This window comes from Cupressus sempervirens, chromosome 1, assembly GCF_028749045.1.
Source record: "Cupressus sempervirens isolate cs-2001-9-10 chromosome 1, ASM2874904v1, whole genome shotgun sequence".
NCBI lineage: Eukaryota > Viridiplantae > Streptophyta > Pinopsida > Cupressales > Cupressaceae > Cupressus > Cupressus sempervirens.
This window is the reverse complement of record NC_143118.1, coordinates 44,090,988-44,235,166: the sequence shown is the minus strand read 5'-3', so window position 1 is coordinate 44,235,166 and position 144,179 is coordinate 44,090,988. Positions and strand designations below refer to the sequence as shown.

Sequence of the window (144,179 nt, the reverse complement as noted above, 5' to 3'; positions counted from 1 at the left end):
CAATGCACTATAACATCATTGTCTTAACTTATCTTTGTACTCCTTTTTCATACCATAACTCAACCTTTTCTCTAGGTGCTTTTGTTATCTCATTTGATCAAAACCTCCTCATTAATCAAACAAATTATAGTATTCAAATCAACTAAGCAGTTGTCTTACCAACAAGTAGCAGGTTTGACATCAATGACAAAATAATGATTGAAACACATTCTCATACCTTTCTCTATTTATTATGTTCTTATATCTCCCTCAACACTATCTCCCTCTTACTAGGTGGATGCATCATTTCTCTCTTTGTAGTAATCATTAGGTACACTATCTCCCCCTGAGTAGATATTCCATTTTTCTTCCTTTCTCTATTTCTCCCTCTTTCACAAAAATGCTAAAGACTTGTCATCTCAACATGTAGATATGAACAATTTTAGTTTCTCCCTCTATCACCTAGCTTGTGATTGGTCAACCTTCATCCACTCATTCAGAAGTCTTCTAACCTAGCATCCATCAATCATGTCTTCCTCCCAACCACTCCACCCCCTTAATCCAAACTTTTTCATAAGTCATTGTCCTCCATTCACTATCCTTGAAAATAACAAAGAAAGAGAAATAAATATCAAGGGATACCATCCATATATATAGATGCTCGAGTCCTCCCTCCATTCTCCTATCATGTATCCAGCCATTCACTTGTCCACTTCCACTTGCACTCTACATTGTGGGCAAGCTCCATCCATACCACACTTCCATACATAGCTTCCATACTTCTATCTACCGTTCATCATCCTTTTCCATCTTTGATCTTGACTATCATTTTCCTTCCATCCATCCATGCTCACTTTCCATATCCCTTGCGCATTATCCATACATTATCCTATATACTCCCATAATCCTTTCATATATTTGATCTTGACATTCTATTGATATCTTGCATCCCATAATCCTTGTCATGTTCATTTCATCCATCTTCCATCCATAATTCCATGTTGCTTTCATATGTCCTTGATCTTGGTTATCCCATCCATCCCATCCACTTCATATCCCACATTTCATCCATACCCTTCATATCATTATCCATATTTCATACTCTACCTCCCATATCCCTTATTCATTCCACTTTTTGGCCTATGTTCGTGATCAATACTAGAGGCAAAAATAACAAAATGTTCATACATACTTTGGAAGAACACATGCCTTCCCTTCCTCCATTCAATAGCCTTTGCACCATCTTTCCATGTTCATGCATCTTTTCCCACCATATCTCCTTCCATTTTTCTATCCTTGGTATGGGGCATTTGCACTCCTTTGAAACGTGGTCCTTGACTTCGCATTGTCTGATACCATATCCTTTGGTCCCCCATATTCCTTTCACCATTCCTTCCACCTATTTATTATTCCTCCATTCAGATATCCCCACCCTTCCCATCCATTTACCATTCCTTGGTTATCCCTTGTCATTGGTTCCAATCTATTCCACCTTCCATCAACTTTTACTTCTTCCAATGCATTCAATGAATTCATTTCCCCGCTCATCTAATCACATTCCCTTCTTCCAATCATTTCATACAAATCAACTTCAAGCTTATCATATCATTCATCTCATTCAATCAAAGTTCTTCCTTCATTCGTGATCTTATCCAAATTCTTCTATTTATCTCATGATACTAAGCGTCACCCCATCAAACTGAGCTTATCAAGCAGTGATTGCAAACAAACCTACACAAATTCACACTAAGACTAAATGATTCAAGAACCTTTTTCCTTTCACACAATTGCCAATGAACAATCACAAACATTTCAATACAATTTCAATCAAACAATCAATTTTTGCCTTACAGGATGAATCCTTCCTATATAGGCTTAACAAATTTCACTATCAAAATCAAGTTCATGGCAAGAACTATGGACTGAATGACTACTTGGTCACAAGGTCTTTTTTTTGTTGATTTTATCTTTGTGTGTCAGCGATAGCCTTCCCAAGTGTGCCTTGATCTTCAATATCTTGGTATCATTTGAATGGTTTATCCTAATTACACATGTCATTTTGCGATATGATCTATTTTCATGATTCTTTAACACATCTATGATGATTTCAAGTTATGGTTATGCATTTCTTGCTGGGGGCAATGGGTTAGCACACTTTCCACCAAGATCCCTAACAAGACTTTGGGTGTGCCCAGACCTCTCCAGTGTGTATATGTAATTTGTTCCATCATGACTTTGAAACCTACGTTTATTGTGTTGAGAGTCTAGTCCACGCAAAGGAATCTTGTCATCTACACTACTATAGCATTTGATGCATAACTCCTCTTGTAATATCAAACTAGGGTGTGCTCTCCCATATGAACACAATTGAATCTCACACATTCATGTAGTTAAGATGCATCTAGATTAATCATTATCCAATTTACCCTACTTCATTCTAAGCTTACCAACAAGTCATGCAAGGCCTTCTTGTAAGCTTTTTCCTTCCCTTTTCCTTCCTATGTCTATTTTTGAGAAAATGGGGCAAAAAAAATTCCTTTTTCACCCCATTTCCTCGAGGGGGCACCCTCCTCCCCTATCATTGCTACAACACAACTCCTATCCTCTCTAGGGCAACCTATATTTTATTTTTCTTTGATATAACATTACTAATGCTATATCAAAGAGGGGCAAAATATAGACACTTAAAACTGTCCTAAACACTATATTAATTCATTTAATATTGCCCTTGACATTATAATTATTTATTTATTAATTAATTATATTTGTCATATCCTACTACTCATTTAATTAAATAAGTTCACTTTCCTAAGGTATTTAAATTTAATTTAAATGCCTCCAGCCTTAATGTGTTAAATTTATTTAATACATGATCCTCCATAAATCCCCTTTTAAATAAATCTTATTTATTTAAATCCCCTCCATCTCATTAATTTCTCTAAACCTATGATTAAATTAAATCTTATTTAATTTAATCTTAAACCTAGCCTAAAGCCTAGTCTACACCCATCATTTTCATCCTTCTAAGCCTATCCATTTCTTAATCCCACTTACTTTTCCTAATCACCTTGCTAAACCCCCTCTTAATCCTAAGTGTGTGTGCTCACACATGTGTGAGGACCACTCCCATTTCTCACACCTCTTGCAACTTTTTCCCCACTCCTCTCTTCAAGTTTGCTACTTTGAATGTTGACCACTTGCATGGCTTGCCTACATGTCTCCTTGTGGCACCTATGTGGATGCCACATAGATGCCACCTCACTAGGGCTTCTCTCAAGCCTATAAATAGAGCCCTTGTCTCAAGCATTTTCATCTCCCTCATTTGCATTGTTATCATGCTAGTTTGAGTTTAGAGCTTTCATAGTGATTTTCATGTTGCATACTAACCTTTGGTAGTTGATAGCTCATTACATTTACATTATTAGATTAGCTTGTTCATGCATTTACATCTTCATTTTACTTGCATACTAGCTTAGTTTTCACTTTAGCTTAGTTTCTTTATTGCATTCCATCTCCACATCCATTTGAATGCTCTCAAACATGGCTTCCTCCATAGCCATTGTTTGAGGTGTTCTTAATTTCATATAGCATAGTTTCATTATCACACTAGCATTTTCACATCAAGAGATTCACCATAGTTGTGTTTGGGGAGAGCACACCAACATCCCTCTAATCTAAACACACCAACAAGGCCTCTCATGGGTGCCTTTGTTCAGTTGTTTGAGGTTGCTTGAGGATTTGAGTTTTTGGTTGCTTTGAGTTGCAAAACTCAAGCAAATGTTAGTTAGTTTCTTTCTATTGATCAACATTTGAGATATGCACATTGGCTAATGTTTCTTTGTTTGCTCTTGCTTCCAACATGTCAAATTCTCTAGTATACAACTTCATTTTGTAACTTGACACTTGACTATAGCTTAATTCCTAAAAACAACTTGACATTCATTGTACATGACTCGACAGTCACAAAAACTTGTTGTTGATTTGCAACTTGATTTACAGCATCTTCGTCAGCAAGCACATTTGACACTAGGATTTTATGTGGAAACCCAATTTGGCAAAAACCACTAGTAACATGTTGCTCATTCTCACTCTTCTAAAGTGATGCCTTGTGAAAGGCCAACCCTGTTAAAGGTTACAATACATATTGTTAAACGTGACCTAGTTAGAGGATTTCAATCACCTTGTTAGGAGTGAGCCTTGTTAGAGGACTTTAGATCATTCACTTGGAATTTCACTCGGTTAAAGGATTTACAAATGACTCTTAGATCAACCTTAATCCAAAGGATTTATCTAGACTTGTACAATGATTAGAAAGTAATAGTAAGGCTTGATCTGATAAAAAATTGCAACTCACTTGTAGATTATAGATCTTTGTTTTAGTCCTCCATTCTGCTTGGCTTTCACACACTTCAGCTCTGGTAGCTTGTTCACCCTTCAAGCATTCATACTCTTAAGCCTTCTTGCTTTGCTTGCTAATAGTCGTCTCTTTTGTTTAGTCTCTAAATGAAGCAATACCTTAGACGTCTTGTCTAACTTAGCTTCTCGAACATTAACCAACCTTACTATTGACCTGCCATCTCCATAAATAGAAAATTAAGATCTTTTTGTTGTTCATCCTCTATCATCCAGTTTAGGGTTAGGTAGGATTAGATAGGATTTAATGAATCTACCCATCTTTTCATTTTAGTCCCTTCTAGAAACTTCTTCTTTAATTCTCTTTGAATTCACCTCAAAATGGTTTACCATAAATTTTGTTCCACCAACTCATCATATTTATCTTCCACACACTTCACAAAATTCAAAAAAATAAAATAGTCAGCTCAGATTTGTCAAATCCATGATTTAACATGAATATTGGCACTCAACATCAATCTACTATCACTCGTCTTCCAAAATGTTCTTCCACTTGTCTTCAACTAGATCACTTGGAAAACACTAAAGTTTACTATGCTTGGCATCAACTAAAATTTTCTCGACACCTATTGTCCACTCGGTGAAGCTTGGTAGACTCAATTCTTCTTACTTGTTATTCTAGACTTAGTCAGTGTATCCAACCTAAGTTGCAACCTTAAGTAGATAATCAATTCACTATAACATCATTGTCTTAACTAATCTTTGTACTCCTTTTTCATACCATAACTCAACCTTTTCTCTAGGTGCTTTTGTTATCTCATTTGATCAAAACCTCCTCATTAATCAAACAAATGATAGTACTCAAATCAACTAAGCAGTTGTCTTACCAAGAAGTAGCAGGTTTGAAATCAATGACAAAACAATGATTGAAACACATTCTCATACTTATATCATTATGTTTTCAATAGTAGCTCACTAACTCTTATGTAATCTTTCTTATAGTGGATAGTAAGTCTTTGAATGTAGATTTAACCTTCTTCTTTGAGTAGTGAGCTCCACATGAATGTCTCTTTTTGAATGACCTTTAACAACGCCTTATCCTTTAACAAGGACTATGTACATGATGTATTGTATCGACTTCTAACAAGGTCAGGTCTCTTAACAAGGACATGTTTATACTAGTGTATTATCTTGTGGGTTCGATCCCCACTAGGGTTTTTTGTTGGCTAGGGCTTACTCAACAAAAAATAATGGCATTATGATTTCTTTTGTGGTGTATTCTTTATTGGTATATCAATTCTTGTTTGGTATTACCAATTCTTGTGTGGTGTTTTTATAGAAAGGATAAATTGTTTAAAAGTATTGCAACATTAATTTACAGCCACTCTTAGTGTTGCTTGATCCTAATAACTTTAAATGCTTCTTAGATCTTCCACAAATTACCTTGAAAATTGTCCTTCTAGGTATTGGTCACACATGGGGAAACTTATACCAGTATAGGTCACACTTAAGGTGACCTATACCTAAGGGTTTTAGTTTTGATAAATTTCAACACCCGATGCAAAATATTCTTATTTTCCTATCCAATGGAGTCGAACTTCACAAAAATTGACCCCAAAATTGCTATAAAATGAGGTTTTCTCCCTTCATTTTCATGTCCATGAATTTTAAGACATCTCAATTCATTATCAAGCAAGCTAAGGTGCATTGAAAGAATTCAAGAAATTGAGAAAGAAAGAATTCATCATACATTAAGCATATATTTTCTTCTATAGATATAACTTCTTTCTTCAAAGGAAAAAGGAGTTAACCATCAAGGGAGGAGATCTACATTCATCCATTCATTATTTCCTCTTCCTTTCAACACTATGAAGAATTACAAGCATGTACTAGATGAATTTTTTCCTTTTATGATTTTCTTTTGGTTTTTGTGTTGAGTCAAAGTTGTTGCATCAACATTCTTGATCACATTCTAAGTTCAATTGCATTTACATGGTTGTTTAGTCTCTACTAGATTATGCATTTCTTTTATTTTAATTCAAGGTTAAATCCTATATGGAGGCTTGAACTTGAGGCAAGCCCCTTAACCCGCAAAAAATTCTCATTCTCATTAGTGTACATGTGCAGATTTGCAAAGTTTTATATTCAGATTTTGTAGGTCTGGAAGTGCAGTTACACGCATAGTCCTGAAATCTTTAGATTTATCCCTCTTGGGTATAGATCACCTCAAGTATGACCTATATTGGTATATGTCACCTCAAGTTCAAAATGTTCCTCTAGCATTTAGATTTTCACAATAGAAAGTTCCAACCTTTAGGTTTATGAATCTTGATTTGTTTCTAGTTTTAGTACAAGTTGACACAGTTTCTATAGATCTAAAGTTGCTTCCTTTATTATCCTTCAAGGTGAGAACATCATTAACCTTATTCTTTCATAACACTTACTTTGATACACTAGATATGATATCTTGTTTATCATTTCACAAGTGTTTACTTTTCTCTACTTTATCCCTACACTCTTACATAAATGAAAAAATACCCTGGAATCATACATTCATTTTCCTCTAGATCTTGCATTAGCACCCTTCCTTTTTTTGTGTTGTGCTAATCAAGATTCATCTAAAGGGGTTACATTTGAGGGCCCCTTCCAATGTATTTGTGAAGTGGTGGTCTACAATTGATTACCATTTTACGTTATATAGAGGCATAAATCCAGATGAGATCAAATGACCCCTCAAGTTAATTTGCAGCCCCCACAAACCTCTTTTAGAGGTATATAAATTAATTTTTCCACCACTTCTCTTCTTTCTCCTCCCATTTCTTCAACTCTTAGCCTTCTACCTCTGTTTTTCTTTTAAATAATCTTATTCCATAATTATATGCCTCTATAATATGAAGTTTCTTCTTTTTGAGATTTCATTTCAATTTTTTGGGGGGATGGTCTATCAAAGGGACATCATTTGACTAACTTTTCTAATCAACCAAGACATAACTTTCTTTCTTTTACACAATATAATTTTTTATAGTCATTACATTGTATTAAACAGAGAAAAAAATGTAGACATGTCAAAAATCAACCTCCTACCACATATTTAATTAATTACCTCTTGTAATTAATTAAAATTTATTAAATAAAATTTATTATACTGTATTTTATTTAGTATATTTTATTCCTCTTCTTAAGGTTCATAAATTTAAGCTTAACCGCCATTCTTCTAATACTTGAATACATGGTACATGACTTTCTCCTTAATTAACATTTTATTTAGTTAAAAATTCTTTCAAATCCTTAAGACATTTGTCACAAGGCTAGGATTTCATCTTCTCATTTAATCTCAACTATTCATATTGACCTTCATAAATCTATAAATTGGAATCTTATTCTTTCTTGATCATCCAACTTATTGAGTTGAATTTGTGTTGCAACATCAAGTACCCAAATCCATACAACATTTCATGGTTATGTCAATTTTATGTTAGAGAAAATCACATCATACATTGTATGAAGCAAAGAATTTAAGAGTAACTCAAATAGTAAAAGGCTTAGGGTATCAATTTAATTGATTTATCTTAGTGCTTGTTGTTTTCTACTATTCTCTTATCTTGAATAATCGATAAGAATAAATTGTTGTGGACTACTTGGATACATTGTCTAACTCTAGAATCAAAATAACATCTAAATGATATTTAGAGTCTATACATTAAAATAAACATTTGAAATGAATTTTTGATTTTCACTCCTTCAATACCATCTACTTTATTATTATTAATAACAATTAAAAAAATGTAGATATCTTTTAATAAAAGACTAAAAATTCCAAAGATGAAAAACATAACATTTTTTATAATAAATAGAACAACTATAAAAGTATCTCATTGCACCAAGAAGAAAAAAAAAGTTTATATTGCCAAAATAATATAGTTCAATGAATTGTACACGTTTGATACCCCTGATTGCATTTTCTTTCATTGCTCATTAAATTATAAACTACTTTGAAAACCAATGGCTTATAATGTCATTATCTACTGAAAAGATAATATCTATAGAAGCTAATAATTATTTTCCCAACAAAAACGAATAATAAACCTCTTTACATACAGTCGCACTAAAACAGTTGGTCATTAGATCCAAGAACGAACAAGTCCAAGAGGTTGCATTGAGATCCGTGGATGTTAAATTTAGATAATATCCATTAAACTTTGGAGAGGGAATTTAGAACACCAATGACTCCAGTGAGTTTGTTACATCTGAAGATGGTTTGTACTACATATAAAACCTGTGCATGCATGAGACAATTAATTGCAAGCAAGATAGATCATACTCTTTATCTAAATAAAGCAAAATGTTAGCACAAGTCAGGCAAATTAATCACACGAAACTTGATCCACGGGGTTTCACCAGCTTTTCAACTCTCGCTGAGACCTAACTTCCCCAATATGACATACAAAAAACATACGAAATTATCTCTGGTATTTGATATGGAGGAGATATCCTCCATTTTCTCCGTGAGGGGTAATCAATTCTGCTGACATTGTCCCTACATGATGATAATATACCCTTTTCAGAACTGCATAGCCCACCATTTTGTAATGGTATTGGATTCCCCACTAATTACCAAACATGCTGCATTGCACCCTATGATTACAGGGATGAGAGCGTAATCAGGATTCCTGTGCCACCGAAACGATCAAAACAGCATCACCTTTCTACGTGTAAATTGCAGAGGGAAGGAAAGGGGGAATATATTTACACTTCTCAGCCGACCCAAAAAGCGGAAGAAAAAGCAGCACGGGTGGAGGAGCAGAAAATGAAATATCCTACTCAAAAGATTACATGAATCGGCAGGGAAATTGGATCTGTTTACCTTCTGATTAGTTGTTAAGGACTGTCATTATCATCAGAAAGTCTTTTCATAATTCCTTTTTTATTTTTATGCATAGGCAAATTCAATCATAGTTGAAGAAGGAAAGCTTAGAAAACTAGCAAAATCAATTAGTTGTCGATGGGTTGTAACAACTCAAAGGACATAGAGAGAAGGGGCGAAGGTGTTGTTCGTCCCCTGCCTCGTTCCTCGTCCATGCCCATTGAGAAACAACAGAAAGGCCGCAATTATTATCACCTGGTATCACTCAAATCCTCCAATTATGGCAGCCTGCATCTGAAAATGAATGAGGAGGAAGATGCAGATGAATTTTTTCCTAGAAAACACGAGTACCCAGATGGATTTTATGATCGGTACAGGCAGAATTTTAATAGGTCGTCCAATGTGGCAGCTAAAACATGGTCTGAGGTGAACAATCTTCTGTTGGATTACAAGATCCCTAGCAAACATGGAAATGGGGATCAAGAAGAGGAGGGGGGAGAAGAAGAAGAAGAAGAAGAGCCAGAGACGATCAATACATGGGAACTCATGGAAGGGCTTGAGGATGCAAATGATCAATCTGATAATAGTGTACAGGGGCTCCACCCAACTGAAGAAATTGCAAGGAAACCGCTGTGGATGCATTTTGCAGATGATTCATCAAACACCCTTTTTGATCCAGATATTGTTTGCGGATTCAGAGAAGCATTTGACACCGCTTCTAAGGTTTCAGTGGGTCGTGAAAGCCCTAATGGGATCGAAACCCCTGTTTCTTCTTGCAGCCGAGGGAGCAGCAGGTTTAGGTGCAATAGTTTTCCTCGGCCTATTAATAAGTCCCCATTAAGGTTTGATGAGGGAAGGAAAGCTGAGACCGAAAACCACCAGGGTTTTGATGAGGGGAAAAACACTGATACTGAAAACCGCCAGGGTTTTGATCAGGGTAAAAACCCTGATACTGAAAACCATCGGGGTTTTCCGAGGGCTTTTTCCCGAGATGAAGATAGGGTCATTTTGTATTTTACGAGCTTGCGGGCAATCAGAAAGACCTATGAGGACTGCTGTAATGTTAGGTTAATTCTTCAGGGCTTCAGAATATTTGTTGATGAAAGGGATGTGTCTTTGCATTCAGGGTACCGTGAGGAGTTGCAAAGATTGTTAGTTGGTAATCAGAGAATTACTGTTCCCATGCTGTTTGTGAGGGGAGAATGCATTGGTGGGGCTGACAAAGTCATACAACTTCATGAAGAAGGTGAGTTGGAAAAGTATTTTGAGGGTTTCCCAGTTCAGACTTGTGTTAGCATTTGTGATGGGTGTGGGGATTTGAGGTTTGTTCCGTGCATTACTTGTAATGGTAGCTGTAAATATTATACCGATGACGATGAGCTCATAAGATGCCCTAACTGCAATGAGAATGGGTTGATAAGGTGCCCTTTATGTTATTGAAGGTTTGAAGGTAGATGGTTGATTGTTTCCTGACGCTTGAATATGCAATATGTGAAATAATGTGTTGATTGTATTGCTTTGTTGTTCTCTAATTCAAGAATTGCAGGCAGCATGGGGCTGTAATTTAAAAAGGGGCGAGAATTTGGATTCTGAGGAATACCAATTTTGCTTTTATTTTATCTCTGCAATCTGGTATTTTCTTTCCTTGGAGCTGGGGAAAGGAAGAGGGTCAGATTGTGGTTAGTTTGCCGATGAAATTAATTGAAGCAATTTAAGGTACAGTGTGTTTACAAGCAAGGACTCTGTTCCTTTTTACGTTGAAATTGGGAAAGAGGTTTGACATACGGAGTCTTCAGTCATGTCTATGAATGGTATATATTTGTAATCGGTCAGAGGATCTTTTTTTTTTTCAATTGCCTCTACCTGTATTTGGCGATTTTATCGTGAGATGCCTCAGCCGGGCGTAATAACCATAGGATATTGTTTTATATTTGAATCTTGACAAAATATTGCTGTCGCTATTACATGGAAGGAGATGAATGGCCATAGGAGAGAGAGAGGGGTGTTCCTCCTATACATTGCAATTGCATTTTCTAACATGGCACGACTATTTTGTTCTGCAGAAGCCCATGGCAGAATCTGAGTAAATTGTTAGACATATTTGTTTGAATATGAAATATGATGCACAGTTGTAATTTTCGTTGTGGTGCATATTCTCTTTTACTTCGAGTTTGTTATTAATTTACTATTATTCATTACCAATACCATTAGGATGCAAAGCTAGCCAGCTTTGTCTATCAATCTTGCAACAGCTGAGATCACTCCTCACAATCCTAAATAACCTTTAAGCTGTTAAAAGGAAAGGCTAAGTTCTTCCTCAATGTATAAATTTGAAGTTCAGGGTTTAGGGGCCAAGCATAAGAAGAGAGGAAGTCTTCGAAAATGTAGTAAGAAAATACATCAATAGAAATTGTTTGTCCACCAACCTTCCATTCCTCGATCTAGATTACTTTTGAGGAGCTCAATGAGGACCCTTCTCTTTGTCTTTTGTATTCCCTTTAATAAATCTGTAGCTATAATTGTGGCATAGGTTTTGGCCTTTAGTTCTTCTTCTTTCTGCATAAGCTTTTCCAATTGTCACCCTTGATTTTGTATAAACTTTTATTGAGTGATGAATCTTTCCTTGAGCTCCTATTGATATGTGAAGAAATCTTGAGAATAACAGGGCACCCTCATATTGTTCTGTTATTGGCTTCCCTTATTAGCGAAGGGCTTCATGCATCATTTCAGACACAAGTACACATTTTTCAGCTCCTGATTTATCTAGATCCTTCATCTTTACCTCTTACAAACAAACCAGGGTCTTGGTGCCCCTGTTGCCCTCCTTTGCCTGTTCACCCTGGAAGACACATTTTGTTGTTTTTTGAATCATTCCGAATATAAATTTACGTGAACCATGGATATTAAGGATGTTAGAGCTTGTTATGAAATCTGGCCTAACTGCATGGTCGAAGCCCCTCTTCTACCTCCTAAACTGATGCTAATATCAGATTACACCTAGTATGAATTTTAATGTGGTTTGTGGTCAAGATCTTTTGATCGATTAAAATCTTAATGACTGATTTAGCACATCATTAGAAAACATATATAATCAAATTGTGAATCTTACACTAATAAGTTGAGCTGCACTGCATTAAAGCTTTGCGAGATCTGCTTCAATTATTTTGACACTGTGAACCACCTAGCATGTTTAACCATCTTAATTTGTTACTAGAATCCCTTATACGGCTTATCTATTACCAGATTTCACATATATATCGAAACTGAGTTTGAAACAGCTTTAGGGAAAAACCCTCAAATGGGCTGCCTTCAGCTCAATGATGATTATCTAAATTTAACTCAGTCTTCAGAAATTGTATTACTTGTTGATATCCTTTTTGTTCAAGATTACTCCCTAAGCTTTTCCTATAGATAAGCAAGCTTGTCTAGAAGACTTTCTAGATCTAGTTTGGTTTCTTTCCTGTTCTTTTAAGCTGCTGCAATATTAGATAGGCGATCCCCATTTGGCATATTTTTCTATGCAAGCCTTTTAAGAAATGGATCAGTAATACTAAAGAAATTTAATTGTGAACTACTGGACCATTATGAGAAGATTGCTATGCGCTGACTTCTTTGCTTTGTGAAGAGTTTCCCCAATGCCTTTGACGTTGTACGAGATAGTTCTGAATTATGTCTTATTAAAGGATTTGTCATTCTAAATTGAACACCGTCCAAATCAGAATACATATTTGAAACTCATAGAATGAACCATTACATGAAAAACTGCCAATGAGAGAGAGGGAGGGAGGCAGACAGGCAGGACCTATTTTTCTCTATCTTAGAGAGAATGTCTGGTAACTTCCATGGAAAAACTTTTTTGTTACTTGTCTAGAACATCCATGGGACAACTTATAGTTACCCATGGTTCGTTTGAGTTAGCAAGCGTTACTTGTTGTCCTGTTCACCTCTCCTATCAACTGGTGGTTTCACTCCATTTCCCACTTGTCATCTCTTCTGGTTGCCGAGTACAACATTTCAACACTTCCATTTGTCATGTTCTCGGTGGTCATTAATTCCAATAAACTTGTGTATGATGGTGCAAGGTGAGAAAAAAAAGTGGGCACAAATAATGGAATCTTGCATGCATAACTACATTGCGTTTATGTTTTTATTTTCTTTATTGAGTTAAATAATTATTTAAAGGAAATGTTTTATATGGATTAATTTTATTTATTTATTTATTTTTGTTTTGGGGACTATTATGAGGTTTTATAAGATTATTTAGATTTTTTTTGGAATCATAATTAAGAAGTTTTTCCCCATGTCAATTATATGTTCTTTACTTTCCACCAAAAATAAATAACCCCTTCCAAACATTTCAGAAGAAAATTGGAGTCAAATATTTTAGATGGGTAGTGAAAATTTAACTCACTTTTAAGTTGATTCTTACTAAGATTCAAAAACCTCCCAACTTCCTCAAATTGAAGAGTTTAAACTTTTAAACTGAAAGGCATTATAAAACTCATAGGACCACTATCCATTGAATATTTCAACAAAATCTCAGTAGTAGTGTAACACCTAGCCAAGAAAACCAAAAGAAATTAATCTAAAGTTTCATTAAGTTTGCTAAACGTTTTTTTTAAAGATAATAACAATAAGAGATAAAATATAGCGGAAGTAATAACTCACATACATACAACCATCATAAACACATTACATCTCTTACGAGTCCCATGACGTTGAATCACATTTAAGTTTAATTAATTCTAAATCTAACACAACTAATATTTACATCATGGAATAATTACAAGTATGAATCCAATGAATAATATACAATTACAAAGGATGCCAATTGGTATAACTAAAATGTTTAATCATCTCTTGTACAAGTCACAAGGTATGAAAAGCTCAAAGAATATGCATCATCAAAAATATACAACATCTCACAAGATCTCTAATAAACAAGTACAATGCAATAGAGTATACCATCCAACAGAAAGCACAAGATTAGGTAGAAAGGAACATCTACACAATCACATCCAACAACGACATCAAGCTCTCGAATCTCAATGGTATAAGAAAAATGCACTACTACCCAACCTCATGGAACCCAAATGGCTCACTCCCACTATGCTGAGGAGATAATCTCAAGTCCCATACAAATATCAAACCACAAGTCAAAACCAACATCTAGGTTAAGGAAACACTTGATAGCAAACTATCTCAAAGGTACCAAGACACAAGTATCATCTAATTCCAAAAGTAATAAAAATACGTAGGAAATCTACTATGTAAATGGGCAATTGTCATCGCATGAGCCAATTCTAAGGTTACCCTAGTAGCCTCTCTGGACTCCAGCCCCCTAGTGTCTCTATGTGGCACCAATATCCTTTCATACAGACAAGGCATACTAATGAAGCAAAATCGCAACCAATCATCCTCTCTACTCCCATCCTAGCCTATACTAGCAATCAAGGCATGGACAAGGGAAAAAAATTAACGCTTGTTAATTCATTTTAAAACCCAATTTAATGAAATGTTATCACTTATTAAAACAACTTACAATGGGTTACCCAAGCAACCACTCTGGGCTCTGGCCTCTATTGCAAGCCACTTCTCAACATACACATAGATTACCTACCCTAGGCTCATAAAAGTACAACTCAGAATCACAATTTTCACCTCAGCCCTTTACAAGCGATTGGAAAGAACTTACAGATAAAACACAGTATTCACCTTAGTCCTTTACAAGCAACTGGAAAGCACCTAAAAAAACAATCCCAATATCACCTCAATGCTATACAAGCAATTGGAAAACATCAAAAGATAAAACATAATAATTACCTCAGTCTTATACAAGCAACTAGAAAGCATCAAAAGACAAAACACGATAGTCACCTCAGTCCTATACAAGCAATTGGAAAGCATCCAAGATAAGTGATCGAAGACTCAAAGGTTACACCAAAAAAGTCACATCATACACCTCAGTTCTATACAAGAAAATTGGAAAGTACTAACAACCAAAAGATCAAACTCATCACAGAGGACATGTGACATATCACCATGGTCAGGTATAAAAGATCATATACAAAACATAACAAAACTCCTCAAGCCTTGTTAGGAACGTGTGTGTTCCTTCTGTTTATTTTGTTAGAGTAGTGTTGTTGGACGCATATGCTTTGTAAGTCGTCCCGTGAGTATATTTTATTATCCCACATGCATAGGTAGTATTACTTTTCTAGATCATACTCAGTATATAAGAATAGGTTGAGGCCCTTGATGGGCACGGACGAATTTATTGTATTGAGCTTGCTCAAAGGAGGTTACCCCCTCGAAGTGGCCTGCGATCAGTAGATTCATTCTGAGTTCTGCTATCACTTTGTATTCTGTTATTTCGAGCATTCTCACGATATTGCTATAAGGAGGTTCTTCACATCTGGTATCAGAGCACTCTCTTGGGCTCGCTAGGTGGAAATTACATCAAATTTTTTTTTCTGTCGTGGCCTTCAGGTTCCTCTCACTTCTAATATCTCTTGTTATTGCAATAACTCTTTTCAGTTGTTCTGTCTGTGAGTGAATTTTTCTAAGTCGACTGTTCAAAAAAAAAAAAAAAAAAAAAAAAAAAAAAAAAAAAAGAGTAAAATTTTTTCTGTTTTTTAGTCGTAGCTTCCTTGTTTGCTTTCGGTTTCTGCTCATACTTCCGCAGAACGTCTGCAATATCATTTCGCATACTTCCTTCCTTGGCGACCCAACCCCAAAATTTTATGGGCCTTATAAGGTTCTGCAGAAGATTGGTTCAGTTGCTTATAAACTGGAACTTCCTCCTTCTTCCCGCATTCATCCAGTCTTTCATGTTTCTTGTCTAAAGAAAGTTCTGGGTACCACTGTCAGAGCACAAACTACTCTCCCTGAAATGGATACGGAAGGATCCATTATCCTGGAGCCGGTGGCAATCATTGACCAGCGCACTCGCCAGCTTCGCTCTCGCTCCATCTCTGAGGTCTTGATTCAGTGGCATGGCATGCAACCAGAGGATGCTACCTGGGAACCCCTTCTTCAGATTCAACAACAATTTCCACACCTTAAGCTTTGAGGACAAAGCTTTTTTCTAAGGGAGAGGGGATGTTAGGAACCTGTGTGTTCCTTCTGTTTATTTTGTTAGAGTAGTGTTGTTGGACGCATATGCTTTGTAAGTCGTCCCGTGAGTATATTTTATTATCCCACATGCATAGGTAGTATTACTTTTCTAGATCATACTCAGTATATAAGAATAGGTTGAGGCCCTTGATGGGCACGGACGAATTTATTGTATTGAGCTTGCTCAAAGGAGGTTACCCCCTCGAAGTGGCCTGCGATCAGTAGATTCATTCTGAGTTCTGCTATCACTTTGTATTCTATTATTTCGAGCATTCTCACGATATTGCTATAAGGAGGTTCTTCACAAGCCTCTAGCAAAACATCCTGATTTGGTCAAAGTACTAAGTCAATCCCACACATCACATAAAGCACATACAAAAGTAACTTTCGCAATTCATTGAGTTTTGAAAACATAAAAAGTTTGATTTCCACCAATAGGTTTTCAAGTCTTCATTTTCGTTTCAAGACACAAGATTCAATAACAATCAAGGTTCCATTTTTTGTCTTTCCAAAGTATTATTATTACCAAGGTTTAATTTCCTTAAAATAATAGAAATCATTTTCATATAAAATTGATTCATCAAGTAAAAAAACTAAGTTTAATTAAAATAATCATTTTTTCCAAATTTATCATTATCCATTTACTTCGCAATTATATTGTAAAAATAAATTAATTAAAACTTCAATTAATTATATTATTACAATTCAATTAAAAATCATTAAATTATTAATGATTATAATTATCTATTAATAAAATAACTTATTTTAAATTATTAATAAAATAATTACTAACCTATTAATAAAATTATAATTAACAACAATAATAATATAATTAACAAAATGTATTAATTAAATTAATCAACAAAAAACTGTATTTACAAATATTTATTAAATTATTTAATATTTAATATTTTTTTTTTAAATGCAAAAAACTATATTAAAAAATATTATGAAATTAAAGTTTAATAATATTAACTTTTTTATTGAAAGAAAACATTAAAGTGTTTTAGGCCCACTGACTTGTTGTTCGTAGCAGCACTATTGCTCTAGTTGTCTTCGCAGCTAGCGACCGAACCTTGGAGGGAAGGGGGATGGGGGGAGTGATGGCCCCCGATCTCCGATTTAATTAATTATTTATTTATTTATGTTTTTTTAAAAATAAGAACATAAAATAGAGCGCTTTCCCCATTTTAAAGAAATTTCACCATTTTCAATTTTACATTATGATATGTGATAAAAAAATTATCACAGTAAATATTTTACTATGGTAATTTTTATTACCGTATTTTTATAATAAATTTCTAATACAAATCTAATATAGAAATCACGAATAACCAATCGAATTTACATTTCAAATTTCGATTTCTTTTCCAAACCCTCCCCAAATAGTAATCAGTCAAGAGCACGAACCTTTAAAATTTACAAGACAAGGGTTTAAAAGTTTTCAATTCATTTATAGATGTCTTCGAAAACAAAGAATACTAAAGATACAAACAAGGGTTTCAACCTAAATATAATCTGAAATGATTTCAATCAGACACAGAGAAGAGAGATAATTTCATAGATGAACTATTGCACAAAACTCACGAGATCCTACCTGGATCTGATGCTAAATAACAAATGCACAAAACATGCAAGAATCTTCTTTTTCTTTCCAAAGCCCTCTTCTCAGAAATTGACTCCTCCAAACCTCGGTTATGGAGAAATGAACTCTAGTTTCTTAATAAAGAGTTTTCCTTCAACTTAGAACTTCAATTGTGGAATCATGCGAAACCCCTTTTCCTTAATTATTTTATTATATTTTAATTTCATGCACCAACTTTTGCACTTTAATTAAAATAAACTTTATTAAATCAATTTCCTTTTTTATTAAATCATGAGATGTTTTTAAATCAAATATTTATTAATTTAACTAATAATACTATTTAGAGTTTATTATTTAAATAAAACTCTTAAATAAATTATTATTAAATTAAATAAGTATAAATACATCAAAATTAGAACTTTAATTAAAAAATTTAATATTTAATTCTTTTATTTAATTAATTTCTCAATTAATTAAATATAATTAAATGTTGAATTTTCTTTATAAAATTTTCATTAAATTAAATCATTAAATTATCTTTTAGTTTGATTTAATTATAACTAAAAATCACCACAGGCCCATAAAACTAAATAAGACAACTCAATTGAAGACAAAGAACATAATTAAACTCTAGGGTGAAAATCACAAATTCGTGTCACTTGACAAATTCAAAAGGTAAAGAACTCAAATACTTGTCCTACTTTCTAGGATAATTGGCTTAGGTTAGGATTTGGACTCAAGACTTAGCTCCCCACTTGTATCATTAAGATATTGCAATAGGGTATGCTCATCCTGGCAATTTAGAAAAGTAGATATCCGGTACTTGCAATCTGCATAAAGTCCATGCATGTACATACTCATATATTCTAAACTAAATAGGCAATGACAAGACATGGTGCATCGTGTAGATCCTGACTAGCAGGTGACTACGACTCCCTCCCTCAACCACATCAGGAATGTCAATCAGAAAGTAAAATAGACAAGTATGCCATACACATGCAAGTATGGGGTAAGTAACCATAAAATTGCATATAAATAATTCATCTACTAATCATCATGAGATAACTGAAATCACTAAATGAACATACATATATCATCATTAGAATAATCATGAACACATGAAATAACTAACTTATCAAATATACCAACTGGGTATGAAATAACATCTAATCAAATCTGGTAACCAAGTATCAATAATCATAAAACATAAGCATCAAACTGGCCTAAAAGAATTAGGCAATCCAACATGAAGAGTCAACTAGGGGTAGGTATCACATCCACCCCCTTAGACTTAGGCTTACTCATAGAAGCCTACAAGAAAGATAAAATTCTAGCACTCATTGTGTGGGTTCCATTGAACCCTTTTCCCCTATAGGAGGATAAGACTCCACTGTAAACACCTAAGCAAGAACAACAATAATGCTCACAAGTCTAGAAATGTATGTCACCTTAAAGCACAATCATAAGAAAATATGTTTGAAATCCAATCTCAAGACTAATTCAAGTATCAACTTTAAAGTTTCCAAGTGTTCAAGTTACAAGAGATACTTAACACTGTATAAGTTTCATTTCAGTTCAACTAGTTCGAGTGTTCAAGTTTGTAATAGATACATATAACAATTGAAGTTTTATTTTTAGTTAACTAGTTTTGAAGTGTTCAAGTTTGTAATAGATACATAACATTGTTTAAGTTTTGTATTAGTTTAACTAGTTATCAACTAGTGGCATTCCAATATACCTAGAGCTCCCAATGTAGAAACTCTAGTTTTGATACCAGATGTAACACCCTACCAGGGAACCCAAAAGAAATTAACCTAAAGTTTCACTAAGTTTGCCAAACATTTTTTAAAAATATAATAACAATAAGAGATAAAATATAATGGAAGGAATAACTCACATATATACAACCATCATAAATAAATTACATCTCTTAAGGGTCCCATGATGTTGAATCCCATTTACATTTATTAATTCTAAATCTAACACATAACCAAAATCTACATCATGGAATAATCACAAGTATAAATCCAATAAATAATAAACAATTACAAAAGATGCCACTTGGCATAACTGGAATGCTTAATCATTCAATTACACAAGTCACAGAGTATGAAAAGCTCAAAGAATATACATCATCAATAATATACAACATCTCACAAGATCTCTAATAAACAAGTACAATGCAATAGAGTATAACCATCCAATAGAAAACACAAGATCAAATAGAAAGGAACATATGCACAATCACATTCAACAACGACATTCGACTATCGAATCTCAATGTTATAAGAAAAATGCCCTACCACTTGACCTTGTGGAACCTAAATGGCTCACTCCCATTGTGATAAGGAGATAATCTCAAGTCCCATATAGATATCAAACCACAAGTCAAAGCCAACATCTAGGTCAAGGAAACACCTGATAGAAAACTATCTCAATGGTACCAAGACACAAGTATGATCTAATCCTAGAGGCAACAAAGATAGGTAGGAAATCCACTATGTCAGTGGGCAAGTGTCATCGCATGAGCCAAGTCTAAGGTTACCCTATTAGCCTCTTTGGACTTTGGCTCCTTGGTCTCTCTATGCAACACCAGTATCCTTTCATACTAACAAGGCATACTAACGAAGCAAGGTTGCAACTAAGAATCCTCTCTACTCCCATCCTAGCTTGTACTAGCACTCGAGGCATAGATGAAGAAAAAAAATGACTCTTGTGAATTTATTTTAAAACCCATTTAATGAAATGTTATCACTTATTAAAATAACTTACAATGGGTTACCCAAACAACCACTCTAGGCTCTAAACTCCATTGCAAGCCACTTCCCAATGTACACATAAATTTATTACCCTAGGCTCATAAAAGTACAACTCAAAGAATCATAGTTTTCACCTCAGCCCTTTATAAGTGATTGGAAAGCACCTATAGATAAAAAATAGTATTCACCTCAGTCCTTTACAAGAAACTAGAAAGCACCTAAAAAAATCTCAATATCACCTTAGTCTTATACAAGCAACTGGAAAGTAGCAAAAGATAAAACACAATAATCACCTCAGTCCTATACAAGCAACTGGAAAGCAGCAAAAGATAAAACACAATAATCACCTCAGTCCTATACAAGCAATTGGAAAGCATCAAAAGACAACACATAATAATCACCTCAGTCCTATATAAGCAACTGGAAAGCATCCAAGATAAGTGATTGAAGACTCAAAGGTTACACCAGAAATGTCACATCTTGCACCTCAGTTCTATAGAAGAAAATTGGAAAGCAATAACAACCAACATATCAAACTCGTCATAGAGGACACGTAATAAAAGATCATATACAAAACATCATCACATAACAAAACTCCCCAAGCCTTTGGTAAAACATCTTGATTTAGTCAAAGTACTAAGTCAAACCTGAACCCAACATTAGTAAACCACACATCACATAAAGTACATACAAAAGTAACTTACATAATTCATTAGGTTTTGAAAACATAAAAGTTCAATTTCCACTAATAGGTTTTCAAATCTTCATTTTCATTTTCAAGATACAAGATTTGATAATAATCAAGGTTCCAATTTTCCTCTTTCAAAAGTATTATTATTGCCAAGGTTTAATTTCCCTAAAATAATAGAAATTGTTTTCACATAAAATTGATCTGTCAAGTAAAAAAAACCAAGTTTACTTTATAGATTTACATCACAATTATATTGTAATAATAAATTAATTAAAACTTCAATTAGTTATATTATAACAATTCAATCAAAAATCATTAAATTATTAATAATTATAATTATCTATTAATAAAATAACTTATTTTAAATTATTAATATAATTATTGCTAACCTGTTAATAAAATAATAATCAACAACAATAATAATATAATTAATAAATTATATAAATTATATTAATCAATAAAAACTACATTTAAAAACATTTATTAAATTGTTTCAAATTTAATAAATTAAAACTTTAAAATATATATATATTAAAAATATTATGAAATTAAAATTTAATAATATTAAGTTTATAAAATATTTTTAAAAATACTAAAGCATTTTAGGCTCGTCAGCCTATTGTTTGTGCTTAGGCTACCTTAGCTGCCATAGTGGCTATGGTTGTTGCCCGCAGCCCTGCTTGCCTTCGCATCTAGTAGTCAAACCTTGGAGAGAAGTGGGACAAGGAGAGTCATGGACCCTGATCTCCCATTATATATATAATGTTTTTTTTTTTAGCTAAAACATAAAACAAAGCGCTTTCCCAAAAAAAAAAAAAAATTAAAAATCACAATTTTTCATTTTACATTATGATATGTGATAAAAATTATTACAGTAAATATTTTATTGTGGTAATGTTTATTACCATATTTTAAAAATAAATTTCTAATACATATCTAATATAGAAATCACAAATAACCAATCAAATTTGCATTTCAAATTTTGATTTCTTTTCCATACCCTCCTCAAATAGTAAATCAAAAAGAGTTTAAACTATTCAAAACAACACTAATGTAAACCTCCTAAAATCACTAAGTGTTGATGATATTATTGTTGGAATGTGGTTGCTCACAGATCCTTGCAACATAACCATGGTTTGAAGATTGTTTATGGAAATGAGGAGATGGTTTTTGTTTTATAGGAAATGAGATGAAACAAATGGTCGAGATTCAAAATGAGATGAAGGGATAGGATTCCTCAAAATCAATGAGGTGTCCATGAGGTGGAGGCCAAGTGGATTTCGTGTGGATTAGGGTTTTGACTATTCAAAGGGGGACAAATGCTCACACATGTGTGAGCAACCTTTCATGTGATGGGTCGATAACATGTATAAGAGGTTGGAAGCTCAAGGTTTTCCCACACGTGTGAGCAACTTTAGTTCACATGTGAAGGGGGACAAATGTGTAAGTGTGTAAGAGTCACATGTCACATGTGATTAGGGTTTGCTAATTCTTTGATTAGGATTGTGCAAATGATTAAGGATTTGATTAGATTGAAAACTAAGATTAATCAGTGGGTAAGTGGATTGACCTAGGTTAGAAAGATGGGTTAGGTTAGGAAAGTGAGGCTAGGTGAAGGTTAAAGTTAGAAGCCATGTGCTCAAATAGAATTAAATATAATATTTAATTCCAAGTGGAACTAAAAGGGATTAATTAAATAAAATAAGTCATTTACTTAATTAAAGTGAAGGATTAAGATGCAATTGGGATGAGGGGAAATGGATAGGCTTAAATAAATGTAACTTTATTTAAATCAAGGATAGGGGATAAAGATGAATGTAATTAAATAAATATAAATTTATTTAATTGAAGGTAGGATAAGGCTAAAATTAAATAAATAATAAATATCTATTTAATTGGTCAAGATAAGGGTATTTGTGCTCAATTGGACAAATTTAGGTGTCTACAATGCCTCCCCTTGCACCACTGCCTCTACTCGCTATCTTAGGTTCCTCGCCTCATATCTCCCCCTCCTCGCACTCATGAGATCTCTCCTACCACCACTACTGCCCTAGTCACCTGTGCTCTCCCCACTGGCCTCAGGTGTTGGAACTAATCCCTATAGACCTGTGTGGACCCTACATTTGTAGGCCCACCAAACTAGTCCCAATCCTATGATGCCATATCCTACTATGCTTCGAATAATCCCTCTCTTTTAAAGGGCGGCTCCAATAGCATGACTAACTCTCTAGTAACCCTCTGGTACCACACAGGATCCCCTATCACATCCTGCGACCATCTGAACTGCCCCAACACCCTCTCCAATCGATATTACTCTGCTATATAGTATCATCACCCAAACACAAAACACGAAGATATAGTGTAAGGCATATGTTGCCTCTCCTCTACCCATGGCCCAAGACCTATGTATGGCCTCCATGTCACAGCCCTGATCTCATTGATCTGGACTAGCTAATAGTCCACCTCCTATGTATGATGATATGTCAATGGATCTCCCCAACTATATACCACAAGCTGCTCAGGTTGTCTGTCCCATGCCCAATCGGTCTAAATATTTCAATATGCTCCCAAGCCCAAACTTGAAGTAGGGTCAAAAATACCACGCTCCTCCCCTAATGATGCCCTACACCCTGATATACTATTTGATGTAGATCTCGGTATAGCTTTGCGTGTATTAGCAAGCCCCATGCAAGTGGGACTCCCTCATCTACGATCTGAATGATCATAGGAATCAATGCTAATGTCACTCCTATACCACTAGTATTTGGGGAAATGTACCCCGACACTATCCCACACACATAGAAATATATCTGTTGATCTATAGCCACCTGATCCAAGTGCTTATCTAGCACAAGTTGATCCCTCGGGATCCAAAACTAGACCCTGAGTCCCACTTGTCATTGCACTGCCCTCTCTCCTGAGAATCCTCTATCTGCCATCACCGATGTGCCCCATGATGGCAGCTAGAAAATATTGTACACATCCTCCAAGGTCACTATCATCTCACTTGTTGGTGGATGAAACATCCATGTCTCACTGTGCAAGCGTTCATACAACATTGTCACCATTGCCATGTATGTGTGAGTATGCGACAACCTCAATAGATATCCCAGCATGATAACATCAATCCTAGCCTAGTCCGTTGGTGTGAACTACTCTTTAGCATGTAGAACCACTGTGTGTCGCTCTCGCGACACCAATGTATCCAGTGACCACATCATCTAAAAACATCAAACAAAAGTCAGTTCTACTTTCTATTAACCCCTTCTTCCTATGTTTCATAAACCTCCCTTTACCCCTCAATGCTAAACCTTTATCCGCATTCCTACAAGCGGGATTGTGTTCCCGCAACCCATTCTTGTCCACGTGTTCCCACAACTATAGATTACATCAGGAACACATCTCCCATTTCTACCCCACGGTTCAAACCTTCCCTCTTTCTCGTGTTGACTTTACCCTATCCCACCCTTAGCTAATAGGAATGCATTCCCACCAACAAGAATGCTTTCCCACGTTAGAAATTGTTATCCCACGAAACCTGTGACTTAGATTCGCTTTCCTGCCAAACCTTTGAACCAAATTCGTTCTCTCATAGAATCTGTAAGCCAAATTTGCTTTCTCATGAAAATAACTTACAACCCTTTTTTTTACCCTTTACCCTTGACCCTTTTGCAGGATCATGATCCCGATGATCCCTAACGCGTTGATATTGGACCCATGTTTGTGGGAATGCCCTTTTAAAAATTTGGGAATGTTATAAACTGAAAAAACAAAAATCATAGTGAAAAGTTTTAGCGCCTACCAAATGGTCTGGTGTTCGTCGTACTCATACTCATCGTACCACATCAACTTGATGCTCTAATCATCCCGACACAACCATCATGTCATCTAAAACAGAGCGTAGGAATGACAATATATCACTATAAATCTGAGAGCAGTTACTTCTTTCTAGCCCTCATAGACCTTCTTATAGCCCCCCTACTTCCTTCTTTGACCCCTCTAGCCCCCCCCTTTTTCTTCGGCCCTATTTTTTTGCAATTTTCTTGAAATTTTAACACTCCTTTAGTCCCTTTGAGTCTTCTTTCTCACCCTAGCTTGTTGTACCTTTTTAAGAAGTCATCGAGATGTTTTTCAATAAACATCCAAATAGTCGGCCTCAAATAATAAAACATTTTACAATTTCAATCTATTCTCACTCGATCAACACTAGAACTAAACACTCGGTTGAGACTATGACTTCTTCATTGCCTGACCACTCGGTCAATACTGATCTCCTTTGATGCTCGACCACTCAATCAATACTACAAGTAGGTTCCCTTTAATTAACCAACTACTCAATAAATATAGGAAAGTCTTCATAACTTGACTTCTCAGTTAATACTGGGATATACAAGGTTAATACTGCAAACTCAATATTGCTCGGTTAATACTGACATTTGTGTAAACATCAATGATAATATACAATTGAATAATTGTTTCCAATAATTAGTATATCATTTTATGGGTACCATCCCCACTGGGGTTTTCCCTCTCATCAAGGGTTTCCCTAGTTAACATATCTTGTGTTATTGTGTATTTATATCTTCTTATGGTTGTTGTTTATATTGATCATATGTTTGATGTTAAATAAGGTTGATAAAAGTAATGCTGATTTGAAAACTGATTCACGCCCCCATCTTAGTTATATTGGCAGACTTTGCTTTCTAACAATATGATGGATCCTTATCCTAAGTGTGCATACTTTTATGTCTCAATTGGCCGAAGTTATGCTTCATCTCCTTTGGTGTTGATTTCCTATGTTGTTCTTCATACGATGCCTGGTATTTAATTAAGTGAGGTTCTAAATTTAAGAGTTGGCTTAACACTCTTAGATCTAGGCAGTTGGTTAATGTGTGGACCTATACCCGAGACTGCATAATGTTATCTCATGCATTATGTGTCTAGTCATTAATTAATTGATGGTTAGTCCTCTATTGTGATGCATGTTTCCTATTATTGGAGATTGTAAACTCTAAGCCGATCTATGTGTCCTGATGGCTATATGTGTAATGCCCTTGAGTTTGAGAAGGTAGTATCCTAGTGGAAAGTGGAGTTACTCACAAACAATTAGATAGAGCTTGTAGTACCGAACTTTGCTCTATAACCTAAAAATGCATTTGGTTGTAACCAGGAAGGCCTTATAGCATGGCATATAATATATTTTTATCATGTGAGTTGTCTTATTTATTTATTTTTTGATCGGTAAGAGGCCAAAGCCAAGATTTATTATTATTATTTATTAAGTTTGTGTAAAGTCGAACCCTAGACCTCTCCGATAAGAGGCTCATAATTTACCATTGTGTTGTAGGCTCTTGCCTCATGTGAGTTATCTTACGAATCAATGGAATGTATGGTGAATATTTGATGTAATTGAAGATCTATTGTTAATAAAGTGTTTTCTTGTAATTATATCTTGTGTACGTATGTTGTGTTATAATTGTCGTAGGCTTAGTCATTTGCTTTGGAGGTACACCAATCTTGTACTGCATCACTATTAGTGGATGCATTGTTCATTAGAACCTATCATTTATTACTTCTAATGTGACCTTTATTATATAAATAAAATAGCCTATTAGTTAATTCATATAATATACACATGCATAAAAATACCTTTCACACATCTCCAACACACTCATTATAAGCTGAAGTACAATTGCCAATTACTAGCTGAGAGGATGTTTAAGTGTGAAACCTTTTGCCATAATTCAATATGTGACACCAACAAAGAAAAAATAGTGATAAAAAAATGTTGCAATATCAACCCCTTGGAAAACACAATGCAAAATCACGAGTTAAATAGTGAGGCAGGGAAAACTTCACATAGTAAACGTAATTTTACAATTGTTTGTTAATTTTTTTTAATCAATACTATTTTGATTAATTTATAATCCATGTTTTAAGATGATGCATTTGAATTATAATTTAATAATTATTTAAAATAAATTATTATATTTTTTTTACTCATTTAACATAAAAATAAAGATTTAAAAATATTTATCTAATTAAAAAAATATATTATGTGAAAAATAATACTTTAATTTATTATATAATGTAAAATTTAAGACATAATGTCATAAGAAGTTTTTCAAATGTTTTTTAATAACTAGTTTATCTTTCAAAATCTACATTACAAAACAAAAAAAATGATTTTAAAAGAATTACGGTTTAATAAAAGTGTCATTTTCAAAATTAGTGATAATAGAACTTGAAAAATAAAATTGTTTTATACTTATATAAATAAACAATACAAATTACTAAGTAATTTTTTTGAAATGATGATTTTGTTGTTGTTGTTGTTGGATAAGATATAGAAAGTGAGAAGGTTATATTAATCGTATAAAATATTTACATAGTTTTAAATATTTAGCAAATTATAGATAAAGAAATCCTATGATTTTCTAATGACTACATTAAAAAAAACTAAAAAAGCGCCATGACGGATTTCTTACTTTCTATGGTGGATAATCTCACCAACTCTTTATAGAAAAATTTAAAATAAACTAAAACTTTTAAATATATATATTTATTTAAGAAAAAAAAAACTTAAAACTATTAGGATTCGAATAGAAAGTGCATCTAGTGATGAACAAGTACTATTCTACAATGGTTAATGTATCAATGGTCACATCGAACAAATGGACAAGAACATGAGTCCTAAAATATGGCTTTTGTGAAGTAATTAACATTGTTTGTAGTCGTGGTTCCAAACCACCAGATATTTCAATGTATGTTGTAGCAAAAATAAAACATTATAACAAAGCATTAAAGAAAATGCAATGGAGAGATGTAAAGCTAGACTCCTCAACCTTTGCCAACATCCTCTTTGCCTATGCTAAAAATGGGAGCTTTCAGACAGGGATGGACATCCATCAAGGCATAAAGGATTATGCAGGAGCATCCTGGGTTGCCTTGTTATCTTGCTCATTTTTGTTCATTCTGCATGTGTATGCCAAGTGACTCTTCATTCACCAAGTTACCTAGTGTACGCCAAGTGACTCTTCATTCGCTGAGTTACCTAGTGTACGCCAAGTGACTCTTCATTCGCTGAGTTACCCAGTGTATGCCAAGTGACTCTTCATTCGTCAAGTTACCTTGTGTATGCCAAGTGACTCGTCATTTGTGGAGTTACCCAGTGTATGCCGAGTGTCAGCATTTGGATGTGATTTCTACAAGCTGACTTGCGAGATTTATTTTGTTCGTGACAATTATGTTAAGATATTTTCTTGGGATGCGTCCAGATCATTGTTGAGTTGGCCTTCTTCTTATGTAATATTCTAGAATAATTTGTAAGCCATTTTGGCAAGTATATATAGAGTGTTTAGGCTTAGAGTTAGGTAAGTTTTTGGGAAAGAAGATTAGAGAGCAGAACTGAAAGTGTGAATTTGCAGTTGGATCTTTGAATGTAAATGTATTTGTAATTGGCCATAACCCATAAGACCTTACAACTGAGCATGTATGAAGATATTTTGATGAATCAATAAAAGTATTTCACTCCTTTTCCTCCTTTGGTTGTTGTTCTTTGTGTTTGCTTCCATTGTGTTAACTCTTGTAGGGTGGTTTGGATAGCTGGGTGAGCCTTTGGCCCTAGTTATTCATCCTTTTGCCTGCGTCAAAGGATAGAGTAGATTTTTTAAAGAATTTGTTGCACCTTTTCTGGTTGACATGTATGCAAAATAGAGAAACATGGAGAAGGCATTTTAATTATTTGACAAAATGCCTCAAAGATAAGTCATCTCATGCAATCATAAAGGAGAGAGGAATGTTGTAAGATGTTGATGTTGCAACTTCACTCATATGCATGAATTCAATTTGATGAAGCACAAATAACATGGGAATTATTGGCATGATGCCTCAAAGAAATGTTTACTCATAGACTGCAATAATCAGAAGCAACAACAAACCATAGCTAAGGTGCAAGCCTCTTTGATGCACTATCCAAGGACACTACAATAGAAGAAGAGATGGGTTTAGACATGGGTTCAAATCACCATTTATTCATTAAAAAATGTGTTATTTCCTTTAAACCAAACAATATTTAATCAAAATCACATTTACAATGAGGTAGAAAAGGAGGTTCCGGGATGAATGTTGGATAATGCTTACAAAGGTTGGCATGGATGTTTAATAATATTTATGAGAATGTGCATTAGGGGGTTTTGGCAAAATGGCATTTACAATGAGATAGAAAAGGAGGTTTTGAGTTGAATGTTGGATAATGCTTACAGAGGTTGGCATGGATGTCTAATAATATTTCTAGGAATGTGCATTAGGGGGTTTTGGCGTAAGATGTTGTTTGACAGAATTCTTAAAAGAAATATAGTCTAATGATTTGCAATGATCATCGACAACGACTTACATCTTATACTTTTGTTGAAGTGCTTTAGATCTACAATATATGAGATTAAATAGAATATAACTTACCATATCAAATTGTATAGTAGTGGTCTTAGATTCATCATTAGCAAAACTATAAAAGTACATATATGTAAATTCATCTAAAATACTATTTATTTAACTATATCCTACTATCGAGATAATTATTGCACCTTCCAAACGCGAGTTATTATCAGTAAATATAATCAAATGTGCACCGTTTGCGATGGGCACACAATGTCCACGAGGAAACTTTGATTAAGCGAAAACAAATACTAAGATGATACATGAACTACGTTTTCCCGACTCAGAAAACAAGGTCTACACATTGCGGACTTTCCATGGTGTACCAACTCCTTCGAAAATAATATTGAATAGGCGAAATTCCAAAGTCAAAACGATTTCAAGATCCGAAACAAAATGCCTGCCTCAGGCGACTGCAGAGACGTCGGACTGTGAGGACCAGCCGTTATTAAATTACAGCAAAGAATGGAGTGCTAAAGAACTACGGTGGATCTATATTAAGAAGTACCGACACAATTTTGCATATAGCTAGGTTAGATTTGGAGAGAATTGTAATGGCGAGTTCTGCATATCCAGATCGGTTTTATGCGGCAGCGGCCTATGCCGGATTTGGCGAATCTGCCAAGCCCGCTCTATCTTTCTCCGACGAGACGGGCTCACTTCTGTACGGCCTCTATCAGCAGGTACAAATTTCAGTTATCGAAATGCTTCTCATAATTTCCTGTCACATGAGATCGGTTCGAATCCCCTTAAATCCATACATTATAGCTCAGGATCTCTTTTATTCATTATGTTCTTGTGTATCAGTCGACGGTTGGACCTTGCAATGTGCCGAAGCCTCGAGCATGGAACCCTGTGGAGCAGAGCAAGTGGTCCAGGTATGTCAATTCTGCTCGGTTTCTTCCTTTTTTTCGTTATATATTATTAAAACCGGTTGAGTTTGGAGAAAAATATGTGGAATTCAAATTGTGGTCTCTGTAGTCAGTGGCACAACTCACGTCTCGATTCAGCAAATCTTTAGTGCTCTTTCGAAGAGAAAAACCCATTGAAAAAAATGTCTATGAATTTAAGAGGTGAAAATGCTACATTATTAGATCTCAGAGAGTAGGCTAGGTTGCAATCTGGATTCCCTTGAGTAATTATCACATCTCAGTCACATTCCAAGTCTTTCCCAAATTCAAGTGCTCCCGTCTAGATAGGTTGCAATTTGAGATTTGATTCTTTGAATCAGGCCTTATATCTAAATAGAGTTGAAATTTCTCCCAGTCAACAGTCTTGGAGATGGCTACAGATATGCCAACAAGATTGAGGAAGAACTTTGTTTGAAAGTTCGTGCTGAGGATGCAGGGCAGAATTAATGAAACAATCCAGTAGTGCCAGAGCAAATTCTGATAACGGAAGGGAACCCCAATATCAACCTGCCTATCACTTACCATCACTTGTACCGGAGACATCAAAATCATCTCCGGTCCCAAAGAAATAGCTAGGATTTCAAAATAGCATGTACGACCAAATTGGTAAGTTGTGTAGATTATCCAAGTCATTAAACACTTGATCACATCAGTGCAGTCATATATTCTGTTCACATATATAGTGCTTAGTGGCTAGGGAAAATCTGTTATGGTTGATGCCGATCTTGGCATCCCTGTAACTCAAAATGAGCTTTCGATCATCAATTCTGAAGGAGAGGAGCACCTCTATTATTCTTAGGTGTGGGTTCCAAGGACAACCTTTGCACATTATTGCGGACAATGCTATGGAAATATAATCAACGTCTGTAGAAATTGATAACAGTTTGAACTTAATCATGATTTAACATCCACAACCATATACCATTGGTGGTTTAAAACATGACCAAGAGATGTGTACTCCTTGATATGCAACTCAACATGCCATGAATTCTTTCAAGCGTAGAATTGCCTGCAATGTGGCTTCCAATGTTTATGACATTTTTTGAAGAAGACCATATAATAAAACCTAGCATGCAAAAGTAAAGTTTACAATCTATGATTCTAATCATTGGCAACCAGCTCTACAAAATGTCTTTTGTCATTGCACGGGGTAACATACTATATGCTATTTTTCTTTTGTTGAAAATGTTAGCTTCAATTGTAAATGAGATGCATAACAACTTTCTTTACACCTTCTGATTACCTAGATCTTGGAAAGAGCAAAGTGAGAGCATATGGTATTTAGGAATTAGGATCATAGTTAATTGAAACAAACTATTAAAAGAAAAGCATCAAGCGGCAAGCTGACTTATATCACTTATTCAGTGATGCATTATAGTCTTGAAAAGAGTAAACTTCCATCTGTGTAATAGGAATTACAATGGCACTTCCACTTCTCTGTGGGAAAGCTTATGGACACATCCACTTTGAATGGGAAATCTTCTACGAATTTGAATGTAAAAGCAAACTTCTTCCACTTATCCAGTGGTGAGAGATTACAATAAGCCGCTTATTCAATGGGGTAAGTATCAACAATAAACCAAGAATCAACTCAGTGGTGGTACTACCATCCAGTGTTACAATCTGGAATGCATGAAAGAGATGGCTTTCAGTTTCCATCCAAAGCATTATTATGTTAGCCCATAAGCAATATTATTGCTGATTTACTGCTGATACGGAAAGATATTGCTGATACAAGTGCTGATATGTTTTCGAATTGCTTAAGTGTCTCCAAAGGTACCCCAGATCATGAAAATAATTCACCGATTTAGAAATAACAACAGCATACCTCAATGCTTGATGAAATATTCACCGATACAGGTGTGGAAATACTCTGTAGTATGCTGTGACAGGTGTGATCAGAAGGCAAACTAGCTCAGATTACCTGCCAACATACTTCACCACTCACACCCATGTTGCCTCTTAGCATGCAACACTCAGCACTCCAAAAAAATGCCCCAACATGAAATAAAGCAAGATTATTAGTCTGAGATAGAAAATTTTCACATTGGAAGTGCTATGACCAGCAAATGGAAATCTTCAGTCACCTGTTAGACAATATAAACTCGAGATCAGTCACTCCAAACATTCCCTTCCCAAGTTTGCTTCACTTTGTCATCTCCATTTTTAAAGTTTGATCTTCTTCCTGATAGAATTAATGTGATCTTGATGTTTGATTTTGCTCTGAAATTTGATTTTAACCATGCAGGGGTTTGATCAGTGGTCTAGCAATAATAGTCTTTTACTCCCTTGAGGCGAGCCCACTTTGAGTGGAGAAATTCTGGTTAAAGCTTGTACTGTTATATGTCAATGCTAGCAGCCATGTAGGGTCAAGAATTCTTGAAACTAACAGTACAGAATTTGAAGGTCCTTTGGACATACCTGTCCATGAGAAGTGCAGATTCTGCACTCTCCTTGGACAGTCTTGTCCAAGGATAGTGCGGAATCCACACTACCTTTAGACAAACTCCAAAGAGTCTCTAGCCTTTCCCTTCCAAACAGCAGCTTTCAACTTACTCTTTCAAGTTCTGACCCCAAACTTGTTCAGTTGGAATTTGATTTCTTCTCCTTGACAAATGTATGTTTATGCTCAATCTTTTTGGATCTGATTGGCAAAAGTTCAGCCTTCATACTACCATCCTCAAATTTTATGCATACCTTGTTGATTGTTCACTTCATCTTCATGAGACACCTTGAATCCACTCTAATCAGATCTCCATTCTCTCTCAATAATCAGATTTTGAGCTTCAAGACAGATTCTCCACTTACATATCAGATTTTTACTAAGGCTTCGACATTACGTAAACTTGGCTAAGTGCTTGGGTGCCCTTGCTAACAACTCCATTCCCTCTGATTGACTTGACTCCTAAGTGATCCAAAGTTGCTCAAACTCATCTCTAAGACTGGGAGACTTGCAAAACTCCTACCCAACTAAGGAAAACTAGAGTACTTACTGCTAAAGCCAAGCGAAAAAAGAGGGGTTCCCATTTGCACAGGGGTGATGGTGTGAAAATCTCACAACATGACTCTTTATTTTTCAAACTTGGGTAAATATGCGTCCCCCATTTTTTGCCCCATGCACCTTGGACTTGGACGCACTAGGGACTTGGGAACTCCGTTCCCTGTCCCCAGTGGTGCCACTAGATTCCACCACCTCTACCGAGGATGAGGGGATGTGTTGGTATTAACTATTTGCTGATTTGACTATTTATGTTCAATGTTTGATGTTCCAATTCAATGCAATGTTGAAGTATTTTCTCTCTACATCTTTATATCTTATATTGCAATAAATATTTTCATAACTAGCATTTTAAGTACCACATGTATAATATATACAACCTTGGTGTTAGTGTTCCAAGGGTTGCTTGCACTGCTCCTCTAGAGATGTAATGGGCACATTGGAAATGTCCAAAAAACTGAACCAACTGCTGAAAGTGATTTTAATGTCTTTGCATAGATTTCAATCCACATAACATGAACAAGAAGGAATTTATGCAAATTGAAGATTGAACCACTACTGAAATAATATTAGTTCTCAAAATGATAAAATCAAATACATAGCAATGGATTCCAAAGGCCAAACCCCAAGGGAATGACATCTAGAATGCCACAAGAGAGGATGAACGTCCTCTAATGCCAAGAACAAACTATACATCCAAGTTCTTATCAAATGCAATCCACCATCATCTGATGCTAAACCATGAAGCTCCCACCTCTATTTATACTTTCCCTACACCCTTCTAAACGGAATTCAAATATTAATTAATTGCAAGTACTAGAAGCTTCTCCCTTCCAATAATTAATGCACTCTCTAGAAACTCCTCCCTTGCAATACAATAATTAATTGTGCTTCTAGAAAATTAAATTACTAGAGGCTTCCCCCTTTCCAATAATTAATACACACTCTAGAAGCTTCTCCCCTGTATTACAATAATTAATTAAATTAATTAAATATAAAGTCACCTTTTCATTTTTAATTTATTTAATGACTTTATAGGAAATTAATTTAATTTCCTCTTATGCTCCACTTAGCCTTTGGAGAATGTGAAGGCTAAGAACTCCACTTAGTTGCTAAAAAGATGGGGACATTATAGTCCGCCCTCCTTGAAATTGCTTGTCCTCAAGCAATCTCAGTCCTGTTTGTTGTAGCATCTGCTCACTCTCCCAAGTGGCATCTTCCTTTGGCAGATATTTCCATTTGACTAAATATTCTTTAATCAACCTGTTTCATAGAGTCCTTTCCCTAGTATCCATAATAGCCTCAGGAATCAATACGAGCTTTCCCTCCTCATCTAATGGTGGTAATTCTGCAAAAGGCACAACTCTCTGACCGACGACTTTCTTAAGCCTTGACACATGAAACACATTATGCACTCGACTGCCCTCTGGAAGCTCAATCTCGTGAGCAACCTCGCCCACCTTGCGAATCACTTTGTAGGGGCCATAAAACCTAGGCTTCAACTTCTCTGCTTCGCTCTTCTTGAGTGATGACTGTCTATATGGTTGTAGCCTCAGGTAAACCATATCCCCAACCTCGAAGTCGCGCTCTATCCGGTGCTGGTCAACATACAATTTCTGCTGATTTTGGGCTTGCTGTATATTCTCCTTGAGCACCCTCAAAATATCCTGACTATCCTGCAAGAAGTGTTTGGCTTTGGGCACTCTACTATCCCCCAAAACCAGATCCATGAAACTAGGTGCTTCATAACTGTACAGTGCCATGAATGGAGTCATCTTGATGGACATATGATAAGTGGTGTTATAACAATACACTCCCATATGTAGCCATTTGACTCAAGCCCTCTGTTGTGCTATCACATAGTTCATTAGATATCCTTTCACCCATTTATTCACAATCTCTATCTACCCATTTGTCTGTGGATGATAACTAGTGCTAGGTGTAAGATCTGTACCACACAACCTAAACAATTCCTGCCAAAAAGTACTCATAAATTTACTATCTCGATCACTGACAATAAAACTAGGTAGCCCATGGAACCTGAATATCTCTCTGAAGAAAAGATCAATCACCTGTGCTGTTGTGTAAGTGGATGGAATAGCAAAGAAGTGAGCAAACTTCGTCAGCCGGTCAACAATTACATAGATGCAATCTTTCCCCTATACTTGTGGTAACCCGGTGATGAAGTCCATAGAAATGCTTTCCCATCTCCTATTTGGAATGGACAAAGGTTGTAACAACCCTTCAGGATATGTGTGTTCTCCCTTATTCTGCTGATAAACTACACACTCCTTGACATGCTTCTAAACATCATCCTTGAGCCATTTCCATGTGAAACGCTCATAGATCTGTTTGTAGGTCTTAAAGATCCCTGGATGTCCAGCTGTAGGTGCATTGTGAAATGCCTTCAGTATTACTTCCCTAAACTGTGATGAAGGAATCAAATATATCCTACCCTGGAACTTAATCAATCCGTCCATCACCATGTAACGATCATCATGTATGTTGCCTGCAATTACTCCAGAAGCCCAAGTGTCCCTCGCATACTCTTTTGTGATCTTATTTCTCCAATCTTTTGTAATCTTAGCTAGAGCACAAATATGAGGTCTCCTGGATAAAGCATCTGCTACCACATTCTTCTTACCTTTGACAAATTCATTGTCAAAGTCATAGGCCTGCAACTTCGTAATCCACTTCTGTTGTCTATCATTCAAGTCACGCTGGCTCATGAAGTATTTGATGCTGTTGTGATCAGTTTTGATAACAAACTTTCCCCCAACTAGGTAGGGCCAAAACTTAGCCAATGCATGCATAATATCCAACATCTCTTGATCATAGACGGGATAGCTCCTCTCCACTCCACGGAGCTTCCTGCTCTCAAAAACAATGGGATGTTTTTCCTGTATCAAGACTGCCCCAATCCCATCTCCTGACGCATTATAATGAAGCTCAAATGGCTTTGTGAAATCTGGTAGAGCTAGTACTGGACATGATGACATCACCTTCTTGAAATGATCAAAGCTTCTTTGAGCTGAACCTATCCATGCGAAGGCCCCTTTCCTTGTAAGGTCTGTCAAGGGTGTAGTGATTTGTGAAAACCCCTTAACAAATCTCCTGTAAAACTTGCAGAGACCAAGTAATCCCTTAAGTTGTGTAAAATTCGTAGGAGTAGGCCAATCAACAATAGCCCTAATTTTTTCAGGATCTACCCAAACTCCATCTGCGCTGATGATATGCCCAAGGTATGGTAGCTCAGTCATCCCAAACTCGCACTTAGATTCCTTGGCACACAGTGACTCTTTCTCCAAAGTGGACAACACCATCTCAAGATGTTGTAAATGCTCCTCCCAAGTCTTACTGAAGACTAAAATGTCATCAAAGAAAATCAAGACAAATCTCCTAAGTTGCTCCCTGAATACCTGATTCATACAACTCTGGAACGTAGTAGGGGCATTGGTTAGCCCAAATGGCATAACCAAAAACTCGAAGTGGCCATAGTGACACCGAAAAGCTGTCTTCTCAATGTCCTCCTCCCTCATCCTGATCCGATGATACCCTCATCGTAAATCTGTCTTCGTAAAAAAGCATGCACTATGCAATTCATCAATTAGCTCATCTATCCGTGGGATGGGATATCTGTTCTTAATGGTCTTCTTATTTACTGCCCAATAATTGATGCACATGCGCATCGTCCCATCCTTTTTCTTTACCAACACTACTGCTGAAGCAAAGGGGCTCTTACTAGGCCTAGTATGCCCTATTTCCAACAACTCCTTAATTGCCTTCTCTATCTCATCCTTATGTTTCTTAGGATGACGATAGGGAGTAATCATAACTGGTTTGGCTCCCTCCTTGAGCTCAATAACATGCTCTATCCCCCTATTAGGAGGAACCCCATGCGAAATCTTGCCAAATACCTTAGTGTGCCTATCAAGTATCTCCTGGATATTTGGTGGATGACTCTTCACTTGTGGCTCTTGTGGAGTTGGCATAGTGAAACATTCCATTGCCCACTCTATGTTATTATGTTGAAAAAGTCTTTGCATTCTCCTCAGGGAAACTACTTTGCAACTCCCATCTGAAAGTCCTCTAAGTACAACAGTTCTTCCCTCATGCTGAAACCTCATCTCCAATTTTGCTAGGTTAAGTGTGAATTCTTCTAGCGAGGCCATCCATGTCATGCCAAGGATGACATCATAGTCTCCCATGTCTACCACATAGAACTCATCCTCCAACTCATAGCCATCTCCAAACCTGATGTGAAGATTAGATATCTTTTGAGTGCATAATAGTTTGTCACCATTAGCTACCATGACTCTAAACCCAGCGTGCTCCTCGATCTATAGACCTCTCTCGGCTACCAATTGTGCATCTATAAAATTATGTATAGCCCCAGTGTCAATGAGTGAGATCACTTTTTGCCCTTGGATAGTACCCCTAACCTTAAATGTGATTGCCTTCTAATCCTTCGTTAATCGTGCTAATGACTTCTCATCCTCAGGAATGCTGCTCTCCTCTGTAGTGCTATCCTCATCTGAATTAGAGTGCTGATCCTCCCTCTCTGACCGTGACTCCTCTGTTGAAAAATACTCCATTTGATTTGCCTCAGCCTTGAGAGGATACTTATGGGATAAATCCCAAGGCTCTTTGCAATGAAAACATAACTTCTTCTTTCTTAAATCATTGAAGGTCTCATTATCCAACTTATCTCTTTTTGGCTGAGCATCCTTGTGAAAAGTTTTTTTGCCCTTCTCCTTGTCCTTTTTCATATAAGAATCCTTGTGCTGAAATCTGCTCCTAAATGAAGAAGGTGCTAAGTCACAAGCCTTTTTAGTGGCCTCCTGTAACATAGCTAGGTCATGCCTCTTGACCCAATCTCGCAAGGGTTTTGAGAGTCCATCCATAAACAACATTACTAACCTCCTCTTTGAAATATCTGTGACCAACACAGCTAACCTCTGAAACTCATTGATATATGTCTCAATTGATCCCCACTGCTTGAGTTGTGCCAACTCCTTAAACTGTAATTCAGGGTCCCTGGTATCAAATCTCTCTATGAGCTTCTCAGTGAACTCCTTGTAAGATGTGATCTGATTATGTCCCAATGTTACCATGCCATGTTGGCACCACTCATGTGCTAGTCCATCCAAGTGAATAGCTGCATACTTTATAGCTTCCTCAAGCATAGGATTCAGCTGCAAGTATGTATCCATCTTCTGCACTCAAGCTCGTGCGGTCATCTTCCCTGAAGCATCATAATAAGGTAAAGAAAGTTGGGAAACTTTCTTTCTCAGTTCAAGGTTTTGACTTCTTCCTCCTGATCTGGGCATGTGTCTCATCCTAAAGTCCATGTAATCTCTGAGAGAAATGTCCACCTGAAACTCTGGTCCACTAGCCTCTCAATCCCTCCTGAACTGATCCTGTAACTCCGTGATCTGTGGTTCATTAACTGGTTGAATTGGATCTCTTGGTGGGAAGGTGGGTAGAAGAGGTCTCGAGTTGGCTGTTCGAGCTAGGCGTGCAACATGTCTAAAGTTATCAGCCTCATTCCCATTGTTGTCATGTCCATTATTACCATTAATGTTGCCTCGGCCTCCATTATCATTGCCCCTATTATTGTTGTTTCCATTGTTGGCATCACCTATATTAATATTGATGCCCATCTGTCTAACCATAAGCTGCGACATCATATCCATTTGCCTATTCTGCTCCTGTTGCATCATATCCATTCGCCTATTCTTCTTTTGTTGCATACGCTTCCCCTCCTCTAATGTACCCAGTAACCTGAACATTACATTTTTCTGATCTGAACTGGTATTCCTGCCTCCATCTAATCCTATATTCCTATCATCTTGGTCACCCATATTGCTGTCTTGTACAAAGAATATCTCCTCTGTGTCTGTATGACTGGATTGTATGTCCCTCTGCACGAATGAAATACCTTGTTCGTTCTGCAAGTTTGAACTCCTACTTTGTCTTGCTCTAGTATTGCCGAAATTATAAAGCCCTTGTCGCATGCTCAAACATAAATGCTTAAGATATCCACAGGATGACAGGACTTATAGCTCTGATACCATTGTAATGGGTACCTTGAAAATGCCCAAAAAATTGAACCAACTGCTGAAAGTGATTTTAATGTCTTTGCATAGATTTCAATCCACATAACATGAACAAGAAGGAATTTTTGCAAATTGAAGATTGAACCGCTGCTGAAATAATATTAGTTCTCAAAATGATAAAATCAAATACATAGCAATGGATTCCAAAGGCCAAACCCCAAGGGAATGGCGTCTAGAATGTCACAAGAGAGGATGAACGTCCTCTAATGCCAATAACAAACTGTACAATCCAAGTTCCTATCAAATGCAATTCACCATTATCCGATGCTAAACCATGAAGCTCCCACCTCTCTTTATACTCTCCCTACACCCTTCTAGAAGGAAATCAAATATTAATTAATTGCAAGTACTGGAAGCTTCCCCCTTCCAATAATTAATGCACTCTCTAGAAACTCCTCCCTTGCAATACAATAATTAATTGTGCTTCTAGAAAATTAAATTACTAGAGGCTTCCGCCTTTCCAATAATTAATATACACTCTAGAAGCTTCTCCCTTGTAATACACCTTTTAATTTTAAATTTATTTAATGACTTTATAGGAAATTAATTTAATTTCCTCTTATGCTCCACTTAGCCTTTGGAGAACGTGAAGGCTAAGAACTCCACTTAGTTGCTAAAAAGATGGAGACATTACAAGAGACCTAGCTTGTCTCTTCTAGGTACCTATCCACCTAGGTCATTGATTGATTTAGGTGATTAACTAACACCAATGCAAGCTCCTCTCCAAGAGTTTGATCCTTTAGGCTTACCCTCAGAAGACTAATACTCTGTTTTAGTACTCTTCTCCATACTCACTTAGAAGGATCCAAGTGTAACTTGCTCTCTAACTACATCCCTCATTGCAGGGTCATTCAACATCATGAGATCAGTCCATTTGCTTCCATTTGTGGCCATTTGGAAAGATCTTTAGACCTCTTCCTTATCGATTTCAAGTTTTTGACTCAAAAACCCTAATTAGGCCTAGTTCCAATTAGCCCTAGTAATCCACTAATTCCTCTTTCTTGCTTAAACTCTCCAAACAACCTAGATAACAAACTCCAGATCTGAACACCCTTTTGGATTTTCTAAGGGATTTTAGGTGATTCCTATTATTATGTAGGTCAAATAGGTCTAAAAGGCCTATTTCCTAGGACTAGACCACAAACTTGTTTGGAAACTTGCCTAAATGGATTGATAAGACCTCAATCTCTAGGATATGTCAAGATATGATTGTTCCCTTCCTAGAATTGTACTTGTTCCGTATAGTACTTCTATCCTTTGCATGAAATCATTGATTCAACACTGTCAAACCACTAACCGGACCTTCCTAGCTCGCCTAGGGCTTGACATTAAAAATAGCTGTACTACTCCCTTGGACTCCTACCTTTATATATGACATGTACAAAGGCCCCACTTGAAGATTCAACCACTTATTTTGAGTTCCCCTGGTTGAATCTCATGTGGGAGCCATTTTTCCTAAATCTGCTTAATTGAGACCAACAGACTGTCACAAAACTAAAACAATTTACTAAACACACTAAACCTACTCTAAACCTTTAACTTATAAAATGAAAGTCTTCTGATGCACTGTAGAATACAATCCGAACTGTATTAGTACACCCTATAGCTTAAGGTTGCATTGTTCACACAAAACTCGAAGAATTCCTGTAACACAGTCCAGTCTTCTATTCCACACTTCTTTGAAGTACACTGTATCACCTCCTCCTTCAAGATTCGAGTCTTGGCTAACACATGATGCTATCTCCATCATTTTGGGGCCTATTAGTCGAGCATAACTTCCCATAATGGAGCATAACTTCCCATAACTCAGGGAACCCAAAGTTGCCCATGTTGCATGCAACATTTGCAATATTGACAACTTTTTAGCAACATTTGGCATCTTCGCACTTATGCCTCTACCCTTGTTTCTAGGACCTCTAACCTCCATGTCTCGAGGATCCAAGGCCTTTTAAGGCCATATTAGCATCTCAACAACCATTAACAACTCTAACATCTAAGACACCTTAAAGACTCAATCTCCCTAACTCCTAACATTATGAAATGTAAAAACAACTAACAAAGGCTATTAGTGTGACCTTAGTCCTAATGACTAACTCACCTAGCCAAAATTGCAAGAGACCTTCTAATGGTCTAGAAACAATCTAACCTAGGCTCTTGACTTGGCTAGAGTCAAGTACAAGCCAAAAACCAATCAAGCAATGGAGGTTTCTTAGGTGTTCTCCTGCACCAAACCCCCTCGGTCCCCCCCCTTGCCGTCCCCAAATTAAGGCCCCTTCTGCCCGTTCCCCTGTCCTCCATCCCCTAGGGTGGTGCAACTATGGTAAATAGTGACATTTTGGTATACAACTTCACAACTCATACTTCACAATTAGAACCACCTTTCATTCAACATCATGGAGAAAGGTTTCAAGAAAAGGTGCTTGACAACAACTCTGGTTCATAAGTTCAATTTAGTATCATTGTGATTTATAGTGCACAATCTTCAATAACTTTGTTGCCCTACAAATAAGGGATTGGCCTGGCATTCGACTTCACTGGTTAATCATTGTGTATCACCAAGTGGGCCAAGGGTCTTATCACTTGTTCAAGTGTGTCTAGAGAAGTCTTATTACATACCTTTAATGTCCCCTTTTTGGAATACAATTTAACAATAAATAATATTAAAATAAAAAATAGATAAATAATAATTTACATACAACTTAATTAAGTTAACGAATATACAAGTTAACTGAGTTAATGAATTTACATGTTAATTAAGTTATTGAAAGGTCAATAGATAATAATGAAGAGTTGCAACTCCCTTGAAATAAGATATAAAAGGGAGAAGAGTTCATTTGAGAGGGGATATGAAGGAAGAAAGAGGAGAGAATAAGATTTAAAGAAGGATTATAGAAGAAGAAATGAATGAGAAGAAAATAAGGAAATGACTATTTTAAAGGGAAGCAATGATGAAGGGTTCTAACTCTTTCAAAGGGTTGTAATTATGAATGGTTGTGATTCTTAGAGAGGTTTGTAATTATAGAGGGTTGTGACTTTTTCATAGACAGACAATGATGAAGGGCTGTGACTCTCTCAAAGGGAAGAAATGATGAAGGGTTGTGACTGTTTCAAAGGGTGGTAGTGATGAAAAATAGTGATCATTGTTTCTCTTGATGAAGGCGAACTTTAAATGCCCATAACTGTATATTCTTTTCCTTCATTCTTTGTAATTGTAATCATGCATGTATATGTGCTTATGGTATCTTCTAATCTAACTTTTTTGTTTTGAAAAGCCATAACAATTGATATATTTCATATAGGAGGAATTCAAATGGTAAGAGAGTACAATCTTGTTTGGATGCTAAGAGTAATAGGATAAATTTGTTTGAGATGTGGGAAGTGCTGTAGATACGATACTTTCTTGCCTCGGATGGTCCAGAATTTAATATGCTTGCAGATTCTTGTAATTTAAAGTTCTATTACACTATATCATAAGAAGTTACAATTTGCTGTAAATTTTTGCAGCTGGAATGGCATTGGTAAGCTGTCCTCCACAGAGGCGATGAGGCTGTTTGTCAAAATATTGGAGGTATTTATATTATAATTCCACTTTTCAAATCATTTGGGTTGGTTTTGTATCTTCTTTAAGTACATTGGTTATTTTTCAGCAGCTTAATGAGATTTAGTCTTTCTTCTTCTATAGGTTTACCCATAATAATGCCTTTTGTCCTTGGTTTCAGGAAGAAGAACCTGCATGGTACTCAAAGGTTTCTGATCTTGGGGTGGAAACAAAAGTTAGTGTTTTTAACTCAAGGAAAACGACAATACTTGTTTAGTTCTTAACACAATTATAATGATTATTCATATGCTGCGGAAGTCTGGTAAAGTTTTTTTGGTTTCTTTTTCTTGTCTTTTTCACAAGGTATGTTTTAAAGAGGTGCTTCCTTGGTCCTAGCCGTTGCGGTGACACAAATGACATGGGAAGGGGAGGCGAAGGGATAGAGGTGGGAGCAAGGGAGGGATGGGGAAAAAGGATCCATCACCTTTTGAGATATAAAGATTCATTCAATGTCTTGAGTGGTGGGCTAGTACCCCTTGGCCCAAATCCATATCCAAGGGTCTCAGGGGTGAGAGAAGCACAAATTGTTGGAGATCCAATCGATCCTTAACCCATTGATTCACCAGAAGACAGTATTTGGGTGGGTCAACGAGTCTTCGTTTGAGTCAATCCTTTAGTCATTTGATCAAGCAGGAGCACTATTTCTTCTTCCCACCTTGGAACAACATATTGGTTTTTTCTTTTGACCAAATTCAATTATTAGTTTAATTCAACTTTTGGGTGATGTTGTAAGATTAATGTATACATTTTACTGCAATTTGTATCGATGCTGATCTCAACAGGGACTTGCATCTTCCTAAGATGCTGGGCAAGAATAGACTTGAACTTTGGACCACCAACTTATAAATATACAATGAATTCTTTGGTTTTTCCAGATCATCTGAGTCAGCAAAATAAAAAAAAGAAACTGACAGTAGATTGAATGTTTTTGTAAACACTCAAAAGCAAATGTAGATTGTTTCTAACGTACTAAAGGTTCATATATCTTGAAATGCCCAAAAATAGGTTATAGTCTTTTCATGCTCTAATGTAGGGGTTAGCAGTAACTGAATGCATGCTTTCCTAGTTTCAGGTTTAGGCACAATTTTGGAATACTGTGCTTGCATGGAAACACCATCCATGCCATGCATGAAATGTTATAAAGTCCACCAATATAACTGAGAGTGGGGGGGGACGGGGGCGGGCTGAATCAGTTATGCACTTTAAACAATTTAAACAATTTTATCGAAACTGAAACATATACCCAAGAGATATAATAACCGCAAGATGATAACCATGCAAAGTGACACAAGATATGTTAACTAGGGAAACCCTTGATCAGAAGGAAAACTTTGGTGGGAATGATGCCCACAAGTTGATGTACTAATGTAATAGTTTGTTGTGAAAGGATGTGACCATGTTAGGAGTCAATTCAACACAATCAGTTCATATGAGTCCTTGTTAGGAGACTTTGAATCTTTGTCAAAAGATTCCAATTCTGTTAGGAGCTGTCTCAGCCCTGTAAGGAGCTGATAAGAAGTCAACTGAACCCACTGTCCAAATTGCTTTAGAATGGTTTTCACTAAACAATTCAGGATAACACATCAAAGAAATGAACTGACTAAAACAACAACTTATCTTGCCACTACATCTCTTTTGAAGTCCTCAACATATCCTCAACATCATCCTCAGATTCGATCTCATCAAATTCGCATCCAAGTTCACTTATATTCACAATCTCATATTGAGACACTTACAACCAAGGAAAATATCTTTCCTTTATACCAAGTCCTAAAACATCTAATTTAGTCGGCCTTGAGGCTTCCCCAATGTACAATGAATAATATAAGACCATCATAAGATATTATAATTAAGTTCCACATGCTACAAAAACTTATTACATCAATGAGCCCTTGTATAAATTTCTGTAATATATTTGCGAAGCTTTTAACAGAACATTCAAAACCAAATATGTGGAGTTTTTGTGTTCACTTTCAGCTTTATGAGCTAGGCTACCTCATCAATTTCAAAGGGAAAATATGAATTCCTAAAATCTTAGGATTATATAAACATGAGACATATTTTTGTTTGTGTTTTTTTAAATTTTTAAAAAAAAAGTTAGGAGAAGAGTGTGATCTGAAATGTTGATTAAAAAATGTTATACAATTGTTACCAGAAAAATTATTGACAACTATTATGAATTATACATAACACAATTGGCCTCCGAGGAATAACCTGGAAGTTATCCTTCACAAGTCTTCATTGAATGAAAACCAAATTCTGCCATCTCAAACATAGCATCTCGAACATGTCTTTGACCAAAATCCAAGTTTTGCTGAACAAGCTTTAACTTTACCAAAAAGATACGACACAAACAACAACATACAGTTTCCTGAACACTGACTTGCAACCAGTCCTATGAAAAAATCCTGTAACTCACGCAAAACTTCATAACTCTTTCGGTGAACAATAGATATATCATAAAGACATCCAAAAACATACTGCTAACCTTGCTGAACATAACTCAACATCTTTTGACGTCGCCAAACAAAACTGTTTTTGCAACTCTTCCTATACCAATTAGAAATTTGATATGTTGACATCAATGAGAAACTAAGTCATGAATGCAACACATAAGCATTCAATCATCTCCCAAAGCATACTAGCAATCTCTGTTAGGCATTCATGTGAACAATCTCCTCCTTTGGCATTGATGACAACATATGATGAAAAACATGAAAGTATTAAAAAATACCCAACATATTTCTTCCTCATTTGCTTAGAAGTATACATCAATCTACAACAAAGATACTCTCCCCCATTCATGCTACTCTCCCATAGATAAATAAGGTTTACATGTATATCTCTCCCAAATAGTATCATTTACTGAATACAAAAGGTGTTTTTCATATAATATCTCTCCCCCATTGACATCAATGAAAAAGATACTTGATGCAAGTATCATTATAACCCTTCAATGACCCCCAAATCAGTCATGGATTTCCATCTTAAATACAATTTATTCAATATTCTAGAGGCATCAATACATTTTTCCTAATATAATCATCAATCAAATCACCATTATCAAATAACAAATCAATCTTGAAAATTCTGTCATTCTAGAGAGACATTTATACAAAGATTCATAACTTTTAAACCAAATATAATTTCTTCAATCCAACCGTCCAAATTAGGTGTAATCAAGTTTCCAACAGTTATGGTCTCCTACACCGAGACCCATTTTCTGTGACTCCATTGAAGATGGTTAAAAACCAATTTTCACTAAAACGATCATAACTTATACAAACCTTAACAAAAATGTACCAAATCAATTTCATTAGAAATCTGATTCATTCCTCTTTCCAGAAATATAAGTTTCATCCCTTGAAACAACAATTAAACATTCATACATGTTGCTTCAATATGATTTTAATTTGAAAATCTAAAAAAACTGTCATCTATAGAATGCTCATAACTTTCTCAAATCTGCATGAAATAAACTCAAACCAAAAGAAATGGAAGGATTATTCATTTTCCTACTCTACCATATCAAAAATACATCATTTTCGGGTTGTACATGGATGTACAAATCCTAAAAACAACAAAGGAACTAGAAAGCGAATCAAAATAACAAGAATAAAGTACTCCAAAAGAACTTAAATATTCACTTGTTTTCCCTTCCTTTCCTTCCCTTTCTCTTCTTGGTTCGACCTTACAATGCATTTTATAGTTTCTTGGTCAATATAGACCTTACAAATACCACCCGTGACCTTTGGACTTCCTTTTACAACTTTAATGCAATTTTACATTGTTGCATTTTTGCAACTCTTTACCTTCTTGAAAGCTTTTGAGACTTTTGACAAATGTGATGCCATGACTTTGCATAAACAGTAAAGACATTTAAATGACCATTTAATAACCTTTTACATGTTTATTATCCTTTCAAGGGTCATTTTACAACTTTTGACATAGTAAACCAATTGGGACCTTAACTATGACAATGTGGACAACATTACATTACATTTTTGTTACAACTTTTCTTTTCAGTTGGATTCCATTACATAGAATGACATTGAAACATATATGAATGGACATAAATCATTAAAATATCCATTATGATCTCTTGTAATTATATGATGGCTAGGTGCTCCTGCACCATACGGCCAAACTTGAAAGATTTCCATGTCCCATGGAATTGCTCTGGTGAGAATTTGTAAACAAATCTGTTGCCTCTTTGTCTTCATCATTAGATTGATGCCTTTGTTGCTTCCTCTTTATCCTTTCAACTGTGACTCCTATCTATGGAGTTTATGTTGGCTGCCTCCAAGGTGCATCTCTCCTTTGAAGTCCACTCCTCCATGCTGCTACAAACACTAACTTTTGTCTCTCCCCTAGGAGTCCTCTATTGCCTCTCTTCCCAGTCTCATGGCGAGACACAATGGACCATCTCCTATGGCCCATTTGGTAGACCTCCATGTCCACCTACCTGCAGCGAGTGAACTTGCACCTGCAACCAAGTAACTTCACAACAAGAATAAAAATACCCAACACTTCCTGCTATAGATTATCTTCTATCTATACACTTAGAATCTTTTGAGCTCTGATACCAGTTTGGTGCAAGTATCATTATAACCCTTCAATAACCCCCAAATCAGTCATGGATTTCCATCTTAAATACAATTTATTCAATATTCTAGAGGCATCAATACATTTTTCCCAATATAATCATCCATCAAATCACCATTATCAAATAACAAACCAATCTTGAAAATTCTGTCATTCTAGATAGACATGTATACAAAGATTCATAACTTTTCAACCAAATATAATTTCTTCAATCCAACCGTCTGAATTAGGCGTAATCATGTTTCCAACAACATATCCAAAACTCATAAACATCCAACGGTATAATCCAAAGTTATGGTCTCTACACCAAGACCCATTTTCCGTGACTCCATTGAAGATGGTTAAAAACCAATTTTCACTAAAATGGTCATAACTTATACAAACCTTAACAAAAATGTATCAAACCAATTTCATTAGAAATCTGATTCATTCCTCTTTCCAAAAATATAAGTTTCATCCCTTGAAACAACAATTACACATTCGTACACGTTGCTTCAATATGATTGTAATTTGAAAATCTGAAAAAACTGTTATCCATAGAATGCTCATAACTTTCTCAAATCTGCATGAAATAAACTCAAACAAAAAGAAATTGAAAGAATATTCATTTTCCTACTCTACCATATCAATAATATGCCATTTTTAGGTTGTACATGGAAGTACAAATCCTGAAAACAACAAGGGAACTAGAAAGCCAATCAAAATAACAAGTACTCCAAAAGAACTTAAATATTCACTTGTTTCCCTTCCTTTCCTTCCCTTTTTCTTCTTGATTCGACCTTACAATTCATTTTATAGTTTCTTGGTTAGTTTAGACCTTACAAATACCAGCCATGACCTTTGGACTTCCTTTTACAACTTCAATGCAATTTTACATTGTTTCATTTTTCGCAACTCTTCACCTTCTTGAAAGCTTTTGAAACTTTTAACAAATGTGATGCCATGACTTTGCATAAACATTAAAGACATATTTAAATGACCATTTAATAACTTTTTAGATGTTTATTATCCTTTAAAGGGTCATTTAACAACTTTTGACATACTAAACTAATTGGGACCTTAACTATGACAATGTGGACAACATTACATTTTTGTTACAACTTTTTTTTTTCCAATTGGATTCCATTACATAGAATGACATTGAAACATATATGAATGAACATAAATCATTAAAACACCCATTATGATCTCTTGTAATTATATGATGGCTAGCTTCCTGCACCAGTGCCATTATGCCAACTCTCGAAGTTTAATCATCTCAATCTGAAAAATCTCACCAAGTGTCAAAACACACCATTAAACAATACTCAAGAGTTCTCAATAACTCTGCCAAAAAGTGGACTACTCCCCCAAGGAAGCATCATCATCATTCAGTCCAGATGTAAAAATAAGCTCTGAATATGCTGGACTGATCCAATCCTTCATCAACTACTCTGAAAAAGGTTTGGGCATAACCGTAAGCATGCCTCTCAAGTACTCAGCGGTGTCCTTAGCCAAAGGTTTAGTAAATATGTCTACTATTTGTTCCTTTGTGCTAACATACTCCAATCTGATTTCTTTCTCTGCTACCTTCTCTCTCAAGAAATGATACTTTATTGCAATGTGCTTAGTCTTTGAATGTGACACTGGATTCTTTGACATATTAATTGTATTTGTGTTATTACAATGCATGTTAATGACCATTAACATGTGGAGATGATGAGACATACCAGTAGTATTATATTTATGACCAACACTAAGATGCACTGAAAATCTACTACTATACATGTATCAGTTCTTTTACAAGGTTAAGTGAAGCGTACCAAGCTCATATTCAGTATCTTATTTGCCCCTTATTGAATGATTTTGTTAAGTATATTTCTTGTGAAATTAGCTGGGAAAATGAAATAGTTATTTACAAAGTAGTTCCAGAATATAATTGCTTTTGTTAGCATTATGGAATTTTTTTCCCCCTATAAGTGAGTTTAGTTAGAAAGATGAGCAATTTTTGATATTCTCATTGCAGGGTCAATCTATTGAATCAGCTATAGATCAAAAGAAACATTTCAGGGCATCTAATGGAAGTGCCTTACAGAACATGAATGTGGAAATACAAGATAATGAGATGATCTTGGAAGGTCTAGTATCAGCTTGTATTTATGACTGGTGGGTTTCACCACCTTTATCTGGTTGGCGTCCAACAGCTCGCTATGAGGTTAGATCAAGGATATTGCTTATAAGATTTTGGTTAGCTTTTATATTTTACCCTGATGGTAATCTATTATACTTCAGGTTGATTCAAAGGGGGTCACCTCAAGTAGAGTAACTATTTGTGTGCTTATGTATTTCCCTCAAAGTAATGGATCATCTTCTTTAACTCTTGGGTACCTTGAATGCACAAGCTTTTCAATAGGCACCTATGTACTAATAGAGAGACAGTCAATTGCCTGGATTTCAAGTAATCTATATTTATGATTATAATAAGATTTTACACTTTTCATTTGCCCATACCTAGCATTGAAATCTTAATGAGGTGTGATATGCATCAGCGGCTTGTATTTTGTTGACTATTTTTAGCAAGACATTTAATCTTTATAAGGGTTTTCTGTGTTTGTCTGGTGAGCAGCATGCTGCAGAAGTGGTGCATGGAAAAATGTATGTCATTGGTGGTAATCACAATGGACATTATCTTAATGATGTGCAGGTGGGTTTGTAAGATGTGATAGCCGTGAGATTCTTTTCTGTTCTCTTCTTTGCAGAGTTGTTAAACTTTGATTATTAATCCATAACTATGTGTTTGATGTGATTCTTTTGAAATTCTGTAGATATTGATTTACTGCATGGATTGTTTGTTGTTTAAACAAGTGCAGGTTCTTGACCTCAAAACTATGATTTGGTCCAAGATTGAACCAAAAATTGATCCGGACTCTCTGTCCAGTGAAGCTGGTTTGCAATTGCTTTTACCTCCTTGTGCTGGTCATAGCCTGGTTAGTATGCATCCTGAATATAGGTATATGTGTTATTTATATTCACATAGATAATATACTGTTGATCAGTTCTAAACTTCTATGAGGTTGATTTCTCTATCAGTCTTTGTGCTCACTATACCATATTCTAGAGTCTATTGAATACTCTGACTAATTATCAAACACAGATTCGACGGGGTACTAAACTTCTAGCTGTGGCTGGACATTCTAAAGACGCTTCTGACACTGTCACAGGTGTTTTATTCATATTTCTCTAAGTAGTAAAATTGAGATTTTTTTATGTTCCTTCTTCCAAAATTTAAGTTTAAGACGTGAAGCTGTCTAAGTAGTTTGTTTTTCCTGCAATTGGGTTTTACTTTTCAGTTGTGTATTTTTGAGTCTTCTGGTTGACTTGTTAGATACCTTGCACCGGGTATTTACTTCATTTATGTGGTTCTGATATTGACATTTATAATTTCAAGTGTAGTGTGCCTAAAGTCCCACCTAACACTATGTTTGCTTGCAGTTAGACAATTTGACACAGAAACCCATACGTGGTCCATATTGAAGGCATATGGGAAAGCTCCGGTACGTTTTTTTCATTTGTTCTTCAGTACAGTTGTACTTGTTTATCTAGACTTAGTACCATGATATTATGGAGCATCCGGGTCAATTACGGTTTTTATGTTTGGAAAAAAGCTTCTGGAATAATTGCATACATCAAATTTGTTTGGATAAATCAATCTTTTGAATTCACACTTTGGTTCATTGTTAGATTGGTTGATAAAAAAATGTGGGCCCTTGTATGGTTAATCTAGATTGCAATACAAAGTAGAAAATGCCTCAACAATTAATTGATTATTATTCAATGCCTTAATACAATGTCAATATAAAATATGTTTGTCCCGTAGGGTAACAGTTTAACACATATGAGAATATACAGGAAATCTAACAGAACAAGTAGTATCAAAGAACTCACAAATGCTTCTCTATTAATTCCATCAAATGCTTAAAATGTATGACATCAAAGTACTCAACAGCAACTCCACAATGCCAACATAATAATGATATCTCTCATATGCATGTTCGAGACATATATAAAGGTTGAAGGGGTCTAAACGCCAACCATTTTGACCATTCCCAACTAGCTACCCATCAACCAAACTAACAAGTACTAACAACACTTAATTTTACCTGTCAACAAAATAAGTCCAAGGTTATTGATTAGACTGTTAGTGTTATATAAAAATAAAATTACTTTATCTACCATATAGTTTAAGCAATATAACAAATGGACTTGCATGAACCTTGAAGCCCCAAACAAAAATTGTGGATTCAAGGTTACTGGGCTGTTCGAATTTTTAATCGCTTTTCTAATTTTCATTTCAAGTGGTGCTCCTCATTACCTAAAGGGTTATGTTTTGAGAGCATATAAATTTCAACACATAGAACCATTCAATGTTGCTTCTTTTTCTAAAGCTTTATATTGCGGCTGAGATAATATCAAGTTTCATTTTAAAGATTTTACAGAAAATGTTCTTCTAATTCTTGTTTATTGATATTTATCAGTTAGCACGTGGAGGGCAGTCAGTGACTCTTGTTGGATCTCTATTGGTTATGTTTGGGGGAGAGGACTCAAGAAGGCGGCTTTTAAATGATCTTAATATTCTAGACTTGGAGACTATGACATGGGATGCCATTGAAGCTGTGTAAGAAAAAAACCCTAAACCCTTTACGGTTCATGACATATTCTTACAGTAACCTGTACATGGCATCTTAATGATTTATGATTTCAGGGACACTTATGTGTAATTTGAGGATCGTTTATGAGGAAGAACATTTTGTAATGCTCGGCATTTTCTACAGGGGTACACCTCCAGCACCAAGATCAGATCATACTGCTGCTGTATATGCTGATCAATATCTACTTATCTTTGGCGGTGGTTCTCATTCTACATGTTTCAATGATTTGCACGTCCTTGATTTGCAGACTGTAAGTGGAAAACTGTTCTCAGCTGATTGACTTGGTTGGTACACATGGATTTGAAGGTGCTTTTTAAAACATGAGCATTACAGATATATTTAGATATTATTTTCTTATTTTTAATTTGCTTGAACTGAATTTCATATGTATCGGAGAGCCTAGTTGCGAGCAGAGGAGGCTTATTTTTTCTCAGTGCTGGTTTTCAAACTTATAGTTGACCAGGCATTTGAAAGTTTCAAAGTTCAATAGGTGACTCCAATGTGGAGACCAATAAATGAATGTTTGTGTGATCCTTGATTGTACTTGGACTGAAGCGAGCACCTTTTGATTCATTTGTATCAATCAAGGTTACGAAACTTGGACTTGGTGCAGACTCAGCCACTTAACTTGCGATTTGGAACTTGGCAAAAAACCTCGGTGCAAACTCGACGAAGTGAAAAACTGAAGAAATTCAGAGATTTTAAAGGGTTTTTTTTTATGCACCCTTTATTAAATAATCTTTAAAGACACAATAATATTAATAAATAGAAGCTAATTTATTCACATACACAAGTATACATCTATCACATAAGTATAAATGCAAATTGTAGATGAATAAATAGCATGCTTAGTTGTATAAAATTATAAATATGTCAAGTAAATGCGAATTCATGGAATATGAAATCCATGACATCAAATGTTCGAACGAATAACAAAAGAATGAATACAAGTCAATGGTTTAGAGGAGCGTGCGTTCCTCCTACAAAGGCCTCTAAGGTATGTGATATCGAGGGTGGCATGGATTCTTGCTTTGCTTCCTTGCCAGTTGCCCTACAAGGCAGTCTCACTTTTCCTCACAACTCTCTCTCTCTGCCTCCCCCACCTTCCCCCCGTATTTTACAAACTAAATGAGATGACAATGCTCTTAGGGTTGTAGAGAACATAAATAAAAACAAATTATAACATTTTTTTACTGTTACATCTGGCCATGTCAGCTGAGCCCAGATGACTGTACATGCTTGGACTCGAGTCCAGTGAGTTTGCGAGGCTTGGTGTGTCTCACCAGTTCGGCCCCCTAGAACTTGCTGAATTTGTGCTAGTCTTGTTTCTTTGATATCAATGGCTGTGATGTGTTAGATTTAATATCTTTTGGGAGCTGCCTGATTAAGTGTTGGGGATATTATTTTTAAATAAACCTTGGGTTTAGTAATTTTATGCAAGAAAGTGAGCTGTGAGCACTTGCAGCTGACGGTATGGAGTTGCACACAAGGGTGTCTAAGTTGAGGGGTGACCCAATCCATTTCCCATGGTAAAAAATCAAAATTAGGAAAAAATCTGAAAAGTAAGAATGGACATTATACACAAGTTTAAAATCCCAATAACAACAGTTTTTGATTTCCTGTCTTTGTTGTTGTAAACCATTAGGAGAAGGAAGCCAATTATGAGCAATAGCAAGCTTTGGGGCTCCAATTTCACACACACTAAAAATCAAGCAACATGTAAGTTCATGCAAGTACATGCACTCATAGTTGCAAATATTGTGGAAATCACAATGTATCGCAAGTCACTCGGGAAAAATATAATTGCTGAATAACTCGGGGACGATTTGAAAATATTGCAGTGAAAAAATTGTGATATTGGGCAATATACAACAAATATAATCACTGGAAAAAAACATGAAACCATTTAGGGTTTTTATTTGTTATGGTTCCTGTTTAGGGCTTTTATTTGTTTTGGAGGCTGCGATGGGAGTGATGGCCATAGATTTCAGCAACGTATGATAATCACAACTTTCATTAGATATTACACGGCGTTCAACTTTTCTACAAGGAACAATAACCGTTGTTGATATTTGTATATTTTGCAATATTGAATAGTGTGATGTTGAGATTTGTATATTTTGCAATATTGTTTACAATTTACATTGTAAAAGTAAAAGTAGTTTGAGAATTCATTATTGATGATTCTCAATAATTTATTAAAGCATTACAAATTTAAACCATTTTATAATATGTTGATTGAGTTGATTTCAAAGCATTAGGACCTTGTTAATTTTGAGTGACGGAGCCTTCAAAGAGTGCATGTGGACTAATTAATATTAGTTTTGTTTATCATTTCATAATAAAAGAAGCATTTAATTAATCTAGATTAAATTTTGAGATTTACCATAGAAATTAGATGGTAAAAATAAATTTTGATCATGATAATATTTTTTAAAGAATATATTATTTATATTTAATATTTATTACAAGAATAATATTATTCAAATCTTTTCATTCCATCTTTATTTTTATGTTTATTTTTCTAGGCAACATGTAATTAATTTGATAAGAATCTCAAAATAAAATAAAATAACAAAGGATTGTTTAAAATGTTTTGGGTTTGATCTTAATTGTTGTAGATTTGACTTTTCATGCAAACCCAATATATTGTAAAATTTGATTTTTCGGTCTATGACTCTTATGCTAATTTCTATCTATTTAACTTAGGATTTTGATTTTTATGTGCATATGTGTCTTTTTAAGAATATGTTAATAAATTATATATTTTCAAATGTTTGATAAAGGTGCCTATTTTTCGCCAAGATTTTGGCGAGTTTGAGTTTTTCAAAAGTTATAACTTTTGGGCCAATTTGTAGAGTGGAAATATCACTCAAGTTTATAGATACAAAGACATGCTAATCATACAAAATAACACAATTGAGATACATATAAAGTAAAACATAGAATGTACCATTAATACTACAATACCAGTAGGCGAGGAAATGGTTTCTTTTAAAAATACCAAAATCAACATGTGTGCATTGACAATATTCCAAGTACTTATAGAAGGGTCGGTTGGTTGGAAACCAACCGACGCATTCCCTCACCTCCTAACTACCAACCCAACTAGCTTAAACAAGTACTAAACATAATAGTTACTTTATTCCGACTAGATCTATCCTCCCGCAAAAAGAAGTCGTCTTCCAGACGATTGCTGAACATCTCGGTGCTTGGAGCTCTCCGTAGCCGTTGCAAATCCCTTTCATCTGTCTTTTGTTTTGCTCGAACACCTTGCAGTACCCTTAAAGTATTCATCTTCTTGGCTTTCGATGTAGCAATCTTGCCTTCCAATTCAGTTTTCTCTGTTTTCCAAGCTTCCTGCATTGCAACTTTCCCGACTTCCCATTGATGTTGAAGATTCTGCCTTTCTAGCCCCCATGCTTTAGCTAGGCTTTTTTTCTGTACCATTTTCCCTTTGCTTTTTGTCATCTTCCTTATCTCCTTCTTTGCTTGCAGTACCCCAGATTTCCGCTTTCTGGAATCAATAATGTTTCCTTTGCGCGGGTTTCTTATGCTTAATCTCATTATTGTGTGTTGGTGAGTCAATTCCCAAATTTTTTTAACTGTTTGTATATGCCACCTGTACCAACCGTTTGTGTGATGTGATTGTTTATAACAAACTCCCACGTGTGGGAATGTGGTATGAACTAAGCATGTGTAGTATGGCTCGAAACTTCCTCTTGTCTTGGAATTGATAGGTACGACTTTTTGTAATGTCTCCTGCCGTCGTACGAACTCCACACATATGGATGAACTCTCTCGTATGGATACTACTTTCACTTGCACGGGCTTTTCCTCTTGTACAGATGATGTCTTAGGTGTTTCTTCCCTTGCCTCTGGTACAAATGCCTCCTGTACTCCCTCTATTGCTTGTTGTACGGACGCCTCATGTACTGATAATGCCCGTTTGAAAATGTCCTACCGTACTCCTTTTGCCTTTGGTATAGATGCTTGGCATACTTCCTCTACTGCCTGCTGTATGGAAACCTCATGTACTACTGTTTGCCATACAGATGCCTGCCGTACTAGTGCATGTCATACAGATGCCTGCTGTATGGGTGTCTTTCATACCTTCTCTTGTACTGTCTTCTTCCTTCGTACAGTGCCCTTCTGAAAAGTTCCCATGCTTTCCTCGTGCTGTATGGATGTCCGTACAACTGTTCCATCTTCTTCAAGATGTACGGCTAGTTCTTCCTCTGGTATAACGACTCGTATGGCTGTCTCCTTCCGTACAGCCTCAACTTCCTTGTCTCGTATGACCTTTAGTATCCTCCTCTTGCTGGCTCCATCCGTACTTATTCCCCTCGTACAGTTGTTGGTCTCCCTCCGTAAGGCTGTGATTCCAATATGTGTTGATATGGCTTTATAAGACAAGGTGGAGATTTATTTCTTCGCTATTACTTTCTCCTTCTGTACTTATGAAATAACTAGGGACCCGTTCTTTCTTTTCTTCGTATGTTTTTAATTTAGACCCACTGATGAGGTCTTTTATCGGTTTATTATCTAGAGTAGATAACTTTATTGCCCCATTCTCTTTATACTCCGTGTACTCCTCCGGGTACCTTCCTTCCGACTAAGATTCTTGTATTTTTATGTTCCCTGGGGACGCGTACTCGACCTAAAACTAGGAGTTTCAGAAACGGGGACATCCCAGGGATAGGGGGACGGGTATGGGCATACTCGACCTAAAACCAAGAGTTTCAGAAACGGGGACGTCCTAGGGACAGGGGGACGGGTATGGGACATCCCCCAGCCGTCCCAAAAAGGGCAAATTACCAGAGGATGTCCCTGAAACTTGGGGACGACTGGGATAAAAAGGGGGGATAGTTGGCCGTCCCTGGTATTGAAAAGGGATGCCTAGACGTCCCCCAACCGTACCGGGTACAACAGTTGTCCCCAATTTTTAAATTTTTTTTTTGAATGCAAAAAAATTAAAAAGTGAATATTAAAAAATAATTTGAAGGCTCCTTACTAGGTCGTTGAGGTGGGCCCCACCCCTCCAAATCCGATAGAGGCAAAATAGGAGCAATAGTCTGCTTCATTTTTCTATGTTATGTTTTTTTATGTTGAACGTCAACATGATTATGATACATAGATACTTATTACTTTATGGCAGTCCTCTAGCCTTTGGGCGTATAGCTTTAGGCATATTTAGATTTAGATTTTCAGATTTATCATGTTTATCATTATGATATTGTTCATTGATATTGATATGTATTTTGACATTTGAGTACTAAAATCTGATATTATTTCCTAGATAGCATTCAAATGTTGTATGTTATGGTTCTATAGTGTTTAAATGACATGCTTTGTGCTTAGTTTCATATGAATGACGTGTATATTTGCAAATTTCAATGTATATTTTAAAATTTCCCTATATACATATAGCTGTCCCCGTTTGCCGTCCCCCCCCCAAAATCGCCAAAAAATTTTGCCATCCCAGAAATCCGTCCCGCCGTCCCTGTATCAGAAACTCGGGGAAACATAGTTGTATTTGCAACATATTACATTCTGCATGGAAAACTTCATAGTCTCCTATTTGCCAGTGGAATAATCCATTAAGGGAACTTGTGTCATCCTCTGAGCATTCCCCTAGTCTGAGCACCCCTTCCTCAGCTGGTTCCATCCCTTCATAGTTTTCTCCTTCGGAGTCTAATGCCAAGTCTTGACTTATTGATTGGTTCCTGAGATCTATGATGTACTTTCTTCCTTCTGTTTTAATAGATAGCGTGTTCCGTTTCCAGTTATGGGTAGCTTTTGCTGTGACCAACCATTCCCTGCCTAATAAAGCATCGCACCCTTTATTCTCTAAATTGATAACCACAAAATCCAAAAAAAATTATTGCGTACCAACTATGACTTTTTGTCCCATCAAGGTTCCTATACTCTTGATTCCATGTTGGTCGGCTTCTACTAGTTGAAATGTCGATGGCCAAAGTGTAGGTTTCCCTATTTTCTTCCATGCTGCTTCTGATAAAACATTTACGCTAGAACCTCCATCAACAATATTATTTGAAAGCTTGCACCTCAATATCTCCATCTCTACTACTGCTAGTGTTCTCCCCATTCCTATCGTGAATAGGGTATTATCTTCTTTCCATACTTCTCCTTCCTTCTCTTTCTTTGAAGTGGTCCCTTTCAAATTTGCCCCCTGAGTTAGCGCTACTTGTAATTGGGGTAGTGTTTCTAAAAAATCAAAGATTCTTATTGGGATAGTGGTTTCTAGTACTTGCCTCACAATATTTCGTACACCCCTATTAGAAGTAGGTTTTTCTGGCCTTGTCTTTCCTTCCTCTCCCATGCTATCGTGAATGATCTTCTTTGCTTCCTGAAATCTTTCTGTCTTTGTGATAGCATCTGGATAGGTTAATTTTCTAGCTTGCAAGAATCTCACCTTCTAGATCTTCAATATCTAACATATTTACCCCCTTTTGTCTCGGGCAATTCACATCCTCATGATTGCCTGGCCCACACCATTTACAAAGCATTCCTCCATTTTGTCCGCTATCGCTTTGACAATCGTGTGTAAAATGTCCCCATTCATTGCATCTCCTACATTGGATCATCAACCTCCCCTTGGAATCATACTGGAGTGGACGTCGTGGTGTGTTATTATTGCTGTTGTTGTTGCTATTATTATTATTACTTCCTCTCATGTTATTTCTGTATCCTCCTGGTGAGGCTTTTGTATTTGTGTTCTTCGGTGGAGTGGAGGGGGGTGTAGATTGCCCCCCTTGGGTCAAGAATACTTGAGCGCTCCTTGTTTTTAAATTGTAAGGGCAATTTTTAACTGAGTGCCCCATTACCTAACAAATCTCACAAAATGCTTTCTTCGGGCATGCTACTTTTGTATGGCCTTCTTTTTCACACTCAGTACACCAAAGTTCTGTTAGCATGAATGCTGATGCTGATGCTATGGGGGAGCATTGCAGAACATTGTTTGTCATTGATTACAACATAGCAATAAGATCGTATAAGACTGACAGAGTAGCTGACTGAGACTTATGTATTACAGACATCACATTGCGTATTTGCCTATGCGCAATTACCAGCATATACTACAACATGTATTTGACATGTGGGCAAGTACGTAGAACCTGAATCAACAGCGTGTGAAAGATATTGATAATTTATAGAGAATCATAGGAAAACAGAGCAGTGGAAAAACAATTTTTGTTGTATGACCAATATAGAGCATTGTATTTGGAATTAAGGGTTACACAGTTAATTAGAGGTAGCACATTGACTACTGATGACGTCAACAAGTGCGCAAGTACAAAAGTTGACGTGTGAAAGTTTGTGTATAATTGTGGGCCGATAGCATTAATTAAGTGTGTATTTCATTTAATTAACTTATAATAAAGTATGGAGCCGACTTAAGGAATTAATATTGAGTGTGGTATAAAGGAAAGTTTTATTCCAAGTTTTAATCATCATGATTGTGATCGAGAAGTAGAAAGGACTTGCGAATTGCGAAGTAGAGGAGTAGAGCAATCTGCTAATGCGTGTAAGTGACCTCAAGGGTTACTGTTGATGGATACATAGTTCCAGATCTAATTGCATGATCTGAAGGTGAAGTAGTTCGACGTACTGGACAGAGGAAGAAGCAAAAGATTGTCACACATCTATTATTCTGCAAATAATAGTACCGAGATCAATTGGACAGTGGGTTCGTTGGTCTAATCCTGAAGCTGTGTGGATAGTGGGTTCAGCTGCCTTCCACAACTCCTAACAGGGTTGGAATCTCCTAACAGAGATTCAAAGTCTCCTAATGGGGACTCTTTGTACTAAGTGTTGTAATAGACTCCTCATAGGGTCCATCCTCTAACAAGGAATATTCAAATTAGTACATTATTTTGTGGGCATCATTCCCACTATGGTTTTCCCTCTGATTAAGGGTTTCCCTAGTCAAGATATTTGGTGTAATTGTGTATGCGCATTTCTTTATGGTTGCTATTTGATTTGGTTGAATGATTAAGAATTGGTTAAGAGGTTTAATTTTCAGATTACTGTATAACTGATTCACCCCCCCCTCTCAGTTATACTGGTGGAGTACTATTTCTAACAATTGGTATTAGAGCCTCAAGTCCTTGAAGGGAAGTTTAACAACTTTGGGAGATCCATGGCGAATTTGTTCAGGAAGGAAAGTCCTAGATTTGATGGCACAAACTATGACAGTTGGAAAGACAAAATGAAGACTCATCTCTTATGCATGGGTCTAGGATATTGGCTTGTAACCGAGACATCTAAGAACATTGTTGAAGACAATCTTGAAACCTGCACCGAGGAACGAAGAGAAGTGTTTATGTGCAACATAAGGGCAAGAGAAGCAATATTGTCAGCGTTACCTGAAAGTGAGTACAATTAGGTAAAACAACTTAAAACATCTCATGAAATTTGGAAAACTTTAGAGGCTAATAATGAAGGTGATACACATGCAAAGAGGGTTAGATTGCAAAATCTGTATTGTGCATTCCAAGATGCTAAAATAATGGAAGATGAATTTGTAAGAAGTTATGTTGGCAGAATATTTGAGATTGTTGTAGGAATCAAATCTCTTGATGGAGAGAAATCTGATGATGAAGTAATATGGAAGATCTTGAAAAGTCTAACACCACCCTTCAAGAGAGGTACACAGATGATTTGAGTAATGCTACCTAGCATCACTAACTTCACCAAAGAAACATTGCTTGGGAGATTGGAAGCTGAATAATTTGATCTGAAACAATCCGGACAATTAGCAAAGTTTGAGACAACATTCAGTGCATTAAACATCAAACCCGGCTTAGCAAGGAACACAAAAGCACAGGGAGACATTGCCAGCAGCAACAAGTCCATTGAGGAAAAGATCCAAGAGGGAGTAGCTCTTCTTGAGGAAAGAGAAAAAGATGGTAAGAATATCTTCAAATGTTGGACATGTAATCAATATGGTCATTATGCATCTAAGTGTCCTAAAAGAGAAAGAAAGTTTAAGGGAAGGTTCAAGTCAAGAAGATCTAGAAATTGCTTATATGCTAATGAGAAGAAGAAGAAGAGGAACATGAGTGAAGACGAATTAGGGTTCGTAGCTATAAAGGAGGATGATCTTGATAGAGAAATCAGAGAAGAAAGTGCGCTGATCTCACAAGTTGAAAAGAAAGATTGGATCATTGATAGTGGTTCACATCACATGATTGGTGACATGAGCAAGTTTGTCAAATTCAAAAACCATGATGGAGGAATTGTTAGAGTAGGGAACAATGCAACCTGTCACATTACGGGAATTGGATCTATCACTCTTGATGGTAAAACATATATTGATGATGTTTACTTTGTTGATGGAGTGAAGCATAACTTGTTAAGTGTTGGACAACTTATGGACAAGGGCTATCAACTATAGTTTGGTAATGACACATGCATTATCAAGAACAAGGAAGGAAAACTACTTGGTATTGGCACAAAAACCAGAGGTAATGTATTTCAGTTAAACTCCACTAAAATAACATGTTTAGTAGCAAAGATTGACAACAGTTGGTTATGGCATAGAAGATTTTGTCACAGTAACTTTGACAACATTGTGAAGGCCAGTAATACACTTGATGTAAGAGATTTAGCCAAGATCACTAAGCCCACTGACACTATTTGTAAGGAATGTATCTTGGCTAAGCAAAAGAGAGTCTCATTTCCTAGCAAGCAGTTTTGTACTACACAAAAGCTGGAATTGGTTCATACAAATCTGAGTGGTCTTGCAAGAACAAGAGGATTTTATGGAGAAAGGTACTTTATGATTTTTGTTGATGATTTCACTAGAATGATGTGGGTAGCTTTTCTTAAAGAAAAATCAAAGGGATTTGAGAAATTCATGATATTTAAGAACAAAGTTGAGACTGAATTTGGAGTTAAAATCAAGAGTTTAAGATCAAATAGAGGAGGAGAATTCACCTCTAGAGAATTCAATATCTATTGTGAAGAGCATAGCATTAGAAGAAAACTATCCTCACCCCATACACCTGAGCAGAATGGGATTGTTGAAAGAAGAAACAAATCAATTGCTGAAGCAGCAAGAGCTATGTTATTTGGGAATGATGCACCGAAGACCTTTTGGAGAGAAGCAGTCAATACAACAGTATACACACTGAACAGAGTGCAGATTAGGAAAGGTATGGACAAAACACCCTATGAATTATGGTTTGGTCACTCACCATCAGTCAAGTACTTCAAGCTATTTGGAAGCAAATGTTACATCAAAAGAGATGATGATATTGGTAAGTTTGATCCAAGGAGTGATGAAGGTATGTTTCTTGGCTATTCATTAAAAAGTAAAGCCTACAAATGTTACAACTACAGAACAAAAACTATAGTAGAGTGTGCAAATGTTAAAATTGATGAAAAGTTTGACACCAAGGATAAGGGATTATAACTCTGATGGAGACGATTACTCTGAAATGACTAACAAAAGTAATGAGTTATTTCTCAAGACTAACAATGACTTGCAAAATAGTGTGCAAGTTGAAGATGTGAGAGAAGAACAGAGCGCAGTACCAGAAATAAGAGTTGAAGCAGCAACTCCTACCCCAAATAGGAACTTGATAAGAAATCATCTTGCTGATCAGATAATAGGGAGCAAGGAAAAAGGAGTAATGACAAGGAGCATAAGTAATGAAGAACTATGTCTGATATCTCAAGTAGAACCAAGAAGCACAGATGAAGCAATCAAAGATGATCATTGGATAAGGGCAATGAAGGAAGAACTCCAGCAGATAATTAAAAATGACACATGGGAATTGGTTCCTAGACCTAAGGACAAAAATGTGATTGGTGCAAAATGGGTATTCAGAAATAAAATGAATGAACAGCGAGAAGTAATAAGGAACAAAGCAAGACTTGTATGCAAAGGTTACTCTCAGCAAGAAGGAATTGATTACAAAGAAACATATGCACCTGTAGCAATAATGGAAGTAGTTAGAATGTTCTTGGCATATGCAACAAATAAGAATTTTAAGGTATATCAGATGGATGCCAAGTCAGCATTCTTGAATGGAGAACTTGAAGAAGTTTACATTGAACAACTAAAGGGTTTTCCTTTAACAGAAGAGAAGGATATGGTTTCTAGACTAAAGAAAACATTGTATGGATTAAAGCAAGCACCAAGAACCTAGTATGCAAGGTTAGACAAATACTTAGCAAAGCTTGGATTTGCTAAAGGAATAGCAGATAGTAACTTCTACTTGAAGAAAATAGGAGATGATTTGCTAATAATCATTGTATTTGTTGATGACATCATTTTTGGTGGAAATGATGAAGCTAGTAACAAATTCTCAGAAGACATGAAGAATGAGTTTGAGATGAGCATGATAGGAGAAATGAAATTCTTCTTAGGATTGCAGATTGTTTAGAACAAACAAGGTATCTTTATCTCTTATACCAAGTAGTTAAAAGATTTCCTGAAAAGATTTGGTTTAGAAAATTGTAAACCTGTTGGAACTCCTACGGTAACTGGTCATAAGTTATCAAGCAAAGATGAGACCCTTACTGTTGAACAAAAGAAGTACAGATCTATGATTGGAGGATTGCAGTATCTGTCTCATAGCAGACCAGATATAGCTAATGCAGTTGGAATGGTGCCAAGATTTCAAGCTGGTCTTAAAGAATATCACTATGCAACAGTAAAGAGGATATTCAGATATCTAAAAGGAACATCAGATTATGACATTTGGTATGACAGAAGCAATGAATTTACTCTTTGTACTTATACAGATGCTGATTGGGCTGGAGATAGGGATGACAGAAAAAACACTAGTGGAGGAGCATTTTTCCTTGGAGGAAGACTAGTTTCTTGGCTCAGCAAGAAGCAAGATTGTACCTCATAGAGTACTGCAGAAGTAGAATATGTTGCAGCAGCAAACTACTATAATCAAGTCATATGGATGAAGCAAATGATGAAGGATATTCGAATTACATTCATAGAACTCGTTATTATTTACTGTGATAACACAAGTACTGTTAATATGTCTAAGAATCCTATTGTGCACTCCAAAACTAAGCACATAGCAATAAAGTATCATGTGCTGAAAGAGAAAGTTGTAGAAAAAGAAATTAGACTAGAGTACATTAACACTAAGGAACAAATTGCAGACATTTTCACAAAGGCCTTACCAAAGGATACCTTTGAGTACCAAAGAGGTATGCTTGGGGTTATGCCCCTATCTAACTCAGAGTACAAGATGCAGAAGTGCATCAGTCCAGGGTACATAGCACCATTGTTAGACTGGATTGAATGTTGATGCTTCGTCTATGGGGGAGTATTTGTGATGAACAGAGTCAGCAAGGACTCTTGGTAAATGATAATTGGTGTATAACAATGTCTTTAGACACTCGTGTTGTTTATAGAACTATATGCAAAAGTTGTAAAGCAACAAGCCGGCTTGTGGTCGTGCTGATAGATTGTTATATGTTCAATTTTTGTACTACCTTTGACATTGATGTCAATGGGGGAGAGAGTGACATGAAAAACAATAGAGAGAGTTTGTACTATGGGGGAGAATTGGTGCAATAAAAGATTTGCATGAAGATTTGAGTGATGAAGAAAAATTGTTGGTATTCTTGGAACTAGATGTTTTTCATCTATGTTGCCATCAATGCCAAAGGGGGAGATTGTTAGCATGAATGCTGATGCTGATGCTATGGGGGAGCATTGCAAAACATTGTTTGTCATTGATGACAACATAGCAATAAGATCGTATAAGATTGACAGAGCAGCTAACTGAGACTTATGTATTAGAAACATCACATTGCGTATCTGCCTATGCGCAGTTACCAGCATATACTACAACATGTATTTGACATGTGGGCAAGTGCGCAGAACCTAAATCGACAACGTACAGAAGAGATTGATAATTTACAGAGAACCGCAGGAAAACAGAGCAGTGGAAAAATAGTTCCTGTTGTATGGCCAATATAGAGCATTGTATTTGGAATTAAGGGTTGCGCAGTTAACTAGAGGTAGCACACTAACTACTGATGACATCAGCAAGTGTGCAAGTGCGAAAGTCGCACGCGTGAAAGTTTGTGTATAATTGTGGGCTGACAACATTAATTAAATGTGTATTTTATTTAATTAACTTATAATAAACTATGGAGCTGACTCAAGGAATTAATATTGAGTGTGGTATAAAGGAAAGTTATTTTCCAAGTTTTAATCATCATGATTGTGATCGAGAAGCAGAAAGGACTTGTAAATTGTGAAGTAGAGGAGTGGAGCAATTTGCTAACGTGTGTAAGTGACCTCAAGGGTTACTGTTGATGGATACATAGTTCTAGATCTAATTGCATGATCTGAAGGTGAAGTAGTTCGACATACTGGACAAAGGAAGAAGCAAAAGACTGTCACACATCTATTATTCTAAAAGGAATAGTACTGAGATCAATTGGACAGTGGGTTTGTTGGTTTGATCCTGAAACTGTTTGGACGGTGGATTCAGTTGCCTTCCACAACTCCTAACAGGGTTGGAATCTCCTAACAGAGATTCAAAGTCTCCTAACAGGGACTCTTTTTACTAAGTGTTGTAACAAACTGCTCATAGGGTCCATCCTCTAACAAGGAATATTCAGATTAGTACATTATTTTGTGGGCATCATTCCCACCGGGGTTTTCCCCAGTCAACATATCTGGTGTAATTGTGTATGCGCATTTCTTTATGGTTGCTATTTGATTTGGTTGAATGATTAAGAATTGTTTAAGAGGTTTAATTTTCAGATTACTGTATAACTGATTCACCCCCCCTCTCAATTATACTGGTGGACTACCATTTCTAACAAGTTCTCTTCCTTCTTTCTTTTCTTCTTTATTCCTTGCCACTTCATCAGTCGCCTCAAGTCTTTTGTCAGGGCTTGAATGGTTTTGGATTCTTCTTTTCTCTCCTCCGAGCTTTCACTCGCACTTCCATGCCTTCTTGCCTTGGAAGTTTTACTCTCGCTTTCTATGTCCATGACATGGGTACATGCATCCCCAAAGGTCGATGGTGGGACTATCTTCATCTTTTTCTTGAGGGATGTTGTTAATCCTTCAATGAACCATCGTTTCTTTAGTCCATCTGTCAGCTTGGTGTCAAGTTTCCCTATTAGCTCTTTCAGCCTTTTATAGGTTTTAACAAATTCATTCTTCGCTTTTCTTGTGTTATAAATCTCCATTACTATTTCATCATCATCCCTCAGGAGTCTGAATTCTTCCTCAAAGGCTATGAAGATATTACTCCATGTGTTTTTCTTTGTTGCCTCCAGATTGGTATTCCAGTCAATGGCTATGCCCCTTAGTGTGGTAGGGAAAGCTTTTAGCCACTTAGCTGGGTTGTTTTCTCCATTGGCTTGCCATATTGTAATGCATGTTTTACAGTGGCGGGTGAGGTCCCCTGAGCCAACCCTTATGAATCTTGGCAATTTTTGTTTGTCTATTGCCATTATGTGTGTCTTTTTCCCTCCCGGTGGAACACTTCTTCCCGATGGCACTCTTCCTCTTGATGGAAAACTTCACCTTGATGGAACTCTACCTCCCGATGGAACACTTCCTCTCGATGGAATACCTCCTCCCAATGGAACACTTCCTCCCGAGGGAACACTTCCTCTCGGTGGAATACTTCCTCCCGATGGAACACCTCCTCTCGATGGAACACTTCCTCTCGGTGGAACTCTGCCTCCCGATGGAATATCTCCTCCCAGTGGAACTCTTCCTCCCAATGGAACACTTCCTCCTAATGGAACTATTCCTCCCAATGGAACACTCCCTCTTGATGGAACACCTCTTCCCAACTAGAAGTTCTCTCTCGAGGAGGAACTACTAAAAGTATCCTCTTCTTCTTGACTTTTCTCCTGTCGGAGATCTCTCCCTACAGGTGTCTCTAGATTTCTGTATCCCAACTTTCTTGCTGGTGTCTCTGAGATGGCCAAATTTGCTATACCTTCGATTATATGCTCGATCCACCCTTCTTGGATTCTTGTGGAATCCCCTTGTCATCCCCTCAAGTTACGATGTTTCTCCTGCTACTACTAGAGACGTAGTTCCTCAAGGCAACTTCTTCCTCAATTTCTTCTCCTTGTACCCACCTGGGATATATGTTTGGAATCAGGGGCATGAATCAATTTTATTGTCTTTCTCTTTTACTCGTAAAAAATTGCTTGCTAATAGGCAAGGAATCTCTCCCAGGAGATCATACATCACTGGTGGCACTGGAAGTTTGTCATGTACCTTACCTTTAGGGACCATTCTCTCATGGGCGTCCCTTCATATGTATTCATCAACTGCAATTTCCCACGCCGTCACCAGATCACGTGTCAACTGATCTTCCCTGGTTATTTCCTCCTCTTCCTGTCACTATTTATTACTTGGATGAGCGGTACAAAGGCCCTTCCCATTACTCCATCTTGCCGACCTCCAGGTTTGGACTTAGGCAATGACGCCAAAAATGTAGATTGGAAATATCACTCAAGTTCACAGATACAGAGATATGCTAATCATACAGAATAACACAATTGAGATACATATAAAGTAAAACATAGAATGTACCATTAATACTACAATACTAGTAGGCGAGGAAATGGTTTCTTTTAAAAATACCAAAATCAACATGCGCACATTGACAATATTCCAAGTACTTATAGAAGGGTCGGTTGGTTGAAAACCAATCGATGCATTCCCTCACCTCCTAACTACCCAGCCTGACTAGCTTAAACAAGTACTAAACATAATAGTTACTTTATTCCGACTACACAGTTGATTTATTGCCTAGTCCGATTCTTCAAATATAAATGCAATGATATGTAAGCACATGTAAGCAACCTGCAAATTCACAAAACTTACGTACAAGTACATGCAACTCAAATACATTTAACCCTTGAGTTAACCTTGAAACTCTAGGAGTCTAAGCAATTCAACTTCGCTTCATGCAACTCCCCATTTTGATACTGTATTGCAAAAAAATGTAGAAAATATTTTAAGATGCAATTAGTCAATAGGATACATTTACAAATAGGTTGATCTTCTTAAATAAAGATTTGAATAATGAAACCATCTAAATGGATAAACATTAAATAACTTACTTAAAGCTAAAAAGAAAACTAAAAAAATAGAAAAAGCCACTTGCCACTAAGTTGGCTTTATAACAATTATAAGCCTTATCTTTTATTATTCTAATATGAACTCCAACTATCTTTTCTGCTTATTTAGATGTTACCACAGTCCTCTTCATTGAGTGGATAAAACCATAAGTGAACTAATTCATCTCTACAGCAGAGGAATTTCAAGTTGTTAAGCTCTAGTGTGTCCTTCCCATGAAATTTCCACCATCAAATGAGGTATCTTTGTGCAATGGTGGCTCTATCCATCCCAGCCTTTGGTTCACTCAAAACATTGAAGCCATTAATCATGAAGTATGTTTTCCTCCTTATTGCTATACACCTTAATGAACCCTTACATTACCTCAACATTTTCAAAAGGAAGAAATCAGACAGCTTTAGGTGCTTATCTCTTGGGGTTAAGAGCACAGTCAGCCATATAATGACAAAATCAGGCATGGAAGCAGGAAATTCTGCTGAAACCAACATTGAGGAACTGAATGGGAGGTTCACATATTCAGCCCTCAAGTAAGATCTGCTTCTCCTAATTTGGCAGTTTCAAGATCCCACTGATGACCTCATAGAAGGAGAAGAGGACATTACTCCTCATTTCTGTTTTGTACACCCCCTCATGCCCCATGAATGAACAGAATTACTGTGTTTAGGATAATGTAGGGCCTTGATGTTTTATCTCATTATGTACTATTTAGAAAAAAAGAGCTAAAGTGTCTCAATGGTATGGGTTTTTGTTGATTATATATATAGGTATTTGTACATATTTGAGTTCTTTAGTAGAAATAGATTTAATACTTCAGAATTATTTCAATGTTGAAAGCAATGATTGCATCAAGCAGGTCATACTTTCTCAGGCCTAAAGAAGAAACAGTGCTGTGAATGAATGTGTAAACTATGGCAATTCCCATGGCAAAATGCAACGCCATAAAAGCAGTATGGAATTATGACCCATCCTCAACTTTAAATTGTCGCCAATTTACAAGCTTCTAAGAATGAACTAGTTGATAGATGTGGTTGATCATGAATATCATCTGATATTTTATGTTTGGCATATCATGGCAATGATTATTGCAGCTTCCAAGGAGGATATATTGAAATTTATCAGATAAAAATGTTCAACAGAGAGACAACTTGGGAGAATTAATATAATTATAAATTCTGGAACAAGATAACAAGTTTTGTCTTGTTAGCCCTGCAAAATAAACACTTATCCATTAAATTCTCCAAGATATACATTGGAAAGTCCTATCATGTTTCTTAGATTTTATTCACCTCGAATGGATTTGCAGTTTCCTTCCTATAACTCTTGTCTAGATGTCTTTCAACACAGGTCAAGTGAATTTTTTTTTGTCAAAACATCTCAATGTAATTTGCAGTATGGATCCCATTCTTTTAGTTGGATATTCTGAAACAAGGTAAATCATTAGGTTTTTGATTGAAATTTGTTTTCTGGATCAGGTACTGCAGATTTTCTATCATATTATTTAGCAGATATCCCTATTTAAGGATAAATGCTAATCTTGTAAAACATACATCCCCCAATATTGATGCTGAAAAATGATAATTGCTGGATGATGCTTAAAAGATTTCTTTCTTTCTTTCTTGGGCTTTGGCAGTCATGATAATGGGGTGATCAGATCTAATGGATGGCTATCAACTAAGCCTCTTAGCCTCTTTAGAAGATGAAGGCAATAATCATAGGATAAGAATGTATTCTTCAATAAGAATCACTTATCCATAATCTTTTTACATGTTAAGACCTGAATGGAAAGTTTAAGATAATCCACTCTCACACACCTGTTGTTGCTTGCCAACTTTGGCCTGCTTGCTTAAGGGGTCTGTGTACTATTCCTAATCAGATATTTTCACCAAATCTCATACCATATCTCAGAAATTTTAAATAAATAAATTCATGCAATGTTTTTCAGATTTCACCGGCAAAACTCCATTTTCAAAATATTATTGCAATAAATCTCCAGCAGAAATACATTTTCAAAAATAACGTTTCATTGAAGTTCTTCAGCAAAATGACCAAGAATTCTGATCGTAGATACAGTAACTACAACAAGATTGGATAACAAAAAATAATGAACTTGCCTAGAACACGATGTGAAATACTTGCATGATGTCTCCAACTAATAGCGGATTTCCGTCCTCTCACCTGCTGAAAGCTGAAGCTTTCTAAAATAACTCTCCAAGAGAGAATGAAATCCAAATAACAAAACCGAGCATGCTGAAAACGAGCTCCCTCTTTCCTTTTTAAGCACAAACAAGTGACTCTTTGCATCTCCCCTTCTATTTCTTTATTTGCTTTTTTAAAATAACACTTTTTCCCCACTTAAGGAAATAAAGTGCCCATAGATAATAAAGTGTCACTTTATAATAAATCAGTTAAATCTTCATGCATTAAAATCTCTGATCAGATGGACTCGGATATGCATGTGTGCTAGCTTGCTAGAAAGGTCTTGACAAGACGCTCCTAGTCCAAACCAAAAATCCCAAGAATGCTGAGCCTGCTGACATACTAAAAATAGTAAGTCTCTGGAAACCCCAGTGAAACAACCCTGACTGCCCAGCAACTGAAACTGTCTAGGCCAAAAACTGAACTGATCTGAGAGAAAACTCGATTAGTTCTCAGGTCCAAGGCAAGACAGGCTATGACACAACAAAAAATTGTCGTAGGGAAAGGTACATGACAGTCTCTAGGTTCGGTTATTGCTGCAAAATTTATGAAGTCTGAGTATATTGGTTAGAGGGTAAAGTAATGGCTGTTCTCTCTATTGATGCTTGTCTTCAAAACATAAAGCGATGATATTTGGAGTCAGAAAAGTTTTTTCTTAGTCACCCCGTGCTTCTCTTGTACTCTTGGCTTCTCTACTTACAGCCAAAAATTGAGCGCTGGAGTGACATTATGCTCTCATCAACTAGGACCAATTTGAGATATAACACACTCGGATATCTATTTTGAATGAATGCCAATTTTGGTCACCTTTTTCTCATTTTCTTTTCCTTGTTTTGGACGATATATATGATTTGTGTCTTTCATCATATATAATCTAAACTTTTCAAGACAAATGTTATACCAATAAACTTATGTAACAAAAAAAACCAGCCATCAAATTTAAAGAAAGCAGAGATGGGTAACAAATGGAATAATGTCAAAATGCTCCTTTAGTGTCTACATTATAGTTCTTCAGTTGTATCATTTGTAAATTGGATTTAGTCGAATGTTCTAATTACATGTTGATGATGGCTTATTTATCCTAATTTAATGGGTTTAATTTGCAATGCTGAATACCAGATGGAGTGGTCACATCCTCAACAACCAGATGATTTGGTTACTCCTAGGGCTGGGCATGCTGGTGTTGCAGTTGGTGACCGATGGTATATTGCAGGCGGAGGAGATAATAAGAGAGGTAGATTCAGCATATGCCTTGAATAATTATGAGAACATATAGACGCGCACATGCATGCACCCGCACACACTCACACATGCACGTGCACGCACATTTTTCTAATCGTGACTCATTATCTCAGGTTTCAACATAAATACTTGACAGGTGTATCTGAGACCCTGGTTTTGAATATGTCCAAGCTTGTCTGGTCTATAGTCACAACTGTACAAGGAAGGGTACCAATTGCGAGTGAGGTGAACTCTTTTTTCTTTGCAACACTTCAATCTTTATTAATTTTTCATTGGACTGAATTTCAAAATCAAGGAAGCATCAGTGATGAATTAATCGTCGTTTTATCTTTATTTGTAAGTTGAAACTAAAAAATGTGTCCACCACAGACTTAAATTTTTTGTGGATACGAATTTAACTGTGTTTTAGAAATTAAATTAAATTTTGGTACCAATATCATAGAGATCATGATTTGTTAATAAGTTGCTGGAAAAATATTCATACATTATTCAAAAAGATAATGTTTCTACATTTAAAAAATGGTAAAGGTAAAGCTAGTTGTTTATTATCACGCCAAGTCTTACACCAATTTGGTGTATGAGACTTCCTTATGAATACGCTCTACAGGGATTTGTTTTTAGTTTACCTTATACATTGTTTAATGAGGTATAACTTTTCTTATTTATTTATAGTGTTAAACCTTTTTCTAGATTGTTCAAGGTAGTTTATTAACCTTGAGAGGAGATATTTACTTTTATATTTTATATTGCCATTTAAGTTCGGTGCCAAGCTTAATAAATCTTTGGGAAAACACCTAATCTAGAGCTGTTTAACCTTATCATTTCATAATATTTGTTAAGTGCATTTCATTTTTTTCACATTCTTATATAATCTTTACCAAATTACCAACCATGTCTAAATTGGATCATCTTCATTGAAATATTTGAGACTTGACAAAAGCATGGAGTTCTTGATGTTCTTAACATATGCCATTTATGATAATTTATAACTAATGCATTTGATATCCTTGAGAAAAATAATAATCTTAATGAATGGCATCTATAAGGTTTTGATGTCTCTATTTTTATTTGTAAGTTTACACGCCTTCTTATTTTTCAATAGATTGCACAGTTTCATTACTATTCTTCCATCTGTGCCTAAATAATTATCTTGTTTTTCCATTGTTTTGTTTCTTTACAAATTCATTGTTTACTTTCCTAGGCCCATTGTTTTTGATTTTGTACAAATTTATCTTTTTTTCCAGGTTGTCTTGAAATGACACTTTTTTTATAAAAGCATCCAAATTAAGGCTGAACCACTTATGATAAAATTCATGTTTCTGTTTGGGCTTCCTGAATTCCTAATCTATTCCAGCAATGACAAAGATAATATATCATAATATCTTTGACTTTGCTAATAGGTGTTTTCTTTAATTATATATTTGATAATTCTTGTGAAAACACTTTCATATAACATAAATCTGTCCAATTGGTTTTGTCTGCTTGTCATTACCCTAAGTGAGCTGTTATAAAAAATTGTATAATTATGTTGTTCTTAAAACTCAGGATTGAGAAAAATAAGCCAAATCCTGTTTTTGAGAGTTGAAAAACATTTCCCGGACTTCTAGTCTGCCTGCCACTGATATTTCATTTAATTAGATTAGGTTTTTTTTATGCATATTATTTTCCTTGCGGTTCTTCTGTGTATTGTTAATATATCTCTCAAAGAATATTTTAGCTTTTCCAAATAGCTAAACTCAACTATGGGCTACAAGGAAGATATTGAAGATCAACATTTGTGCTGCCTAATTGCTAGCAATTCCACAACTATAAACATATACTACACTAATACCCAATGGTCTCTTGAAAGCATGAAGTGAGATTTTTCCTTAGATATTTTTGTTGATTTTTAGAACACAATTGAAATCTAACATATGGAATTTGGTTAATCACCAAAGATGGCCAAATTTTATCAGGTTGCTGAGTAAAAGTGTAGGTAGGCGACCTTCAATGGACGTTGGCGACTCTGTTTAAAAGATTGAACGTGTGAATTCGTAATTCATGGCTTGGTACAAAGGAAAAGTTAAAAGTGAGAGTGATACTTATAGTGATGATGAGTACTTTGCATGCCAGAAAAAGCAGGCTCTATTACAAAGTAATTGGTAAATACTTGCTTGTTATTAACAGAGAATGAGAGGTCATTATATACAAAAGAATGGAACGATGTTTCCTTAGGAAACAATCGTAAAGAATAGAAACATTCTATTCTAGCTGAAAGAAGCTAAAAAAACCTTAGTTACTGATTCAGGATACGAATCCGATTCGGGCACGTGAATCAGATCCGTGGATTCGTGATTTTTTTTTTTTCCCGATTAGGATTCGTGGAGGATTCGTGAATATATATATATATATATTAATATTACTGATCTTGCCCAAGCCCCAACTAGTAACAGATATATATATATATATATTTATTTATTTGTTTCTCTCATTTATTAGTATATATAATGCATTAAAAGGTCATTTTAGCACTAGAAAGCAAAAAAATATATTTAAAAAAGTCATATTAAATAACTTAGACTCACTTAAACTTGTCGATCCTTGAGGATTCATGCTGGATCCTTGAGGATTTGTGCTTGGATTCGTGCAGATCCGGGCAGGATCCTTGTTTTACACAGTAGATTCGTCAGGATTCGTGGGCCATGAATCCGGACGAATCCACTGTGTAAAACAAGGATCCTGCCCGGATCTGCACGAATCCAGGCACGAATCTGGATCCAGATCGGACCCGAATCCGGATCCGGCCTCTAGGGCACGAATCCGGTAACTAAGAAAAACACTAAAGCTAACTAAATATATACAATAGATTACCATTAACTAGTAATAGACGATTATCTATTATCGTAATACGCTCCCTTAATGGTTAATCTATCTATAACACCAAGTTATCCTCTGAATTTGACAAACTTATCAGGACCAAGAGGCTTGGTGAGAATGTCTGTAGTCTGATCTGTGGTAGGAACATACTGCAAATCTATTGTCCCATCTTCAACTAGCTAACGTATGTAGTGATAGTGAACATCCACATGCTTGGTTCATTCATTGAAGACTGGATCGCGAGCTAACTTGATAATACCTTCGTTATCAACAAACAGAGTAGTTGGTCTGGCTGGTGACATCTGTATATCCCCAAGCATTCGACGAAGTCAAACAACTTCACATCCTGCCTTAACAGTACCTCTGTATTTGGCCTTTATAGAAGAGAGAGAAACTGCTTGCTGTTTCTTACTAGTCCATGTGACTGCATCGGATCCCAAACTGAACACATCCAGAAGTTGACTTTTTATCATCAACAGAGCCTGCCCAATTTGAATATGTGAACCCACTGAGTCTAGGATTGGACCTTCAAGAATACAGAAGTCCACAATCTGAAGTGCCCTTCACATGACAAAGCACACACTTTGCGGCCATCCAATGATCAGCCTTGGAGCGGTCAAAGTGTGAGATATAGCTGACTACGAAGTTGATATTAGGCCTAGTAGCAGAGAGGTAGATGAGGCTGCCTATTAGTTGCCTGTATGTAGTATCATCAACGGAAGGAGAATCAGACTTGGTTGATAACTTGAGACCTTTCTCCATGGATGTAGATGCAAGCTTACAATCCTGCATACGAAATTTGTCTAACAGAGCCTTGGCATATTGGAACCGATAGATGAATATACCAGAAGACTTTGCCAAACTTCAACACCTAAGCAATAATGCATGAGTCCAAGGTCAGTCATATCAAAGACTGGCATAAATTCTGTTTGATTCCTTGAATCAAAGATGGCGAACTGCCAGTGATGATCAAATCATCCACAAATGACCAGAAGGATGATGTCATTTTTAGTAGTCTTGATGTACAAATTTGAGTATGAAGAACTCCTCTAGAAGCTTTGATCACTAAGGTACTTATCAATGTTTATGTACCATGCTCGAGGGGCCTGCTTCAAGCCATAGAGAGCTTTTACCAATCTGAGAACTTGATGGTCTTTACCAGCAACATTGAAACCAGGGGGCTACATCATGTAGACCTCTTCATGGAGATCACCATTTAGGAAAGCACTCTTGACGTCCATCTAATTGACCTTCCAACCAAACCGTGTTGCCATGGCTAGGACTAATTTGATGGTGCTCATCTTTGCAGTAGGAGAAAAGGTCTCCTCATAATCAATGCCTTCATGCTGAGAAAAGCCCTTTGCAACTAAACGAGCTTTGTACTTATCCAAAGTACCATTCAATTTGTATTTGATTTTGTAAACCCATTTGTAGCCAATGGGTTTCTTCCTTGGTGGAAGATCAAAAAGGACCGAAGTGTTATTCTTCAACAGGCTTTGGTGTTCAGATGTCATGGCCTGTTCCCACTCTAGAATTCTTTTAGCCTTAGAGTATGTTTGAGGTTCAAACACGCTGTGAGTGTTGGCCATGAGAGAAAAGTTAACAAACTCTGTAGGTTTGCTCTTTTTCTGAGCGGTTATCCCATCAATGACCTCATCATCATGAAGACCAACAAGTGTCAGCCCACCACTTAGGCTGGAGAGGAGAATGACCAACATTAGTATCACGAGATGCTTGGTGATCAGGTTCCTCATCAGAAGAATCAGGATCAAACTCAGGTGAAGCATCCACAAATCAAGATAATCCTACAAGAGAAGCAGGAGGTGTTTGTATAGGGATCATTGGTATAACTGGAGCTATAGGAGCTACTGGAGCCCTCCCATCAAGTGGACCTAATGGAAGCCCAACTCCCAAATCATGAGCCTCATAGGCTGGTCTACTGGATCAAGAACAAGAGAAACATGCACGAATGGTCCTCACTACTCATCAAAGACTACATCACTACCGTAGATGAGATGGGATGTCTCAACATCGATCAGGCAGTAGGCTTTGTGAAGACTACTATATCTAGCTAGCATGAGTTTCTGACTCTTGGCATCCAACTTTGTGCGTGACACATTAGGGATCCAAACAAAAGCAAAGGAACCAAAAACCTTCAGGTGACTGATTTTGGGCTTGCGACTTGACCAGGGCTCTTCTGGAGCTTTACCTTTGACTCCCACTGTGGGTGACCAGTTCGAAAGATAGACTGCAGTGTTGACTGCTTCTGTGAAAACGTCTTTGGAACATGTCTATGTTTGAGCATAGATTGAGCCATCTCAGTGATTGTTTTGTTCCATTTTTCAACTACACTGTTCTGTTGTGGTGTGTGGGGTGTGGTTAACTGGCGTTTGATGCCATGAGTATTCAAGAAGCTAGAGAAAACATTCGAACAAAATTCCCCCCCATTGTCTGATCTAAGAGTAATAATAGATTTTCCAGACTTCTTTTTCAACTAAAGGTTTAAACTTCTGAAATACAGGAAGTGCATTTGATTTCTTTTTAAGGAAATACACTTACATTTTTCTACTGAAATCATCAACAAACAACAGAAAATACCTGGACCCAAAAACAAAAGGAGTGGTCATAGGGCTATAGATATCTGCATGAACAAGCTGAAGTACCTGAGAGGCTTGCCATGAATCGCTACTGGTGAAAGGTGTATGATGTTGCTTCCCAGCCTGGCATGCATCACAATCTCCAAACTATTGAGTCTGAATCTCTGGCAATCCAAGAACAAGCTCATCTCGAGCAAGCTGAGAGAGATAATGCACATTTAAGTGCCCATATCGTTGATGCCAATGTGTGCTAACAGAAGACTGCCGAATGGCCATAGAAGTCTCGAGAATCACCAGAATCAGTAAGTCGGAAAAGACCACAATCTTCAAGACCCACTGCAACAATAAATTGAGTCGCCCTATCAGTGATGGTAGACTGACGTGAACTCAAGGTGACATCCAACTGTGGAGAATGTCACAACAACTGACTGATTGAGAGTAGACTTAGTTCCATCCTTGGAGCGTAGTACACATCGAGGAAAATAAAATTCCTCCAGCAGACTAAATCTAAATGTTGCCTTTGTCGACAACAGTGTACTCTTCTCCACCACCAAAAATAACAGTCTGATAAGGTTGGTAGTCAGTAAACTAGTCTCTACGGTGGGTGAAGTGACGAGAGGCACTTGAATCAATGTACCAGGCAGACGACTTCACATGATCTATAGATCTTCTAGCCACAAAGACGTAAAAAGCAGATTCCGTCTACTCAGTGTGCTCTGTGCTATTCGCTTTGGGCTGCAAACCTGATTGCTTATATTGTGTAGCTAAGCATTTCTAACATTCAACCTTCATGTGCTCAAACTTTTGGCAATAGTTGTACTGAATGTGCTTCTTCTGGGAGCCATCTGATGCTGGTGTAGAAGACTTTTGCTAAGACGATTGTTGAAACTTTTCTTTGTCCTTCTGAAAGGATTTAGTAGTAAAGGCTTGCTTTGTGGAGGTGGAGGTGGAGGTGGATCGGCTACCGAATTGTTGTTTCCACCAATCTTCCTGAAGCAGAACTGTGCAAAGATCAATGAACTTCAAATCAACACCAGAAGACGTGATGATGAGAGTCTCGATTAGATGCTCATAGGACTTTGGTAAACTATGAAGAGTGATAACCGCAATATCCTGTTCCTCCATCTTGCGACTGATGGCAAGCAACTGATCACGAATTTCTTGAGTCATTCAGGTGTGCGCTCATCCATGACAATAGAAAACATAGTGTTCTTCAAAAAGAAAGCTCTACTTTTGTCAGAAGACTCATGAAAACCTTTGAGATGTGTCTAGATCTCAGTAGTTGTCTTGATGGAAGGAATTTGAGAGAGTTGATCATCAGCTACGGATAATTTGAGAAGCATCATTGCCTCTCGATTATTTAGATCCCATGTATTCTAATTTATACCAGGAGTAGTCGCTTTGTAACACTCAGAACAAGTTGATCGGTATTTCGATATTCAAAAATTGCGATGATCCGCTGCTTCCACGTGCCATAATTTCGACCATTGAATTTTGAGTTGTGCTCCAGTAGAATGTTTGTTAGAGATGCTATGGCTTTTTTTCAATGAAAAAATGTGAAAATTTGTGAAGGCACATTCTTTGAGGCAAAAAATGGAAGATGCAAAAAATTTGGAGAGTGACCTAGAAGAGAGCTTGAAAAACCCAGAAGGAATATGTTGTCGGTTTTTGGATCGACTGGCTTGAAAATCGAGCCACCCAAAAAAATCTGGCAACCCAATTGAGTTCTCAAAAAAGCCACCAAGAATTTGTAATAAAAAATTTGAAGCTCAGAAATTAGGGTTTCGAAGAAAACCCTAGCAGTTGCAAAATGAGCTCCAAACAATGGCGAATTTGGGCAAAAATTGTAGAAAACAATCAATCCCGAGCGGCGTTATTCCAGACGTTTGTTTCAAGTTCCAACAATGGCATATTTGGGTGAAAAAGAAGGGTTATTGTAGACATTTGGTTGCTCCAAACACAAAAAAAAAATGCCCAATCTATTGTGAGGTTTTCACACCATCGCCCCAAATTTTTTGGGGACCCCCCTTTTTCGGGCGAGCCTTGTCAATTTTTGCGCTTTTAGAATTTTTCGGTTGCCTTAGCAAAATTTGGAGTTGTCCAAAGGTTTTTTTTGAATTGACGATTTTACACCTTGGACGCTTTCGAGCCAGGAAGGGATTTGGTTTGTTTTCACCTGGTGCTAAACTTGATTTTTCGGAACATGTTATTTTATCCTTAGGCCAAACAAGTATCAAAAACAACATTTTTTTGATGGTTAGAATGATATCTGGTAGGATAAATTTGCAAATTTTGGACTTAGATGGATCTTGAAAATTTGGTATAATTGTATGAGCTTGAGCATTTTTAAAATGAAATTTTTAGATTTAGTCGTTTTGGAAAATCTTGAATTTTTTTTGGTGAAAAAGGAAATTTTTGATAGTGAAATTGAAATTGGAGTTTGAATTTTGACTGTTAGGAAAAGGATTTATTTTGTTAAAAAATTGTCATTGTATTGCAAAATTGAAATTGGATTAAATTGCAAAATCTCATTAATTTGGTTGAAATTGGTAATTTGGAATTGAAAATTGATTTTGGCTTGCTAAATTCGATTTTAATGATATTTTAATTGCCAAAACGTTATTAAATGAGAATTTTGACATCTCTTAGGCTTACCTTGTTTCTATTTTGCAATTTTTGATCAAAACTAGCAACTAAATGGGCAATTTCACTATAGGGCTAAGTAATTTTAATGTTGCATTTAAATCTGGGCCATTAATTAAGAGACTAATTTAATTTTGCTTTCCCTCTAGGCAAGTCGGCCCACTTGGGGAGGCAAAAAATGTGGTATAAGAGGGGCTTCCCCTCTTATTTTCTCATTCCTTTTTCCTCCTCCTTGGTGGATGTGTGATTTTCTTCAAAGGGAGGTGAATTTCTTGCTTGGGTGATTTCTGGGTCTGTTTTCTCCATTTCTTGGCAGCATTTTTTTCTCCTTCTTGCTTGGGCGAATTTCTGCCCTACGACGATTTTTGGAGCAGATCTGATTTTTTCTAGTTTGGGCAATTTTTTTTGAAGTCTAATTTTTCCATCTTTGGCAGCGATTTCTCTTGTAGAATTTAGCGATTTTATTGGTGAAAGGACAATGTGATTTAAGGTCTGATTTTTGGCAAGTGTGGGCGATTTCAAGGAAGTCGAAATTCTAATTTTTGCTAGGGCATCATTATTTGCAAGGAGGATTGAAATTTCCGAGATCTGATCCGAACTTGAAGAGGGTCCGGTTGTTGGTAAAGATAGATTCAAGGTAAAATTCTACTCAGTTTTAGAGGTGAAGATTGGTTTTAAAGGTAGATTTTATTCTTCGTTCTTCCTTGGTTTGTTTCCCTTATCTTCTTCTTGCACTTTTTCATCTACCATCATTTCCATTGATAGGCTGAAATTGGGAGATATAAGTGTAGATTTCATGATAGGACACTTGGAGAGGCAGAAATAAGCTAGACCACCCTAGGATTGAAGTTGGGAGATATAAGTGTAGTCCATCCTAAAGTAACGGAGAGGCAGAAATAAGTGGTAGTCCTACCCCTAGGAAAGAAGGTTGGAGATTGATAAGTGTAGAGATAGGATTTGGAGAGGTATAAATAAGCTAGATTTCATCGATAGAAAGAAGGTTGGAGATTGATAAGTGTAGTCCATATCATTTAGAACGAAAGGGCAGAAATAAGTGTTTAGGATGGTAGATGTTAGCGTAAGCAAGAACCCAAAGGGAATGAATACCAAAAAAGACAAAGAAGAAATGATACCTAAGACCACCTCCTTCTTGAAAGTGAGACGAATAGGTGATACCAATATTGATACAGTGAACATGGTACAATTGAAGGATAGATTGAAGGAAGGACAATCCCCCATGACGAAGAAGATCTACAAGAGCAGAATTGTACACGTGACGGCTTTCCCTCCTATGTTGCCTTGTCCGGAATTGGTAATGGAGCGTGCATCCCAATTTGATATTGTTTCTAGGTCCATCATTTTTGATGAAGGGAAGAGAGTGTTGCTAACATCAGCGGACAAGTGGTCGAAGAAGTATTCAGTATTCCCCAGGGTAGAAGCATGATAGTGGTAACAATGGATCAAACAACCAAGTTCTTTCAGGGTAACCAGGAGGCCTACTTCATTCATCTAAAGTAGAATTGGTTATACGAAGGCAAGAGGGGAGTTACCAACTCGTCAAAGCTCACTAAGTTAGATTTCAAATCAGAGCAAGGCAATCTTATTGTGCTTCTCAGCTGGATCATGGGCGTGGCTCAAGGTATGGAATTCGAGAACTGGATGTACTACTTTATTGATGAAATTGAAAATGGAAAGAGAAAATTTGATTGGGCTAGGATTATAAGTTAAAATTTAGAGTTGCAACTTAGGACAGTGCAAGATAAAAAACAATTCTACATGGGGTCCTATCTTTTCTATTTGATTGCGAGATTATATGAAAATCCTGGACTTAAGGCCTTAGGAGTGATTGGCAATGGGCCGGGGCAATGTTTGGTGCATGATTGCTATCCATAGCTTCATTTGCACAACACCAAAGACTATAAGATGTTTTATGACGCTTTTGCCATGAAGACAGTAAGGATATTACCAAAGGACACTTGCTAAAAGGATCTCAATGGAAGCGGAAATAAAAGTTAATAAGTATGGGAGTTGGTTCATCCAAATTCCGCAATTCACTTATAATAGAGTGGCAGGAAGTAAGAGACTTCTAAGCTACCCACTCGACAAGATAGTTTTGATGGAGTTGGCTAGGCAACGTGAGCATTATGACAAGATGATGACACTTAAAGGTGACACAGGGATTACCTACTTATTTGGAATAGGCAATGATACTTGCCCCAATCTTGTTGCCTTTGCAGCTATGGAGAAAGAATGGTATCATCTAGGATGGTGTAGATCAAGACAAGGATTCGATCCTAATGCTCTTATCAAGGCATCTCATGAAAACACAGACAAACATATTCCTGTTATAGAAGATTTTTGGGCCAATGCACAGGACGACTTTCATGTGAGGAAGCTAGCTTTCTCACGATTGTCAATGGGCATGATGAGGGCGATCAGACAGAGAGGCCTTGATATTCTCGATCAACTGGAAGATGATGAAAATGTGCCAAGAGAGGATTATGATACAATGGATGGAACAGAATTGGGTCCAGTGGATTGAGATGATCATCAGGATCCTTCCTGAGAGCCAGTTACAAGGACAATTGATCTACACACTCAGTCGTGGTACAATGAGAAGTTAAAGCAATTACAAAGTTGGAAGGTATGCCTTACTTATGAGAAGATGAAACCAGAGGAAAGAAGGTCTAGTGGAGTCAGTCAGACAGAAAGTTGAAGGCAATAGCCGACAACAAAGAGTAGTTGAGAGCAAGAAGAGAATTTTGGAGGTTGAGAAAAGTAAAGAACATTAGGAGCCTCTAGCAAAGAGATAAAATGTGGCACCGTCAAGGGAGAGCATAATTGAGGCCAAGAGCCAAGGGATTAATATAAGTAGACAAAGGGTCTCGGTAGAGGTGAATTTTGATTTGGAATCAAGTGGTTATAGTGACAGTACCGAGTACTCTCCTCTCTCAGAGAACCAACATGGAGATGATATGATAGTCACTCGTGAAGAAGAGGATAGGCCAATTGATATTAAGGAAGTAAGCCAAGTACTTGGGGCCGTTAGTGATGGTTTGCTAGTCGAACCAATTCCAGATTTGGGGAGATGCATTGTACCACTATGGTTAAGGCAAATGCTTATGCCAAGAGGCGAGGTGGTGATTGTTCAAACAGTTGAAGATATTTAGGGGTTAGTGGAAAAGGAAGATAGTGAGAAATAGAAACAAATTGCAAATATGGTGGCAAAGGTAATTAGGAACGATGATGATGGTCACCGAAAAGTTCAGATTGCTATACCGAAGGTTAGCAAGGTAGTGGATGAGATTGTAGCTTAGGAGTATGAGATAGTAGAGTATAACTTGGGAAGAATCACGGATAACATGGAATGTGAGGAGATCGAGGAAGACATGGTTTCAATTAGAGAAAGGTTGAGGAAGGCGAACGAGAGGATTGTAAAAGTTGGAGGCCGAAAACAAGTATTCGAGAGATTACTAGCCTATCCAACAGTTGCAGCAGACAACCCTTCCGTAAGACAGTGAGAGCAACATAGAAGAGATATCGGCTCAGTTGTGCGAATTCAAAGATTGGACCAATGATATAATTCAAGATGGGCGAAATTTCTTGCCTTACTTTATCTCGACATTCATGTCATTCATAGCTATTAGAGACAAATTTAGAACATTTGAAGCGGAGTGGAAGGATTTCCTTCTAGTGAAGGACTTAGCCATTCCCAGGCTACAGGCATTTATTGAGCTACTAGAGAGATATTTGGAGAGAACCAAGTTGGTAGATGAAGTAGGAATGAGTACAGTGGAGTCTTGGTTTGTTGCCTTGAATATCAGATTGAGGATACTTGAAGAGATACAGAACGAGATTGCACAACACGACCCAGGCGTTGACACTTCCATTTCAACGATGATGAGCGATGTTGGGGATGCACTTGATTTTGAAGATATCAAAGAGGAGAATGTCAATGAGACAAAATTTGGATCAAGATTGGATGAGTTGGGGAAGGTTGCCATCAAGAAGTAGCATTTGGGCACCCTTGCCTCCCTCAATGCCTTTATTGGATATGCAAGAGAATATGAGAACGATCATGAGAAGACAATGCAAGCAGCGAGCAACATGATGAATTCAGCTGAGCTCAAGATGAAGCACACGCCTTACCCTTCCATGAAGGAAGTCAATGACAGGCTAGCCAAGTTCATTGCCTTGGCTAAAAAGATGAAAGAAAAGACTAGAATTATATTAGAAGATCATTTTGTAAGCCCAAGTGGCAATTTCTCCTTTCTTTTGGGTAGGATAGGTGTCTGATTCTGATTGGCTACCATTTTGGTGCCTTCTCATTGGTTGCCACTTTTCCTTTTTTTCATTGGTTCATTGATGAGTTGGAGCCTTCTTATTGGTCGATGGGGTGGCAAGTCTAATTAGGGTTTTTGGGATTTGATGTGGGTCGTTGATTTTGCCTCTTAATCTACCATTGGTTGTAATTTCGGCCTCTATATAAGGCCATTTTCTCTCATTTGTAAAGGGTTGAAGAAAATTGTTGCTTAAGATAATACCAAAATTGCTTCTCTTATCATTGTTGTAACTTGCATGGTGATAAGAACACTTGGTGTTATGGCATGGTTTCTACATCCAATAGTTAGAGTTAAATTTCATTGAAGTTGTTAAAGTAGATTTTATTTCAAGAAGTTGTTAATAGTAAGAGTAGATGGATAGTTCTATGGTGATATTAGTGAATGTTTGATAGGGATCTATAAACTAGGCCACTAGCATCCTAGGAAGCTTTGCGTGGTAATCTAGTCTTTTTCCCTTGAATTATTGCATTGGTAAGGTTTCATCACATTTGATCCCGGTCCATTTGCTAATCTTTCCATTCAGTGTAGTAGTTGGAGTTCAATCGAGAAGGAAGTCAGAAAAGGAGAAGCATCATTGGTAGACATACCCTCCATCATCACCATCAACATTATTTGGCGCTTATATGCTTTACAAAGCTAGATTCATCACCATCACATCAAAATTCCAAGTTATCTTCGAATGAACAACGTAAGACCGCCTACGTGATTAACCGGCAAATCACATTAATATAACTGAGTTAGTATCCACAGGTGTAAGGAACATTGGAGTTTTTCTCATGTCTTCATGAGTATTTACTTTTCAAGAGAGGGATTGAGTGTTTGATATTCCCTATCGAGTATTCAATCACTATATGTTATGTAGTGGTACAAAATTGACATCAACACAATCCCTAGCTGCTCCGAACACAAAAAAATGCCCAATCCTGAGCTGCTCTAGACACGTGCTTTTAGACACAATTTGCAGAGAAAAACGCGAGCATTCCATGAATTTGTGTCATGATTTGCAGGTGAAACAAGTCCCTATTTGCAGGTGAAAGGATTTGTGTCGTGAGCAGCAAAAACATGCCTGGGAGTAACGCAAATGTATAGAAACCCTAGTCGCAATTTACAATCAGATCTAAGGAGCACAGAGGAGTTTCTCACAAGGGCAAAAACCCTAGACGGGTTTTGGAGAAAAAATCTTAGAAATGATTTTGAAAAATTTGAACAAATAATTATAAAATTTTCAAAAAAAATTGAAGTATAGACTATGATACCATATTATGAAGTAATTGGTAAATACTTACTTGTTATTAACAGAGACCGAGAGGTCATTATATACAAAAGAATGGAACGATGTTTCCTTAGGAAACGATCGTAAACAATAGAAACATTCTATTCTAGCTGAAAGAAAGCTAGAAAAGCTACAACTAAAGCTAACTAAATATATACAATAGATCACCATTAACTAATAATAGACAATTATCTATTATCGTAATAGGCTCCAGATGAACCCATATAGGCTAATTTCTTGAAGAGTTTTTACTGTGGCTTGTGACTTGATCTAGAAAAGACCCATCCATCGTTGCTTCAAACTCTGCAAAAGATAGATTAAGATGGTAAAGACAATCAATTTTTCTCTAGCAAACTAAAGCCATTATTAGAAAGAAGTTCTGCACGCAAACATAAGGAAGACCCTATTCAAAAGCATGATTCTTATGAATCAAGGTTGGATAATGGTGATCAAGAAATTAGACCAACTCCTGCACCTGTTGCTCAACATAATCATATATCAAATGATCCTGATTGGGTTAAGTTCTGGAAAAGCTTCTATGGCAATGCACATCTTGATTCTAACAAAATACATCCTTCTTTACTTCAAACACTACAAGAATTTGAGAAAGAAGACCCATGCAAGAATTATTTTCTTGGTAACATGATGTCTTCCGATCAAAATATTAGAAAGGATCCATCAAAATCTGCATGCATGAAAGAAGATGGAGATTCTATATCAAATCAAGAAGATAATCAAGAAATGGACTCTATAGAAAAAGAAGGGACTACTTATATTTCAAGACATCACGGTGAAAATTTCAGAACTCTGGAGAAAGCTTTCTATCATCTTGATCCCAATGAAATTGAAAAGAGACATTGGATGTTTCTCAAGAAAGTACACAACATATGATTGAAGAAATGAATTACATGGAAAGGAAGGATTACAGTGAAGCATGTTGTGAGTATGGTGAAGATTGTATTAGCAAATAAGAAATATTTTGTCAACATAACAAATATCAAGAACTGTTATCCAATGTTTCCAATACAAAGAGGCAACCACGACTTGAAGATGAAGAAAGAGTGTTAGAAGAGGAACCTCATGCGGTTTTTATTCCAACTTGGTGTTTGGAGGCCTCAAATGATGACTTCTTATGTGGGGAAGACCTTCCTCTTCATTCACCACTAATCATTGAAGATGACAACTCTAATGGTGATGCCAAATCTCTAGAATCTATTGTACAATCTTCTACCGCTATCATTAATGAAGAAACAACTTCAAGTGGAATCTTGTAGACATTGTCCTTATCTTCAGAAATTGAGGTCTTTACATTCAAAGATATTGAGGTATTTTTAGAAAGTGATATGATAAGCATAGGAGTAGAAGATCATATACAAGAGAAATATGAAGAGTTGTTAGGTTACATGCAAGTGGAATATGAAGCTTTCCCATTTTGTGAAGATGGTCATCAAGAAGAACCAATGAACCAAGTTTGTGCAAACATTGATGAACATTTGATGACAAGTACAATGGACATGGAGATTAAAGATGAGTTTCAAGTAAGAGAAGATGAAACATCAATTCCTTACTCTTTGTCATGTATGCAACTTGAATTTGAAGCATTTGAGTTCATCAACGAACGTTACAATGGGGAAGCATCAATAAAAGCGATGTATAATTGTCCAACTCTTGAAGCCTTCTATTTTGAAGACATGTCTTTAAAAGATCCTTAAGTTGCATCTCAATATTCAAGGTCTTGTAATGCTGATTTCATGAAGAAGACAAATGAAGTTGACTCAGAGGAATTTTCTCCTAAGGTGGTTAACACAATAAAAGATGGTAATGTGATTGGACCAGTTAGGGGAAGTCACACTTCATAGTCTCATTCATTAGAATCTCAACAAAACATTGTGATAGCATCTCATACTACAGAAGCATTAGATTCTGTAGGGATGTGTTATGATTAGGTGATTGAAAAATGCAAAGATGAGGGTTTTGATGATGATGCTCTTTTAAAAGCATTTCATTTGCATGAATTTCAACTTATGATCAATTCTCTTGATGAGATGGATTTATTAGAGAAAATGTGCACCAAAAGGGAAAGAGTAATCTCTTCTTATGGGGATGATCAAATATATGTTCAAATGGGAGAAAAAGATTATCTAATATTGGAGGAGAGTCAAAAGCTCCATGATGACTTATCACTAGAAATCCAAGTAGAGGGCTTGCCAAATAGAGGAGAAGATCATAATTGTATTCAGAAGTTTGAGAGCCTAATACTTCAACTCTTTCAAAATGAAGTCATCTATGACATGCAATAGGAAGAAGAATTGATTCCAAATTTAGAGATTTTTAATGAGGCACGATTATTGTTCACCATTTTTGCCCCCTTCCTAAAAATCCAATTTATTGAGGGTGACAAGCCATGTTCACGTCCATTATATCATTCATAATTGCCATGCAGACCAATAGGGATATGACAAAATCTTGACTTTTCCTTCTATCCCTAAGCTGAAAGTTATATTGAAGGAAGGATTCTAAGCTGCGACGATGCGATCATCCCTCTTCGCATTGTCACAAGTGGTTAGGGAGTAATTGTCAATAAAGTCGCAACTGTGTGAATGACGATGCTAGCAGTTAAGTCCTCATGATCGTAGGCTCGCAGGCATTTGATGCCAACCTTAGTTCCAAGCTAAGAAAGGGCGACAAAGGCAGGATAACTGATTTCGTGGTTTCACAGGTAAAATGAATGTTAAAGCCCTAATTGTGGCGATGTTGGGAAGGGTCAATTTTATGCTGATCGCACGGTTGAATCATTCCTCTTAACTGCAACATCTTATGCTGTGACCCAACGAAGAGGCTATTTTTTCTTTTGTTCGCCGAGTCGTGGCAGTTAAGTGCCTAGAAGCTTTTTGTATTGCAACTGAGCAAAGCTGTCAGCATGGCCTTAGTCGCACAGTCACCTAAGTGGAAAAGATGCTCCAAAGTGTTGTGTTCGAAAAGGGTTTGAGATAGCCGCGACTGGGCAAAAGTGATCAGGAACACTTAAGGCAATACTTGTTTGCCTGGTTGCTGGTTTTAAATGCTAAAGCATAAATTGACCGCGAAGCGGCAATCATGGTAGTCATTGGTCATTGCAATTAAGGGGTTAAAGTGTTAAAGAGCCGCAACCCAACGATCAAGAATGAAACAAAAGTACAGGGTCAACTTAAAATAGATGGCTGGGTGAGGTGGTGAAATATTTTAGGGACATTGGTCCACGTGGCAAGTTAGATGGCTGACTCCTTTTGACCTGATGATTTTGCCGACTTAGCATGGTTGCGGACATAGAAACAAGCAACTTTTTAATGGCGAACTGGTCCTCGATTGCTTATGGTCTCTTTTTTGAGTGTTCTCCATGCTTATTCAATGCAGTTCTTTTCCTTCACTGCTCTGGTTATCAATCTATCTAGTCTGATTGGTTATGGCCGTCGTTTCTGTCTTCATAGGGCTCAGATTTGCGTAGGATCAGATTTCCTACATCCGGATGCATACTCTGATAAGATCTTCCTTAGATTTGCAGTGATTGTTCTCTGCGATTTTAATGACAGTAGTTGAACTTTGGCCTAAGGCAGAAGTTTCTCAGTTATGCTTGAACTATAAAAGCAAGTTTTGTAACCCTTTCAAGGGTTGGTCTTTTCTCTAATTCTATAGCAGTCACCTTCTGTGCTTTGCTACTGTAATTTCCCTTTGCCTGTGAATGAATATGATTCTCAGTTGTATCTCCTTCTCTCATTAATATATCGTACAATATCTTCTTGCCTTATATTTGTTAGAGAAAAATGTTAATTTAATTTAATTTATTAAATTACCTTTTCTCTCTTCCTAAGATTTCTCCTTTATGTTTTTTTGCATTCACATTTAATAATTAATTAGTAATTATTGAATGGCTTTTATCTCTTAGGGCTTCCCTTGTGGGGTTTTTTATTTCCTTCATAAGGATTGATCGGTTGTAATTTCATTCATTCTGTTTTGCACAAGTAAATTCAATCTTCTTGTTTATAGAGCAAACCCTTTTCTCTCTCTGCGTTTCTTTCTTCCTTGTAACAGGTTATTTGCATGCAAGATATCTAGGGATCTATGAATTTGTTCATCATCAAATTCTACATGGTATCAGAGCCTTGCCTGCAGCTGCCTGTTCTTGTCTGAAGGAAAAGAAGAACGAGGGTTTGACAGAAGAAATTTGGAATTTTTCAGTTTTCCGTGTGAAAATAGGGGGGTCTGAATTTTTTGGATCACTTTGAACAAAAATAGACCTCACCGTTGTGCTCAGAACGTCCAAAAAACCCTATTTTCATATAAGACACGTCCAATTCGGATATAGTTGAAATTTGAGGCAAAAAATTTGCCCCTCAATTTGACACGCTTTCCGAGGTGATGATTTATTTTTTATTAAAAAATAAATCAAAATTTAAAAGTAAATCAGTTTATTTTAATAAAGCCTTGTAAAAGTTTTTTAAAAAAAATGGCCCATGCAAAAGGTTTTAAAAAATAGAAATGCAAAAAAAAGTCAAAAAACACTTTAAAAGCACTAACAATAGTGGTACAGTTGCTGACATCAGTGGTACAGACACTGACATATGCACAGGTGCTGATGTCAGCTTTTTTAATGCCGAAATTTGATGGTCATTTACCCATCATTATTTGATTTGTTTTGTCATAATGACCTATTATTAGTTTTTTTGCAATATCTTGAGCATACGTGGGTCTTTTTTCGATCCGAAAGAAATGCCAGAAAGCTGGTTCAGAGACGGAGACAATTGTGTAGGTATTTTTTGTATATTTTTTCCAGTTTGGTACATGATTTTACGCTCGAAGTTCGTTGATGTCTGTCATCTTCTTGGTGGCGTAACTTGTTCGTTATAGCTCTGTTTTTCGATCTGGAAAAAGTGCGGAAAGCTCTTCTCGTGCCCTATTCAGATTCTCTGATATTTTTCATCAGTATTCCTCAAAGGTACATGTGATTCTAAACGGAATTTGTTTTTCTCTCATCTTGTTTACGCATTCCTTCTAGCACCTGGGGTTCAGTTTTTGTATTGTGGGGGGTGTTTTGTATTATTGTTTCTGTTATTTACATCAGTAAACCAGAACTTTTTTCAAAAACAATCCAACACTTTCAAAAACAATGGTCAAGACCTCTTCTTGTCTTGAACTTTTGACCCCTCCTAATTATCACACATGGAAGACCTTGATGATACGGCTTCTCCGGTCAAAAGGGTTGTGGTCTTATTTAGATGCAGTGCAACCAGTGTTTACCGTACAGGGTAAGAATACTTAATGCATGTAGTATAGCACGATACAACATAGAACAGATACTTTATTCATATATGCAATATGCACTCAATGCTTACAATCCGAATACAATGATTACAACCATGATCTAAAGTCCATTTCAGATGGTGTACATATACCTTTCTGAAGGGGTGACTCAAGTGTCACGCGCCTGTTTGGATACTATTCTACCTGTCGGCTACACTATAGATTTTACCAACAACATCATTCCTCCCAAAAGAAGAGTCGTCTCTGGACGACAATACAACAAAACTCAAAATAAACTAAGTACATCAATGCATAAATACTTAAACAAAGGGATGCATCTCTAGCGTAATGGCCATCCGTGCCCTCAACTCGTTTAGCTCTGCCGGTAGCTTGTAGACTTGCTCTTTCCTGACCTTCAGTTTTGCTTTTGCTTCCATTTGGAGCTCTAAAGTTGATTGCATCATCCCTGCAATTTCTCCCAACTCTTTCTCCTTCTTTGTTACCACTTGTTCCTTTTCCGTTGCTACTTGTTCCTTTTCTGCTGCCAACTTCTGTAGCTGACTCTGTCTGTTTAACTGGGCTGCCCTCTCGGATTCCAAGGCTGCCCTCTCTATGGCTAACCTAGTAGCTGACTCCTCTGAAGCCCTCTTAGTTACTACTTGATTTGCCTGGCTCCTTCGAAGGGTGTAATATGCCTCCTTGTATAACTTCACTATCTCATGAGTCAAAGCCTCTACTCGGCTCTCCATACTAGGGTCTCTTGTCATGTCCCAGTCTTGTTGCATCTTTGCAGTCTCCACATCCGGCCAGCCCCGCTCCTCAAAATAGACTATAAAGGTAGCCGAGCACCCTAATCTCATAAAGGATATCACTCCCTCCAGCTCCTTTACTACGAAGTCCAACAGTTGAGTCTCTACAAAATCTAACACCTAGCGAGCTCAAGTCGCTAGAGCTGCTACATCAGCAAGAAATGCCTCTCTCATCCCTACCTCCTTCGCTATTGGATGTTCCTGCTGCACACCCATAGCCTTCTCCACTGCTTCCGCCATATGCTCCACAACGCTATGCTGTAGTCCCTCAGCTTGTGTTTGCCCAACCTCCTATGTCTGTAATGGATTCTACTCTGGAACTGCTTCTTGCGTGGTTGTCGGCAAGTACATCACCCAAGGTGTTGGAGTACGACAGAACCGTGTACTCAAGTAAGTACTCAGCTTCTGGGTTCGGCTCTCTCTGTCTCACTCAAGTGATGCCATCAGTGCTGTATGTACCGTAACCACTGCATCATAACCCACTACATCCAATCGGACACTTGATGCCCCCGACTCCTCGCCTGCCGGTACCTCCAATACCCTTATCTCTGTGTCCATCTCAGTATCAGGTACTAATGTCTCATCTCCTACCTCTGGTAAAGTCTCATGAGTTGGCTCCATCGTTACCTCCAGAGCGGCCATCTCCATTGGTAATGGATGTGCCTCCGCTACTGCCTTTGGAATAGCTCATGTCTTTACGGTGGGTTGCAACGCAGCTAAAACTGCTGTCATCACTGGCTGCCTAAGTTGTCCAAAACCCGGAATACCATGTATGCCAATAGGAACCAAATGTGCCGTAGTTGAGAGTACAGTTCGTGGAAATCTCAATGGCGTAGTTGTAATCACCTCTACCTCATCTTCTTCCCCTTCCCCATCGGTCCCACTCTCCTTCGAAGAAGTCTTCTCTCAACCAGTGTCTATGTTTCCACTGTCTGGCCTTGATCGTTTTTGTCTGATGGTCTTGGTGTCAAGTGTATCCAAATGCCTCCACTACATAATCGGTGGTTCGCTAGGCGCGAGTGGTCCTGGTTTGGCCTCCATTGTTGCATCCAAGAACAGGCCGAAGGCATAATGCGACATGTAGAATGTCTTGTGCTGCAATGTCATAAATTCCAACATCCGTTCGGCCAACAATGCTGCCTAATCATATACCCTGCCATGCAAAATCCTGTTCATCATTGCTACATGTGGGAATGAAATATTCGAAGCGCGGCTAGAACTTGTGAGGCGGCTCTTCACGACGTCTATCAAACAGGGCTAGTAGCCTTCCTGAATATTAGATTTCTTCAACCCTCTGCCCTTTGATGTGTCTGAAAGGGCCTCCTGCTCTACCTGCGACAAGTCTTCCCACATGAGCTGTATCAACTGCATCTTCACTTCCCGGCTCATCTTTTTAGGCTTACTTTCTATTTTCCTCCCTCCTTGAGCATGGCCAAATATCCCAAATACTTGTGTAAAATCGGCCAGTTTGAATGACAGTACTAAGTTGCAACCAAGATATTCAAACGTACTGGTTCGAGAGAACCTGTCATATGTTTCTATCATTGTGTAGAAACCCTTCGTAGTCCCTGATACAAAATATTGGCATTTGCACCACCCATTTCTACCTGTGCTTTTTGGATACTAGCCTTCACTTGGTGGTTGTTTGGAGTCTCCTACCACCACTTCGACATTCTGCACCATTTAACCCTTCGAATGTAACACTCTGCACTGTAGGAATTTTTGTTGGTTGTTTTGGTTGCTTTACTTTCTTCTTACTTGAACCTACATTGGTCCCTCCTGCTACATGGATTCCGGATGGCAATGTCTTCACATTCCTGTTCATGGCTGCGTCTTCGTCTAGTTTCTTTTTCCAAGCCCTTTGTCTAGCTAACTGCATAACTATCACTTCTTTGTCATTTTGCTGGATAGATCACAAACCGTTAGGTCAATTGCTTTTTTCGTACAAACCTATTTCAACAATTTCTCTCCTTTCTTGGCATCCTTATGGATCCATACAACCCTCGCTTGGCTTTATGAACGGCTTTTGGCTTCTGTTGTACTTATTGATTCCTCCTGTAATTGTCCAGTTGTGAAACGTATGACCTTATTGGCTCCTTTGGATTAGTCGCATGCCAACATATTTGTCTCACTAGCCGTACGAGCTTAATACTTCTGCTTTATGGAACTGTACACCACACATCGGACGAGCTTGATACTTTGTTTTCTAAAGTCGTACATCACACGCCGTACAGTCTTAATGCTTTGTTTTATGAATCCGTACACTGTATAGGTTTTGTTTTGTCCTCCACTCTCTTTTGTATCACCGTACGGCCTTCGCTTTAATTTTATTTTTTTCTCATATCACCGTACGACCTTTGCGTTTTGTCTCTCTAACCCATACGGTCTGCACTTTATTTCCCTTTACTGTACACCATACGGCCTAACCTTTTATTCCTTTCACCATACGGTCTCTTGCCTCTTGCCTTTTTGTTCCAACTCTTCCATCCGTACTTTGTACGGCTTTTTCTTTGGTCTCTTCAGTTTTATTTCGCTTTGCTTCGTACGGAATCTCCTTTACTCATATCAACCGTACGACTTCTTGCCATACACCATACGATATTTCCGCCCCTTATCTCCGTTTCCTGCTTTTGTATGCCATATGGTTCACATAATTTTATTGTTTTTCCTTGTTTTCCCTAACTGTACGGTGGCTTTAATAGATGTAGTGTGCCCTTAAGACCGTACGACAGGCCGTACTTCCATTAATTGTTTTAATGACTATTGTTAATTTCACAATCATATTCCAAATTTGCTTTTGTACTCCTTTAATACTTCGATCTTTTATTACTTTATGACTTCGCACTTAAAAATTATGTTCAACTCTATATTTTATTTACTTATTTTACATATATACATTATGTACAATTGCTTTTCTTTCTCAATTGTTTGTCGGTGAGGAACCATTTCTCTCATGATATATTTTTATCTTCGACCCATTCACTACGTCTGGTATTTCTTTCCCGCCCAGCGTCCATAACTTGATTGCCCCGTTATCGCCAACTTCTCGTATCTTGTATGGTCCGATCCATTTAACTTTGAACTTTCCAAGTTTGATTTCATTCCATCCGTTATACTTCAACACTAACTGGCTCGGTTGAAACTTGTTTAATTTTAAGTGCTTATCATGCCATGCCTTCCTCCTATTTTATGTAACTTCGATGGCCCACTATGCCTGTAGCCATCACTCATCAAGTTTGTTCAAGTTGTACAATCTCTCCCTTAAGCTTTCCATGTTGCCCAACTTGTTCTCAATCACTATCCTTAAACTCGGTACCATGAATTCTGTCGGTACCACTGCTTCCTATCCATACATCAGCTGAAACGGAGTATGTCCTGTAGTTACTTTATATGAAGTACGATACGCCCATAGGGCTTATGGTAACTTTTCTTCCCAATCTTCTCCCTCAACTGCACAGGATTTATAAATCACTTTGAGTAGGATCTTGTTTGTTGCTTCGGCTTGTTCTCGGATAGTATGGGCTTGACAATGAATGATAGATCTTAAATTCAGTAGTGATCAATTGGATCACATGGTTAACAAAGTGTCCTCCTTGATCACTTGTCAACTGTAGTGGAATCCCGTAGCTGGTGATGATTTTATCATAAATGAATCTTGTTGTGCTTACTGTCGAGTTATCCGGTAGTGCCCATGCCTCTACCCACTTAGTCAGGTTCTCCGTTGCTACCACAATGTATCGGCACCTGCTGGTTTTGCTCACCTTCAGAGGTCTAATGAAGTCCAATCCCCATCTTTCAAAGAGGTCCTATGCGTGCGAGAGATTCAGAGGCACGAAGTCCCTCTTTAATGGTTTCTCAGCTTGCTGACATGTGTCGCATGCAGCGACCCACTCTTTGGCATCGTTGTGTACGGTTGGCCAGCATAATCCTGCCAGAAGTATCTTCTGAGCAGTTGTGTCTGGCCTCATGTATCCTCCTGCCCGTCCTTCATGCGCATCCTTTAGTACTTTTAGAATTTCCTCCTCTAGGATGCATTGCCTTAGAATTTGATCAGGGCCCATTTTGTATAATAGCCCATTGATTAATTGAAATGTTCGGCTCCTTAGCACCAATTTCCTTCTCTCATTTGGTGGCATTCACTCGGAAATTGTCCCATCAATAGATATTTTCCAATACGTGAGTACCAGGATGGTAGTACTGTAACATGAAATAGCTGCGCATCTGGAAAATCATCATTAACTCCCTCTGGTGGCTCCCCTGACTTTATTCTCGACAGGTGATTTGCACTTACATGACTTTTCCTTGGCTACACCACGATCTTAAATGTGAACTCCTATAATAATAGCAACCATCGACTTATTCTTCCTTGAATAATCGACTTATTCACCAAGTATAGTAGTGCCTAATGATCTATGTAGAATATGAGTGGCGTTGCCAACAAGTAATGTCTGAGCTTTTGCACTGCATACACCATCCCTAACGCCTCTCGCTTCGTTGTACTATAGTTTTTCTCTACCTTCGATAACAATCTACTTGCAAAATACACTAGATGGTCCAATCCATGGTCACATATCTGCACTAGTGTTGCTCCAGTGGCATAATTCGATGCATCTACATGAACATGAAATTCTCTGTCCCAATTCGGTTAGGCTAGAATCGGTGCCGTGGCCAATCTTGTTTTTAATCCCTCGAAAGCTTCATCTATTCGGTTTCCCATTTGTAAGGTTCGCCCTTGCAGGTGAGTTTATCCAGTGGGTATGAAACTTTCACAAAGTTCTTAATAAATCTTCGGTAATAACCGATGTGCCCTAAAAATGACTTCACTTCCGATACATCCATCGAAGGTGGCATCTCCAAGATTACGCGGACCTCGTTTGGATCCGTCTTCAACCCTGCTTTATAAACTATGTGTCCAAGCAGCTTTCCCTGTGGCATCATGAACCTGCACTTCTTTGGGTTCAATGCCAATCTTGCTCATCTGCGCCTCTCCATGCATTCTCCGAGTGCCGTTATGTGTTTATCCTCTTCGCCAAAGATTGACCAGTCATCTAGGAATGCTTTAAAACTTCCAACAGACATTTTATCAAATATATGTAAGATAATCTTTTGAAATGTCGATGGGGCATTGCACAATTTGAATGACATCCTGTTGTATGGATATACTCCATCTTCTACAATGAATGTTGTTTTTAATTTGTCTTCCTCAGTGATGGATATCTGATTGTACCTCGAGAATCCGTCCATGAATGAATAAGTCTCATTCCCTACTACTTCCTCCAGGATGCTATTCGTAAATGGTATTTGGAATGGGTCTTTAATTGTTACTGCGTTTAGACATCGGAAGTCTACGCATATTCTTATCTATGTTGTGTCCTTTTTCAGAGATATCACAATCGGTGATACCCACTCACTCGTCTGCACTCTAAAAATGATTCTTGCCTCCAGCATCTTATCAATTTCTTTTGTGACCCTTGCCACATAGTTTTTATTCATTCGGTACGACCATTTCTGTATGGGTACTGCACCTTCGATCAATGGTATCCAATGGACACAGCTCCGATGGCACTCCTTTTAAGTCTTTATATGTCCAAGCGAAAACATCCTTGTACTCCATAAATATTTTGAATGCTGCCACTTTCAAAACTAGGTTCCAATCATCTCCTACAAGAATGTTTTTTGGATTTTCCTCATCACCCAAGTTCATTGTTTTCACCGTAGGCTCTTCATACTTCATCGGTTTATCTTCACTGAACGTATGGGCTAGTGTTTCATCCACCTGCGTTTCTCCCTTTTTCAGCTCACTATACTCCTTTGGAAACTCATTGCCTTCTTTTACTTCCTTGACACCCAACATATTGCAGCTCGAAAAGAGCTCGTAATCTTCCATCTGCCAATGTAGCAGTCCGTTCACCGAATCTAGGTCGTCATCAATCGACCCTCCTTCCAATCCCAACACCCCTTCTTCATCTGGTTCCATCCTCTTTTTTCCTTCATCATCACTCTCGCCTTCGCCTTTTGAGTCTAACGACATTGCCTCTTCCCCTAACATTTGTGTATGCAAGTCAATTATGAATCTTCTACCTCCGTGCTCCATGGATAGGGTGTTCCGTTTCCAATCATGTTTTACCTTTGCTTGCATCAAGCACCCCTGTCTGAGGATGGCATCGTACCCTCTTCTCTTCAGCGGAATGATCACAAAATCTAGTAGAAATGGTTGCGTCCCGATCATTACCGGTTGTGTCATCAAAGTTCCCAACGGTTTTATCCCATGTTGATCTACTGTGAGTAACTGGAAAGTAGGTGGCCACAATGTGGGTTGTCCTAGCTTTTTCCAAATATCTTTCGGTAGCACGTTCACACCTGATCCTCCGTCTACAATTGTATCTATCAGCACAATGCTCAAAATGCCCATCTCCACTACTGTCGGATGCCTTCTTGTCACAAGTGCTAGTAGCATTGGGTCTGTTGTTGTTGTTTCATTACTTTCCCTTCCTATTTCCTCCGTCACTCTTGGGGGCGGCGTCATATTCATAATAGCCGTTCGCAACCGTGGCATTGTGAGAAGGTCATTTAATTTAATAGGAACTTCTGTTTGCATTATTTGCTTCATCATGTTTTGTTCCGCCAAGTTCCTTTTTGAAGTTTTGGCAGTGTCTTTGACTTGTGATTTCCTTGTTTTCATTTGCCTTTCTATCTCTGTTCGTGCTTTTTTTAGCCTCTCCTTCTCTTCTTCTGCATCCGAGTATTTCGCTTTCTTCACCTGCTCCTGTATGACTGCCAGGACCTTCTCATCACATGTTTCAATGCTTAATAGATTTATGCCTTGCTTTGGGCATTCTGAATCTTCTTGGTCCCCCGGACCACACCATCTGCATAGTAGCTATGGCCTCTACTTCGTAGTACAGTCTCTAGCGAAGTGGCCCCAAAGGTTGCACACACGACATTGAATCATCGGCCGTCCATTCATGTCGTACTGTATTCGACTCCGGCCTCCATTGTTACTGTTGTTATTGCCACCCCTTTTGCATCTATTATTGTTGCGATATCCTCCTGAAGTTGCATCGTTGCTTGTATTGTTTCCAGTGGACACTTCCTGCATTAGTAACACCTGCTGGTGTCCTTTTGATTTCACGTTAAATGGGCACTCCTTTAGGGAATGTCCCGCAACCTGGCAGATGTCACAAAATTGTTTCTTCGGGCATGAGCCCTTCGTATGGCCATCCTCTTTACAGTCTGTGCACCACAGTTCTCCCTTCCTTGTATCCAGATTCTTTTTCAAATTCTTAAATTCTTTCATCATTCAAAGCATATCTTTCTGTAATGCTCGAACCTTCTTGTTCGATTCCTCGTCACTACTGCTACTTTCAGAGGATGAATCGTTTGAATCCGATGACTTATGCTTTTTTTTCTTACTTGTCTTTTGCTTGCTTTCTAGATCCATCGCACGATTATACGCATCGACGTACGACGAAGGTGGTACAATCTTCATCTTTTTTTTCAGAGCTGGCCGCAACCCCTCCACAAATCATCGTTTCTTCAATCCGTCCACTAGTTGACTTTCCAATTTCCCAACCAGCTCTTTCAGTTGTCTGGCATAGGCCTGGATTGTTTCATTTTTTCCTTGCTTGGTGCTATATATCTCCGCTACTATTTCATTACCGTCCCATAGCAATCAGAACTTTGCCATGAACTCTTTTCTAACATTCGCCCATGTAGTCAGTTTCTGAGGATTTGTGTCTGAAAACCAATCAATTACCACATCTCGTAAGGTTGCTGGGAATTGTTTGACCCAATTGTCCTCGTGCATCACGCCATTTATTGTCCATATGTTTTTGCACGTCTTGTAATGTCTGATTGGATCTACCATTCCATCACCATTAAACTTTGGTCATTTTTCTTTGGGACCTGCCATCACTACTTTCTTTTGATTTTGAGGTACCTGTCGAGCACCTGCGCTGTTCTAAGCACTTGCGCTTGTTCAAAGTACCTGCGTTATTTTGAGTACCCGCACTGTTTTGCACACCTGCACTGTTTTGTACAACTGCGTTGCTTCGAGCAACTGTCCTACTTCCAACAACCGTGTTACTCGGTGAGAAAATATCTTCCTCAAGTGAAGTTGTTCGATTCTCTTCCTATATCCTTTCGTCGGGTGTATTGGGAACGAAGAGTTCAGTCCACGCTCATGCTCCCTCAGCACTTCAAGCCATGTGAGTTGCTTCCCTTCCGTTCGGCTGCTCTACCTTTGGCGTATACAGGTTAATGAACTCCTTGCGCATTTCTTCTACCAAATAAAATCACTGTGGAGTCTCCTCCAGCAATTCCTCGGTACTCCTCGACCTACTAGGTGAGTGCACTCCCTCCATCTGTGCCCCTTCACCCCCTCGGTGTCCATTGGCAATCTACTGAAGCTTTTGTTTGCGCTCTGCCTACTGTGCTAAAATTAAAACTTCTTGTGATGTACGTATTTCATCCTTGTCTTTTACCTTGTTCCTATCCTTGTTAAGCAAATTTGACATTAATCTTCATAGCATTCCTTCGTTCCAAGTTTGTCAGGGAACGGTGCCAAATGTTTACCATACAGGGTAAGAATACTTAACGCATGTAGTATAGCACGATACAACACAAAATAGATACTTTATTCATATATGTAGTATGCGCTCAATGCTTACAATCCAAATACATTGATTACAACCATGATCCAAAGTCCATTTCGGACGGTGTACATATACCTTTCTGAAGGGGTGACTCAAGCGTCACGCATCCGTTCAGATACTATTCTACCTGTCGGCTACACTATAGATTTTACCAACAACAACCGATTTTACAGAGGCCTTTTGAGGTCATGCAGTATAGGAATAAAATGGATGAGGCAATAGGATTGATTGCTTTATAGGTATTTGACAGTCTACAGTTTAATTTTGATGGGTGCAATACCCTTCTAGCTATGTGGATCAAGCTTGAAGACTTGTTTGGTAGAGTGAATGAGTTCAGGGCACTTAAGATTGAGGCAGATCTTACCTCTCTTTTACCAAATTATTTTCCTTCCATTGAGGACTTCTTGATGAAGTTCAATCAACATAGATCTTTATTGCAGGGTTGTGGGAAGACCAAGATTGACACTGAGTGCATTTATCTTATTCTTTCTAAACTTTGTGGAAACTTTTAAATTTTTTCTTCTACCTCCTATTCCACCAAAGATGCTTTGGATAATAGATTTGCCATGCCATCCTTTGAAGTTTTTTGTGATCATTTGAATCGAGAGAAAGCTAAGCTCTCTTAGTTGGATTCTCTCCTAGGCTCACAAACTCATGCATTGGTAGCTCGGTCATCTTCAGGGACAAAGGAAAAGACTCGGAAATCTCATTCTATAGAGTCTCAGATTGATTCTAGCACTCACAGTTCATCAGGGCCACTTCCTCCAAAGGGGGGTAAATCAAAGCTAGGACGATAGAAGTGTGCTTATTGTAATAGAGTCACATTGCTATGAGAGGAAGTTAGATGGCTATGCCAAACAGGTTTTAGATTTGACAACTCTCCTTCAAAAGAGCAACATTGATATTCCTTATACTTCTCACAGATCTTCTTCATCATCATCATTTTAGCGAGACGGTAAAGATACAGGAAAGGGTCACGCACTATGTGCAACTACTATTCCTCATTCTTCTAGATGGTTACTGGATTCAAATGCTTCACACCATATGGCATCTTCTCAGGATTTGTTCTTCTTTTGAGGCTTCTCCTATTCCACACATTTTGATGGGGAACAACACTATTATGACTGTATGTGGGAAAGGTTCTATTGACATTGATGATGGTACATTTCATGATGTACTTTGTGTTCCATCTTTGTCCTCTAACCTTCTCTCCATTTATCAAATTACACACAGTGGGACATGGAAGATAGTTGAGTTTGCATAGGATTCAGTACATATCAAAGATAGTGAGACAGGCAATATTATTGCTACAAGGACTGTTGATCATGCTTCCCGTCAATATTCCTTCTCACACTTTGGTCCACCATCTCCACTATCAGAGACTCAACTCTCTTTTTTCACGTGAGTCTATTGAGTTGAAGTCAGGTTGCTTGAACTTATGTGTTGTTCCTGAGACCAGTGTTGTGACTTCTACACCTCCACCTCTTGTTCAGATTCCATCTCTTGCACATGAATACTCTTCAACATTGCCTGCTATTGTAGCTCCAGTCATCGAGCCACCTACTACAATTGTTGAGGATATATCAGAGGACATACATCTCCTCTCAGATGACATATTCAGCCCACCTATTATCTCACCTCCATTGGATATTCCATTTCAAGATTTTCATGCTCTCTCCTTTGAGCATCAGCTAGGACTTCCAGCTGCACCTTACATACATGGGTTTTTTCATCCTTGTCCACTGCCTTTGTTTCCTTCTGATTGGAGCCACATTGGCATGTTCATCAACACAGGAGTTCTGCCATTCTGAGGGGGCTACGGAGTCTCAAGCTTCTATCATTGGAGCTTTCAATGTACTTATGGTCTTGAGAGATTCTTTTGAGATGTTTCATTTGTGCATCCTTTTCTATCTCTTTTTGGAGTAGAGTTTTTTGCACTGGGTTTTCTCTATTTCTCCGTTTCATAGAGATTTGGTTGTGATTGGGTACATCATCAGACCTTGTTGCCGGGACCCAAGTTTTCTTTCAGCATTGTAGTTTCTTTGCATTGTTTGTAGCTGCATTGTTGATCATCTTAAGGGGGGGTGTTAGAGAAAAAGGTTAATTTAATTTAATTTATTAAATTACCTTTTTTCCCTTAAAATTTCTCCTTTATGCTTTTTTGCATTCACATTTAATAATTAATTAGTAATTATTAAATGACTTTTACCTCTTAGGGCTTTACTTCTAGGGTTTTTTATCTCCATAAGGATTGATCGGTTGTAATTTCATTCATTTTGTTTTGCACAAGGAAATTCAATCTTCTTGTTTATCGAGAAAACCCTTCTCTCTCTTTGCCTTTCTTTCTTCCTTGTAATAGGTTATTTGCATGCAGGATATCTAGGGATCTATGAATTTGTTCATCATCAAATTCTACAATATTGATGTATTGCTTTCATTCTTCGGTTAAATCATGTTTCTTTTTATCTTCAAATGATATGAAGTGAATTTTTTTTCCTTATATCATTTTATTGATTTCTGATCTGTGCATGATTGTTGAGTCAAAGCTAAGGTAGAATCTATGTTTTTGAGGATTATATTGATAAACTGTGCTAACTTGGGCAGGGTTAAGATTAAGCAACACTATTTGGTGCATCACCCTTTAAGATTAGATTAGGTAGTTTGATTTTCATTCATCTCCTTCTCCCTTTTCCTCTCAAGAGTAGTTAGGTGCACCCTGATAGTAAGGAAGCCGACCTTCTTTTGAGACTCAATCTCATTTTTCAAGTCCCGCAACTTGGAGATTGTTTCTGCTAGGTGGATATTTTGCAATTGACAATTTGGGGTAAAATCCCAGTTGCAAAATAGGATGACCAGCCATAGCATGCAAGATAGAGTCTCTCCTACCTTAAATGGAAGGCTCCCCCTTCTCACCATTCCTTGGATCAACTCAAGTTAAGCAAGAAGTCAAGAGATTTTTATAAAATGGGTGTTACCAATATTCTTTCTTCTTATCTTTTAAGAAAAAATCACTTACTCGTGGAGCAATGGGCAGGGTGAATCTCTAACTACACTTTTATCAAGAGTTGGAAATAGTGATACCGATAAACTTTCACTGACTCAAAGGCTAGCTGAAAATGTACCGGTTTGGCTCTAAGTCCGGTCATATTTCTATATGGAATTTTTTTACAATTAGGGCACAAAGACTCCTAAAAGTAAGAATAACTTAACTATTTTGCGAATTAAGAAAAAAGTATAAGCTATAGACAAAACTTCTAGCTATACACTTCCACATTTGTTCTTGGTCAAAGCTCTGGCTCCAATTGCTTCTTAACTCTTTCCTATTCAATTCACGAGATACAATTACCAATAACATAAGATAATATGAATCAAAGATAACTTGGATGAATTATAGACAAAGCTTACAACTCATACAAATAACAATCTCACTTAATCAAAGTTAAGTCTCAAATGCTCCTTTGTATTCACTTTCTCTCAAAAATAGTGTTTACACAAACAAAGTTTTGCTGGCACAATTTCTCCAGAGCTCTCTTGCATAAATATAATGATGATTTTACAATGATGGGGCACTCCTTTACATAGGCATAGGAGTTGGACACTCCTTTACATAGGGATAGGAGTTGAGAAAATGGTGGAGGAAAAAGTGGGATCAACTCAACCAACTTTGACCTAGTCTAACTACAAAAGAAAATAAAGGGTTAGATGCAATTGCACATGCAACTCACATTACATCCTTTTACATACATGTAACTCGCATTACATGTAATTACACTTATTCATGTAATGCATCCTTTACAACTACTAACATAAAATAAAAAACAAAACAACAATTTTAAAGATTGTTTCTTAGTGCCTTGAATTTAACAATGATGTCACACACTATTGGAAGATCAACAATTTCCATAGTCTTTGATATGGCTTCTACTTTCACTGCATTTTCATATGCTGATTGCACAACTTTGGAGTTTGCTGCTGTAGTATCTAACAAGTGTTTTATCAAGGATTTATATAAAACGAATTTGTTTATTTTGTGCGAACCAAAATCTTTAGAATCTACATCAGCATTGATTCTGATTATATATTCTGAATTTACTCTCTCTATTGCAATAAGATTACCAAAGTCATTAATAACACGACATCCCATATGTTCCAAATCACAAGTAACACTTGTTTCAACTGCTTGACAATCTCCAAAGGCCACCTGCAACTTTTTGATCAGCTTCCTCAATGTCTCCTTGTAACCAATGAGTCCTTGAAATCTGAAGAACATTTCACATGACGAAAGAATGTCACATGAGACCATAACATCCAGATCAAATTTTATCATTTCATCCCAATCATCAAAGATTTCCTTTAGGTAATTTGTTTCTTAAGTCAAAGAAGAGATTAAATTTCACTCCATTTCATTCATCTCTTTGACATGTCCAAGAACTGCAAATGATTCTGTGATTGCTCGAATTCCTTTAGAAATGACTTCCTATATCCAAGACTTAGCGGCCTCAATCAATTTTCTTTCCTTAGACATTTAAGACATAACAACACTGAGAAGATTGTTTTTGAATGACCTCATTCAGATGACAGACCTCCTATTTCGGTTGATTTTTCTTTTCCCATAGCTCATGATTGCTCTTTGATACATTAGCCAATGCATCTTGAGCATCTTGCAAATAACTCAAATGTGATTGCTTTCCAATTTCAACCTTTTTAAACTTGTAATTAGAATGAGTAAGTTCCTCAACAGGTTTATCCACCAGGGGCTCAACAACCTCAACAAATTTGGTTTTATCAGAATCAACCAAAATTCTAGAAACAATCTTGTCTTTTAAAGATTTGGATTTAGTCTTCTTAATAGGAAGATTGTTCGGAGGAACAACCACTTTCCTCCTCTTCATTGTTATTTTGCTCAACCATGCAGACAAGCTGAAATTTTCATCTGCAGAAGCAGGTACAGTAGAAACCATTGGCATTGATCTTGATTGTATTTCTGTTGTAATAGAGCAGGATTCAATTTGTACAACTTGAGGCATAGGAACATGTTGAAAAGACTCCGTCATGAAAAGCTCAAATCCTATCAAAGATGTATTAAGTTGGGTAACTTGATCACTAGTAAGAGTTGGAAAATCTTCAAAAACATTTGCTAAATGATCATATTGTTCATGTGTGGGGACGCGAGGAGCAACAGAGGAAATAGGAAGAGCCATGATATTAACTTCCGAAACTGGAATGGAAGGAGTGAAAATGGTGGATAATGAATCCACATCATCATTAGCCTCATGCAAAAAAGGCTCTTCATGTATAGAAGGTGTACAGGCTTTGCAAGAGATATGATCACGATTTCCCCTTATCTAAATTTCATTTATCCGATTCCTTTTTGCAATTCATCTTCTGATTCTTCCATTGTTTCTTGAATTGGTTCAGGAACTTGAGATGAATTAGCTCCTTTTCCTCCCTTCAATTTGAATTTGAGGGAACCCTTAGCATCAGAAGATGAGGCACCATCTTTTGCTATGATTTCCAATTGTGACTTCCTACCAGGAGGACCAAAGCTTCCACAATCTAAGCCCATTTTAGGATTTACTCTTTTAAGGCCTTTTCTTTTCAACCATTTGTTGGTGTTTACTAAGATGGATTGAAATCTATCCATGATAAACGTACCATCCTTTTGTTGCCATTGAATAGGAAAATGACACTTCTTATCAAAACCGACTTGATGAAACTCCGGATCAAGGATGTTGCCATCATCTTCAATTTGAAAATTTGTTCATATTTCCAACATGTTAAAATCAATTATATGTTGCAGGGTTAATTTTAGTACATTTTCATGATGTCAAGTTCTGTCCTCATATCAATCTAGATATCCTTGATATAATGAACATGAGTGCAAGCTCTTTTCATTTGAAATTCATCTCTCGGTAGTCAAAATCGTATCGAGCTTTGAACTTCTTCAAGGTGATCAATTGTAACTCTGCTTCCATGTTCTTTGCTTTAGGAATTGAAATGATCGAATAATTGTCAATAGCCAAAGGTTTCATTGAGGTAATGCCAAAACCAGGCTTATGCAAAGTACGCTGATCACTCCGCACGTCCATGAGCTGTTTGGCTAGTTCCATCAAGATGATTCGATTTGTAGCATACCTAGGTAAGGTATAAGACTCGCCTTTGAAATATCCAACTCTCAAGTATGTGAAAGTGGGAAACTGAATAAAAATACGACTGTATTGGTTTACCTTGTCCCATGCTACATCAGATACTCTTTTGACATATAACTGCTTATTGAGCAAACACCGAAAATGCCCCAAGAAGGCATCTTGGACTCTTTTGTAATGGAATTTACTATTTGCCAAAGTGAATTGGTCATAATAATTCCAAATAGGAACCCGAAGACGATCTCCCTTGGTAGAAAGACCAGAGAAAGATCCTATGACACTAGCAATGTAAATAAAATAAAAATTCATGTAGAAGGGCACTGATGTTCCCACATTCATATTTGTTGACAGAGTGTAGTATTGTTGAGTTCTCCTCAAAAGATGTGTTCTTTATTCTCCATAATTTGAATCATGAACTTATACATCCATGACTTGAAATCAGTAGAATCTTTAAGGCCACAAATCCTGCTGAGAAGGATGATGAGATTCTTATATTCTTGTTTAAAATTAGACCGATGAATGGTCTTTGGCCATCTGGAGAAGTTGCTTCTCTTATTGTTTAACCAGTAAAGGTTGACATATTTCTGATAATTACCCTTTTGCTCATTCCAACATGCCAATGATGATTCTATAGTCAAATCAACACATTCTGCTTTATGTGGAACCTTGAAAATTTTCTCAATGACCTCGGAATCAAGGCTAATGATAACCTTGCCATCAACATCTTTGATAGTTTTCGTCTTGGGAGTAAACCATTGTGCACATCCAAGAATGAAATCAGGTTCTATAGCCACCATGAGAAACGTAGACACTAAGTGAATGTTGCTCCTCTTTATACGTTTCATTTCATGACTAGCTGGAGCTTCAACTCTTTGTAGAAAATCAGCCACATCCACATGTCCAATCTTTGCGTCTATTACGTTATCCAGAATAGATATAATTGACGAAGGAGTTACATGAGCCAATTTTTTATCATATTGATATTTCATTTTGCCTTTGGATTTGGATGGCGAGGACATGTCTTGTGCTTGTGCTGCAACAAAAAAATCCCAAAACACAAATACATCATCAAAAAGAATTTTCATACAAGTGGATTTCGGATCAGCGATAAAGATTCGAAAATGGATTGGAGATTTTGCAAATTTGACAAAATGACTTTAAAGAGAAAACATAGGCATATGCAGTAAAGTGCGGAATGAAATGAACGGAAAGTAGAATGAAATGGTATGAAAGTGAAAATATGGAAGCTGGAATGAAATGGTATGAAAGTGAGAATATGGAAGATGGAGTGATTCCAACTCACAAGAGTTCTACATTTGCGGCCATATAGAGCCTCAAAGGGGGCCATTTAAATGGCGGATTGATAGGAATTGTTATAAGAAAATTCTACCAAAGGTAAATATGTTTCCTACTGATATTGCCAATCCATACAGTAAACTCTCAAAAGATCTTCTAATACCCGGTTTACTCTTTCTATTTGACCATTTGTCTCAGGATGATAAGTTGAACTGATGTTTAGTTTAGTACCTAGTGCTGAAAATATTGCTTGCCAAAATTTGGAAGTTATCCTAGCATCCCTGTTTGAAATAATTTTATCTGGAATTCCATGCAATCTGAAAATTTCTTTTATGAATTTATGAGCAATTTCTGGTGCTCCATCAGTTAGATTTCCTAGTATAAAATGAGCAACTTTTGTTAGTCTATCAACTACTACTAGAATGGTATTGTGTCGATTTCGTGTCATAGGTAATCCTTGTACAAAATTCGTGAAAATTATCTGCCATTTCCATTCTGGTACTTCATTAGTGTGCAAAACGCCGATTGGGTATTGATGTTCTGCTTTTACTCTTTGGCACTCTAAACATCCTGCCACAAATTCTGTTATCTTCCTTTTCATTCCTCTCCAAAATTATAGAGGTCTTATATCTAACAACATTTGAGTTACCCCAAGGTGTCCTAAATATGGAGCTGAATGAGATTCTTCTAGAATCATTCTTTGAAGTTCAGTTTTGTTGGGTACATAAATCCTGTTATGATATTTTAACATTCCATCCTCTTTTAGACTAAATTTTGAATACTTGGAATCCTGTGGGTCTGTGATGAGAGCTAGGCTGATTTCTGCATAAAATTCATCATGCTGTAGATGTTGTAAAATCTGGTCCTTTAATCTGAAGTTTATAGTAGCCATTGCAAAAATGTGTCTTCTCCTACTTAAGGCATCTGCCACTTTGTTTTCCTTCCCCCTAATATAACTTATGTCGAATTCATAGTTTACTAAAAATTCTAGCAATCTTCTTTGTCTAGCATTTAGATTTGGTTGAGTGAAAAAATATTTTAGGCTGTGATGGTTGGATTGTAGTTCGAAAGGTTTTCCAATCAAGTAATGTCTCCACATTTGAAGAGCATGAACAATAGTTGCTAATTCCAGGTCATGAGGGGCGTAATTCAGCTCATAATTTTTCAATTTCCTAGATTCGTATGCAATTACTTGTTCATCTTGCATTAACACAACTCCTACTCCTTCTCCTAATGCAGTTGTTATAACTATGAATTTCTTTTGTGGGTCAGATACTTTAAGTATGGGTGCTGTGGTTAACTTTTCCTTCAAGTATTCAAAAGCCGATTGACATTTTTCTGTCCATACAAATTTCTTTCCCTTTCTCTAAAGTAATGTAATCAGGTAAGCTATTTTGTTGAAATTCTTGACAAACTTCCTATAAAACCCTGCCAATCCCATAAAACTTCTAACTTTTGTCACATTCTTAGGTATAGGCCATTCCTTAATTGCTTTGATTTTTGATGGATCTACAACTATTCCCTGAGCTAATATAATGTGCCCTAAATACTAAATTTCCTTTTGATAGAAAGCGCACTTAGACAATTTTCCTTATAATTTATGTTCTCTTAACCTTAGTAAAACTTTTTTCGGATGTTCTTGATGTTCTTCCTCGTTCTTTGAATAGATTAGAATATCCTCTATAAAGACAAGTACAAACTTATCCAGGCAATCTTGGAACATGCTATTCACTAAGTTCATAAAAGCTACTAGAGCATTGGTTAACCCAAAGGGTAACATTGTAAATTCGTAATGCCCATAACTAGTTCTAAATGCAGTTTTGTGAATATCGTCTTTAATACGAAGCTGGTGATATCCTGACTCAAATCAATTTTTGAAAACACTATCGCGCCTTTCATTTGATCAAAAAAATCATCTATTCTAGGAAGTGGATACCAATTCTTGATGGTAACCTTATTGAGCATTTTGTAATCTATGCATAACTCATGGTCCCGTCCTTCTTCCTAACAAACAACTCTAGAGCTCCCATGGTGAAACACTGGGCCAGATCAATTTCTTGTTTAACATATCCTGTAGTTGTATTTGCAACTCCATTAATTCTGTGATAGTCATTCGATATGGTGCTCGAGAAATGGGTTCTACTCCTGGTATCAAATCTATGGTAAAATCAAAGACTCGGGAAGGTGGTAGATCGGGAAGTTCTTTAGGGAATACATCTTGATAATTCTTTAGATAGGGATATTTTTTTTCGAAGGATTCCTTTAACTTTTCTCTAATTTCCCCATCTTAAAAAATGTAGTCATCTCCATATGTGGTGTTTTAAGAATCTCTTATGTCTTCAACTCTCACTGCAAAGATCTCACAGCCTTTTCTTCCATATTTCTTAAGTTGCATGACAGATATTTGCTTTGATTTAATTTTATGTTTAATCCCTATAATGCTTGCAAGTCTACCTTGATCATCTAGAGAATTTACAGTTTTGGCAAGACAATCCACCTTGGCTTTATGTTCACTGAGCCAATTAATGCCTATGGTAATGTTGTAAGACCCAAGAGGTGCTACATACAAATTCAATTCCGTGGAGAAATTTGGAAAATCAACTTGAGCCTCGAATAGACACTGCTCTACCTTAGTGCTTGACTGGTTTTCATATTCGATTATCCATGGTTTTTCCATAAAACTAGATCTCTTTGGAAATCAACTTAATAGTTTAGGCGATATAAAACATTCAGAAGCTCTAGTATCAATTAAAATAGAGAGAGGGTTCCTGTAGATCTTCCCTGGAGTTTCAATTGGGCCTATTTGTTGTTCTCGTTGTCTATTGTCCAGGGCTGCTTGGATCCTTTGTTGATAAACTTGCTATTGCTGTGGAAGAGGTGGTTGTTGCAGCTGATTGGTGTTGGGTTTGACGGGGCATTTATTAGCATAATGATCTCCTCCACAATTGAAACATCCTGAAGGTGGTCCCTTCCTTTTATTACTCTTATTATTCTTACTTGTACTAGAATTACTTCTAACATCCTCGACTTCGTTTCCTTTTGATTCTGGCTTGTTATACTTGAAATCCTTAAACTGTTTTTTTCTAAGATTCAGTATCTGCACCTTCCGTATTCCAGGTTGTTTTCCTTTTATTATTCCGAATGGAGTCATGCTTCTTGATTTTGTATTCATGTCGAACAACCTTCTCTAGAGCTTCTTCCATAGTTTGAGGAGTGAGAACATCAACTGCTCTTATTCTGTTATTTAGACCCATAATGAATTTTCTCATCTTCAAATTTTTACCTTGCTTATATGGTGGTACATACTTCAATAGTCGGTTAAATTTCTCCCAGTACTTATGTACAGTCATGTCTCCTTGCTTCAAGTTTCGAAAGTCCAATAGATTTGGTCATAAAAGGCTTAGGGTAGCCAATGATTCCTAAATATGGTTACAAATTTCTCCCAAGTAATCTTAGTGGTTTTAATGTTTTCCTCAACTTTGGTGTTTTCCCACTAGGTTGCAGCTTCTTCAGTAAAGTGGTATATTCCCCAAACCGCCTTTGAGGTTTCTGAGAAGTTCCTAATTTCAAAATACTATTCCATTTCAATTAACCAAGCCTTTGCATTCTCTCCGGACTCAGAATCGACGAATTTGGGTGGTTTGATTTTCTTAATATCTGCTGACAGATCAGCCACTGTTTCTTGTTTCTTTCTTTTTGAATTTGAGTGGGTGAAGAGGTTTTCTTATTATATCCGGAGACTTTTGTCTCTATTCTAAGAGGAGGTGATGATTGTGTTTCCTTATGGTTATACCCCATCTGGGCTGCCATCTCATTCATTCTCCTTTCCATATTATCCAACTTCAGTTGTGTTTCTTGCAAAATTTGAAGTAACAAATCAGTGGATGATTGTGTGTTTCCACGGACCATGTCATGATCTGCAACGTTCTCCTTGCTCTTCATTTTGTTTGTTTATTGGTTTAACCTGTGAATTTACAAAATTTGTGTCAATTTATTGAATCTATATATATTTTTAAATGTACTTACAACAAAAAGTGTTTTGCAAATGCATAAAACACATGAATTAAACCAATTTATTTAATTAACTTAATACTTTGATGTTGCATTCATGGCAGCCTTATTTGCAATTTTTTTTTCTCTATTGAGGATGTTTACATTATGGAATCTGATCTTGCTTCTCAACATTCAGTTCTGATTTAGATCTGTACATATCCCGCACCATCTAGGATTTGTGGAAATGTAGAAGAGAGTTGCCCTGACGAGCGTTCCAGTTTTGAATTAGTTTGTTCCTATATGCTGCTTTACTAGTAGGAGTCCACTTGACTCTTTCTTTCTTCAGTCGTTGCAATTCCTAGTTCAGAGTTTTGTTATCTTGGGGCATGGAGCAGCAAGTATAGTCAAATTTTGACATTTTTTTAATTAAGTAGGGGAAGATGGGATGTCGAGCCTTCTTGCGGGGTGTTTTACGTACTTGCATCTTGTCCAATTATTATAATAATTTTTCAAGTTTACATAGAAGGTAGTGTGCCCTAGGTTCAGTGTTGAACCCAACACTCTGATACCATATGTAACAAATGGATTTTCATATAAAAAACAAAGACAGTTTAAATAAAGAATTTCCAACATTCATTGCTAGATAATTGAAATCCTTTTCATATGATATTAACTATTTTAACAATTAATTGAAATAACCATAACCATATCAATGATCATCTAAAAATAACTAGTTTAATGATTAATTGAAGATCACTGTATTTATGATCAACTGAAATAACTAGATTAACGATCAACTGAAAATAATTGTATTTATGATCAACTGAAATAACTAAATTAACGATCAACTGAAAATAACTATATTTATGATCAACTGAAATAACTAAATTAACTATCAAGTGAAAATAACTGAATTATTGATTAACTATCCTTTCTACATACAAGTAAGTAAATGCTTATCAAGAAAAGAAGGAAAGAAACATACAAATATCATCTGAAGGGGCTTTAGTTGGTTGTGTAAGCCTTGGCTTGGTGAGAGGAGAAGCATTGACACAAGCTTAACCTCCTAACCTTGGACTATACTTATCCCCACACAATCTATTGAATTAGAAAGGCCCTCCCTACTTTGGGATTGGGCTTGGGATATTCTTAGTCCAGCCACTTGAGCATCTTGGTGTTTAGTATGTCTGCACAGTTATGAAATGGACATGTTTGCATTATTGACACTATTGACATCAAGTGATCATTAGATGGCAAACATGCCTTTGAACTACTTTGGCCAAGGATTTTAGATGGGTTTATTGACCCGATCACCACCACTCGACTTGACAACAGGTTTCATTAGAGGGATGAGCATGAGCTATTAAGTATGTTTAATTCAATTTATTTAATCATGTCTGATTTCTCTTCTGCTCTCTTGCAGATTTATTCCACCTCTTCACCATTCATGGCTACATAGCCAGTGAATCCCAGGTGTTTTGGAAAATTATGAGCAATCTACTCTTTCCACCTTTTCACCAATCATGGCTACACTGCTGGTGAATCCCAAGTGTTTTGGAAAATTATGAGCAATCTACTCTTGGCATAGTTTCTAAAAAGATTCATCGATTTGTATATCTTATCATGAACTGTGACAAAATAAAATATGTTCTTGTGACCTGTATCATTCATCCAGGTTTTATTGCTCTTAGAAGCTCTTCCTTAAAAGATACTATTCGACTCTTTTTATGATGATTCTGGAAACTATGAGAGTTAAGAAGAAAATCATTATCAATGACATGGATTATTCAACAAGCTTATAACGTGATCATGGATAAGAAGGGAGTTTTTGAGCCTAGCCAACTGCTATAGAAATTGAAATAAAACATTGGAAAATCAAATCTGAAATGATAACTCATGACATGATAAGAATTTAGAGTTGTTTGAGAACTTGCAAATTGATTTGAAATCAGTTTCCCTCCAGGCGCTTGAAGACGTCACCATAGTGTATATGAACTTTTATCCTCAGCAAGAATACTTGTACGATAGGGTGTACAAAATGGGCTGCTTGAACAAAGCTTTAGAAAAGATATTGCAGGGAATCGTCACAAAAAGAAATAAGAAATCAAGTTGATGAAGGGTGGAAGAAAATACTGGAAAGATGTAAGTCGCAGCATACAAGAAGTCAGGTGATTATATGTAGTATCCGCCTTCTACACAGCTTCAAATAAGAAGAATGGTCATGACTTCTTGGCTTCCACAAACTTAAAAGATTATTCGTCAATTTAATTTTGCCAAGTGTTAAGTCGGTTACAATAAAAAAGAAAGGAAAAATAAAAAGGATGGAAGAAAGAGTTGGAAAAATTATAATTCAATTATTGTTATAATATATATTTACATATGTTCATGTAAATATATCAATGGGGTGACATCATTTTATTAAGTTATTATAATATAATGGTGCCATTTCATTTTTATATCTATATGTACGTATATACATATATATTATAATAATATGATGAAAGATCATTTAAAATCGTTTGAGGTACGTTTTATATTTTAATTAAATTATTTTATGTTTTCTTAAATTATTTATTTAATAGCTCATGCGGGTCCCACAAATGTCTCTTGTGTTCAAGTCGTTGGGTCCTTACCGAAGAAGTTTAAGGTCATACCTATCAATCTTGATGACTAAATTAAGCGACCATTCCATTCCGATGATCCCGTTTAGCAATGCTTCCCCACTTCATCTTCTCCTACAATCACCTATGAAAACACTTCCTCCATAATAACAATTCTATACTAATTTTCATATAAACATTTAAAAGACTTTAAATTATTAATCATAATTTCAAAATCAAGCAACTACTAACATCATATAACAGTTAATGGTTAACGACCATCTTCATTAACAGTTAATACAATGGATATAAATAAATAACTACCTACTTTACATGATCATTAAAGAAAAATCCATTAAATCCAACGGTTATGAGTAAGTTTAAAATTAGGTCAAAAATTTGGGATGTAATATGAACCAACATACCCAAAGATCTCTAAACGTCACTACTAACCAACAAGTGCCAAACTAATCTATGTGAATTAGACATACAAACTCAATTCCATCCAACTAGAATTCAATAACAATGTAGATTGGACACTCAAATCAAAAGTTCCTAAGTGTTTAATCGATACAAGTCAATTTTCCATTAACAATGTCAAGAGGATAACCAAAAACCGACCTCCGAACCCTACATGCCCCAAAAGCGAATTGCCAAAGTCTATTTCACTAATTGATGTTACCGTATAGGATTTTACAAACTTGTTAGGTCCACTCGATTAAGATATTGTTTTGCTACAATGGTAAGAAAGTAACAGTCAAATGATCTGTAAAATTTAGCACTACCTTGCTTGTTCAGATCTTTTCTGCTCTGTCTTCTTCCTCGTTGATCTTTGTGTGGCTGATTTACTTCATCACACTTTCACTTTGCTCTAACTCTGCTTGGTCTTCCTTCTGTTTTGTTCGGTTCACCTTGCGTATTTTTCTTTCTCTTTACTTTGCACAAATCACCAACTTAACAATATTGACCAGCAACCAAAAACTTGCTCAAACATCTCCTTAAAGTGTAAACTCTTTGCTTCTAGATTCTTCTAGGTTTTGTCATTTAATCACATTCATAAATCTCAGATTCAATGTATTTAGTCTCTTAGAAAATAGAACTTTCATTGAACTTTGTGCTTATCCTTATCTTGTTTCAATCTCCATCATCAAATCTTCATTGTATTTCTCAAGCCATAGATCTTGTAACAAACTTTGACTTCTTCCCCTTTGATCTCTGTTTGGCTGATTTACTTCGTCACACTTTCACTTTGCTCTAACTTTGCTTGGTCTTCCTTCTGCTCTGCTCGGTTCACCTTGCTTATTTTTCTGTCTCTTTACTTTGCACAAATCACCAACTTAACAATATCGACCAACAACCAAAAACTTTCTCAAACATCTCCTTAAATAGTAAACTCTATGCTTCCAGATTCTTCCAGGTTCTGCGGCTTAATCACATTTGTAGATCTCAGATTCAATGTATTTAGTCTCTTAGAAAATAAAACTTTCATTGAACTTTGTGCTCATACTTATCTTGTTTCAATCTCCATCATCAGATCTTCATTGTGTTTCTCCGGCCATAAATATTGTAACAAAATTTGACTTTCGCCTTCGAACTTCTTGAACATTCTTTATTTTTACCATAAGTCGGCCTTAGATCTTATCTTTCTTAACTTGTTCTTCCAGCTCGTACTCGATGAACATTATCTTTCACTCTGGCAATATATCAGTCAGGGAACATATGAATTACCTTGTTAACACTGAACTTTAACTTCTCTTTTGAAAATGCTCGGTTAATACTATACTCCTTTCATCTTGTCACTCGGTGTTGCTTGTGTATCTCAGTGAATACATAGATTTCATCTTTACATTATAGAATTACATGATTGTAAAAAAATCAAACCAACATTACATTATTATTGTCCAATTCATTCAAGTGCCCATAGAATATCATACTTATTAACTCTGTCATCATCATACTTTCTTCAAATCCTCTTCTCGAGTCAAATGACATGGCACTCTACTGAATTAACATAATGTCTAGCCAACTAAGACTTGACATCAATGACAACATAACAACTGATATAACTCTTTCACATACATTCATAGCATTCTCAGTTACATCATTAGTTGGGGCTAACACTAATGTTGCCTAGACTAGGAAGCAAGGCCAAAAAGCTAATTTTGAAAGCAGATAGAGTTAGAACGAGTATTGGAACCACCAAACTTGAGTGAACACTCGAGAGAAAGAAATGAATCCAAACACCCTAACATGCTAATGTATAGGTCACGATAACATCTATCCATATAAACAACATCATCAATAAACAAGATGTATTTAAGCAGCATCGCAGTGAAATGAAGTAAACAACCACAAGATCCTATCTCTAAACGTGGTAATAAGGCTTCAACCAAAAGCATAAATCACAAGGGTAACATACTTGGAATCCCCGAAGAATCCAAGTGAAGCATCAAACTTCGATCCAGAATTGGAAGAAGGCTAACTTTGTACACTGTACACTGGCTCCAACAGTGGTATAGGTATGCCTCCCAACCTCGCGGTACTCGTAGGCCCAATCTCGCCGTGCTGATGGAGATAGTGATCCAATCACAAACATAACCACAGTCATCCAAGGCTAACGCTCATGCCATGTAGAACAAGGGAGATCATGAGACAATGCAATACAGCAGCTCCTGGTCAGACACTCTATGGGATAACTATATAGGGACTCTAGTGGAGTGTAAGTCACTTGGCATTGGAAAGTCCAAGCTATGTGTGGTATGGTAACACGCTCCCCTTGGGAGGCCCAATACCTGGGGTCGTAACATGCTTCCTTAGGAGGCCCATCACTTAGTGTGGTAATGTGCTCCCTTAGGAGGCCTAACACTTATCTTATCATTAAGTTTTATTAACCAATTTAATAATTTGATTATTGCTTGATTAAACCTCTTCAGTCTTCCTTGTCGGTCACTTCTGGGCTGGGGTACACAAGAGAAGCCACTCCACACCTCTACCCTACATACCCATGCTCATTACACGATGAATGCCTATAGGCAATGCAATTTCCCAACCCAACCACAAACGAATCACATCTCAACTGGCCTAAATCTGAGAATTTAGGTCTGGCAAGACCTTGTCATACACATGCGCACATGCTCGTGTGTGGGCACAACCAAATTCACAAAATCAAGAACTAGCGAGGGTTGGATGAGAATTGAAGAAACAATAAGAAATAACAACTAAAAAATTCACTCAATTGCACATATTGCCGGGAGTACAGATTTGACACAAATCTCAATGATGGCAAAGTAAAACCCTGGTCGGATTGGAAACCTAACATACAATCCAAATCCACGATGAAAACATGTGCCAAGAAAAATCGAGAAAACTAGGCAGCACACAAAACGAGGTGATGCAAAAATACTCAAAAATCAATGTTGTTGAAAGTCGATGGAATTAAAACACATTTTTGAAATTGGGGTCAAACACCTCAAATGAAAATAAATTTGAGTTTCAAGCTCATATGCAAAATCAAGTAGCAAAATACCACAAAACTTAAAATAAAAAATCTAAAACATTCACAAACCCTCATATGTTCACTCCTGCCCAATCGGGTAGAACAAGCATACCAAAACGAAGGGGAGCACTAGTTCTCAACCTCTAACTGAATTGCAATCAAAATCAGAAGCTAAAATATAGCCAAAACAATTAAACAAGAGAGCCCTACCTCACAGCCGAACGGGCTAAAATGGGAATTGGCACCACAAAACAACATGACTGTCGAAAACGATGAAATGCTCGGCAAAGAAAGTGTTCCTTGCCATGAATCCAATGAGCCTATTCTCTTGATGATCTCCCAATGAACAAAAGATCAAAAGCCCACAATAGGGTTTTGGAGGATTTGCTCCAAAAACCACAAACTGAAAAAGTGAGGAGCGAGTAAAACTCACTTTTTGGCTAATATATGCACTTTTACAAAGTGGCATATAAAAGGGAAAATAAAATAAAACAATCCAACTAATTCCCTTTGACTCAATTAAAATTAGGAAATTCCAAATAAACAGAATTGAACTACGGAAAAATCGCTGGGATTTAAAATAAATTAGATCAAATATAAAATTTCCCTTAACAATTAAATTGCCTTAATTTAACAATTTTCACGACCACTGTGGTTTCCTAAATGCATAGATACACTCACGGGTCTAGACACAAATGCATAATGAATCCGGATTTTACTAGTTAACTTGAGGGTTTATTATTTTAATTAAAATAGATACGTTACCCATACGGGGATGACATTGGCTCAATATGAACGACCAAACCATTAACTCCATATGCCACTGTCAGGGATATAAGTCCTACATAATAAACAACTCGATCAAGTGTAGATGCACAATAAATAATATAGCCAAAGTAACAGTGTGCAAAATCGCATAAATAATCATTTAATTAAATTCATTAAAATAATCTATTTAAATCATTCATTTGCATTATAATAAGAGTCTATTGTAAGAACAAAGCAAATATCCTTAGCACAAACACATCAACCAGAAATCCAATAATGTCCATCATATAACGGTTAACCACAACTAGAGTTTATATTTGAATACAAAAACAACCAAATATCATCATAAAGCATCATATCACATCACTAGCATCATCATGCAGATATGATCAAACTGAATAGTATAGCATCTAACATCTATCAACCATGATATTGGCAATCAAAATAATATCAAATCATCAAAGCATCTCGAATGCACATATACATAAATCTTATAAATTATCTCTCGAATCAAAATAGGCCATGATATAGAATGCAAACACGGGAGGCACTACAAATACCCATCTAGTTATTATTTATGCACTATCAAATATGCAATGTAATCAATGCTATGAATTAAAATAGCAAAATCCTATTTTCTATAATGCATGGGTTGAACTATCTATTTTATTTGTTCTCTATATCTCTATGCTATGGAATGCCCTTCAATTTATAAAAAACTTGTTTTGGACTTTTTTGTACAATTTTTTACATTGTTTTAAATCTAATTTCTTGCTATTTTTTTGAAAGAATCTTATACTTTGGTTCCCTGATTTTCCGAAAACATATTTTGCTACAATGTATTGAACCATTCACACTCCATTATCAAGTCTGCAATTTTTCATTTGTAGATAATTTTACCTTCATGTGTTCAATTCTGATTATCTAGTTCAATGATTCATAAGTAATTAGGACTATAAGGATTAATCTATTGGACTTAACGAACTTTTTAATAAAAACCTAGGATTCACTTCACCCAGGAGAGGTCTTTGACAGTTTATTCAGCTGTTCAGGGCATCTATAGTTGGTCTTTTTTAAATTTATTTCTCTAACATTTCTATTGAAAGAGCTCCACGGGCAAACCCACAGGCACATGTCCCAAGTTTTTCTGCTTTTCATGGATGCTTTGATAAACAAACTGTTATTTCACTGTTGGTCTCAAGGATCATATGTAGATCTCAAGGATCATAAATAATTTCTTTTGTGGCATTCAATGAATTGGTCAGATATAATTGTGGTATTTTGGGATTAAATTTAAATTACATGATAATAAGATATACAAAAAGTGAAATAAAACTTGTTCAGATTTAGGTTATATATATTGAATACATTTAAACATTTTGTGGATTTTATTAGACCATGATTATCCATCCACAATGGCCTTTACAGAACACTGGCGTTCGCTCTGAGTAAAACAACAAAAGCACTAACGAATGAAATCTATCTAAGAAAACACACATATTTGAAAGATAAAAAAATCTTTAAATCTATATTGGCTAGCTGAGGAATTGTGAATAGAGCCACTGATGTGATGGACTCTTTTAGATTCTAATTTGATCTGTCAAAACAAATCCTTTGATGACTGCCTGGGTGCATTTTCTCTTTTTTATTTGGTGAGTTTCTTTTAGCAACAATTTGAAAGTATCAAGTTCTTCCTTTGTCTTGCTCTTACCTTTGGTGGCTTTAAACCTGTTTGATGGTTTAAAGGAGTCTGCTTGGCTTTGTTCTTACCTTTGGTGGCTTTAAACTTGTTTGATGGTTTAAAGGAGTCTGCTTGGTTTTGTCCTTACTTTCGGTGGCCCTTCATTTATGCAGTGATTTACATGAGTCTTCAAATGATTTGGAAGAGTACCTGATCTGTTGTATGCTTTGACAAGTTACCTAATTTTTTTTCTTCTTTCAATGCTTGTGTTGTAGGTTGATTCTGAGTAGTTTCTTTAAATCCCTTTGATTGGCCCTTGGGGGTGGAATTTGTCATCTGTTCATGGCCACTTTGTTTCCCTTCTATTTCATTGACATCAAAATGCTCGAGTGCCTAGAAGGGGATTTGAAATGCAGACATTTTCTTTGTTGTGCCTTGGTTTTGCATGTTTTTAAATTTGAGCTAGCTTGTCATGTTGATAGCAGTTTTGACATCTGAAGGAATGTATTGGTTGTTCCTGCACAATTCATCCCACAGCCAACTGTATTTTCTGGTAGTGGCTTTTCCATATCGATGCTGAGACAGTTTCTTACAGTTGTGGACTCTCAATTTCTTTGTGAACCTAGATTCTGTGATTTATTTTCCTGAAAGAGTACTCTTGCCAGTGTTTACCTGGAAGAGGATAAGCTACTTGGGAGTTCTTTGGTTGTGTTGAATTCCAGTTTCAAGTTTCATAAGACTTCCTTAAAAAGTTAAAATGTTTCATGAACCATGGTCCATCTTGCAAGACCTGATCTTTGTTTTCTTTAGAGGAGAAGACAACCAATAATATGATTTGAGCACCAGGAGGATGCCCACATAGCCTCTGGTTTTTAATTTTCTAGTACCCATAATTTAAGTGTTTTAATTTGCATAAAACATCTCATGAATTGGCACACTAGATTCTCTTCTTTGAGCAGTTGTCGTCTATTGTAGGATTGAGTTCAACTATGTCCTTTACTAGGAAAGATTGGACAGGTTATGGTTTGATGGGTCATATCTAATTTTATTGAATTCTATAAAGGTTTTTGATGAAAATTATTTTATTCGTTACAATGACTTCAAAAAATTATGCAGATTGTTTTTCTAAATTAATAAATTGTAACTCTGATGAATCATTATTAAGCTTGACTATCACCCCGCGGACATTTCTTCATTCAACAAAATGTGCAACCATATTATGATATACATGTTTATTTTTTATTTTTTTCCTCAGGAAGTCCTTCGATTATGGAGGTATTTGATTGTGACATTGATTATGGTTCATAGAGTATCTTTTGATTTCCAGGGCTTGAGTCTTGTGTCTACTTCAATCAATGGTGAGGATATACTCATTGCTTTTGGTGGTTATAATGGAAGATATAACAATGAGGTATGTGACAATAAGAAGTTTTCTGAAGCAACATTTCACTCCTTACTTGCCTGAATTTTTATCATATGTAATGCCTGCATAATATTTGGTTTTGCATATTTACTATGGTAAACAGAGATGTGTTAATATCATGTAGGTCACCATTATTAATTTATTTTCTGTTTGTTTTGGTTCTAGAGTGGTTTGCCTTTAGAGAGAGAGAGTTGATCTAACTATAATTGTAAGAACGTACTGTAGAATTATGACAAGGAATGTGGAGAAATCATACAGTATTAGAATTATGCCTTGGTTGTTCAAGGTAGTTATCAATTTCATTTATCATCTTATTGTTTTCATCCTTTTTGAGTATATTTCAAGTGCCTCTAGGTGTAATTTTCAATTGTTACTGCTCTCACCTCACTCCTTTCATACTCCTGAATTGAGTTGAATTTTCATTTTTGGAGAATGAAGACTGATTGGTGGCTTTGGCGCACTCTACACAAAACATTTGTTAATGAGGACATCTTTGTAATATTTTAGTTTTAAGTGATCGGCGGAGTTACTAAAAAATGGATGGATACAAAAATGTCAAAGAGATGCTGACGGTTGAATACTGGGGTTATGAGAACATCAAATGTTGCCAAAACTTCATTTAGGTTATAATTGTAGGCTTTTCTTATGTCAATATCATTCAAATATCAAACCAAATCAGTTGGTACCAGAGTTCTCCAATCAGATTGCTTTCACTTTTCATATATTTATTTATGTATAGCGGAACTGACATTTTTCTTCTGTTACTTCTTCGCCTGAGTCCATAATTGGTACCATATCCACTTGTGTACAGATGTGGTCTGCTACATGTGTCCCGGGATCATATGCAACCCAGCAGTGGCTCATTTCACATCAGACTAGGTCTTATACAGATTTGATTTGCTTCGTCTTAGGCTTGTCTGTATCAGCCACTCCAGAGAGTCATATATGTAGTGTCCCAAATTAAGATATTTCTGTATTAATTTAAACCTTGAATATACCAGCAAATTCTCAATATGAAACATATCCAAATTCTTCTTTTATAATCACCCACACAAATACTATGCAAAAAACAGAAATGTATAATGCTGATTTTGATAACAATGTTTAGAAGGGCATTAAATTTGTGCACAAATGGAATAAAAATTCAGTGATTTCTGGAGCTGATCATTATACATGAAATGGACAACCAAAGAACATGTAATATATCAGAATATTACAACCTAATATCCACAAGTGAAACCTGGGAAATATCCTCTGTTTGCTACAGGCAAATTGACAATTTTTTGACCCAACTATGCGACATGAATTGGCAATTCTTGCACCAAACAATTATTTTCTTTCCACAACTGCTGGAAATTTTCTGTGCTGCAATTATAACAGCAGTACAAACAGCTATAATAATTTGAAACAAAACAAGAATGAATGCTAAAACCCAAATGCTGCTTTGCACCAATTTTGAAAACTTTTGCACCTGATTTCTAGATAATTTCGATAAATGATATAGAAGATTTGGTTTCATAAATCAACAATAAAATAACAATATATGAAAAATCTTAACAACACACAACAAAATGGAAACTCACAACAACAAAACTGAAACACTGCTATATATTAACCAAAAAATGTGAAACACACAAATTGGAAACAAAATGAAATCTGTCCTACTGAATCAAAAGGGGTTTCGTCCTTAGACTCTTAAAACTGATGGATTTTCATCTATTGATCTCCACACCCAAGGGTTTTTATCCTCAGATGCATTGATTGAATAAGATGTCCAAACAATGTCTACAGAATAATTATAAATTGGCAAATGATGTGAACTAAAGTTGCCCAACTTATGCAAAAGCTGGGGCACAAATCCTAACATCTCAAGAAGCTCACGAATAAATTAGAGATTGAATATCCTTTTTTCACATTATTCCACTTTTACAATTTCCATAACTACTGTCAAAATATGGAATACTACTGCCTCTATTATGACTTGTCATATGATAACTCTCATCGTTCATAGTATTTGTTAAATTTTTAACCTTTACAGTTACAAAAGGCCCCATTGTGGAATCCCATACTCCAAATTGGAGATGTTAAGGTTTTAATATTTTAATATCTAATTGTCTCATAGCATCTAGGAAATAAATATTCTACGGGACCCAAATTTAATATTAAATAAATAAGTTTCCCAATTACTTACTTTATCCCACATGGAATATTGGAATGGGCATCGTCTCGACTCTCCACAATCTTATAATATTAAAAAATGGAACATGCTAGTGTGCCCTTTTGAAATTGTTTGCATTCAAGTAGTGCAAATTCAAAGTTTCAACTCCTTTTAGCGGTACGTTCAAATTTTTTTTTAGTGGGACCCCATTTCAACCTTTAGAATGAAGTGAATCGATCAAGTGATGTATTGCAATCTTTATCCTGTATAACTATCATCAAACTCCATTGTTAGAGTTCCTTCTTATGTTGGAGAAATTGATGTTGAAAATGTCTAAGGAGATACTTGCAGCCATCATATTCTACCTTCGAAGAAGGATCAATACAGATGATATTTTGTCTTGATACAAGATATTTAATATGCAACTTTGGCTGGCCTCCATGATTGTTTAATGCTATGTTTTGGTGCCCATGTTGCTAATCACCCCTCATGGATTTTGGTATTCACATCCTATGAAAGTTAAAAATAAAGCTATTGCTTTTGAAGGTACATTATTTGAGCATTGCAATTTCTGATCATTCTGGTTTGTTGCTCTTAACTTCGTAGGATCCATTTTCTTCGTTGGTGGAGTAGGAAAGAAGGTAGGTAACAACTTTCCGTCCTTAATTGTAGCCATGGAACTAACTTTATCCAACTGAAAACCAATCCAAACTATAGTGTATGCAATCGATTTCACCCAACAGGCTGGCAGGATTCAAGCTCTGTTACCATTGGAAGAATGCTTATTAAATTCTATCGATGTTAGTTTTGTACCACTACATAATATATAGCAACTGAACACTTGATACGGGTTATCAAACACTCAATTCCTCTCTCGAAAAGTTAATACTCATGAAAACATGACAAAAACTCCAATGTTCCTTACGCCTGTGGATACTAAATCAGTTATATCGATGTGATTTGTTGGTAATCACATAGGCGGTTCTTACATTGTTCATTCAAGGATGACTTGGGTTTTGGGATGATGGTGATGATTTTGTATTAGTGCTAGATGATGTTGATGGTGGTGATGATGGAGGGTGTATTCAAATGACTTATGCCTTCCTAACTTTCTTCTTCAAAACTCCAACTACTAAACTACTTGCTATTCAACTCCTACTCCTATGAATGGAAAGATTAGCAAATGGATGGGGATCAAATTTGATGAAAGCTAATCAGTGGCTCTACCTCCATAGATGCAATGATTCAAGGGAAAAGACTAGTTTACCACGCAAGGCTTCCCAATAAGCTGCTAGGATTCTAGTGGCCTAGTTATAGATCCCTATCAAACATCCACTAATATCACCATGCAACTATTCATCTATTCTTACTCTTACTTAGCAACTTTCTTAAAATAAAATCTACTTTAACAACTTCAAAGGAAATCTAACTCTAACTATTGGAAGTAGAAACCATGCAATAACACCAAATGTTCTTAATCACCATGCAAGTCACAACAATGATAAAGAGAAAGCAACAATTTTCTCTGACCCTTTACAAATGAGAGCAAATGGCCTTATATAGAGGCCAAAATTACAACTGACAGTAGAGTTTAAGAGGCAAAACCTACGATCTAGATTGGATCCTAGAAACCCTAATTAGGGTTGCCATCCCATCGGCCAATGAGTAGATGTCACCTCATCAATGGACCAATGAAAGAAAAGGAAAAGTGGCAACCAATGAGAAGACACCAAAATGGTAGCCAATTAAAATTAGACACCCATCCTACCTAAGAAGAAGGAGAATTTTCCACTTGGGCTTACATCAAATGATCTTCTAATATAGTTCTACCCCTTTCTTTCATTTTTTTAGCCAAAGTAATGAACTTGGCTAGCTTGTCGTTGACTTCCTTCAATAGAGGGCAAAGTGTATGTTTCATCTTGAGCTCAGCTGAATTCATCATTTGATAAGTAGGAGATAATTTCCAGAGTAAGTTAAATTGTGATATTGCTATCAGGATTTAACTAAGTTAAATTGTGATATTGCTATCAGGATTTAACTGTGTGATTTTGAGTCAAACTCATTGACCCATGTTTCATGAGTAGCGATTCAACATGAATCCATCTCTCATGAATTCATCATGTTGCTCATTGTTTGCAATGTTTTCTCATGATCCGTCTCATATTCTTTCTCATATCTGATAAAGGCATTGAGGGAGGCAAGGGTGCCCAAATGTTTCTTCTTGATGGCAACCTTCCCCAACTCATCCAATCTTGATCCAAACTTTGTCTCATTGACGTTCTCCTCTTGTCCACTTGAATTATCCCTTTGGTTTCTAGCCTCAAATATTTTCAAATCACTTCCTCCAAATTTGCTCTTCCTTGAAATTCACTCTTCCTAGAGATTCACTTTTCAATTTTCAACGCCTCTAAATCAAATAAAAGAGGTAGGAGCCCATATAGAATTGCTTTTGATTTTGCACGGTCCTAAGTTGCAACTCTAAATTCTCGCTTATAATCCTAGTCCAATCAAATCTTTTTTTTCCATTTTCAATTCCATTAATAAAATAATACATCCAGTTCTCGAATTGCATACCTTGAGCTAAGCCCATGATCCGACTGAGAAGCACAATGAGATCGCCATATTCTGATTTGAAATATGACATGGTGAGACTTGATGATTTGATAACTCCCTTCTTGCCTTCATGCAACCAATTTTGCTTTAGGTGAATGAAGAAAGCCTCTTGATTATCCTAAAATGACTTGGCTGCTTGATCCATCATTACCATTGTCATGCCTTTGTATTGGAGGATATTAAATGCTTCTTCGACCACTTGTCCGTCGATGTTGGCTAACACTCTCTTCCCTTCATCAAAAAAGGACTTGGTAACAATATCAAACCGGGATGCACACTCCATTACCAATTCTGGACAAGGCAAGGTAGGAGTGAAGACCGCCACATGTCCAATTCTACTTTTGTAGATTTTCTTTGCCATGGGGGATTGCCCTTCTTTCAATCTGTCCTTTAACTGTATCATGTTTACTGTGCTGATATTGGTATCACTTATTCATTTCACTTTCGAGAAAAAGGTGGTCTTAGGGATCATGTCTTCCTTGTCTTTTTTGGTGTTCGTTTCCTTTGGGTTCTTGCTTGCACTAACATCTACCATCCTAAACACTTATTTCTGCCCCTTCGTTCTAAGTGATATGGTCTACCCTTATCGATCTCCAATCTTTTTTCTATCGGTGGAATCTAGCTTATTTTTGCCTTGCCAAGTCCTATCTCCACACTTACCAATCTCTAACCTTTAATCTAGGGGTGAGACTACCACTTATTTCTACCTCTTCATTACCTTAGGATGGACTACTTATATCTCCCAACTTCTATCTAGGGTGGTCTAGCTTATTTTTGCCTCGCCAAGTGTCTTATCATGAAATCTACACTTATCTCTCCAAACTTCAATCTATCAATGAGATGATGAATGCAAGAAGAACATAAGGGAAACAAGACCAAACAAGAACAAGGAGTGGAGTCCGCCTTTAAACCAATCTTCATCTCTAAAATGAATAGAATTTTACCTTAAATCTGCCTTTACCAATAATTGGGCCCTATTCACATTCGGATCAGATTTCAAAATTTCAAGCCTCCTTGCAAATAATGATGCTCCAGCAAAAAACAGAACTTTGACTTCCTTAAAATTGCTCACATTTGCCAAAATCAAACCCTTGTATCACATAGCCTTTTCACCAAGCAAAATCGCCTAAATCTGGAAGTTGAAATCGCAGCTCTTGGAAAGAAAATCAGACCTAAAAAAATTGCCTAAGCTAGAGAAAATTCAGATCTGCTCCAAAATCTGACCTAGGGCAGAAATTCGCCCAAGAGGAAGCAGAAAAATGCCTCCAAGCAAGGAAAAATTTGCCCCAAAAAAATCGCTTAAATTTGCAAGTTACCCTTCTAGAGAAAAATTGCTCAACACATGAGGAGGAAGATGGAATGAGGAGAAGAGAGAGAGGAGAGCCCCTCTTATACCAAAATTTCCACGTCCCTCCAAGCTGGCTAACTTGCCCTAGAGGAAAGCAAAATTAAATTAGCTCTTTATTAATGGCCTAGATTTAAATGCCATGCTAAAACTACTTAGCTCAAAGTGAAATTAGCCCATTTAATTGTTGGTTGTGATAAAAAATTGCGAAATAAAACAAGGAAAGTCTAGGAGATGCCAAAATTTTCATTTAAAAACGTTTTAGCAATTAAAATATCATTAAAATAGAATTTAGCAAGCTAAAATTGATTTTCAAATTTAATTTACCAATCTCTTTCAACATTTAAAAATCTCCTAAGCAATATTTCAACCAATTTAATGAGATTTTGCAATTTAATCTACTCTCAATTTTGCAATGCAATTTTAATTTTTTTCCAAAATAAATCAATTTTCTAGCATTCAAAATTGATTTTCCAATTTTAATTTCACTATCAAAAATTTCTTTTTCATCGAAAAATTCAAGATTTTCCAAAACAATTAAATTTGAAAATTTTTCATTTTGAAAATGCTCAAGTCTATTCAATTATATCCAATTTTCAAAATTCGTCTAAGTACCAAAATTTTTGCAAATTTATCCTACCGAATATGGTTCTAACCATCGAAAAAAATGTTGTCTTTGAAATTTGTTTGGCCTAAGGATAAAATTCACATGCTTCGAAAATCAAGTTAAGGCCAGGTGAAGAAAGAAATCCAAATACATCCCTCCTAGCCCAAAGGCGTACAAAGTGTAAAATTTTCAAATCGAAAACTTTTGGACAACTCCGAAAAAACTTGCTAGGGCAATTGAAAAAAATTCTGAAAATCCGCAAAAATTGCCAAGGCTTGTCCGAAAAAGGTGGTCCCCAAAAATTTTGCGGCGATGGTGTGAAAACCTCACAACAAATTCATACTCAAATATCATCAAAATTTCACTGGTTACAAAATAGGCATTTGGTCAAACAGTTTGTTGGGCTACACATTCAATATTATCACTGATTCTTCCAAGCAATTTGTCAAACACTTGTGTATTGTAACATTCAGAAGTTAACATTTGCCCACTAAGGTAATTCTGAAATAATCACTTATATGAGAGACATTATAGCAAACACTTGGCATGCAAACCCAGTCTCAGATATTAACCAATTCTTCATAGACATTACATAAAACACTTCATATACTGTAACACGTCAGCAAGCAAAATGCTGCCCCAGATTTATATTCAAAGCAGTAGAATTCAAACAAACATTGTATACATACTACTCTGCAACATTCACTTATTACATGTGGGCATTTTTTTTAACACTATATGCATACTCTTGGCACAAATTAAACCACTAAATAGATAATCTATTAAGTCATTTGCAACTTCAACCTTATCATTCTATCACAGAGATTAGGAGCTAAGTTGCAGATTCGGCCCCTTTGTGCTGTCGTTTCCAGGTACGAATCGTATCAGAAACGGATACGATTAAAATACCTTCCAAATTCGCCATGGATGCGTTTTTTGCTAAGCTGAAACGTTTCAATGAAAATCCCACCAAATCTGGTCGAATCTAACATCTATTCGAAAATTTCCAAAATAAATCTGTACGGATTCGAATGATTTTTGGAATGTGTTTTTTCTACAGCGATTCTGGGAAGGCTGCACGATTTTGGAAATGATTTTTCCCAATTTGATAGCCGTAAAATAGAACTTCTAATTCGTTGCAGCAGGATTTGATAGTTAAATAGACGTCATGCTTAGAATTTCGCCACACCACAGGTTGTTTGCATTTGCAGAGGGCATTTTAATTGTCTGTCGTTTGCAGGACGAAGAGGGCATTTTAATTGTTCGCCGTTTGCAGGACGAAGGGCAGCCAGATAGATCACGACTGTTCGCCATTGGCTAGAGGATGAAGGGCAGCCAGAGGACGGGTCACGGCAATAACCAGGCGGAACGGAGGTCGCGACAGTGATTGTTGGTCACGGCGTGTTCGCAGAACCTGCGATCTGCGTTTTAAATTTTGTAATATTTTTAATTTTTGTAAAGTTAGGAAAGAATAATATGAAATTATTATTTTGTAGTTTTGTAAAGTTTTATTCATATTTTTAAAATTTTGTAAAGTTTTTTTAGAATAATATTTTTAATCTTAAGAGTATTACCGTATTTATTTTGTAAAAGTTTTTAAAATAATAGGTAATAGTTGAGTCGTTAATGAATTAAATTTATAAATAGTTTTAATTAAACTTACAAGTTACAAAGCTAACAATGTTTATTAATTTATATTGTGTTGAAATATGTTTTTTTATCTATAAATTATTTTTCAATGTTTATTAATTTATTTTCATATATGGAATTTAACAATGTTAATTTAAAATATTTATAAACATAAATAAATTTTAGTTATTTAGATTATAGTAAAATTAAAAATTACAAATATAGACTAAATTGTTTTTTGATAGGGACTAATTTATTATATTGTATAATAATATATTAATAAAATAATTAAAATATTAAAGAAATAGTAATAGAAATGTTAAAATTTAAATAAATAGTAATATAAATCTTGTATTATAAATTATAAATTATATTTTGATAACTGATCAAATATTTCACATTTATTATTTAATAATTGGTTTTGAAATCTTTGTTAACAGGATTATGGCAACTAATGTTAGCTCATCCACCTTCAAAACCGATCCAAACTCACCTTTATGGAAATATGTACAAATGATAGAACAAGTAAAAGGGGGTGGAACATTTGTATGGATATGCAATTTTTGTAATGTGAGGTACAAAAGTTCATACAGTCATGTGAAAGCTCATTTATGTGCGATTCCTCAACAGGGTATCAAAGCATGTCCTGGAGAGGATGGTAATGGATTGCCACCTCAACAAATTGCAGGATATATTGGAGAGCAAGAGGAAGCAGATGCAAGAGTTTCACGTGGCACAAACCATCCTTTGAAGAAAGGGAAGAAATCAAGTAGGCAACCTCCTCCATCTCATGACTTCCCTGATGTTGTAGTAGAGAGCCACCCATTTTTGGATAGAACTGAAGAACATGTCAAGGGAAAGAGAAGCAAGGGGCCATTAGAGAGAGCATTTAAGAATGATGCAAGAGAGATTGCAGATCAAAGTGTTGCAAGATGTTTATATGCAAATGGTTTGTCATTTAATGTTGTACGATCACCATATTGGCAGGATATGTTGAGAAAAGTAAGTGAAGCTCCAAAAGGGTACATGGGGCCAGGATATGAAAAGGTGCGTAGCACTTTACTAGCAAAGGAGGTAAAAAGCATAGACACTGCCTTGGCTCCTATTAGAAACTCATGGAAACAAACAAGGGTGTCAATTATTTCTGATGGGTGGAAGGATGCCAAAAATCGGCCATTAATCAACGTGATTGCAGTGCGCCTTAAAGGAGCAATGTTTCTTAAAGCTGTGGATTGTGAAGGGCAAGTAAAGGATGCACAATTTATTGCTAACATCCTTATACAGTGCATTCAGGATATTGGCCCTCAAAATGTTGTCCAAGTAATAACAGATAATGCAAAGAATTGTAGAGCAGCAGGGATGTTGATTGAGACGTGGTTTGATCACATATTTTGGACACCTTGTGCAATGCACTCTCTAAACCTCATGCTACAGAAGTTGGGTAGGAAAATAAATTGGATCAAAGAAATCTATGCAGAAGCTGAAGAGATCCAAATGTTCATCACAAACCATCACATGTCACAAGCCATTTTTAGATCATTTTCGCAGATGGAGTTACTAAAGGTAATTGAAACACTTCAACTTTTGAATTTTGTATTTCACTTTAGTAAGTATGAATTTAGATTTTAAACTTGAATGCATCTTTGTATTTTAATTTTAATTTTTTATGTTGAATAGGTTGCTGAGACTCGATTTGCATCAAACACAATCGTCTTGAGGCGACTTGTGAAGGTACGAGAATCACTTGCTAGCATGGTTGTTAGTCAAAGCTGGTCACTATGGAGGCAATCTAGTACTGAGAGGGCAACAAACGTAAAATGAATGATCCTAGATGACAATTGGTGGGAACGAGTCGAATATCTTCGTAGTTTCATTGAGCCCATCACGAGTATGATTCGTTATACTGACATAGATCATCCATGTTTGGGAGAGGTATATGATGGAATTGACTCGATGCTTGAGAAAATGAGACACATCATCAATCAAAAGGAGCAAGATCCTGAAGAAACTTTCTTCAAAGAGGTGCAGACAATTTGTGTTGAGCGGTGGAATAAAATGACCACCCCACTTCATCTTTTTTCATTTGCCTTGACTCCCAAATTTTATAGCGATGAAATTCTTGCTATGCCATCAAGGGTGCCACCATACAAAGATGTGGAAGTTGGTGAAGGATGCAGGAAAGCACTTACAAAACTCTTCCTGGATCGTGAAATGGAGAATATAGTTACGAGTGAGTTTGCTGATTTTGTAGCTTCTAATGGTCAAAGTGCTTCCGCTCTCCGTGACAAGTGTACGAAGGATGCTCATGCTTGGTGGTACCTTAATGGCCATACATCACCGCACCTCCAAACTCTTGCAATCAAATTTTTATCACAAGTAAGTTCTCTTTTTATAGCACCCTATAAATTTTTATTTATATTGCTTACTATTTGTAAAATTGACAAAAAATATTAACTTTATTTTGATTGACAATTTTTTATGACACTCCCTTTGACTCAATAGGTTGCTAGTTCCTCTTCATCTGAGCGAAATTGGAGTACATACTCCTTTATTCACTCAGTGAAACGCAATCGATTGGCAGCAAGTAAGGCAGAAGAACTAGTTTATGTGCATTCCAACTTGCGCCTTCTAATTCACAGTCACAATGAGTACAAGGAAGGGGGCATAAAGTATTGGGATGTAGATCCAGAAAGAACTGATTTGGATTTTTCAGCTGCAACACAATCTTTACTGGACGTGCAGACGGATAGGAACTGTCCTAGTGCAAGTGATTGTGGGGTTGCCTGTGATTCTAATCTGCATACATCATCTATTGTCAATGATGATGTTGATGAACTTATATGATGCACAGTTAGTAACTACTGTGAAGATTGATGCTGCAGCTAACTAGATGAACAACACCATGCATTCAGTCAGTCACAAAATTACTGGCAATTAGGAATAGCTTTCTTTAGTTTGTTTTAACTTTTATTTAATCTTCGTGTTGTTTGCTCCATGCAATAAGGCAAATTGCTGTTTCCAGCAGTCATTAGTCATTTTTTACTTATTGTTAGTCAGTTAAACCTCAGTTCATTCCCTTCATTAGTGTAGTTTTTACTTAAATTTCTGCGTGCATGTGAATGAATACTGGGCAGTTCAGGGGTGACAATTTGATTGCTCTTCTTCATATATTTTACAGTCTTATGCAGTTCAAAAGATGTAATCAGAAGTTCAAAAAATAATAAATCCTATTTTTCTGCCTTATAACAGAGTATGTTCTGTTCCAAATTATGATTTCTTTTTTGTTCTGATTCTTGAATATTGATTTGGTATTATTGTTTTTCTTTTCTGTGCATTGCTGCTTTTCAGTCTCCACAACTACTAGATTTTAATGTTGACCCAACAAACACTGAATTTCAATTCGATATATCTATCATAAAATTCAAGTTTTGACATATTGATACTGATAGTAAATTATCATATTTTGAATTAGTAATATTAAATTATTAATGAAAATTCTGAGTTTTGTTTATCAAATTATCATGCATGACGTGTTATTCTAAATTTTTAAGGCTTCAAATATTGATATAGTTATGATTTTTTATTTTTTATTTATTTTTCTTTATTAGCGTACCCAAACGTACCTTATCTCCCCAAAAAAATGTGGCGTACCAGCTTACCGTACCCACGTACCCGTACCCATATCGGCAACTTAGATTAGGAGAGTACATTGCAGACCATAGATGAAATTTCAGTTTTTAAATCTGAGATTTGGCCCCCTTTTCAGAACAGCAACTCTTACTGCGATTAGACCTGTAAGATGCCCAACATTGCTCATGATTCCAAGGTTTACTTCCACAATATATTGAGGATCAAAGTCCACAATGAAATGTGTTACTACAGCCTAAGACAACCAACAAACATCTGCGTACAGCAGTAATGAACAGAAAAATTCAAAAATGTATTGCAATGCAACCACCATTTCTCACGAGTCATCCGATCTGCTAAAAATAGAGTGACACTCAGCCAAGCCCATTCTATCTTTATTAAATCCACACCTTATTACCCAGCAGAGCATTTACAATTGAACAATGGATGCCATCATCAATTTATTGATTCCATGATGGGATCTAATAATATATCCAGAAAGATTTGCAAACTTCTGTTTGAATAATCAGTTGAAAAACCCTTAGCTGTTCATTTGAACATGGCTTTCAATCTGCTTTAATTTGAATCCAAAACTCTACCATTGAACACAGTAGCAAACTCTGAAGATAAGTTCACTTCTCATAGAAGACTGGGGTTTTGTCCTCAGAATACCAGTCACTGTAAACTCACAAACTATGGAGAAAAAACATTAATAAAATAATCTCATAAATGCTCTTGAAGGAAGACAACGTTTGTTTATAAAGACTCTTCAAACTCCAAGAGAGCCTGCACACTCAGTGTAAGATTAAAACTCACTTCTATTTTATTTTCTCTCCAAAAGAAACTTTATGTCATAATTTAAAGTTGACATCATAATAAAGTTACATTATTAATTTAAACTCTCCCATTGCTCCAAAAATAACCTTTTCATTGAAGTAATGATAATTTGACATACAAGGCTCCTATTTTATGTGCTGAAGATATAAAACTTCTCATCCCCATTCAAACAAGTTATCACACTAAGGTTCTCATGGACAATTTTCATTAAAAGAACAACCTTAGCAAATTGTTATAACACTAAGCTTTGCATAGACAATTTTCATTAAAAGAACAACCTTAGTAAATTTAGTTAAATTATAACCAATAGTACACCTGACTTGCAAACATGACCGATAAGCATTGGAATCGAAATTTGATAACACGAGTGATCTTGATGTTGAAAGATGATAAACGAGCCTGCCTAGATATCTTACCAAAAATAGACGCTCCCTCCAGGATTCTTGGAGCCCAAACCAGAAGCTAAAAATAACATTCGAAAGCGCCATTCAACTCCTCTAATTGTCTAAGCTAATTGGAATATCAAAGTACTCCTTGAATCATGTTGATACAAACTCAAAATGTCTACAACAACTGCACTATTTGAGGACCCAAGAACGGGGACATTACAATTGTCACTGACAGTGACTTCTCATTGTCCTCAACCTCATCCTTCTCACTTTCATCCAATCCCAATGCAAATCCAACCTCCTCCATAGCCTGCCTCTTTGATTTGTAGATCTTATCCTCTCTGACAATGGAGGCTACTCTTGTGATGTCCAATTAGAGTAAGGATCTATGTCATCCAAATCAAGTGGACTAGCTAGTGTTTACTCTACCTTTCTTGTGGACAACCGAAGGTTATATTGCACAAAGGCAAGGTCATTGAGGCATTTATGCACTAACTTGTTCCTCTTCTTTGTGTGGATGGCTTTGGACAAGTTACAATTATGCTCACAATTGGATGAATTGCAAGGCAAGGCTGGCATAAGATTTAGAGGGCAGGACATTGCAGATTTGAGACATTTCCACCCCAATTTTGCCATAAAGCATCAGCAATAAAATATTGAAGAGTTAGATAGCAAGATGATAACATATTTTAGTTTTTATCTACTTATCATACATGTGAAAGACTCCCAAAATCCAAATATTGTATCTGGGGTTTGAGTGTTTCTTCCTCTCTTCGCCATGTTTGAAGAGAATAGCTTGCCCCTTGCATCAGATACATGTTCAATTTGGAACAAATAAGGTCTCTCACCTCTACCTTGAGTATAATCCTCTACATGCATTTAATAAGGCCCTCCATGACCTCTCCATTGAAATCCAAGCAGGATGGAGAGAAGAAAAAATGAGGGTTGAGGAAGAACCTCACTGCATGAATGGGTTGGTGGAGCTGATTGTTCCACCTCCTATCAATAATTTCCCTTATGGGGTCAAATTTGAGGCTGTCCCGCTTCCCTTGTAATTTAATATAGCCTTTTTGGCCCTATCTATGGCCTTATAAAGATACCCCATTGGGGTTTGACTCTAGGTGTCATAAAGGTATCCCATTTGGGTGTAATTTTTAATAGCCTCTTTGGCTCTATCCTTATATCCGAGGTGTCATTTCTACAAGTTCCCTATAATGGGGTCATTTCTTATTTACTTGTGATCACTTAGAATTTAATATTTGCATCATGCATTTAATGTTTGTATCAAAGGTAGTTGTTGTTATGGCGAATCAATATTTATGTAGTTGTATTAAACAAAGGAGATGAAAGCTCCTTATAAAGATTTACAAAGATGATGTTTCTAAAAGAAACAATTGTGAACTAAAGACGAAAATAGAAACTATTTAGTAAACTAAAGACTTACTAAGATGACCATTAAAGAAACACTAGAATATTCTAATACCCTCCCTTAATGGTTATTGTCTAACTGATGTCTTTTGGTCACAAATTCTTCAAAATACTTTGCTCCTACTGAGATCCTTCCTGGATTTGCAAAATGTTAATGACTAGGAAGCCAAAATCTGTCCAAAAAATAACAGAGAAGGGTGCTCCCTTCTTCAGAATGCTCTACAAAATGAGACAAGAACCTGCCACTGAGATGAGTCTGCCACTAACACTCCCAGAGTCAACAAAACATCTGACCAAAAATCATCACAAAACATCCAACTTAATGTTGGATAACAAAGCTGCTCTTTTGTGGAGAGAGACAAACATTAAGAACAGCTAGCTCAATTTTGAGGAAAAATCGACAAACCCTCCAAACTTTGCATATGAGCATGACGCCCTAGAACAAACTACAAAAAGCCACAATTTTTGAGGAGAAAATTTGACAAAAACCCAACACAATTTTTGAGGTGAAAAATTGATCAAAATCCAGCATGATTTTGAGGTAAAAAATAGACAATACAAAACTTCGTTTTTGAGGAAAAACTATAAAACCCCACAGATAGTTTTTGAGGAAAAAATTATCAACCCTCCAAGGAATCCCACACAACTTTGTGAACTATAGATCATAAATTTTTAAGGGAAAAATTGTAGACCCATCAGACATTTTTTAAAGGGAAAAAAATATGAAAACCTGTCAGAAATTTTTAAGAGTGGCAAAACACGAGACTTCGCGTGGTAAATCAGCACATGCAAGCACATGCAACCCCAAAAATATCAGTAACTTTTGCTGCAACCAAAAAATCGCAAGATAGAAACCCTTAACTAGGCTTACAATTTCCAGCATAAATCCTCAAAGACAAAGCACAAAAGTTTCTTAAAATATCTCAAATGATTTTTATTCTAAAAATCGAAAAGCAAATATTTGGAAAGAAATCCAGATCAAAAGAGGCTCAAATTCCACCAAATTTTATGAAATCCCATTGACTTTCTCTGATACCATGTTATGGTTAATCAATGTTGATGTTGTATTAAACAAAGGAGATGCAAGCCCGTTATATCATTTTATAAAGACGATGTTTCTAAAAGAAACAATCATGAACTAAAGACATAAATAGAAACTGCTTAATAAACTAAAGACTTAACTAAGATGACCATTAAAGAAACATTAGAACATTCTAATATTTGTCACCCTATCTCATCATATCTTTATAAACAAGGCTTCTTTTGTGCATTTTGTATGTCCAATTATCATATTCAATCAATCTTGCATTGTTGAAGCAATCCTTTCTTGTCATTCTCTCTAGTGGAAGTTGTTTTGGTCTTCCAAGGATCTTGGGGGTATTGCGGAGTGACATAATACTCCAACAGCTTATAAGTTAGAAGTCCACTCCCTTACAAAATTCATCCTATCTTCCATGTCTCTTGTTTGAAAAAAGTAGCAAGTAACAACATTCCAATCTGGTTAAAATCACCTAGTTTGATGAAGAAAACAAGTTTATTTAAGAACTCAAGGTGATCATCAAGAAATGGGTTAAATTTTTGTGCAATAAAATCATCTCAGAATTCCTAACTGAGTGAAAGAATTTTTGAATTGAAGATGTAACATTGGATGAACAGTTCATGCAAAAGCATCAACAGTTGCTAATCATTGAGAACAATTCTTTTGTTAAGGGGAGGGGTGTGTTTAAGTCCCTAATATTATTTCTATATGTAATATGACGAAGCACTTCTGGCATGCTTAACCTTAAATTTAGTTTTAGATAATACATGAAGTCCTTAATTAGAACGAGGGGGTGTCTGTTTACATTGTTAGGCCTATGAATAAGGGGGACAAGTCTCTTCCAAATTACCTAGACTTCGAAATTCTGAATTCATATATTATTTTTCTGATTATTGGATGGCACTCCTTGAAGTGGTTTTCTAATTTTTCATTTTTGCATTTTTTCCCAAGCAATATCATAGTAGGCATGAAAACCTTTTCCCACTTCGTTGGAGGGAATCTCCATTGGCTGTTAATATGTGTATAGCTTGCCTTATTCCAGAACACTGCTGCATAGGTAACCTTACATCAGCTTTCTCATTTTCATTGATCAAATTTTGAGCAACTATATATAGTAAAGCTTGTTGAAGGCAGAAATAGTTGTGACCCATGGAAACACATAATTTTTTGATTTATTTTTCATGTATGCTATTTAAGAGAGCAGTGTTTATTTTCTCTGAGTTTCGGGTTGGTAATTTGCAGAAATTATTCATTAGTTATAGCTCGTGAGAAAATATTTTATTATTCTCTTTTAAACCTTGATTACTTTCTGAGATGAGCTTATGCCTGATCAGTTACGGATTGTAATAGTAGTTTCTCTGGTTGCAGGTTCATATCTTAAAACCACATTACCGGGGCCCCCCACGACCAAAGATTTTGGAATCTCCAGCTGCTGCTGCAGCGGCTGCATCAGTTGCAGCTGCTTATGCAGTTCCTCCTCCACTGCCAGTCCCAACATCAAATGGAACCATTGCTGTGAATTCTATGGATGTAGTACAAGACAGAAAAGTGAGGGAGATCCTTATGGACAACCCAAAATTGGAGCCATTGGTAAATAAAAAATTCATTTTTTGTTTTATGCTATATATCACATCCTCCTTTGTGTGCACAGTGAAATCCCTGCTTTGAACAATTGCAGCACCAAAGAAATGAAGAGGCAAGAGAACAGATTATAGCGACATTAAAATCTGAGAAAGAGACCTTAGTGACTAAACTTCTAACTATACGAGAAGAGAACTCTGCCCTCAGGCAAGGAGTTACTGAGGCACAGACTACACACATGGAGTTAATTAAGGTAAGACCAATCATGCAGTTATGAAATTACTATTTCTTGTGTTGCTTAACAAACATTGTATCAATTCCCAAGATGAGAAGTGGTTTATATTCTATTTGATATTAAATTGGAACGAGTGAAATAAAATGGCCTGATTTTATTTTGTGTGTTTATCTTGTCTATCTACAGGAATTGCAATCTGTGCGTGACCAGTTAGCTATTGAACAGTCTAGGTGCTTCAAACTAGAAGTATGTTGACATATATGGACTATTTTTAAGTTACTAATCAGTGCTAAGTTCATTTGAATGCGTGATCTAATAGTTAGATTGCGGGAGTCCATGTTCTTCTATGTATTGAAACATGTACTTTATTTGTGCTTCCTGATTCAATGCAGGTAGATGTTGTTGAGCTACAGAAAAAGCTTCTTTCACTTGAAGCTTTACAAAAGGAGCTTGAGTTGCTTCAGCGCCAAAAAGCTGCATCGGAAGAAGCTGCTACACAAGCTGCACAAAGACAAAGCTCAGGAGGTGTTTGGAGTTGGATTGCAGGGAGTCCATCTATCCAGAATCCCATTTGATCTCGATTACATTCGAAATGTAGATTATTTTTTTGTTAGCAAAATGTGGTTGCTATTGATCATTTTTGTAAGTCTATGCATATTGTGATCTTAGCCGATAGAGTTTAAGTAGGGAACATGTAGCGGTCCACAGTTTTTCAACCAGATTATGTTTAATATGTAAGATCAGTTAAATTTGTTATTCAATAGTTATTGCTTCATTGATGGATTGAATAAACTTTGTTATAATGGAAACAAAGCATTATTTCTATATATGTCTAGTGGGTGTTGCTTCACTTGTAAAATGATTGCTATGTCACCTCCAGGTTAATCTTTTGGCGGAATGGATTCGTTTCTTTGCAAAAGAGACCAACTTGCAGCATGAGATAGTGTTGGGGAACTATGTTATTTAACTTTTTTATATAGAAGACTAATTGCTATAATACATGAAAAACAAAGTTGGATCAGCCAACAAAGGCAATATGTTTAGAAAGGACATAAATTACAGAAACAGTAAACAAAATTTAGTAATGTTAAAAATCATTAAATATCTTCTAGATAAGGTTAACACTTGTCACTAAATACGCATCAGATTCCTATTTTACCTGGGGACGCGTCACTTGCCAAAATGGGGCTATCTCTGTCCCCAAAATGTGGGGATGGAGGGACGAGATTGGACAGGGCTTTTACATTTTGACAAAAGGAAAAGTTTGAATAGTTGAATTTTTCTTGAATATAAAAAATACATTCCCCCTTTGTGTTTGCACAGTCTCTCTATCATTGTGCATGCCTTATATGAATATTTGAAAATTTCTATATCTCTAGCAGTAGTCCTCTACCATCCCCTAAAAAATAGCTACCTCCTATCCCCGTCCCCAAAATTTGTACCTCTGGCCCTCCTCTTTTCCGTCCTTGTAATTCTGGGTAATTCATAGCTAGATGTACCTGCAATGAAAATACTTGACATTACTGATCAGTTTGGAATTTTTGTTAATGTTGTATCTTTACGAATCTTTGTTCATTTTCTAATAGAAGAGAATGTTGATTTCCCAAGGGTAATGCTGAACAGTTAGTAAGAGTCTTCATCTAGCTTTGCATTTGTGTTCTGGAATCAGTGGTAGCTGTGTATCAGTTTGTCATAGATGGCCCTTGTCCACAAAGAATGTATAGGATTAGATTGATAGTTTGGAATCACAGATTGTACAATCGACTAATTTAGTTGACTATAAGAATCGAGACATTCACCAAGGTGCAGATAGAAAACATATACATGTGTATTCTTCTAACAGATCAGAACATGATGTAGATAAAGAAACATATTTTTCATCTAAAGAATATTGTGGACTTGAAGCTCACAAGTTTGGTGAAATTATTCAAAGGATCCGAGAAACTGCATCAAGAATTTAATGCTCTACAAAACATAAAAGATGTAAGATCTCTATATAAATCTTATTTTTCAATGCACCATTTTGACCTCTGCGACAGGTGAATGAAAGACAACCTGGAGTCAATTGAAGGCACCATGGTATTTTGCCTCCATCAAAATAGGTTGACCAATTTTGGAGTTAAAAGTATGTTTTTGCCTTGTACATACTTTAGTAGATATGGAATGCAGTTTTGGTCTTCTATTGTGATGCAGGAGCATCTTGCACGGGAAAATTATTGAAAAAAAAAAAAAATTGGAAAAAAAAAAAAAATCTGGAGGAGAGAGAAAGTGACGAAAATTAGAGGAAATAAATAAATAAAAGGAAAAAAGAGAAAAGAAAGGAAAAGGGGATTTCTATTTTCGAGGTGCATAGGTGGCATAATGGAAAAATAAAATAAAAATGGTTGTCATTCCATTTATCGAGGTGTGTGGGTAGAATTCTAGAAAGTTATGGATATTGTAGAAAGTTGTGAATATTGTAGAAGGTTATGGAAGTTGTAAAAGGTTGTGGATATTGTGTAGGTGGAATTCTAGAAGGTTGTGGATAAGTCATATATTGGGTGGTAAGTGCCTATTTAAGCAAGGCATATGAGCATTTTTAATCAAGCTCAAGGAGAAGCTTGAGAAGGAGAAGCTTGGGAAGTATAAGCTTTGGAAGGAAAACTTGAAAAGGTGAAAGTTATGGAAGGTGAAGCTTGGGAAGCCTGGAAGGCTTCAAGGTGCGAAAGACAAGGAGGAAGTGAAGAGTTAGTTTTTCCGAGTCTGTGGACAGAGCGCCGAATGTGAGGCAGTTTACAGTAGGATTGTGATGGACTTGTGAGTGTGTAGACAAAGCGCCGAATGTGAGGCAGTTTACACTTGAATCTTGGATAAAGTTGGAGAAGAGCTAGTGATTGCGGTTTAGAAACAAGGAGGTTGCTTGGTGGCTTGCCAACACAAGTTGAGATCTTGGAGGTTTCTACCAGAGTGTGGATCTAGACTAGCTTGGGCTTGGATTGGATCTTGAGAGATCTTGCAGAAAGGTTATTGTAATTGCTAAGGATTTTCAAGTTTAATAAAATTCCATGGGAAGCATTTTATCTCTCTTTGTCTTCATATTGTTGCATTCTTGGTTGTGAGTTGGTAAGGGTGGTGTGGCCCTTCATCAAGTGGTATCAGAGCGGTCCTTCATCAGTGGTATTAGAGTAGGAGTTCCTGAGTGTACAAGTAGATTGCCGAAGTGTGAGGCAGTTTGTACCAGGACCTTGGTTGGGTGAAGTTTATTAGAGTGGGAGTTGCTCAGCGTGTAAACAGATCGTCGAAGCTGAGGCAGTTTACACCAGGACCTTGGGAGGACATGTCGATTGATTGATGGATGCAAAGATGAAAGTTTGAACTTGTTGAGGCATGATCGTAGAGAGCTTGTGGATTGCAAATCCGTTGTCCTAGACTTGTGATGTGGTTCTTGATTGTTCGTGCGAGGTGGCAGGTTGCGATTTGACTTGCAAACAATTCGAAGTTGTCACAAGGAGCGTGGGAAGGATTTGTTGCAGAGGGTTTACGAAGATTTTGGAAGATGGCTCCAAGAGGATTGGACCCTAAGATGATTGCGAAAATCCATGATATAGTGGAGAGGAATTTTTCTAAGATGTTTGCTCGGTTGGATGCTAGATTGGGTGATCAACTTAAGAAGGTCAAGGTGGAAGAGGTTGGTTTTGCTGATCAGTTTGTGGAGCTTGATGTAGAATCTGTAGAGCAAATAGAGGTTGTTGCTGAGGATATTCCTAACCTTGCTGATGTTGAGATGGAGATTGGTTTTCATGATCAGTTGGTTGAGTCTGACATGGAGACTATAGAGCATTTGGTCGTGGATGATCTAGTTGATGTTGGTGGTGACTTGTATGTTGCAGAGCACTTGGTCGTGGATGATCCGGTTGTTGTGGAGGTGAGTTATGTATTACAGAGCATCTTGTTGTGAGCAATGATATTGCTAGTTTGGCATTTATTGATGGAGATCTACATGTTGGTGCTGATATGGAGTTTGTTGTTGCTGATGCGGGGTTTGTTGCTACTAGTGTGGATTCACTAGTTGCTGATGTGAATGAGGGTTTGTTGATGAAGAATTATGTTCAGTTTGTTCCTGGGAGTGAGCATGCTAATTGGATGGTTGAAATTCTGGTGTTTGATAGAGTAATGCAGATGTGGAAGATTTGCATGGTGGCTTTCTTGTCCCCGTTGAGGTGGAAACCTTTGGTGAAGATAAAGATGGTGGTAGACCTTTCTTTTTTGGTGTCAAAGTGTGGGATACAATTTTTTTATCTATTGGGGGAGTCTGATGCAGGAGCATTTTGCACGAGAAAATTATTGAAAAATAATAAAATTGAAAAAAAATAAAAAATAAAAAAAATTTGGAGGAGAGAGAAAGAGACAAAAATTAGAGAAAACAAATAAATAAAGGGAAAAAGGAGAAAAGAAAGTCAAAGGGGATTTCTATTTTCGAGGTGCATAGGTGGCATAATGGAAAAATAAAATAAAAATGGTTGTCATTCCATTTATCGAGGTGTGGGTAGAATTCTAGAAAGTTATGGATATTGTAGAAAGTTGTGGA

At 36.5% G+C, this 144,179-nt stretch overlaps 2 protein-coding genes across 2 annotated transcripts; both read left to right on the top strand.

Annotated features, from left to right (window-relative positions):
* Positions 1 to 8,700: 8,700 nt before the first annotated feature.
* Positions 8,701 to 11,335, top strand: LOC149576088 (uncharacterized protein At5g39865-like). The gene has a single exon (XM_089816284.1). The coding sequence runs from the start codon at positions 9,335 to 9,337 to the stop codon at positions 10,634 to 10,636; it is 1,302 nt and encodes a 433-aa protein (XP_089672410.1). The 5' UTR covers positions 8,701 to 9,334; the 3' UTR covers positions 10,637 to 11,335.
* Positions 11,336 to 29,999: 18,664 nt separating this feature from the next.
* LOC149576087 (acyl-CoA-binding domain-containing protein 4-like) lies at positions 30,000 to 140,437 on the top strand. The gene is made up of 18 exons (XM_089816279.1): positions 30,000 to 30,466; positions 30,591 to 30,661; positions 43,316 to 43,379; positions 43,531 to 43,584; positions 50,020 to 50,208; positions 50,620 to 50,697; positions 50,864 to 50,980; positions 51,148 to 51,214; positions 51,486 to 51,547; positions 52,529 to 52,668; positions 52,826 to 52,952; positions 72,147 to 72,261; positions 72,406 to 72,494; positions 122,029 to 122,112; positions 139,165 to 139,386; positions 139,475 to 139,630; positions 139,799 to 139,858; positions 140,005 to 140,437. The coding sequence occupies exons 1-18, from the start codon at positions 30,338 to 30,340 to the stop codon at positions 140,185 to 140,187; spliced, it is 2,007 nt and encodes a 668-aa protein (XP_089672405.1). The 5' UTR covers positions 30,000 to 30,337; the 3' UTR covers positions 140,188 to 140,437.
* The last annotated feature ends 3,742 nt before the right edge of the window (positions 140,438 to 144,179 follow it).

Bases quoted from the DNA above. Each gene is read 5' to 3' on its own strand.
- LOC149576088 (XM_089816284.1), top strand. From the start codon at position 9,335: ATGGGTTGTAACAACTCAAAGGACATAGAGAGAAGGGGCGAAGGTGTT.
- LOC149576087 (XM_089816279.1), top strand. From the start codon at position 30,338: ATGGCGAGTTCTGCATATCCAGATCGGTTTTATGCGGCAGCGGCCTAT. The intron at 30,467-30,590 runs GTACAAATTTCA...CTTGTGTATCAG, and splicing joins TGTACGGCCTCTATCAGCAG to TCGACGGTTGGACCTTGCAA. The intron at 72,262-72,405 runs GTAGATTCAGCA...AATACTTGACAG, and splicing joins CGGAGGAGATAATAAGAGAG to GTGTATCTGAGACCCTGGTT.